Source organism: Phaenicophaeus curvirostris, chromosome 7, assembly GCF_032191515.1.
Source record: "Phaenicophaeus curvirostris isolate KB17595 chromosome 7, BPBGC_Pcur_1.0, whole genome shotgun sequence".
Lineage (NCBI taxonomy): Eukaryota > Metazoa > Chordata > Aves > Cuculiformes > Cuculidae > Phaenicophaeus > Phaenicophaeus curvirostris.
This window is the reverse complement of record NC_091398.1, coordinates 34,110,403-34,232,298: the sequence shown is the minus strand read 5'-3', so window position 1 is coordinate 34,232,298 and position 121,896 is coordinate 34,110,403. Positions and strand designations below refer to the sequence as shown.

The following is a 121,896-nucleotide window of genomic DNA, read 5'->3' as shown; positions in this document are numbered from 1 at the left end:
GGGAAGAAGGAAGGGAGAGGAAGAGGGGAAAAGAGAAGGAGAGGAGGAGAGGTTCGTGCAGAAGAGGAGGGGGGGGGGTGGGAAGAGGGGGGAGAAGGAGGAGGGAGAGAAGGAGGAGGGGAGAGAGGGAGGGAGAAGAGGAGGGAAGAGGGAGCCGCCCCCAGCCCTCGCTCCTCGCACAGTTTCCTCGCAGCCTCGGCGCCCAACTCCAGGCTGGATCGCGGCGCGGGGCCGGGCTCGGGGCCGCCCTGCGGGCAGCGGCGGGCGGGGAGCGGCTGGGAGCGCGGCGCCTCCCTCCTTCTCATGCCCCTCGGCGACCGCTCGCCAGCCCGGCGGCCGCGGCTCCGGGAGGATGCGGCTCTTCCTCCTCGCCGCAACTTTCTGGGGATTGTGCCTGGCTCCAGGTAAGGGGCTCCGCGCCGCTCCCCGCAGGCGCCCGCGGACGGACCCTCGACGGGGCGGGACCCGGAGCGGGAACCGGGCAGCGCATCCCAGCTCGGGGTCCTCGGACTGGATCCGGAGTGGGAATAGGGGAGCGCATCCCAGCCCGGGGTCCCCGGACTGGATCCGGAGTGGGAATAGGGGAGCGCATCCCAGCGGGAAACCGGGCAGCGCATCCCATCTCAATGTCCCCGGATTGGATCCGGAGTGGGAATAGGGGAGCGCATCCCAGCCCGGGGTCCCCGGATTGGATCCGGAGTGGGAATAGGGGAGCGCATCCCAGCCCGGGGTCCCCGGATTGGATCCGGAGTGGGCACGGGGAGCGCGTCCCAGCGGGAAAGGGGCAGAGCATCCCTGCCTGGTTTCCTCGGGCGCTGGATCCGGAGCGGGAACCGGGCAGCGCATCCCAGCTCCGTGTCCCCGGGCCTGGATCCGGAGCAGGAAAGGGGCAGCGCATCCCGCCCCGGTGTTCCCGGATTGGATCCAGAGTGGGAACAGGGCAGCGCATCCCAGCGCTGTGTCCCCGGGTTGGATCCGGAGCAGGAACCGGGGCAGCGCATCCCGACGCTGTGTCCCCGGGTTGGATGCAGAGTGGGAATGGAGCAGCGCATCCCAGCTCGACGTCCCCGGCGCTGGATCCGGAGCGGGATCGGGGCAGCGGATCCCGGGGAATCGGGGCGGCGCATCCCGTCCCCGCTGCGGGTCCCGGGAGCCGCGGGGCTGCGGGAGCGTCTCCCGGCGAGCGAACGTCGCCTGCGCGATCGCGGAGGGAGGGGGAAGGATGCTCCGCGGCCGTAACCGCGCGTGGACGGATAGTAATTAAACCCTTCCTAATTAATTAGTAGCTAAACAAACCCGTCAGGACAGATGGCAGCCGCAGAGGGTCTATGAGCCGCGTTGCTCTCTCCGGATGGTTTCCCGCACGGCGCCGGGGGGGCAGCGGTCTCCGTGCTGGTACCGGCGCCTTCGTCCCACCGCCTCCTGGCGGCCCCGGCGGGGGAGGCAGCGCTGGAGACCCCGTCCCCGGTGTCCCCGTCCCCGGTGTCCCCGTCCCCGGTGTCCCCATCCCCGGTGTCCCCGTCCCCGGTGTCCCCGTCCCCGGTGTCCCCGTCCCCGGCACACGGGGAGCATCCCCGGTTTTGTCGGGGTCGCTGCTGGGAGCAGGAAAATAGGAGGAGGAGAAGGTTTCTTTGTTGATGTTGATGAGGTTTTTTCTTTTTTTTCTTTTTTTCTTTTTTTTTTCCATTATTACTGTTGTTATACTGAGTTATTCTGTCTGTTCCAGGTCTGGGCTTGCAAATCCAGTGCTACCAGTGTGAGGAGTTCCAGCTCAACAACGACTGCTCTGGGCCAGAGTTCATCGTCAACTGCACGGTGAACGTTCAAAATACATGTCAGAAAGAAGTAATGGAAAAAAGTTTTGGTAAGAACTTAATAATTACACTTCCCTATAGCTGTGTTGGAAGGCGTTTGGTGCTTTTGGCTCCACCCATTCACAGTCTCCAGCTAGAGATCAATCTGGGTTCCTATCGAACGGGGCCAGATGCAGTTTCTTAGACTTCTGAGGGACTTTGCAACTCTGTAAAGTTATTGTTTTCCTTTAAAACTGTTGTAAAAACTAAAGGATGCCAGCCACATGTTGATAAAGCTGTTAATACATAGTCTTATGGGTCTCGGATTCAGTTTTCCAGCTCTGGGAAATTAATAACAACAAGTTGGTTTAATCTCATTACAGTTAATTACATGGGCTTTTCCCCCAAGAGATGGAGCAGCGTTAAATTAGTAATTCCCTCCTTTCTTTTATTTACTCTGGCAATTCATATACTCTGAAGTTTCATCTTAAGGGAGGGAAAGTGTAGTCATCTCTGCTTTCATCCATAAAAAAACCCATCAAGCAAAAGGGAGAGAGGGATAAAAAGAACATCTGGGGGAGCTTGAGGGGGAGAAGAGGACACAAATAGATATATTTGCTGTACTCATTTTCTAAGACTAAAGGGGCTTTTCCCTTAATGTAATTAATATTAAAGTTTGCACATTTGGAGATAAGTGCGTTCAAGAAGAAACTAGCTGTGACTCTGCTTCTTGCCTCTGTTGTATTTTGAGCTGTGCTATAAATTGCTTTTTTTTTATTCAGCAGCATGGAAGGCAGTTGAGATTTAAAGAGAACTGTCTTGGGTTTTAGACCCCTACGTTGCTCTGTAGTCACCTCTCTGAGCAGAAGCCTCCAGCTGTCTTAGGGACTTGAGGGCTGGGGGGGTAGCAAGGAAGAGTGATTGTGGGATTTGAGAAGCTGCTTTCTAGGGCTGCGCATCTTGCAGCTGAGGGCAGAGAACTGTTATGCTGTTAATATAAATCCTGCTGTAGTCCGTCCTTTCTCAGAGAGTCCTTCAGTAACAGCAGGATCCCTCTCTACCTAGCAAATGCGTGCAGCCTCTGTCTTGACCTGTAACACTGGTTCTTTGCATTAAGAAACTGTTCAATAGCATTTTCAAAGTGCTTATCAGTCAGCTGTTTCCACTTGTGCTGGTTCTTTCAGCTCATTAAATGAGGAATGATAGGAAAATGGTAACAGTTGTTGTTACCCACCAACAGTAGCTGAACTGCTGGCCCTGGTGTTTCATCCTGGGTAACACCACAGCGACTGTGTTTCTGTAAAATATTGAGAAGCTCCTCAGCACAGAGTAAAAAAAGCTGTATGTTTAAAGACAGATTAGTCTCTTTCAAGCTATGTGTTTTATTTCAAGTTTATGTGGAAAGGGAGGGGTGGGAGATAGTTATGGCTTGCAAGGTGCTTTTAAAGTCTGAGTATCTCTAAATGAGTGTTTGAAGGCTGTGCTATCTGCACTCCACAGCTTCTGTAGTACTTTTAATGGGTTTGAATGGATGCTGTGGCAATTAGAGGGCTATGAACATGGTATATAGACGTAGACAAAAAAGTCAGTTCTCATTTAATTCTTAACAGCTGTTTGGTGTAGCTTCGTTGGGTTTGTTTGCTTTTCTGTATCTTCCCTGGTCCCTTCATGTTTTCATTTCGGTACAACCTCAGACTGTTCCCCAAACCTGCCTGTGCTCTTCCCTTCAGGTGAACATTGGAAAAGTGTTTTCGGTCAAGCAAACCCCTCACAGATCAAGGTGCGAGTGTTCTGGATAAGCAGGCTTGTCTGTGTGTGCACGCACGCTCGGAGCTGTGTTCAGAGACAGCCACTGGCGTGCTGCGTGTGGAGGATGGAGCGGTCAGTCAGGCAGCTCTTCTCAGTCCAGCAGGCGAGGCTGCAGCCGACTGGCACGCTGCAAATGCACACGGGAGCTGTTTTAATAGATTTGAGACGTATGCTGATGCTACTCCCGTGAATTCATTTGCAATGTAGTAAATAAGGAGCTCTTAAATGAAGCTCCTGGGTGGATTTTTTTCTGTACAATTCTATACTGTCTCTGAGCAGATCCTTGGATTTTCCCTTTAGGAGGTAACTAGCATGCTGTGCATAGCAGGTACTGCTGTTCTATTTTATTTAATTTACTTCTATAAATGCAGTTCTTATTCATTTTAAGCTTAGAGATTGTAAATTTCATCTAGTGAATACATTTAAATTTTTAACGTAACTATTTCAAATTGAGAGAAATTTACTTTGCAAGCTTAGTTTCTCTGTTATCCTCAGTGAATTCTAGAGAGGATTGGTAGTAAAACAGATGATTCAGTTCATCATTCTTTATTGGTTTTTTCCTAATTGATATTTAAATGTGCGTAATATAAATGGCTTATTCTCCCCAGTATATTTCATAACTTGATTCTTTTGCTTGTTGCTTATCACTGAAAGCTGAAATGTTTCAAATATTGATTTTAATTTATAATACACTTGAGTTTGAATTTTTCACCCAGAATATGAAAGATGTGAATTTGCATTTATTTGACAGCACAATCTCATAATTAGAGTTTTTCCTCTTGACTAGATACAGTCAAAGGAGTATAATTTAATTTTTATAGACCAACCCATTTTTGTCCTTAATGAAATATAGCTGTGTCAGTGAGCAAAATGTTACAAGTTCTCCTAAACCTTATTTAGAAGTTGAATGCAATACTTTGATATAAAGTTCATGGTCTAATTCAGTAAGCTATTGAAGTTGTCACCTTCCTTTGCTGTACACAATAGTCTTGGTGTTTGTTTTGCTATCGGGGGGACTGCTGGCTTACATTCTGTGGGGTGCTGCAATGTAAATCCCCAGCTTGTAGCCAGTGGCTTTTTTTTATTATGTATCTATTAGCATTCATTGAGTCACGCAATGACAATTTTATGGTTCAGCCTCATTTTTGTATTAAACTTTCTATAAACAATGCAGCGGAGAGCTGCAACTCTGTGCAGGTTTTTTTTTTAATTTGCATTGTAAATAGTTGCTTATGTCTCGTCATGGTAAAACAAACTTCTCCTCTTTAGTTGCTATGAAATTAGGGCTAGTGTTTCAAATGGCACTGTGTTCTCTCAGAACATTATCTCAGTTTCTGGAGGACCTGTCTTGGGAAGTACTTTTCGGCTTTAGGTGAGAAATACCAGCAGCACAGGCACATTCTGAACCAAGAGCTTAAAAAGTGGCTGTTACTGTGGCAGATTCTGATATGAGTAGCTAAAAATGCCAGTATTGGTCACTAATACTTGGAATTAGATTGGCAGGCATGTTATTCCAGCTGTTTGTATTATCGGTAGAAATTTGCTCCATTTCACAACTTAAGACGAATTGAGAATCGAGCAGTATGTAAGCATGTATCTGATTAAGTGATTAAGTGGAAGGAGTCTAATTCTGCCTCCCCTGCAAACATGTGCTTTGCGATGGCTGTTTATGTTACAGTTGCACTTCAGGGATCTGTCAGTGCATAGAAATGGAGATTATGTCATGACAAAATATTTTTCTCACTTCGAGCAGAGTTCTATTTAAAAACTTTTCGAGAACAAGTTTCTTATGGTTATGTTAACATTCTGTTCCAACGGGAGTTACAGAAGGACAGGACAGTGTTTTGCCTGCAATGCAAAACCTTTGTTTTAATTTGTTAAATTAATCTCTTTTTTTTTTTAGAAAAATACCCCCAAATCAGTGCTTTCTTCCCTTAGAGGGAAGATTGGTGAGCATGGGCAATGGCAACGAAGACTGCACCAGGTCATTTTTATCCCGCAGAAATTAATGCAAGAGATACATTTCTAGTGCATTCTTCAGCTGGATGAGCAGATGTTTGAAATCTGTAAATGAAATGTTTGACAAAGGATCAACCTTCTTACTTCTATTAATTCCATTTGCAGATACTTTGTGGGAATGCCCATGGCAGATTCCCCTCTCCCACTTGCCTCTCCCCTTCTCATCTATGAACTTTTAACTTAGAAACATCAGTGCTCCTTCGCTTTTAGAATAGATGTGAAACAAAGAAATCCCACAGTATATTGGGATTTGATGAAACATCTTGATGATATGTAGATGAGTTTATAATGTGTGTATGCTTTTTTATATATCTCACAGAAATCATACTGATAGTGAAGTTTACCTTTTGCTGAAGGCAAGAGCTGCCTGAGCGTTAAGGCTGATGTAAAACCTACTTAAGGCATAACAAAACTTGCAAAGTGAATAAATAGGAAAGGAATAAACCATGAAGGATGTGGCAATCAGCCCAGGTAGGCAGCCAGTCTAAATTTCTCAGAACTCACCATAAGTAAGCCTGCCCATGTGCACGTTTTGAACAATATAGCTTGTGCTTCTAACATAGTTGTGAATGTACTTTTACAAACTAACTTTTGCAAGCAAAATAAAAAAAACATCCACAGTAACAAGACTGATACTTTTTAAGGCTTCCATCTATATAAAACTAATACTGTTTACAGGTTTTCCTCTGCATGTGAATCAGAAAACAGCCATGTTATTTCTGTTAATCTGCAATAAGAAACTTCTCTTATTTGTTTGGTTTATCGATGATCCTTTCAAAGTATTTACATAGTATATAATCCTGCAGTGTAATTAGAGCAATTGCTGTCATTGTGTGCTTAAAAGTAGTGCATGGTAACATCATGAACAAATTCATCACCTCCCTGTTGAACTCTGTTTTTATTTATTTATTTAACTCTTTTCAGTATTGGTTTTCTAGTCATTTGTTTTATCAGGTGGAGGAAAGTGGTGTCTAAGTGGTGTGATGAGTTGGCCTAGGTTAAAGTCTTTGCCTGTGATGATTGGGTTTTTTTTATCTTGCTTTGTCGCTGCCATGATTAGGTTGCTCCGTGTATGGCTGGTAAGGGTTACAGAAGTACATACCTCTTTCTGGTTTTGTGTATAGCATCCATTAGTACTAATACTAATTGCATGCTTGTACCAAGGGGAGAGTATACTCTGGTGTACATTTATTGACAAAATGATTAAAACAGCAAACAAAGTTTAATGTCTTCAGAATGACTGTAGGCATTAAAGTTTTATCGGTAATAGCTGCATCCTCAGTATCCATTTAGTGGAATGGTTAGTGGAAACATCCACTGACTAGCGGTGGATTTCTTTTATTTTCTTCCATAGTGTCACTTTTGGTCAAAGTGTATCAACATAACTCAAAAGAACTTTTGATTATATATTTTTTTAATCAAAGTAAAGCATAATATAATAAATCTTTACTGACAATTAAAAATATATATATGTATATAGTTGTCAGGTGTCACCTGTAACATCATATTTAGTGGTACCAGGTGCCCAGGGAAGTGAAGATGTAGTAACCAATACTGGAAACATGCAGTATTCTTGATGCTGAACGGAGGACTGACGATAAATATTGCTAATTGCTGCTGTATGCTGAAATCTTGGAGCTGTGGACATATTACCATTCAGAAACACTTTTTCAGATATCAAAGCTGGTTTCTTACTAGTAAATTCCTTCTGGTCTGTGGGCTGCTCAGGAAACTTCCAGCCACATATGGGATGAACTGAACTAAGTGTCAGCTAAGGAGAAATTACAGGCAGGATGTAGTAGATTGCTGTTCTGACTGCTTGTAAGCACAGAAAACGAAGAGTAGAGTTAACGGTTCAAGCAGTTTATAACTTGAAAGTCATGACAAAGATCCAAGTGCAGCAGTAGCGAAAGGTGGTATTATTTTACGGAAGCTGTATCTGGTCCAGTGAATTTCCTTTTTCACAGGGCATGGGCAATAGCTTTTTATGTTATTTTATTCCTCAGACTTGTATGAAAGATATACAAATTAATTTTGTGAGTAAACAGTGTGGTGTCTCTTAAACCTCCTTTAAGAGTTTCCTATTGCATTTCACTCACAAATTAGTGTGTTTCCAAAAACTTCTTGTGGCCTGACCCTGTCACTTGTCTTAGCTCTCTCAGTGACCTTATCAAAACATTGGCAGGCATGTTTTAAGTAATTCAAACTGGTTTTGTTTCCATTTATCCTTTGTAGTCTGGATATTTGTTTGGAAAACTTGATATAACCAGTTGTTATAACCAAACTTGATTACCAATGACTCTTTGAATGTGTAAAATGTAATATAAAATCCAGACAAATCCTACTCTGAAGCTGAACAGGCTGTAAAATGGTAAGCGTGACAATAGCTAAAGATATAAAAGCTGAATGGATTTCAAAGGTGCTGGCATGGAAATGTAAACTTGTGAGCCATTCCACTGAAACTGGTAAGGACATTAATTAGTAGGATGCAACAAGACTGTTCGTGTGTAAAATTATTTGTGGGACTTATTACAAGGGTATAGCATTCTAACATTTGTAAAGGCATAAGGACTGTGGCTTCCTAGCTCATTTCAGCAGATAGGGTTTGTCACGAAAAATGCTCATAGACAGTTCTGAAAATTAAGTCTTAAGTTCACCTCTGGCTGGAAGATAATGTATATTTTAATCTTGATATCCAAGGCATTTACCTACCTTTATATCAGGAAAGCACAGATGATGGAAGGCTGTGGGCTAGCTTTGTTTGAAAGATTGTATGTTTTACTGCCTGACTGTAAGTCTATATTAGCGAGCAGAGAAATGAATAGGGACAGTAGAAAACAAAAGGATTAGATATGCAGGTGAAAGATGAGCTTTGACTTCTGCTTTGTAGCTTCCTGTGGCTTTAAAAATGATTTGATAACACCATTATTAGCAGCTGTACTTAACTTTCTCAGCCTATGCATTTTTAAGGAGTTTAATGCCTTGCTTCTGTTTGGTGATACTGCAAGCAGTGACAAAGACTGCTTTGTGCCATTATTTACATTATTAACAAGGCAGTTTTCATATTTCCAATACCAGAATTAGAAGGGATAACTTAAGCAGCAGCATCATGGTAATCCAAACCCTTGTCCTCTGTCGGTCAAGAGTTGTCCACTTCTCTTCTGAGATGATTTAATTTCTGCAAGACACCAGGTCAGTTGGGGTCAGGAGAAGGGTAAGGAGGCCAGTCTTTCCTGCCAAAAGCCTCCTATTAGCTTCTGCAAAAAAGTGCAATTTGTAAAAAGTGCCAGATATATGGAGGACTTGTGATGATATTGAATATGTTTGCATAGAAATTATGATCAAAATCTGGTAATTCAACCAGGTAGGGCTTGGCTGGGGGTATGTGTTTTATTTTTTTTTTTATTTTTTTTTAATTTTATTTTATTTTATTTTATTTTATTTTTACACAACTGTGTCCTCGGTAAGAGCCTAATGGCATGACTATGCTTTTGTCTTGCCTACTGAATGCATCAAAGGGAGGGGATAGGGATTAAATAGCTGCAGTCCTAAAATACAAGTTTAAAAGTCAGAAAATGTGTGAGGTAGCTTTGCAATAGATTTCAAGTCACTTGATTTAATTGCCTCTGTTTTTTCATCTGGAAAGCACTGATCATGGTTGCTTACAATATTTAATTAGCTGTTTATATGGCAATTAGTAAATGTCATGATAAAATTTCTGCCCAGGTACAAATTATTTAAACCACTCATGAGCTCCAGAGAAAGTTGAGAAGGTGAGGACAGGAAGAGTTAGTGTAAAGTGAAGCACAGAGGACGTGGCTGGATATGGTTATACTTTACACTGACTTAAAATGGTTTTTTGGCAGTGCATTTGCAATCATAGATGAATGGATTTGTGTTGGGGAAGCTTAATTCATATTTCAAACGAATAAAAACATGATCTGACTGAAACCACAACTGTTCAGGGAAGCACAATGTCAGAAGAATGATTGCTTTTCAACATTTAGTCATCTTCTAAGATATTTAGGACCATATTAAATAAAATATTTGTCAACACTTTTTCTAGAAAACGGAGAGCAAATCATAGTAGGACATTTTGCAGTCTGCCACTGTGATGTGTGTGAGCAGGTACTGTCTGAGGAACAGGCAGATATCATAGCAAAACCACTGAAAGTATAAAAAGATGGGCATAAAACCTAATATAAAAACTAAATCCCGTAATTTAGAAGACAATTTCTGTGTAGCGTGAACCAGATTTGTAACAATACCGATACAGTAAAATCCAGAAATGGTTACATGTTGGTTTTAGGTACCTCAGAAAGAGATATTGTTTACATGTTGTTGTTTTTAGTATAAGTTCTCGTTTCAGATTTCAGTAGACATCACAAAAAGACTTTTTATAACTCCTACTGAGTACTGAATGTCACTCAGGTAAGGGGTAAGCCAGGGAAAGTTTAGGGCAAGAAATAAAGGATGAGATGTATAATCAAAAATGCAAAGCAAGCATGGGTGGGCAGGCAAGACATCTAGTCTAAGCACAAGAAGAAGGAAAACTTGCAGATGAATGAAGGTCAGGCAATTGAAAGTTTCAGTGAAATAAGGAACTATGCAGGAGAGGAGAAAAAACGGGGAGTATCCGTTCATATACATGGTCCTCAGGTTTGCCTTCATGAAGAGCATTAAGGGAACACCCAAAACAAATGTCATACAAGTCACAAAAGCTAACGCTGGAGCTGGGACAGCTGTTGGGGGCTTCCCGTGGCTTGTGTATGGATTGTCCACTGTTGGCTGGTTTTCTGCCTTTTTCTTAAAAGACATGAGCAAGATAAAGCACCAAATCTAAAACAGCTGGGTGGAGAAATTCTGCTGAAGTTGTAACAGCATGTCTCAAAACTTGCCTTGATCTGCCTGCTAACATTCTGACTAACATTCTGAGGTACTTATCTAAAGACAGAAAACTTTTCTACATGCCTGAAGCTATGGATGGCTCTTTGCATGCCTCCAACTCCTGGTCCAGTCTTCAAAAAGCAGGCTTGTGGCTGCACAAGGAGGCTTTGTTCCTGGACTCGTGTTGGGCACGGACTGTGTTCTCATGCTCTGGCAGATTTGATGCTGCAGGCATACTCGCGGTATGTGCAGAAGATTTTGCTAAAGCAGAATTTGCAGAATGAGTTGCAGGAGAGAAATCTGACTTTATGCATGCCTGCAAAATTGGGGATGTACAAAACACCATGGCAAAAGCTTTCTGGTAAAAATGAGGAGTGTCAGTCCTGAGATAGAGCATTTGGCTTGTGAGAGTTAGTGATGGGCTAACCAACGTCATCTGCTTGATGAGAGTCAGACTTAAAGCTGGCCATGAGTCCACAGACTCTGCTGGGGTGAAGCAGAGGGCTACGATTTCTTGCTATTGCAGAAAGCAGTTTCAGAGTAGCTGGGTCATAGGGTGGGAGGGTGACTGTCTTTTTTAGAAATTAGGTCACTGATTTCAGAGGTGGTATCCTAGTTGCCTATTTTCTTTTCAGAGAGACTCTATTTTGCTGAAGGACAGTCTTGAGAATACAGGTGCAAACTAAAGTTACATACTGCTAGGATTATGGTTGGCTCTTAAGTTGGAGAGTCATGCTTGCATTTGCTCTTATTTTGTCTGTATCTGCTATAACAGAAGAGTCAGAAGTGCCTAATAACATCCTTTTCAAGCAGTACGAGAAAAAGCTTGGACTGTCTAGTGTCTTCTCTTACACACAGTGTAAGAAGTAGGTGTGATGTCACCTATTTTTGGTTGTCCTAGTAACAAGTTAGGCTGTTATTCAAGAGAACATGGTCTGGGCTCTGCAGACAGGGTAGGTGGAAGAACTTTCACTTTTGGATTTGAATAAATTGTAGCATGAATTGTTTGCTGCTATCCAGACTGAAAGTGTCTGCACGTGGGCAAAACGAAGTGCCTGCAGCTGAGCAGGGTGGCCAAGCTTGGCAGTTGTGGGAGATGTGTGCACGGCATGGATCTGGGTGAGAAAATCAGTATTACAAATAGGAACTGTAGAAAAGCCTTGAGATTTGCACCATCACTTCATTGCATAGAATAAGATAGAATCCTCCAGAAATAATATTTTCAGCTTTGACCCTGTCTAAATGTATGATCACGTCGGGCAGAGAGGTGGAACAATGGACAAGTTCCTCAGTCTAAGAGTAAATTTTCAATGCCTGGTATAAGCCTGAAGCTTTTTTTTTTTTTCTTAATAATCTAGTATGTGTATGTGGCAAGAGAGGGCGTGGAATATTACTGTGTGGAATATTACACAGATAGTCTAGCCTTGTGGGCTCTCCTCTCGAATGACATCCTCGGCCAACCCCACATACCTTGGAGCCAAAATGAAGGAAAATCAAGTAGTCAGTAGTAGGTAATTCACAGTAAAACAGCATTATAATACCTACACCTGTGCATAAGCCATACTGCTGCTAGGGAGCTGCTGAATCTGTGAAAAAAGATGCATTTTTCAGTACTCATCCATCAAGAGATTGGGTAGTAAATATATTAATTGCATATTAGTAAGCATCCTAACTGAGCACTGGTGTAAACTGTTGAGGGTAGGTTAGCTGGTAATGACCCCATCCCAGTAAAAGCAGAGTGTAAAACATGTCATTTCCTTGCTTAGACAGCAAGTTAGAACAATCTGAGGTAGGAGAAAAGCTCCCAGAAAGATTTGCAATTATATTTCTAGGTGATGTGTTAATGAACGTATCAAGCCGATTGCTCAAGCAAGAATATCTAGTAATTAGCAGTTATGTCTGTGGTATGAGTCTTACGAGGCAGATAACCACTTTGAAAAACTGCCTGCAGTTCAGCCTGCTGGTGGCGAATGATTCAGGAAGATCTCAGAAATAGTTTCAGAACTGGCTCTACAGTACAATAAACCACTGCAAGAGAGGAGTCTGAGGAATGACATCCTTGAGATATAAAAGCAACTAATCTCTAGAGATAATCCAGAAAGGATGCTGCTGTCCTGGCTGAACTCAGTGGGTGAACTGCAGTAACTGGGGTACATTAACCTGTTTGCTGGAGGAGGGAGTGTAGTGTCCCTGGCATCAAACCATGGAAGTGAGTTGTACTAATTGATTTCCTACCACAATTAAACTGGACTCACAGTATGATAAGAAGAAGTTATAAGATTATTTTTCCTGCTCTTCTTTGATTCATACTATTTAAAGTGTCATTGCTTTTTCACACTCATGATTAAAAAAAAAAAAAAAAATTGTCTCTTAAAAATGTCACTCCTGTAGTGTTAACATCTCTCCTTTTTCCATCAATCTTCTACATCTATTTTCATCCTAACTTGCTGTAAGGATACTGCAGAATTGGAGAAAAAGGACGGGCTTTGTCTGCTGATCAAGTTTAGTTCATACCAGATGCTTCTTAAAAAGCATAATTACTGTATGACAGCAGCTGATTTGCGAGCTCAAAAGAGCCTATCAGTACTTAAAGTAAAGAACTTGTATGTGAAGGGCATGTCTTTAGCCAAGTAGCTATTGAAAACCTGATAGTAGTGCTGACATTTTTAATTATGTAAAGAATCTTGTTATGCTTCAGATTACTAGAGCTGGGAATGGGAATGAACGATCGTTTGGGAGCATAATTTCCTATTGTCATACATATTTACAGAAAAGCCACAGGAGAAACAGGATTTTACTACTAGTTAGATTATTCTCTATATTTAGGAATGAACGTGGTCCATCTGTGCATGAAACTTTGAGTCATAAAATTTCGATCTGTGCAGGAATACTGTGCTTCGACTTCAGAAGGAGCTAAGGATTATTCTGTAGAATGTATCCTGGGGAACAGAGCTGTTGTAAACACATGGAGTTAAGCTGCAGGACTTCTATTTTTTTGCAGTAGAGGTCTGCTAGAGTTGCTGGGTGAAAACCATGCCCCAGAGCGCATTATCTAATTTTTCACAGAACTGAACAAGTCTAGTATCCCACTCTGGGAAAATTGAAAATTATATGATGTTTCAGGGATCTAAACTAATAAATCACTTAGTTCAAATTGTGAACAGAACTTTGCAGGAATCCTGTGAAAAGCAAATGGCAGGAATAGGAAATCTGCCAATGTCTGAAGCTTTTTAGAGGCTTGGTTTGAGGGGAAAGCTGAGATTCGTGGCCGTTCATCTAGAAGACTGAGGAATGACTTAGTTTGGTGGGTGGCTGTAGCTGCAAGGAAGAAACTGTGATGAGATGCTGGATTAGAGATGGAAGAACAAACAGTGTGCCTTGTTCCATTGAGTACAGAATCCCCTTATCGAGAGGGAAAGGGAAGGAAAAAAGTTAATTGTAGCCATGGGAAGGTCTTGTCTGCCTCAGCTCTTGGTAAGACTGCAGGAACATGGACAAAGCACCAGGTCTTTCTGGGAAACATCAACTAAGATTTCTGTATCGTAAGCCTATCGGTGGCAGCACAGTTGAGGCTCCTTGACAGCAGTGATTTGTCAACAGAGACACTTCTCTCTGTGCAAACTATAGTAATAAAGATTGTGCCTCTTGATCTGCATGCCTTTGCTGTTACAGCTAGAACCGCCTGTAGCTCCTCTTACTTCTTGAGAAAAGGCTCTACCTGCTGTTCTGATTGATTGAAGCTCACTGGAGACAGAGGAAGATTTAGCACTGACTTGAGGGCTTCTCTTCATAAGTTTAACGAGACAGATAGCCTTAAAGCACATTTCAGAGTTTGGATTTGCAGAGGGAGAACACAAAACAGGGAAACACCTGCCTTGTTGGAATGGCAGCAGTGTTGTGACAGTATAAAAGAATTGCTTTAATTAAAAGTCTCTGAAGACAGGAAATACTTCTTTCTAGGCATAACCCAAAAAAGTGTTTTGCTGCTCTACACAGCACTTGGTACTGCAGTGGCAGTTGCTGCTGTAGAGGTTTCTACGGGACTGTGTAAGTGACGTGGTGCTTGTTTCCCGAGTCCCTGGGGACTGAACAAGTATCTGCAGGTACTGTAAGTTCAGTACCTACAGGTCATATTCCTGCTTCGCTCCCTCCACAAAAATCACTGCACATTTAAGAACATTCTGGGACTGTGCTACAGGATGCAGAGGCAGTGTTCTCCAAGGGAATCCTGTTGCCGTGCCCTTCAGAAGAAAGAAAATGCTTTTGCAAATCGCTTCTTCAAAAGGAATAGTGATTTTATTATCCTTAGAAATATTTACCTCTTTTTGCAATGGCAAGACTATACGAGCAAACCTCCATTATCTTTTTCTGTGGTATGCCTGTTTTTCCAACATACAATTTCTACTGTATCACTTGCTCACTTGCAGGAAAATTTTAGAGCAGTGAGAGATAGAACTGCCACAACTGTTTTCCATTCTGACCGGGGAAAATGCAACTATGTATTTTAAAGCTTCCTAAAAACCATTTTAAAATAACAGCTGTGTGTTTCAGAATGTACTTTTTAAGGTAAAAACAATATGACAAATTATTTAATTAGACTATTAATTAAAATTAGATTAGATTCAATTAAATTACTTTAAAAAGGGGGAGACTCAACTCTGAGAAGCCATTTCTGTACAAATGGAATTTTTTGTTCTTGAGGGTGTTAAGCTTCAAACACAGCAAGAAGGGGGAGGAGGTCAAAGTTTTGCTGATAGTCATTCTCCTTTTACTCTTGATTACTTGTCTCTGTGTGGCAAATGAACAAGAAAAGGAAAAAAAATGCTCAAAAAGCAAATCAACTGCATATAAAATTCTAATTACTTAGACACCTTAGACGACTCGGACACATTCAGCAACAGAAATAAGTCACATTCAAACCAAATGCATTCAGTTGTAGCTATTCAAAGAGCTTGTTTCAAAAGAAGAGGAATTCTGGTTGTACAATACATCATTTCATATACATTATGTAAATCAACTTTGTAATATTTTTGGTTTGGACCAGCATCAAATAAAAGGAAAATCCAAAGCAGGGAGACTGTGCTTCTCCTGCAGTGCAGAGGTGTTGGGCATGTCACAGCTGAGGTGTCCGGCTTAATCACTAGCATTGCTCTGGTGATGTAAACTGGTTTTGCAACGTTCTTCAAGCACGAATCGTGTTGTAAAGCAAAACCACGTTCCTATCAAACTAAGTAACCTTTGCTCTGTGTCACAGGAATCATGTATCGCAAATCCTGCGCCTCTTCGGCAGCGTGTCTGATAGCCTCTGCTGGGTACCAGTCCTTTTGTTCTCCGGGGAAGGTGAACTCTGTTTGTATCAGCTGCTGCAACACTCCGCTCTGCAACGGACCGCGGCCGAAGAAGAGGGGGAATTCTAGCGTGGTGCCGAGGGCACGCGTGATAACCACCGTTCTGCTTCTTAAGTTGGCTCTTTTCGTTTCGTATTGCTAAACTTCAAGCAAGTTTTTTGCCCTGACGCAGTTTGTTCTGTCTCCTCCTTTCTTCAAAGACACTGCAGTTCTTTTCTGTTTGTTTCCAAATCCCTGTCAACAGCGAGGGAAGTTCAGTGGTTGTGAGGAGAGAGGGGCTGATATTTTTGGCAGCTAATGAATTCAGTTAACAGATTAAATTTCCAGCGTGCACTTAAAAATCCCAGCAGCAGGATACGGAACTCCTGCTCTTTTTTGCATAATTGGAAACAAATCCATTTTTGTTCTTTCTTTTAAGATGTAGTCAATTCCTCAGTCATTTTAATGTCTGTGGTTTTAAGTTCATTGCTAATCATTAACTTTGCCTTATGAAGTCATACTTGATGTTCACAAAGACCGTTTTGTGCATCTGGAGTGAGCTGTGAGCTAGTCTCTAGTGGCGCTGCTTCCGAGCTGGGCTCTGGTGGTTCAAGACTGGGTTTCTGTGGACTGCAGTCAGGCTTGGTGGAATTCTGAAAAGTACTTAAGAAAACCTTGTTATTGCCCCGTGTTGAAGAACTGCGCCTAGATGAAAGGAAGAGCAGCGGACGTAGGGAGCGGCTGCTCTGTGCTCTTGAGCTCAGGTTGGCTCGGAGGAACCTCTCCTTGTTGGCGTGTTGGATTGTCAGATGGCAGCGGAGGACTTGCAGAAAGACACTGCGGAACTGCTGGGAAGAGATGTTGTACAGGAGGGGGTTCACCACTGAGCTGAGGTAGAAGAAGACATTGGCGATGGGCAGAAGAGTGATGTAGGCTCTGAAGTAGGGGACAGTCCAGTCCTGCTTTGGTTTAGCTGCAGCCATGATCCTTCTAACCTGATTTGGCATCCAGCATATTGCCAGAGTTGCAACGATCAGTCCTGTGAACAGAAAGAGGAAGAAAGTGTGCATACATGGGGGGAATAAAACATAAAATATAAAATACTTGGTATCGGTTCAGCACTTACTTGTTAGGAAATAGTACCAATTTTTCAATGTTTTGCTTGACAGCTTTTTCTGCCAGCAGCTTTTTTTTTGTTTGTTGTTTTTAATAACTGTTACAAGGTCATTGCAGCACTTGCTCTGACAAAAGACTGCAGTAGTGCTTGGATGGTGTTTCTTTGTACCTATTGTCATTTATTAGTTTTCAAAGTGTTCTTTCATTGATAGCTGTATCTTTGGAAGGAATGCGTTTTTATTTTGGTTTGTGTCCTTACATTTCCTACGTCTTTCCCTTTACTTTGAAAAACAAACAAAATAAATAGAACATATAGCCATATTAGATCAGGCAATACCCAGAAGAGATCAGATTCTTGTTTGTACTTTAAAAAAAAAAAAAAGTGTATGCATAATAATATATTGCGTGTTATTTTTGGTAAATTTCCTCTTACAGAAGATATTTTTAAGTAAAAATAAGTATGGATCTTTTTATGGTAATTAAGATATGTTGGGATTTCTTAAAAATCAAATTCCAGTGGAATTAAATTATGAATGTAAATGAGAAAAAAACAAGCTTAGTCATGAAAGTGTAAGCAGTTTCAGATTATAACTTTATGCTTAAAAATGTGGTGTCTGACCATTTTGTATTTATATGTAAGTATAAATACATGTTGCTGCATCACTAATGGCATTAAAATGGGGGTAACTTAAGTGTTGGATGTCTGAAAGCTCTGCCTGTGTGGACCGGCGTTCACTAGGGTTGCAGCAGTGATGCCGTCTCGAACAGCGCCCTGAAGAACCGTGGGTGAACGTGAGCAGGCTCTGTTCCCAGGCGGGAGACGGAGGAGGGGAAAGGCACTCAAATCCTCGTTGGAGTCCACTGCTTCTGGTGCATGTAAGCACTGGAAGTCCTGACATCTCGTGTGAAATACCAGGTACACAAAATAATTCCTCTTGGTGCTCCCCCCACCAGGCATTTCTTCCGAAACACGATACAGCCACCAGTTTATTGTTTCCACTTTGTTTTTCTCTTTGCAGGAAACGTGCCTTATTTGAACGCTTGGAGGGAACAGAAGCTGCAGGTTGGCTTCCCCTCTGCAGAGGCCCAAGACAGTAGAGAGTATCCTGACAGTGCACGGTCTTCACTTCCAGTAGACTTCTGTTCTATTGTTAATCTCCTCCAACCTCTATCCTCCTTTCTCAACAGAAGCGTTTTAATTCTTACTTGTCTAGACTAAGTCAGATTGCCCCCATTAAGCAGACTGCTGTGGGAATGCAGTTCTGAAATAGTGCACACTGATTTTTCAAGCCAGGAAAATGATTCTTTACTACTGAGAAGACATGAATGTAACAGGGAAGGGGGACAGAAAACACCAAAAAGATTTTTCATAACTTGGAAACTGCCAGGGTTTAATATGCCCAAGTTCTCTCCGTCACCATCCCTGGGCAAAGAAAAGGTATGAAGTGTCTTTTTTTTTTTTTCTCCAACAAAATTAATTTTGTTAATGAAAACTATAATTTCTTTAACAAAGTTATGGCCTCACGGAATAAGCTACCAAATAAAAGTTGTCTTTTTTTGATCATTTGCTTTTGTATTCACTTAAATGTCACAATAATTTTGGTAGCATCCTACCAAAGCAGCATATAGGAAAGTAGCATATCTTAAACTTGCAGCACTAGGTTAAGAGCCCTGGAGGGCTGTTCTTAGTAGACAAGTGATAAATGCACTTACCTTTGCCATTTTCTGTTCTTTAACCACTGTAACTTTCCTCAGCCCCACTCTCTTTATTCTCATTCCCATTCCTACAGCATCCCATGCCCCTTTGCTTGGCTGTCCTACTCTTTGCCTGCCTTCTTGCTTCATTTTCCAGTACCTGTTGTGTTTCTGTCATAAGATGATCTGAATTTTGTACTGGTCCTGCAAATTTTCTAGCCTTGAGTGCTTGCTTTCTCTGCTGTCAACATAACAAATACAGGGATAGTGGTCATGGCATGGAAAAACAGACAATAAGAAGCCCTGGGTAGTGGCAGTTGACAGACCTTACGGAAAGGCAATGAAACAATGATCGTGTTCCATTGTGGCTTTTTCTCCTGTGCAACTTAAACACAAAGCCCAGGGGCCTGTGGAATTCTTGCAAATTTTACCAGATGATCTCTTTCATAGGAAAAGAATTACGCTCTCAATTGTAATTTTTTTGTTCTTGGTTAGAAGCAGGATAATTCGTCATGCTGATTTATAGTTTCCTAAATTATGAATGCTGCTGTGAAAAACTGAACAAACAATGCCTGCATTCAGTTTTAAAGCTGAAATGCAATGCTCAGGTTTGTGATTTTTGGGGGGGTTTTGCTTGTATCTGAATACTTGACACTGACCTTTCTTTTTAGTTCAAACTGCCAAATACTTAAGATTTTCCCTTATATTCTTTAGACCTTTTTTCTGGAGAACTTAGTATTTTGTGTGTACAGCAGGTGAAAAATGAGCTGCTTATGCCCTTGCACAGTGTGGTGAGGTTTGTCTTTTGGGGGGGTGGGAGATGTCTGTAAAACTTTGTTGTTTTCAAGAGATTAGTAATTGTTCATTTCTACACTTGAAAAAAAGTGCATGTTGATTCGAAGGAGATGCACCATGTAAATAAACATGTTGACAAATTCACAGTTTTTCCAACTGTTCACACTTGACGTGGAGGTATGAAGTAAACTGAAGTGCATCAGCTTTGTATCCAGACCTTAGCATAGTAAATATTTTGCCTGAATCACTGTTGCAATCACTTTGAACTCGTACGTAGGCTGTAGCAATTTGTATTGTGCTGTAATGTGCAGGAGGTGCTTGAAGAACATGATATTAGTGAAAATGTAATCCAAACTGCATCTTCCACCAATACTGATGCATTTTTGCCTGGAGCTTGCTGCCTGCTAAGAATTCCTGGCAGGGAATTCCTGCTAGGAAACTCCTTAACATTTCATCTTGAATCCAGCTTTCCCTTACATTCCTTCTTGTTAAAGTGAAAAGAATGAATAGCTCCATTTTTTTCCCATTTTCCTAACAACTGCGCTTAAGTGACACACTAGGTGAGAGCAGAGATTCATCTTTCATGGGATAATGATGTTTATAAACAAAGTAATGCTGTGGTCCAGTGACCTCCATCACTGGAAGTTTTCAACACATACTTGAATCACTTTTTTTAATCATCAAGAGTGCATTAGACCACGCCAGCAGAAGGCAGGAGCCTTTGTGTTCTCTGGTTGACTATGCGTAAGTGAATACATCTCAACCTTTAAGTAAGTGTGTGAGCTTACAATTCATTTAACATTGATGTAGGTATTTCAAGGTAACAAAACAAAACAAATAAAAGACAGGGAAAGATCCTTGACTAAAAGCATTTTAAAAAGCTAAGCCACAAGCCACTCACAAAATAGTTTACCCAAAACAGGAATCACTACATTCAACCACTGTTTGAAGGTGAAAAAGCCTGCAACCTAAACCTCTTTTAAAATAAAGCATAGAAATGTGACAACAATTTATGTTTGGGAATTGTGGCTGTAACTTCTCAAAAGTGGATCTTACAGTATTAATATGTGGCAAAGGATCATTTATGTAGTAAAAGAAACCTAGCACTTAAGTGCCAATAATATAAATATGCATTGCTGGCACAGAATAGGAGTTTGGCAGTCATCTATCCCTTAGCAATACTTTTTTATTACTCAGAATATTCCTATGGGCCATAGGGGACTGAATTAAATTCATTATGAACTTTATTGGAAAGGATTTTAAATACATGCAGATGTCTGCTAGAGTAAAGACAGCTTCCTTCTCCACCCTTCCAGATTTTGCTTCTTCTTCTGTTGAATAGATTTTTGTCTTATTTTTTTCTGCACCTGGGCACTTAAATCTGTCTCCTTTTACCGTCCAACATTTCCCCCTCTATCCTGGCCACTGCCAGCCATCCCACAAATCTTGGAATTGTCTACAAAATTATAATTTTCACTGGGAAATGCCAGCAACGCGCTTTAATTGGCTGCCATGGCCCATTAACTGAGTCTGTTGTTGTGACCTCATGTACATGTTCGTTTGCCCTTGCCACTTAACCCTGATGTCCCTGGTGCGTCAGGTCTCCTGGACTCAGCTGCTACTCTCATCATAGTTAGCCTAAGCAGCATTAAACCTCAATCTTTTCCTTTCTGTGATTTAATTAATGGCACAAAGAAGGGTTCTCAACATCTGCTTGTAAACTGACATTTAAATGGCAATTGTCAGTGGACTATAAGCATATGGTTACTGAGTTATGAGTCAAGTGCAGGCAGTGATGCAGTTGGTTCAGAGGGAGACCTTTTTTTTTTAAGCACTCGTATCACATTCACATACCTGGCCTGACTGTACTCAAAGGTATAACATGACATTAATGCCCTATGCCTTACTCACAAAGTCTTCCTACCATGTATTGGCTCCCAAGAGAGGAAGATACTGAGTCCATCCCTTGTTAGTATGTTTACTGCCATAAAGCAATACTAAGCATGAGGAAAACAGTCGGTCCCCATTTGAGTCTGCTGCAAATGGCTTTGAAAACAGAAGCACATATACCTCCTCATGAACCAGGTTCTTGATGGTCATAATACCAGTCAATACCAACTTGGGAGAAGGATGAAAGCGAAGACTCCAGTAACAAGTAGGAATGTTATTTTCAGGAGATGGGGTTTTGGCATGTATTTATTTAATGTTTATTATTCTAACCAGGACTCAAAAAGCTTGATTTCCTTTAGAAATAGGTACATAAGTCATTAGTTTATTGTCTTTCTAGCTTTTAAGAAAAAAGTTAAGCCACAAAACACAGTCTTCAATCACTGAGATGACCTTCCCAACTGCAGATCAATGCAGTGCTGTCTGCCAGCATCTGCAGCTGCTCTGTGCCTCCGCTGCTGCAGTTGTCTGCATGTGGGAAGTCAGTTACCATATGCTTATTGTCTACTGACAATTGTCATTTAAATGTCAGTCTGCAAACAGCTGTTACTTTCATTGCTGCGAGTCTGGCTTGTAAGTGCAGCAGAGAACCCAATCAGAGAGATACCAAATGGCTTTTGGCACTGCTCGGCGAGGCTGTTGACAGCAGGAGTGAGGCAGACTGAACTTCTTCAGCGCTGTTGAACTGAGGAAGACTGGAGCACCTCAAGGAGGGGGTCTGTCCCCTCTCCAGTCTCAAGGGTTTCCTACCATTGCTGCTTCTGTCAGGTAAGAGATTGGAGAAGATTCTCTGGTCTACCAGGAGCTGGGTAGAATATCGGATCCTGACTTTGAGCTTTCAACAACCTCTGGTAACTATTCAGTGTTGAACCACCATCCAGATCAATGTGTGACTCAAAGCCCTCAGGATCTAGTTCTTGATGAGCAGAAGGGGGTGCTGGGGATAGGAGGTAGGAACATCCATATACTGCTGCTCCCAGTTGCTTATCCATTCATCTTTGTGTTTAAGGTTAGGAGATTTAAAAGCAAGATCCAGAGAGGCACAGATGCATTTCTTCAGCGTTTCTGTGGAACTTACAATGGCTCTGCCTAACTGCCAGAGCTAGTATCTTCACGTAAGTCAGTCCCAGTAGCATAATTCATGTGCTAAAAAGCCTTTGTAGATCCCAAACAAGTCTCATTATGTTCAGTGCCACCGTGCCTGCATCCTTTTTGTGCAGCATACCATCATTGTCTAGCTGGGAAACTTCTTGTTCTTTAAGATCTAGAATTAGGATTAAAAGGGGATAGGATAGATAAGGATAATCCTTCAGACACTGTGAAGTATCCACACTCTTCTTGCCCACACATGCTTGCCGCTTTGAACAAATGCAGGGGGCCCAAAGAGGCCACTGCTTTCTCTACAGTACTAGAATGCTCATAAATAAAGTACCAGCTGGTGTTCAGATGCAGAGTGCCACACAGGCACAAGCACGAGATAAGCTTACCACAAGGTTCCTAACAGATCTGAAGCATCCCCCTGTTCAGCGTTAACAGCATCATTTTGCAGGCAGTGGCTCACAGCTGGATCTCTGATCAAAGTCTTGCCAATTTGTGTCCTGCACTCTGCACTACCCCTCGAATTCTGTGAGCTGATAAGTAGTTTGTGGGTTACAGTTACTACAGGAAGGGCCACCAAGCAATTGGTCCACACAACAAAAGCGATGGTTTTGCTACCCCTTCTGCTAGTGACAGTTAACTTCACATTTCCCAAAAAATCAATCACTCAGTCCTGTATTCAGTGCATAGAGTGTCACAGCCATCAGTGAGGGTTTTGCTTGAATGGAGGATGAAGTGTGCTCCATGTGCAGGGTAAAGCATCCGATGAAGTTTAAAATGGGAAAAGAATACCAATATAAACCTCACTTTTCTCTCTCACCCATGTGTAACTTTGTTCTGCTGAAGGACAAACATTATACTAATAATAAGCACATATTGATGTACGTTGAGGTGAATATAAAAATATATTAACCTGAGAGATAAATATTGATACTGCTTTCTCTGTGTCAATATTTAGTTCAAGGGACAATAAAGTTTGATATGCACTGAAAGGAGTCAATACATGCATTGCTGCATACATTTTGTATAAGTGCAAATTATGCAGGAACTCTGTTTCTTTTCCCCTCAACTTTAAAAAACGCAGATCTGCCTTTCAAAAATGCTTCTCTGGAAGTGAAGGAGGCAATGAGTAAACTATTCCTACCCAGGAAGTAACTACAGGGAGAAGACAATATGCAGCCAGTGTATGTCTCCCAGTGATTTCCCTATCAGAGCTTTCTAACCGTCTGAGAGATCTGCAGGCTCACTTTGGGATCTAACACTGGATCTGGGCTGTGTGCAGCCTTCTCAGAGAACAGGATTTTCCTCATTGCTGCCCATCAGCATCTCGCTGCCTTTGCTGTGGAGCCACCTCACGTATAGCCCACATACAGAAGGTTGCACTGACAAAGCAAAATTGAGATAAAATTCAGCCCCCTGCTCCTGCCTGTGTGGGTACTGAAGGGATAACTAGGACAAAAGACATAGCAAGACAACATTTTTTTCTTACCAGGACAAGAAGGCAAATCTCCAAGCATTCCCAGAGAGGATCCGGCAAACAACCTTTCTCCAAATGGGTTCAAACTGAACAAAAGCCAGTAACAAACTAGTTATCATTATAAATACTGCTGGAAGGATTAAGCACATGGCCTGGGATGGACACTTGAAAACCAACTCCATGTACATCTGATCCTGTCAACAGCTTCCAGCCAAAATACAAACAAAAAAACCACTGGCCCAGCAAGTCCCATGGCCCTCAGAGGGTTTTGGGTCTACGCAGTGTTCGTTATGCTCCTCCTGGCCTCAAGGGCGCTGAACAATGAGGCCACGCCTCATTAGGATGCACAGTTGGGTGATGAAAGACAAAGTGGACAAAGTCCACAAAGTGGTGCAATAAATGAAAGGCGCTGGGAAGAACCAAGCTGCCTCTTGGTGCAATAAATGAACCAAACCTGCAAGTTTTTAATAAAAATATTGCTATTTTTGAACATAAAGTTGTCTTTCTTCCAGCTGAAGACACCATTAATGGTCTTGCTAAATCACAAATGCTAAAGGGACGCATGTATTCTTCCCATAAACGGCTGTTCTTTCCTCAAAACAGCAATGTGTTCAAGTGTGGGGTGGTGACAACATGGGGAATTAACTTTCTTCCTTATTAAAAACTTCCATAGATAATGGGAGTTGTCAGACATACTAAGAAGAGTTTCAGACAAGTATTTGCTACCTTTTGGCATCAGAAAACCATCTGCAGCTGCTTTTGATCCTTCACTTCATAGATAACTACATGCCAATGTAAATAATCACCATATACCCAGGAGATGTTAGCAGAATCTAAACTTGGATTGGACTAGAGTCTCCTCCCTCAAATACCCTTAAAGGAGCTACAAGATTATCCAGACTAGATTGGTTTGTCAGAGGTTTTGACCCAATGTTGCATCACTGCGTCAAATCAATGACACAACAAAATTCCAGCGTGCCCTCTCTCTGGTTGAAATCCATGCATCTCCCAATGGTTTGCTCAGTTCAGGTCCTCCTTGCTCTGCTGCACACATTCCTTCTCCTTGACTGGTAACAAAGAGCTGTTGCTCTAGGCTGGACACGGCACAGCAATATCGTATCAGCTACTCAGTGGCAAAGGGAGAGATGAATTTTGTGTTTCCAGCAGGAAACTGATGCTGAAGGAACCTGCCCAGAATACCTGTGCTTTCTTGCAGAGTGATGATGCGTCAGTATTGGTTGTACTTCAATCATCTACAACTGATAAACAGTGTATTGGGTTGAGAAACATGAACATTCCCATTAAACAAGGAGATGCTTGTGAGAGACTTACATGGAGCTGAAGGAAAGCTTCAAGTCTGTGTATCATTGATCCATCCAGCTGGAACTAACAGGGCACTACAGTAAAATCTTTTCTGCCTCTGCAGCATTAAAACATAACAGCTTCTGGGAATCCTGTCACATGCTTCTCCACAAGCAATGGCAAACAGAGCTCTTCAGAGGAATGAGCTATTTTTGCTTTGCACTGTCATTCAATCTTCAGCTGTTAGGTAGAGAGATACCAGATGCATCAGAAGTTGTCAGGGAACATAGATATGCAGCATGTAATTAGTGAGGACACAAGTGTTAACAGTTTTACTTCTTAGCAATTTAAAGTATCTGACAATTATTTTCAGTTCTTAGCAGGGTCAAGTTTTGCATCTCAAATATTTTTAAACACTGTCATTTCACAGTGCAAACACTATTAAAAAGCTAAAAGTACTCCAGGAAGTTTCATGACAGAAGTATTGTTACTGATCATGAGCAGCTTTTTTATAAATCTGTGATTGGAGTCATGATATGCTTTTAAAACCCATACAAGCTCATATATTGCCAGAGATAATCATGTTAGTTTTAATACTTAAACGTTATTATGGAGATAGTAATACATTTGTAGCCACTGTTATGTAGCAACAGCATCTTTGAAAATCTTCCCCACACAAGTTCCTACCTTTAATGATCATTTATTTCATCTGTTCATGATATTAAAATTTGTACTTCAAATACAAGTTTATCTTGCTCTTCAGCTTTAGTCTTCTGATCTCAGACTTCATCTTAGCACCACTCATCAGCTATAATTCAGTCTTAAATGTGCACAACTTTACACAGAAATGATGGTTTAATCTCAGGTACTCTAAGTGGATAATTCTTTATCAAAGTGGAGTGCTGAAGTAGCATCCCTGTGGCGTGGCAAGCACCCTGTGTGCTGATTAGCCTTTCAGGTCACTACGCTGATGCAGTGCAGCTCTTTTCTGGGAACCCCAACTCTGTGGATGAAGCAAGCTAATCACTGCACAGCCAAGGTTACTGCAAAATATAAAAGCTATACTCCCTTGTCCTCGCCCTCACACAGGTGGGTAAACAGTCATGAAGTCGTTATGCCCTACAGTAAATACCAACTTGACATTTGAAGCAACAGTTGACTCTTTTGTTCAGGTGCCCATCTCATGTGGTTTGTCAATAAAAGCTGTGAAGTCTAGCATCTGATGAATTAATTGAGTCATTCGTGACCAAACACTACAACAATTCTCCAGGAAAACCATAAAAGAATTTTTAAATTAGGGCTACTTTGGCAAAAAGAAGATCAAGAATATTGTGGAAATACATGTAGACTCAACACTGGAAGACATACCATGGTAAAATAAATATATTTTAAACTGCTTGTTTTTATGAATTCTAACATTGTAGCTGTCACAAAAATCTTGCTTATTGGAAATTGTTATTTCTGCATAGAGAAAGTATTTTTAAAAAACACTAATAGGGACACAAATGTGTGGAAGGGAACAGGTTTATTTTTTTTACTGTGGTTGCTTTGAATTTCTTTTAGAAAGAGTGAAGACTTGTTTTCTTTCTGCATTGGCAAAACAATGGAAAAAATACAACTTCCATATAAATCTCATTTATATTCTGTGTCTAACTAGCAAACGCTATTTGGAATTGAAAGAGTTTTTGTTTTTACATTACAAAATCAGCCATTGCAACATTAAACAGTTCATCTATTGCAATTCAGCAGGAGAACTCATTGAACAATCAGCTGCGGAATACAAATACAGAAAGGCCATATATTAGCTTGCCAGATACAGGAGATACTTGTGAGCTTCATCAGAAAGACAAGCTTGAGCTGTGTGTTATGTGGAACTGATCGTCAGGGGGGAATCAGCAAAGCTCTTCCTAAATGAGAGATATTAGCAATCTCCAAGCAAGGTCTCTGTACCAAAAGCCTTCAAATGAAGAAAACTTCCTGTTTTGTAATGAGCAAGATGAAAATGGAATTACTGGTGCACCAACAATAGCAAGATCATGATCACCAGATGCTTTTAAAAACAAATCCAATTGAAGTTTATGTTCAGCAGCCTAAGTGAGAAGAGAAGCCAAAGCAAATTGCCAGAAAAATTCCATGCAGTTATCCAAATTCTACACCAAAACCTACAAGGGGAAGTGGGTTCCAGGGAGCAGAGGAGCAGAAAGGAAGAAAAAGGATGTGTGTGTTACATCAGACCGAAAGGACCATTTCTTCCCACACCCTGATTTGCAGTTTGGCCACAACAGTTACATGCACAATCAAATTGGTTTTGGAGCTAACCCCTGCACATGGCTGGCCTTAGCAACTCTTCTATAGTGACATATATACATACACTTCGTATTTTCACTGATAGGGGTGAGGCTGTCTGTTTCAATCAGGAGTTTCATTTCTATCTAAGGAAATTTAGGTGGATGCTGCAGAGCAGGGCAGCAGGGGAGGGATGACTCCACTGCAGCAAACTGTGAATACAAACAGGTACCAGGCCTGGACACAGGAGCTGCTAGTCCTCAGGAGCTAATCCTCCAGAAAAATGGGATAGAACACCTCTCCTGTGATAAAAGGCTGAGAGGATTTGGGTTATTCAGCCTGGAAAAGAGAAGGCTCCAGGGAGACCTCATTGTAGCTTTCAGTGCTCAAAGGGGGCTTACAAGAATGATGGGGACACACATTTTTGACAGGGCCTGTTGTGATAGGATGATGTGTAATGGTTTTAAATGAAAAGAGGGAAGATTTAGACTAGATAGCAGGAAGATTTTTATTTCTTTTTTTTTAAATGAGGGTGGTGAAACATTAGTTGCCCAGAGAGATGGTAGAAGCTTCATCTCTGAAAACATTCAAGGTCAGGTTGAACGGGGTTTTGAGCAACCTCATTTAGTTGAAAATGTCCCTGCTCACTGCAGTGGGGATGGACTCGGAAACCTTTAAAGGTCCCTTCCAACCCTAACAACTCTATGATTCTAAAATCATCCAAGAAAGCACCTAAGCAGTCCAAGTATTTCTTTTTAGCTACCATTACTCTGGCATGGGCAGGTGAAAGGCTGCCTGAAATCATGTGCTTCTAAACACACTGATAGCTGTCTCTCCCTGACAACTGTGAGCCTTTTTCCACTCTGAATAGATTCCTCTTATTTTTGGAGGGAAAACAATAAATAAACATAATCAAAAGGAAAGCTGAAGTTTCACGCATCTTCAGAAGCAATTTGTTTTAAGGTTTAAGGAAGATCATAATCTGCAGGAGAGCAAGGAATACTTTCTCACCTGGAAACAATGTCATGAGAAATGAAATGTGGTATTTCAGGGCAGCAGATGCTTTTTGGAAAGGGGGGGAAGAGATGGAATCTCTGATTCAGCTGTCTGCAATACAGTCACAGCAGCAATTTCAGGGCCACAAGTGAACGAAGACCAAATGCCAGTCTGACTCCTTGAAGTGTGTCCTGGCTATTGTGTATATAGGGGAAACATAAAGTAACTATTAAACAACAAGACAGTTTTAGTCTTTAAATTAGGTCTAACCTTTCATAATTTGGATCAAAGCCTTGGGTAGTGGAGAAGCTACTCAAAACTGTACTAAGAAAAATTTCCAAGCCAAACACTGTTTGCAACTTCCCTCCAAAAAGGCTATTTAGGGAGAAGTGGCATTTCCATCGCAGCAAAGTTTCTTCTCTGCTACTAGCTAAGTCTCCTTTTATTTACATTTCAGAGCTGTCCAGAGAATCGTAATGAGTGCAAACATGTTAAAACCTCCTTTCTCAAACCTTTCCAAGGGATATATATACAAGATAAAGAGTATTCCTTCCCCTCGCCAGAACCTTGGTAGCAGCCTAATTCAAAGTCAGTGAGACTCAAAAGTCTCCCTGTATCAGATGAGAAGGCGACTACGCTCTGCAAAATGGCATTCAAATAAACACGTGAACACAGATTTGCCAAGCACGTGGGCACCGTTTGGTTTGGGAGCCTTGGGTATGTGCTGTGATATTTGCACTTTGCTTCCAGATAGCTGCTGGGGACTTCCAAATGTCTCTCTCGGCTAACCGGCACACAGCAACAGCTCACAGCAAACATCAGACAGCATTTCGTTCTCTCCTCCACAAGTGCAATCTCAGTCTTGTATCTCAGTATGAGTAAAAGACGCTAGCTCATTTTGTCATATATAATTTAATTAAGTCAACTTCCTTATAATGATTTTTAAATTCAGAAAAAAAATACCAGTGCACGTTCCTTTCTTTATCCAAGTTGTACATGGTACATTTTTGCTGGCCCTTCAACTCTCTTTTATTTCCTTGAGGTGAATGCACAGCTAACTAAAGTATTCCAGGTGGAATTGAAGCACACAGCCGGCTCTATCTGTTGTAGCACCTTTCCAAGAAACACTAAGAACTATGATATTACTGCAGACCTGAGAAAACTAATTAAGCCAGAGCTCCAACTACCCAACAGCTTGCTCTCTCCCTCTCTCCTCGAAAATACAGGAACAAGACAGTAAGTTTTAGAGGAAGTTCTATAAACAAAGAGGAATCAAGATGTGGCAATGCATTTGATAAAATTATGCCATTTTCAATGTAAATTCTGGAATCTAGTGACAAATATGATGTTTTCTGGAGTGCAGTGAAGATGCAGGAGATTTTAGCAAGGACTAAATCTACCCTACTGTAAATCACAAAACACATTTCTTCTTCCAGCCTCATACAGCTGGCTCCAGCTTTGGGCACACAGGATGCCAGTGATGGAGAAAAGACTTTTACAATAACCCTTTCACATATAATAAATATATGACTATGAAAGACAGAAAGAAGATCACTAAATATCAGAATTCACAGCAACTGAGAGGGAAATTATAAGCATTTGGGAACTTTCCTATGCATTTATATAGCACCTTAAGTTCAATTGCTGGTCTTCAGTTTGACCCGCACCATAACAGAAATAGATAATCCTATTGCTTTTGACATTGCTATGTAATTAAGTAGCTGCTCTGCTCCCATTAACACAGCTATAGCCACCAGACTTTCATTTTTCATCCTCTTTCCAGAATGGTCTCTTCCTTTGAAATACGATTTTTCACCTGCGAATGAATGATACTCCCAAGAGCTGATAGAACTAGTTTTTCTTAAAATATTCAAGATTAAGAGATTAAAACAAAAAGTCTAAAACATCTTCTCATGTGGCAATAAACTTAGTTAATGAGTAAGTCACGCAGCAAAAGACAAGCAGCTCTCTCCTGAGATATCACAGCAAAAATGGACTCATCTCCTTGAAGTCAGAGAGCAAAGGGCCTAGACTTGTTGCTGCAGTGAATCCTGGCAGCTGTACTGCAGACTGTAGGCTGCCCTTAAAAATCTTGCCTCCCACCTTTAAAGTCAGGAAAAACATTTTTTGCTGACTGCACTGGTAAAGCCTATTACAGCAAAACACAGCAGGAGATCTACTTTGGGGTACTGAGGGGATCCTCCATCTCTTTACTGAGGCAGCTGGAAAACACAAGATCCTCTAATTTGCTGCCTCACACTAAGCAAATAATGTCACCTAATTTGCTACAAGAATCTTCCATTTACAGAGTCCCCCTAAATCCAGAGACAGCATCTTCAATATCCAGACATATCTTTCCTACTGCTTTCCATTTACCCAAGTTAACTTTATCGGGCAAAATGATCCTGTGGATGTGGAAACTAATTCAAGGTAGGTAAAAGCAATCATGTACGCTGGTAAACAACAAGGAACAACATGGAGGAAAACCATATTTTAAGACTGGTGCATAACATCAGGATTGCACTTGCTCTGCTACCCTATGCCACCTCATTACCTTGGTGATTGCAGAAATCCTGTTACATTCACTTGGAGCATTGGAACAGAATCAGATGCTGAATGCAGCTGAAGACAATTTAATTAGTAGCTGATCATAAAGACCAAAATTTATTCACTTGTATCTTGTGATAATAAGCAAACGGTTTCAGTTCTTACTAGTGTAGCCATATTTCTACAATATACTGTATTATTTTTTAAATTCTGTGTGCAGTCAATCATACTACCATGCCCTACAGGAGACTTCTGCTAAGTACCTAAAAAACCCCAGTGCACACAGTGTAGAAAAGCATCACAGTGTACTATGAAGACTCATGATTAATTTTACATTCTTTATTTGGCCAAAATAGTAGCGGTTGTTCTGCACTCAAACTCATATTTGTAATAAAAACCCCACTCAGCTGCTCATATACTAAAGAAACAATTCATGACTGAATAATGTACCAATTCAAAAGCAATCTCTCTAAGCTACAGGAAACCTCTCAAGTTGCTAGTCTGAACAAAATGAAGCTTCAACAAAATGAACCACTTGGAAACTAAATGAAAATTTAGCAAATTGATCTGAACGAGAAAATCTTACATACAATGCAATGTTTTTTAGCCACAATAGAAATCCCTGTTAGCGATCACCATTGGAAAAAAAAATCACACCAATAAATCAAAATATGGTGCTATTTGTTTGCTCATTTTTCTAAAGCAAGATATTTCATTTTATAACAGGATAGTGGGTTTATAAGTTTGTGTTTAAATAGCAGCCAGCAAGTGCTGAAAGGGAAGAAACAGGAATGGAAACGCTGGATATTTTCTTACAATCTATGTTCTCTCTTCTGGCTTTAGTTTTTAATCTACTTTGTGGTGCACCTAGCACAAACCTCTCAGTTCCAAAGTTACTCTGGGAACCAGTAGTCAGCCCTGTAGTGAAAAACAGCAAGGGTTTGTTTTGTGCACTGCCATAAGCTAGTGGAGCAAAATGATTGCAGATCAAAATTATGAGGTTGGTGGAGCAATTTATACTGCCAAGATGAAGAGCAGAGGGAGGGACAAGATGCAAATTCTGGAAGTGCAGTCACCCAGAAGCACAGCAGGAGCGTAAAGGGTAATGGAAGAAAGGTAGAGAGGGACAGTAAGAGAGAAGAGTTGAAGGCACTGATCGTATCAAGAATCACTTATTTTTCTGAAGCAGCATGCCACAGGAAAATGTTATTCCCACTGATCCAGTAAATGATTCTGTTTTTCATGGAGGCGGCTTCGAGGAAATAAGGGGCTGGTACAGAAGAAGGTCTAGTCATGCAAAAGCACAATTTGCAGTTGGAAGCTGATTTTGAACATGAGTCAGATGAGAACACCGTTAGGGAACACACATAGCTCAACCTCACTTAGGATTACTGGATGTGAAATGGCAGTTAACACAATTAGCAAGCACAAAAGGCTCTATTAATTTAAAATAAATAAATAAATAAGGTCAGCAAGCTCAAAGCTGGCTTAAGAGATGTCAGAGCTGCTGTATATGCCAGACTCTGACACATACTGGGTTGGGCTTTAAAAAAACTACTTCCCAATGTGGTCCCAGGGGCAAAATTAGAAGTCTGTTGTAACAAGGTGAGCAGCAGCATTAGACATGTGGGACTGAAAAGGACATTTTACCCATCTGAAGCATTAAGAGAAAGGATCTGCATTGTACATTTGAATGGAACAAGAGATTCTTTTTGTCTAATTAAGTGCTATTGAAATATGCAAACTGTGCACTGCTCTTTCACTCTGCTTGGATTAGTGACTTACAATGACAGTTTACTTTTACTTCCACACCTGGAAATAGGAGATAAATCAAGTGATAAGCTGCCAACGATGGTCTCAAAATGGAGAGCACTTTACCCAAGAGTTCCTTGGAGCTTGCTGAGCTAGCACTGCATTATAGCAGATCCGGCAAGATTATCAATTAATGACAGAAGCTGAAGCCAGTTACGACACTGTAACAAATGCCGTTGATGTTCACTCAGTCTCACTGTTTTTAAGGGAAAAGAAAGAAAAAAGCTACTGCCCTCAGAGGTCTTTCAGGAATAAATGAACATCAGTAACCCACTTTTGATGATCACACAGCATACCTTGCAGTAAAGAAAATTTCCTGGGAGCTCAAGAGCTGCAAGTACCTCTCAAATCGGAGACAAATGCCCGGAAAAGGGTGATGGCCTGCACCCTCACAGCCTGGTGAGAACTGGAAGCAAGGCTCAAAGCACTTATCTTAGAATCATAGAATCATTAAGGTTGGAAAAGACCTCCAAGTCCAATCGTCAGCTCAACACCACTGTGCCTACTAAACCATGTCCCAAAGTACCACGTCTATGTGTTTTTTGAACACCTCCAGGGATGGTGACTCCACTACTTCCCTGGGCAGCCTCTTCCAATGCTTCACCACTCTTTCAGTAAAGAAATTTTTCCTAATACACAATCTAAGCCTCCCCTGACGCAACTTGAGGCCATTTCCTCTTGCCCTATCATTTGTTACTTGGGAGAAGAGACCTGCACCAGCTCCCTCACCTCCATAACCCCTGGGCTCCAGCCCCTTCCCCAGCTCCACAGCCCTTCTCTGGACATACTCCAGCCCCTCAATGTCCTTCTTGTAGTCAGGGGCCCAAAACCGAACACAATAATCAAGATGCACCCTCACCACTGCCAAGTGGTGAGGCACAAATTCCTTCCATATTCCTGCTGGCTACAGCATTTCTGACACAAGTCAGGATGCTGTTGACCCTCTCGGTCACCTGAGCACGCTTCTGACTCGTAATCAGCCAGTTGTCGACCAGGTCATTTTCCACCAGATTTGCTCAGTGTGTTGCATCTTCTTTCCCCACAGTGACAGGGTGCTGGGCCAAAGCAGCAGCCATACACTCTAGGGACTGTCCCCAAAACCAATATGATGTGCAGAGAGGAGCACACACTCCTCCTGCGTGGTACCACAGCATTCACAGACACACAGCGCTGGTTGGGACACTGCTGTACCCACCTGCTCTGCCTGGGAATAGGGTCAGGAACAGCAAAATCTCTGCCAGAAAAAAGGTCCGTTTTCCAATGCCTGCAGCTGTCCATTTAGAGAAGCTGCTTCCCCACACCACTGGCTGGCAAAGCTCAGCAAGACCCCTTTTCCCAGCTCCTTGGGAAGTCATAGAATCATAGAATCATAGAATAACCAGGTTGGAAGAGACCCACCGGATCATCGAGTCCAACCATTCCTATCAAACACTAAACCATTCTCCTTAGCACCTCATCCACCTGTGCATTAAACACCTCCAGGGAAGGGGACTCAACCACCTCCCTGGGCAAAGTCCCTGCTCTCCAGCCAGGACAGGGGTCCAGGGAGCCTCTTGTGCAAGCCAGTAAACATTTATGCTCTACTATCAATGCCCTAGAGCAAAGAGAGGGCATCAGGGTAGGGAAAAAAGAAAAACAAAAAAATCCTCAAGGCCAGAAAACAAAACATCAGCACAGAGAAAGAAGGCACCGTACTGAAGATTGACTTCTGTCTCCTAGAAACAGTTTAAAGAAAATGCCACAGCTCGTTTATGCTGATCCACTCCGGGTTCCGCTTGCCCCCACCAGCCAATTTGGCATTCTCCCCAGCAGTGTACCATTGGTTTTCAGTGTAATGTGTCTGGGAAATCTAATTGTTTCTCAAAGCACTTTCTAGCTCATGGAGTTCTTCAGAGCTGCCAGGGTCTGTGGCAATCAAAGTGTCTAAATAAATATACAAAAGTGCGCTCAAGCCAGAAAACCTTCCAAGGAACCAAGGGAGTTTTTTCCTCATTCAGTGTGGATCCAAATAGCTCGTAGTCACTAGAGCACAGCGATACAGAAGGGTGCAACATTTGACACACTTGCAGTGTGCCAGTGCAACAGGTTTAACACCAAGGACATGAATAAAGGACTCTGGCAGCCAAGAAACACACTCACTCACACATACACACACATTTTAAGCTGTTTTATTTGGAAGTTAGTGGAAAAACTCTCTTAATATTGCATAGTTGTAAATAACTTCTTCTGTGTTTAGTTCATGTATAATGAAACAGCAGTCAGCAAACGCGCTTCAATACTCAAAAGAAGAGGCTGCTCAAGCAGATGCATCTTCAAGCCTGCGTGCCAGAGCCACTCTCACTGTGCCACAGACTAATGGATTTCAGTGACAAAACATGAGTGTTAAACCTTTACCTATTAGATTTGTTATAAAGCTTTAAAAGCAAAACAGCTGTTCCCACTTCCAAGCAGGAAGGTCCTGTTCTCTCCAAGTGAAAATTCAAACCACAGTTCACTTTTGATTAAGTGATAATACACAGCTGTAGCTGCACTTTAGAAAAAAGAAATTGTAAACCCTTGAATCTGAAGGTCATGGTTGCTCCTTCCAAATGCCTCCTTGGTGTAGGAGTGCAACATTTCTTGTTATTTTGTTTAGGTCATAAGCTAGTTTTCCGTTTCAAGGGCTGTCATATCACGCCTAAGCTAAGGATAACATGTGTCAGCACTCCCTGACTTGGGAGAGCACCCAGGCCCTCTAGACACCAGGTTTTGTTTCCTAATTCACACATAGTTTGAGTTGTCAGCACCAGGACGTTGCACCAGGCTGGGGAATGTGCCTGTCCCCACGTGAATAAGTGTCTCACATCCACTCACAGACAATTAGAACTCCTAAGCAGCAGCAGCAAGGACAACAGAATGTTCTGCTTCAGTGAGATGACACCTGTACTGTGTTGGGTACAAGCCAAACCCAAGGCAGAAAGGTAATTCCTGCCTGGACACAGGAAAATGGGTAAAATGAGTAAATGCTCAGGTAAATTGTAGAGCCTGCATAAGAGAATGCAATGGGTATTTTTTTTCCTCTTTTTTTTTAATAAACTGGGAATAGGAAGACACTGCAGGTGTTAAGAAATGTTCTCAACATTGCAGAGAAACACTATCCTGTGGCAGATGTCCACATGAAACTTCTTCTCAGCTCTGCTACCTTTCTGGACAATCTTAGCAGCTGGAGCAATGGGAAAGCATTACTGCAGCCCTTTCTCATGTTTAACACGTTCAGATTGTGCCGATAGAGTTCTTTGCAAACATCTCAAAACAAAAACCCAAAATCAATCAAAATCTTAGTGCTTAAAAAAATTAACCCCAAAATTTCATAATTTACAGAAGAATGTCTCCATGCTTGTTCAATGTTAAATGCTTTACCAAGACAATTAAATGACTTGAAAACAAACCCAAGTGACAGGTATATTCTTTCAAGATCAGTGATCTTTCAACTAGAGGGGAAAAATCCCAGCTTTAATTGCACGAAGCTGCATATCATACTTCCCTCTCTTGAGATTTCATTATAGGCCTGAAACCAGAGAATTGCAATGCCAGCTCTTGCCTGCTCTTCCAGCTATTTCTGGTTTTTAATAATTATTCATTAATTGCATACTATGATAAGATCCTTGCTGTTTTGAAACATTTTCCCTCTGGCCCCCATACTATTAAAGACCCTGATTGCCTGCCAACAGCGTAAAATTAAAAATCAAAGCACTACCTCTGAAAGGTTTAATATGTGCCATATTGAAAGAGTTTTTACAGCACACAGCCATGTAATTGCATCACTGGCTAACTGCACAATCTCTCTCAGCTTTTGAAATGTTTTCTTTTGAAACATTAGCCAGCTGACAGCAGAGGTTCTGTTTAATGCTCTGATTTACTCTCTACATGCCAGAGTTTCGGACATCCGTGTTCTTCCCCGCTTCTCTGCTTTGCCTGGGGCAGGTGAGAGGGAAAGGCTGAGCTGCCCGGCTGCGAGGCACCCTGCTCCCACTGGGGAGAGCAACGAGGGAGAGAAAAGAAGAGCCAACAGTTCAAGGAGAAGATTAAAAGCAAAAGCTTTTCATCAGCTGAACCTCCTCTCTACACATCCCTGAAAAGCAGGTGGTTTTTCTCTGCCTGTTGCATCCTCCTCTTCTCTGCTGTTACAGACCCCTCTCTCCCTTTCCCAGTGCTGTTCTCACCAAACCAGCAGCCCCTGAAGCCTCCTCTCCCACCCTGGGCTGCCAAACCTGGCTGGACCCAGCCTGCTCAGCCCACTGAGGCATTTCCATTTATACATTAGGCTTTTGTTTATGGCTCCCCTCTTGAAAAGGGATGACATTTCCACATTTTTCCACTGGCCACACGAAGGAGCAAGTACCCCTTGCCGCTGGCTGGAACAAACCCCAGCGGCTCCAGTGACAGGCAGCAATTCACAGTCATGTCCTTTTGCCAAATCCACCGAGAACTAAATGTTATTTCTTCATCTAAAAATCTAATTTCTAATTCTTATTTCTTCATCATAAGGGTCATATGAATAAGGACAGGCCACCAGCGACCAGCCTAGCACACAAATCCTTACTACAGAGGCAGCTTGGAGAAATCTGTGCAATTGAGTTGGTCAAAGCTGGTTGAGACAAAGAAAACCGTGGAGACATCACTTGCATTGATCGAATTGTAGTCATGATATGCCAAAGGGGAATAAAGATGCCCTTCACACAGTTCGGCTGCTTTAATGATTTCAATATTAGCAGTGCTCTTTCCCAGAAAAAGGCAATTTTCTACCTTTGGGTTTTTGGATCTTGTGATAATCACAAGTGCCAAAAACTGTTTAATGCTTATAAAAAGTGTACCTTAAAAAGATATTCCTCTGCAAGCCCTCAGATGAAGAGGCTTTGGTTATTTGTATCTGCTCGTGCACCAATACACGCTTTTCTCTCAACACAAAATCTTGGTCCTGCCTGCATTGTAATCAGGTTGTCCTTCCAGTTCATCAGGTTTCACTTTCACAGTACCGAAATCAGCTCCTACAGCCTCTCTAGAGCCTCCCTGGAAAGCTGGGTGGCTTTGCTTTGATTTGTCCCTAACCTACAGGCTGGCATTGTCCTCCGTTATTCCCGTACTATCAAAGCAATTAAAAACAGGGACACTAGATAAGATTAGATATTTTGCTAAGAAAAAGTATATCTCTCTTCACAGTAGCTTTAGGGAGCCAGAAGAGCAGCTGGCTTTCACTTTGTTTTCTAAACTGCAATGTAGAGGTTGTATAATAAAATGTGCACCTTGTCTCGCAGGGTTTTTCTGTACTGCAGGCTGTTTGCTGAAGAGGAGGGAGGCTGCTGGTGCCAGGGCTTTTCAGCTGTTGGTGCCCATATGAGCAGCAGGAAGGGGCTCAGGGGGACATTTAGAGGGGTAAATTTGTAAATGTGGATATTTAGGCTCATAGGTAGTACCCACACCTTCAATATCTTGGCCTGACTCGATTCTAAAGCTTGGGCCTTGGAGTTTAATTTAAAACAGGATTCATGTTTCATGGTATTTTACTTCTTACTGGAATTGTACAGATTTACAATTGAAAGAAGTTTCTAGAGTAGAAAGTCAAACGGCAGACACCAAGAGCACTTCCCTTCCAGATTTGTAAGGATTTCCATGCAAATAAGTGCTCCACAGGGCACGTTCATTTGAAATTGGGAGGTCATGAAGTAGAGATGAGCAGTACCATGTTAAAGACAAAATGAGAAATCCTCCTATAAGTATAATATAATAAAGCATTTCAATTCAGGATCAGTCTCTGTACCCAGAGGAAAGTCTCTGTGGCAGCAGAGCACAGGACAGGCTCTGTACCAAGGACTGCATTGCACAGGGGAGGACTGAGGGGACTGAAAGCTCACAGAGTTGGTCACCGATTCTCCTGGGAGTGCTCCAGCCTCTCCACCTTCCCCATCAGGCCCAGTGGGCACACAGTGTGTGGGGTGCACACCTTGCTGGGCACACGCTGCTCTGCACTCAGCACCCCAGCATGCAGGCAAGGGGAACTTGCAACCTCTTGCTGCCTGATCCCCTTCTCCGATTCTATGCCTCTCCTTTCTGGACTCACCTGGAATCATTTAGACATCATTCCACTCTCTGGGTTTTGTTCTGCACAAGCAATGCAAGAAGGAACATAGTGTGTGCAGCTGTGCTTTGCATCTTTCCACCTTCTCCTGCACCCCAGGGCGAACCCATAGCGGCTCCTTCTCTCAGTCTCTGCACACTAATCTCTCTGTGCAGAGAGGAACAACAGAGATGACAAAACCCCACACTCCTGAGATGGTGCAGACATAAAATCCATTGTGCATGGACTATTCAGGCACAGAGATTTTTTTTTTTTTCTGTCTAAAAGGAAAGAACACAGACTCGTGCTTTGCCTGTGCAAATGACAGACATTGAGGGGAAATAGCTGCTGCTGCACTGTGTGATTCTGGGGGAGACAAGCCCTCCCTGAGCTCTTGGGGAGAAACACTGTGACAGATGGGGAACAGACCAGGGGCTCTGAGACCCCAAGAAGGTGCACCACTGTGAAGTGAGACGATTTAAGCAGTTAAAGCCATGATGCTCATGCAGCCAATGTGCAGCAACCTGCTATAGCAATTTCATATAGCCACTTTGTGTTGCAACCAATTAGCTCATTAAGGAAAGTACCTATTAAGAAGATGATGAACTAGATCTACACAGGTTGGCTATTCCAGATGTTAAAATACTCTTCTGAGCAGCGCACACATAGTTTTTCTTTCTCTTTTTTCTTGTTTTATTTTTTTCCAAATACAGAGAGATTGACTCTTGGGCTGGGTTTGGCGCACACAGAACAGACACTGCACACCTGGAAACAGTGCATCTACCTCATCCCACAGCTCATGTGTTAACTCCTCTGTCACTTTGCTTAGCAGCAAAGAGCAAAAGCCTGGCCCCACAGTGAGATATTTGGGCCAAATTATCTTCCCTTGCTTTTCCTGATCACAGCATCTTATATAAATTAATAGCTGGAATACAAAGCTGACATGAAAGCAGAGGGAAAGCACTCAAAGTAATACCAAGGTGACTGTAGGCACTAAATAACAGATGAGGCCCTCAGCTCACAGCTGAAAATGCTGTCACGTTAAAGGCAGCACATCCCTCTGGTATCTTTCCCTTTACTGGCACTATCCTCATTCCCCTAGTTCTGCGTTTGGGATATGATAATCATTAACTCTAGGGTACGCTGGAGATGAAGGTGCTAACCTTATCTCTAAAAAGCAAGCCCCTGGTGTCGCAAAGGGAAGAAGGCTTTATTCCAAGTTGTAATGTCAACTTTTCTTTACTACAATCTGTCATTGCTCACACAGACAAGCTGGAGATAGAGCAACAAAGCCAAGGAGAGAAAACAGAGTTCCCAGCAGGATTCACAGAGCGGGTTAAACCTTAAAAGGCACATTGGTACCTGGAGGACAGGCTTAAGAAGTACCCTGCACTTCCCACAAGAAGAGTAATTGCTTTCTGGGGCTATTTTAAACTAAGAACATTGGCCTTTCTTACACTGTCCTCCGCTGGAGCGATTGTCTTTTTTCTTTCTCTTTTCAAAAATCAGCAGTGAAAAATCTCCCATAACTTTCCAGTGTTGCAATGCTAAAAAGGCCTCTCCCATCCCTGTCAGCCAGCAGTATCAGAAAGATTGCATCACTTTTTTTTAATTATTATTATTCTTTTTCAAGTCCATATAGAAGACTTGGGTTGTAAAACCCAGACTATGCTATCCACCACCCTGGATGGACAAGCTGAGTCACAAAGTACCTGAGAGCAGACAGTGCCTTGGGCTAAGCTGCCTGTTTGCATCCCAGCATCGGTAAACAGAGCTGCCTGCCTTGAATCTGTTTATCATTGCTGGTGATGTTATGTGAGTCGGTTGCACCCCAAAGTGCTGAGGCTGAAGAGACCAATCCTTTTCAAAACTTGTTTATGTCTCTGCCAGCTCTTGCTTTTGTGCACACAGCCCTTCAATATGCCAAGCCACCAAGAAGAGGGTGGCGTAAGGGGCTACCCCAGCCAAGGATAGGAAAGGCTCCTGTCTGTCCATGCCAGGAGGGATCATATTCCAGCACATTCAAACATCTGGAATAATCCGGATTATTTCTTACAGAGACACACAACGATCTGCATTTAATCCACAAACCATTAAACTGACCAGTGTTTCAAATGCAGAAAAGGTCTGGGTTTCTTTCAGCTATTCCATAAATAATCTCATTAATAAACAGGTTAATGTAGCCTAGTTCCAGCTGCCTGTTTCTGAATTGCAATAACGGCTCGTCCTACCCACAGATCCTGCAACTGAAGCTACTGAAACGGCTCATGTCTTAAAAATAAGTTAAATATCCCTTTTAGCAAAATCATTGCCTAGGATGATGATACAGATATAAGTGAGAAAAGGAAAGACTGCACCATATTTTTCCTTTACTAGTGATGTGGGAACAATATGCTTAATCATCTGAATAAAACCTGCATTGCACACTGGCCAAACAACTATCACTACAAGCCCTTCTGAAAAATCCTTTAAAAATTAAGCATCTAAAACTTCATCAAAAAAATGCTTCTGGCTCATGGAAATATTTCTGTTCAGTCTATAACACCAGGAATTATGTTATTCTCTGGTCACACCTCTGATTAATGCTAATGAGATTTTGATGTGCTCAAATAAATACCAACAGTTGTAACATGTCACAGGTAAAATATCATCCTTTTTATTTTTTTAATATGCTTGGAAATGAGCTTGAAAGATGTCACTATCTTAGCCGAAACCATCTAATGGGATGTGTACGCTCAGGGAACCAAGTAGCACAGTTATAATTAAAGTTTCATTATCATTTCCATTAGAAAGTAGTTTCTGAGGGATTTGATTCAATAGTAAAAATTGGCTCCGTGATGATACTCTGTATGCAAGGTCCCCATACGTGTCAGAAACCGTAGGTAATTCATAACATGCTACAATCACTCTGGCTTTAATGGCAGTGCTGCGTGCATAGCATGGGGCATAAAAACCCCAGAGAAGCAAGCTCAGCCTAGTGGGCTGAACGTGTGGCTCTCAGCGGGGTTTGCAGTGACTTTCTGATGGACAGGAGTGGCTGCCCTTGGCTTTCCAACTCTGACCTCCTGCACCTCCACAGCAAAGATCAGTGCACACAATACACATCCTCGCACCATACATATTCTCACTGCTCCAGGGGAAGAGGGAGGGGCCTCGACTTTTATTTTAATTTGGTAATTGCAGAGCACAGAAAAGAAAGTAAAAAATATTAACTGTTGGTAAGAGAGAGGTCCCACCCATGTGGCACAGAAACTGGGCTTGCAGTTACGGCACAATGCAAGTTGCGTATGCAAGACTGATGAGGATGATGAGAGCACTTCACTTTGTAAAGTGAACAGGAAAGCCTCCATAATTTTCATTAAACACAACTCATTCATCCCATACCAAGAGAAGAGTATCCAGGTCACCAGGGAACATGCTGTTGACTCAGAGTTGCCACTGTCTAAACCTTCTCCTGACAGGTTATAACCAAAAAGATGCTGAGACGAGGCATGAGTTTATTAGGAAGGAGCTGAGGCTTTCCACATCCCTCTCAGTGCAGTCCTCCTCACATACTGCAGCTCTACAGAGTATCTTGGATTTTGTCACCACACCGCAACTTGAAGGGCATCTTTCATTTACAGCAGTAAAAGACTTTGTGGTACAAAGACAGTATCACTGTAATATAAATACAGCACTGTGATACATTCAAATGTGGAATATAAAGATACGGGGCAGAAAAAAAAAGTGCCCAGTGCTGGACAAAATACTTTTCAAGTCTACAATCACAGAGTCACTCAAGTGTGCTGTACATCATCTCAGTGTGCAAAGCCTCAGCGGGTGAGCAGAAAGCAGCTTTTGCAATGAAGATTGGGATTCTAGATAAAAGATCTGAAAATATAGTTTGTAAGGGTGAATTGCTTATTAGCTCAATTAAAATTAGCTGAAAGCTTTATCAGATTAAAAAAATAATTGAAAATGTATCAGTATTTAACAGAGACTATGTGCAGGAAAACAAAACCACAGTAAGTACCATGACAAATCCACAAGTTCAAGCATACACTGAAGCCCAGAAGTAAAGATTTATCCCATGCGAGTAAGAGAAACCAGGTGGAATCAGGTAAAGAGGGGTGAAAACCTATTTTAGCTTTAAGCAGTTAACTGAAAATTAATGTTTCACTTATTTATGAGTCGAGAGGCACATTACACAGTCTCTTAGCCCTGGTGAATGTCCAGAGGCACTAAGGCCACCTTTCATACCAGAATTAAGTTACATGTATGAGGTAGTACGTATGAGATCTTTTTTATTAAAAAGTCAACCTCCCTTTTTAAACTATTGATCACAGTTAATTCTGTCCCCTTCATAAGCATTTACTGTCGAAAGAGCTCTCCCACACTGTCCAAGGGTGCAATTTGCTAATGTGACATTGATATGATTTTAGTGAGTGGGAAGCTGGAACAGAGAAACTTCCTTGACACCAAACACCAGTCGCTGACCCACATGTAGATCTACTAAGGCCACAGGAAAAGGACATAAGCCAAGAAGCCCAGCAGGGGTAAATCAGAAAAACCCTTAACCTTGGATCCCAATTCCACCTTTCATGGTGGAGACACTGAAATTCACAGCAAACTGGAATCATTCAGGCCAACACACATCCACAAATCTGGAAAGCCTACAATGCTGTGGAAACACAAACAGGTTGCTTTTGCTGCCTACTTTGATAATTTCACTCAGCAGGAAACATACAGGACTAGACCAAATATTTTCAAATCTACAGCCAGTCTTATGAGGAGAACAAGTCTTATAAGGAGCAACTGAGGGAACTGGGATGGTTTAGCCTGGAGAAAAGGAGGCTGAAGGGAGACCTCATTGCTCTCTACAATTACCTGAAAGAAGGTTGTAGTGAGGTGGGTGCTGGTCTCTTCTTCCCAGTAACAAGCGATAGGATAAGAGGAAACGGCCTTAAATTGCACCAAGGGAGGTTTTGATTGGTTATCAGAAAAAAATAATTATTTACCAGAAGAGTGATGAACCATTGGAACAGGCTGCCCAGGGAAGTGGTGGAGTCACCATCCCTGGAGGTGTTCAAAAAACATATAGACATGGCACTTGGGGACATGGGTTAGTAGGCACAGTGGTTTTGGACTGACAGTTGGGCTGGATGACCTTAGAGGTCTTTTCCAACCTATCGATTCTATGATTCTATGAACTATGCACTGGCACAGGTGTGTTTTGGAGCAGAGAAACCTGGCTCATTTCCCCACTGGATGTGGAGAAGGTTTGTCTGACTCCTCACAAGACCTCCAGCGTGACCCCAAGGTGCAGCTGCGGTGGCGCCTCCTTTGTGCTTCCACCAGCTCTGCGCCAAGAGCAGATGGAAAACTGAGTTTATGCTAGAAGAGGTCAGTTTACGGTGCCAGGCTGTCAGTTCAGAGGTGGTGGATTCAGTTCAACTTTGTGAAACATTAGTCTGCTTTTGTTGTCAGTGGAGCACTTTACAATAATCATCCTGAATAAGTAATTGAATGGGTCTTCATGTGTGCATTGCAGTGTTTGATTTTCCAACATACTGCACTAATCTATACATACTGGCTATAAACATTCCTAGCAGATAGCTCTGGTTTATGTAGCACTGGTCTTTTTTTTCAAGTGTTGCAGAAGACAGCGCAGATATTTTACTGTCTCTCTCTTTCAGCGACACCAAATGTTAAAACATTAGCGTTATTAACATATGCATTAGCTCAAGCTGATCCGCTGTCCCAGATGCTGCTCCCAGCTCCCAGTGAGAGGCTGCAGCAGTGAATCAGATAGCACTAATGAGCGTGTTAATGAAGTTCCCGCAGTTGAGCGTGGAGCTCCAAGAGGGACATTAAAAGCATATCCTGTAGTTGTGAAAGCTGAAATGGTTCATGGCAATTGATTTTATTTATTTATTTACTCGCTCACTATTCGGTGTAAAAACCCTGCTTGGGAGAAGAATTCAGCAAGAGGAACGCACATGATACAGAAATGATAATATTGCAATCCAGTCTGAATTTAAAAGCGGAGAATTAAAGTTAATTAGGAAGCATATTCCAGATGGACATTTGCCAGCTCCACTCTGCCCTGTAGAGGGCTGCCAAACCCTTACTTGCCTTTCATTAGTTATCTTTCTGCTCTCTTTCCTCTATTTTGTCCTCAATAAATTTTCTTTCACTTTTATTACTTTAATAACACTGTTTGTTAGTACTGTAGCAGATATTGGTTCTGCAATTTAATTAAAACTGCATTCCATAAGTCAATTGTTGATATGTTTTATAAAAATTTCTCCTACGCATCAAAATATTTGAAAATAAAAAAACAACCAAGGACTCAGGAGAAAGTTATTTTTTTAAAAAAATGTATCTTCCAGTTGAGCCAGGAATTGTTTCCATGGCAGTCTGCAACTGCACACGGGAAATATAAAAAGGTAGTCCCTGAGTTAATGCTGCTGAGAGCCTCATACGTGTCTTTATAAAAGCAAACATAAGAAGAGACATAAAAAAAATAAGATAATGCAAATAAAACCAGCAGTTGGCATTGCTGTAGAAAAACCTGCAATTTTCCAGCAAAGCAAATATTAGGTTAATAGTGACAGTTTCATCCCTCTTCTGCACACACAGTTCTTGCCACTGCTGAAGTGACTGCTTCTCACAGGTTTTTCTCTGCTCCCTCCACAGTATCCAAATGTTCGCAGGGTAGTTTGGCAACATTTTTCCTGCACTTCTGTTTGATTATATGGCAACTGTTCTAGGTTTTGCAGCAAGGGAGACCTAAGCAGTCTGCAGCCTTTCCAGGCAGTCATGCCAGGACAGAAGAATGGGGTCAGAGAGGAAGATGTTAAGTCTTTTATTTCCTGTTGATTTCCTCTGATAGACTGATTTGCATACAAACATCTGGATTTCTGCGAATTCCTGCTTCTAACAAATATCTTTGAAAAGATAATGATGCTCCCAAAGCCATAGGATTTGCTTTCAAACTCATTTGAAGTCTCTGGCTGCTCTGGGTCCCCATTGCTCCACATTTGATGAAGTTTCCCACCTGGCAGTTTCAAGGGAAAGATTGCGCTCAGTTAAGTGTCCAGTCCTGTGCAGTTTGTTTCACATCAAGACACTAAAGCCAAAAGCAGCTCTTAGTGCTGAAAAGAAGGAGGCAGCAGCACTGATTTAATCCTTTTCTAAGCCACTGCCTCCATGCACCTCCCATTGCCCATGGCTAGTGAGCTCATCAAGGCTACCACCAGACCCATGCACCTTCCAAAGCAAAGCACCCTACTGCCCTCTTGCAGGAAAACTCTTTGTATTTAACACTTTAATAATTTACACAGCTATTATAGGTTACTCAAAAACATAAACAAAAAAAAAATCAAAGGAAAGTGGCACAGGGAGATACCCACGAGGCACATTTCCTCCCAGCATCAGGATGCTACCTACAGCTCAGCAAAGAAACCCTCCACAGCCCTGCTCAGCCTGGGGTGTCTGGCCACTCACTTGCCCTGTTTATCTGGAATTTTGATGCACTGGTAGGATCTTACACAGACAACGGACTACTCCTTCTTCGTATTGTGTGCATTGGCTTGCTGTGGACCTTTGCAGAGTACGAGTCTGAGAGCCATTGTGGAAGTCGAATGCGGTTTAGCACCCAGCCTGCAGAAGCTCAGCAGGCACCACATCCTTGCCATCCAATGAACTTCCCAAACATAACAGGGATCTGCGGGTACACGTATGGGGACAGATAATCTAAGGCAAGACAAGGCATGGGATTTTGAATGGCTGCAAGCACAACACGCCACTGCTAAAAGCCGTGTCACTGAGAGATGACAAATACATCTCCTGTCAGTGCAGGGGCATTTCTCTCATGTCGAGATTACAGCTTTGAGAGGAGCAGCCTGCCTGCTTGCGTACAGCTGCCACCACGCTATTTGCTTTGCCAGTACTCCTTGATCTTTGCCTCCCCATTAATACATCTGTAGGCTTTGATGTTTGACTACAGTACTCTCAGCAGAGTGATGGCTGAGTGTTATACCAGCTTTGCTGTTTGTTCTCTTCTTCACTTTCCTAGTTCCTGCCATATGAAAGGAAAATCTCCATTACTGCAAGGGCACAAACAGCCGACTGAGCTTGCTGTGGGCACCAAGTGAGATGAAGATAAATGATCATCAGAGCCAGTTCAAATAAATCAGCACATTGAAAATACTTTGTTTGCAGTTTTGTTTTGAAATTTTATCTCCACGCTTCTACCTGTGCCATGTTTGGTTTGCTGATGATGGGAAAGGGCTCGTTAGCTGCAGAGAGGATTTTCAGGTTAGGGTGCTGCTTTTGGACGCTGTGTCCTTCTAGCGAGTGTGAGGCTGTTGGTTATCTGGAGCACAAATTTCCAAAGCCAACTTTAAAAATGTGAAATTATTGGTTTTAATCTTACAGAATTTTGTTAAATGGAAAATATTGCACACACTCGAGTAGCTCAGATTTTCTTTGTTCCCACGTTTCATTTAATCACTGGAACAAATAATTCCTCACTCTTCTTCCTGCAGGAGCGCACAGATTGGTGCTGGGTCCCCCTTGGCTGCCAGCACAAATTCAGCTGCCATTTCCATGCTGACAATTCAGATCTGCCTCTTCATTACAGACCTGTCTTGATGCATCCCAGCAAGAGGCTCAGCCTGTCTCCCTGACATATCCCTGGATGTCCAGCTGTCAGCTCATAAGCAGTTTGCCTAGAACAAAAACAAAGTCCCACTCTCACCACCACCTCTTTTCCTGACCTTTTCCAGACCCTGCTGCCTCACTGCCCCATGCCATGGCCCACAGTTCAGCCTCCTGGTCAGCCTGGGCTTCATCCTCACTGAGTGTCTGGGACTGACCTGAGCTGTCCCTCAGTATACAGTACATGCTGTGCTCATTTCTTCTTCAGACTTAGAGAATGCTGCTGTGCTTTGCTTGCTTTCATGCAAAGTGCTCCACAGACCTTTCTCCCAGGTTGCTGAGATGAACACCTCGCCTCTCTCTCTCCCACTTCCAGCCTACACCAAATAAAGAAGAGAGGCCAAGTTGGGACATAATTTGCCATCTGTTTCTACTCAGCATTGACTCTTTACTAGTAGATGAGACATTGATGTGCACATCTCCTTTGCCCATAGCATCAGGCTTTTATAAGATTCTTCTTCGTTCTAATTAGCAATTCCTGCTCTGTCCCAGACATCTCCTCACACTGTAACATCTGCAAAACTGAACCTGGCTTACTCCACTAACCTTTCAAATCCCTATAGAAATTCTTGCAGTATTTGGTTGCTTACGTTGCTTTTTAGAATTCATAGTTGTACCTATCACATAGCACCTGGTGACACGACCAAGGCTGCTATGAGCTACAGTACTGCACGTTTGTAATTCTGCCACTCTTTACCATCAAAATGAAAACAGAATTAATACACCTCAAGAAAGTTGAGTTTAACTAGAGCAACAGCAACCCAGAAGACAATGCCTCCAGGGGCAGTGAGTTGCACAGCATTTACTGACCATCCTCAAGCATTTGTTTTCAGGGGCCTGTGCCCAGGAGAAATCTCAGCTGCTCTCTGCTCCTTCTCACTCTGAAAATTAAAAGGTTGATAAAGCCTCAACCATTATCCACAATTTTTCAGGATGAAGTCCTGACTTGGGAATCTACACACATAGCATAGACCAGCTCACATGGTGGGAGCTGTGATCCCTGTGGTATCTTCTCTCTGTCCCCTCAGGCAGCATCATCCCTCCCATAGCACTCTCAAAGCAACGCCTTGAAATCCACTCACTCCCTTTTCCTAACAAGCCTCTGCCAGGGGAAAGGGAAAATCCATTGCACCAGGAGATTATTCCATAGTAGATCAGTCCAACATCATGTTTTTCAGAAGTAACTTCTTGTGTCAAAATCCCTCAGCTGGACTCTCACACAAGCTCAGTTTACTGTTGCTGCATAGTCAAGCTGCAAAGAGCACAGAGTAGATACTATAGGACCCAATAGGACCCAAGAGTGTTATCAGGATCACCAAACAGAAATGCTCAAAATGGGCTAATTTGTTCTATCAGATAATGAAAAGAGTGGTATCTACATTTAAAAAAAAAAACATTTAAGGTTTGAGAGATTACTTTCCAGTTTGAGTCCTAAGCACACATTGGGTCACATTTCCTTTCTTCCCTTGGAAAAATGGAGATGAAAATATATATATATTTTATTCCTTATTTGTATATTACAGTCAACGAACTAAATTCGAAGAAGTTGGCCCTCCAGAGAATAAAAGTATCAAATGGAAAAAGACTTCAAGTGTCAAGTCCTGCAAAACACCATTTAATTGGGGTTTCCCCTCCTAACACTTCCCCCTTGGCTAGAATGAAAACAGACTCCAACATCAGTAAGTAATAACCTGGTTAAAGGAACCAGAACATATGGGAAATCTGGGGCTAATCTCCAGTCATTGCAGGAGACCTACCAATTCAATATACTTTGACAGTCGATTACTGTTTTCTTCCCAGTAATTGAACTGCTAATTCATAGAGCTCTGAGCAAGCACCTACTGCAGATACAGCCCCAAACCAGCAGCCTTCCCACGTGTGCAGAGCACTTGTACTCTATGTGTTGCAGAGGCAATTGGCAGACATGTCACAAATCTGATGTATCAGAGCTCTATCAAAATTCGAAGCAATTATCGAGTGGGGACACAAAGTAAATCTGACTGACATGAACAAGACCCTCCACTTCTATAGCTGCCAACACAAGCAGCTCTGCATCACACTGTGCTTCACCCCGCACTGGGGTGGCAAAGCAGAATTCAGTGCACAAGTACAGAAAGCTTTGTTACACACAACAGTCAATAAGACACACAAAATCTTTTAAAACCCACATAAACAAATTGCATTTTATGATAACACATTCTTCACGCCGAGGATATTTTCTGAGCTTATATGTGATTGTATTTAGATTTCTTTCTTCTCTCACATTCTTTGATCTGCTTATTACACCTTTTTTAAAATAAAAATGAGGTTTGGGACCAGTATTAGATTCTGCTGACAGTCACACGTAGAGCACACTGTTCAATGCAAAACAAATTATTCCTTCAGACTACTTGTTTATAATGTTTACGCAGTAATCATTCCTGGAATTTCAGCACTGAGGTACATTCATCAAAGTTTGACTTAATTTCTGAGACCTCTTAGCCCAGGAAGATCCAGGCTGTTGATTTGCTTTTTAGCATTTCAAAAAGCAGACTCAGAGTCTAGAATTTGTTTTCTGTTACTTCGCTGTTGTTGCAAACTCTGCAAGATGATGAATGAAGGAAAAAGAATAGATTTTTGCAAGTTGTCGGTTTTCTCTCAGTCAGGAATGGAGGCCTTTCCTCTCCTCACTGTATCGGTGGCAGATGCCAATCACATTCAATTAGTCTCACAGGATTCATTTTAAAACTCACATTCCCAAGTACAAAACTAGAGAGAGGAGTTTGGTTTTTTTTTTTTTAGCAGCCAACTTCTTTTTCCACTGCAACTGCCAATCAATCGATCAGAAGGGAGGGACCTGAGAGTGATGGTTCTAGATGTTCAAAGGAAAAAGGGGAAAACAATTTCTAAGTAAGAAATTGCTTTCTCTGTTGCTTGAAGTGTCTGCCACTATGGGAAGTAGCAGGCGGTAATGATTAGTTTCTGGTCTTTTTGCGGACAAGGCTGTGCTAACACCTTGTGTATGAGATGGCAGCTTGATGTCCTTAATCATAGAATAACCTTGAATATTATATATCCTCTAACACCTCCAATTTTAAGCAGCCAATATATTTTGAAAGCGCAAGTTTCAGAAATGAAATTAGTTATGGAATGGGGAGAGATATGTCCTCTGAGTGACTAAAGCCATTTAGTCCCTGGGTTTCATTTTCGAGTAGGTTAAATAAAAAGGTGTCCAGCACTATCCTTATCCCTGTGCATTTAGTTTGATACGTTTTTTGAAAAATAACACCGCATCAGAAGAATACAGCATTTCTCTGTTCTCAGTGCACTCTGGCAATTCAGAGAGAATTACTAAATATAATATGTAGGAACATAGCACTAAAGGGATGTATAGGTCAAGGAGCCCAGTCCCTCGATAGTGGAGACGACCATACCACACAATTCCTTTAATAAACTGATCAAGATCCATCTGCAAACTAGTTAGGTTTTTGCCCCTAAAATCCCAGTGAAAGACTTTTCCAGAACCTTACCTTTTTACTGATTAAGAAGCTGCTTCTAATTTCCATCTGAAATTTATTCATGGCCAGTTTATTACCAATTTATTCTCGTGCCAGCACTGTCCTCTAGCTGAACTAGTTCCTTTCTCTCCTTTGTGTTTACTTCTTCGGCGTATTTATAGACAGCAATTCACATCTCCTCTCCACTTTTATTATGCTGGGATAAATAAGGAGGCTATTCTGGTACCTTTGTGCAACCAAACCACACCATCCCCATGTTCATCCAGACATCATTGCCATTGCAGTCCTTTTCTTGAATAACCCCAAAGATCCCACCATATTCCATAGGAAACCCCACTGCCACAAAAAGTGTCCACTTCCCCAGCTTCTCGGCAATGCTCATCTTGGATCACATTTGCCTTCTTGCAAAAAACCTTGAAGGAAACCCCTGTAACTGTGGGTAGTTCATCTTCAGTTCTGCCCTCTATAGGTCATAGAATCATAGAATCATCAGGTTGGAAAAGACCCATCGGATCATCAAGTCCAACCATTCCTATCAAACACTAAACCATGCCCCTCAGCACCTAGTCCACCCATCACTTAAACACCTCCAGGGAAGGTGAATCAACCACCTCCCTGGGCAGCCTGTTCCAGGGCTCAATGACCCTTTCTGGGAAATTTTTTTTCCTAATGTTCAGCCTGAACCTCCCCTGGCGGAGCTTGAGGCCATTCCCCCTTGTCCTGTCCCCTGTCACTTGGGAGAAGAGCCCAGCACCCTCCTCTCCACAACCTCCATTTAGGTAGTTGTAGAGAGCAATGAGGTCTCCCCTCAGCCTCCTCTTCTCCAGGCTAAACACCCCCAGCTCTCTCAGCTGTTCCTCATAAGGCCTGTTCTCCAGCCCCCTCACCAGCTTCATCGCTCGATGAATTCCAGAGAGCACCTCATCCCTGATGTCTCACAGTGCCAGCTTTTTCCAAGCCTCACTGAAGAGGAAGACCTTTCTTCTCCGCATGCTAGTACAGTGGCTCTAGGGCTGGCTGGGGTACAAAATTCCCCTATCTAATTGTGCAGTTTCCAGTTCACATCACTGCCATGGAGAGACAAAACTTACAGACCTAAAGGGTTTTCTGAGCTAACAAGCCTCTGCATGAACCAGACATCAGGCAGGTGAGATTTAGGAGGACAGGACAGCTACAGAGAGTAGGAGGAGGATGGGATTAGCCCCATGGCTCAGGCCTCACCAGGATTCAATCACAGCTTGTGGCTGCTGTTTCTGTATTATTAAACATAAAAGGATGTTGATTGTTAACAAACATCAAAGGATGCATTACAAATCATCCCATTAAAGCCTCCAATCTGTACGTTATCATTTGTGCTGCGACCTCTTGCAAATCAAAAGAGTTGTTTTCAGTTAGGTCATGTCTACCTCCTCTATTCATTTCTACACCATCTTCACGTGACAAGTGCCCATAAGTCTTACTTAGAGAGCCCAGATTCCTGTAACTCTGGACATGCTTTTTACTGGTGGAAGCAGTATGATAAAATTTCAATGTTCAAATCCATCTAATTAATCTCTTCTTGCTCATTTATTTCTGAGGAAAAAAAAATAAAAAATAAAAAGGAAGAAACTGCCTTTCTGGATATTACAGATCCTCAACAAGACCTTTTGTATCTCGTCACTTTCTCTTTTCTCAAAACATTTAATATTTGTAGCCTTTAAGATTGCAATCTTTAACAAAAATAAAGGAAAACCCGAGGCAAATGAAATCAGACAGTGATCAAGACAAAAGGGTTATTAGCATTTTAAATGGACTCTTACACTCCTTCTAGCACTTGTAACTGAAGAGGCCTTCAGTGGCCTTAGAAAAAATAAATGCTATAACGTCCAGGTACTCCAACAAAAGAATTGAGCTGAAAGACTTAATGGGTTCTGGATACATCCTTGCACACTAGGAAATATTTGCTATTTGGCACTGAAGAGGACCATAGCATCTAGTGTAGGTCATGGAGGTAAAAGATTAGACAGTGGAAACCGGTGCAGTGACAGCAGAGCAAGTTCGTTTTACAAAGATTTCCCCAACTTGTTCTCTGACTTTGTTATTCGTAATGTAGCACCACAAATGGGAAGAGCACCAGAACTCATCTGCACCTGAATGCTGCAATTCATGGGTGATGTTTTTAAAATCACCACCATCTGAAATATTATCTTTTCCCCACACATTGGTTCTTTGAGGTTGTTCTTTTTTATCTCCCTCCTTTTCTCAGAGGTATTTCAGCTTCATAACCAACTGACTAAGCTACAAAATAAGTAGTTCAAAGTATAACGATAAAAATGGCATTAAAAAGGTCCATATTTTCTGAAAATAACTTAGGTCCCATTGGGACCAGAACTCCAGAGGATTCTCTACCTGGGGTTTGTTTTCTCCATTCTCAAACATGGAAAAAATATGTATTAAACCTAAGTTTACGGAAATAAACTTATAGTTTTAAGCAAACCTTTCCCCAGGAAAAAACTGTCCAGTCACAGGGGAAATTCCTGATGCAGCCACAGAGACTCAACCTCAAACCAGCCAATCATCTGGAAGTTCAGGCTAGGTCATAGCCCTGGCTCTGCTGTTTACCTTCAACAATACCACTATCATCATTACGGGTAAAAAGGTTTTCTTTTGAAGCAGTAAGGGTGGAGGGAATTCATTCTAGTGCAGAAGAGGAGAAAAGAACGAGATATTTTGAAATGGAAGACAGAAGAGAAAAAAAGTATTTAATCTAGCTGTATCTCTTGCTGCTGCCTACTTTATTAAAAGTCTTCGGTATCTAAGCTTCAATCAAAGCATCCACATCTGCAAAGAAACATTTGCCATCTTCAAATAAAAACATATGTAAATTGGTCTTGTCTGTCCCAATTCGATGTCAGTCGCGGAGTACTACTGACAATCAGACACACCATAACGTCACACGTTGTACCAGAGCTGTCTGCTGAAGTCTCTGTGTTCACTTTCTTCTCAAGCACAGATGCCACTGCTGCATATTAATAACAGGAAATATATGAAATTCACATTTCTTTTGAATAAATTACTTTTCAAACCTTGTTTTTCTACTCTCCCAATTTACTTCCTCTAGAGAAAGATGAGAGAACTACAACTTCCAATTCATATCCCTTCTTACTTTGAATAAAAGTATTCAAAAGTAAAATTTCAGCCTTAACAAGACTCTATCAAGTCTAGTAGAGAAGCAATTTTGTGGCCATATTAGCTGATCCCTCATGTAGTTGGTTACTATTCTTGTAACCTTCTTGAAATGCTACCTGTGACAAAGACCAAACATCCAAGCTTCAGGAAAAAACACTAAAACATTCCCCTTGCAGTCACTGACAACAAAGACATTTCAGTGTTACAGTCTGGCATTTCTCAATAATGAGAAAACAATCCGACAAGATTCACACTGGGAGATGGACACCAGCAACAGCCATTTTGAGTAAAGTGACAGTTGGACTGAATTTAAGTCTCAGCCTCTTACTCAAAAGGAAAGTAAGGTTTACAAGAGGCATGGGTTTTTTTGCATTTATGTGAATTTAAATGAAAACAACACAAGTTGAAAGGCAACTGATTTTTTATCATGTACTTCCTTACAGCTCTATCCAATAGGCAGAGCCCATAAGCCCTCTGAAATCACTTGTCACTTTATATCTCTTAACAGACTGGAGGAACCTTCTATTCACTAGATTTTCTACAAATAAATAAGGATTAAGGATTTGGTTGCTCTCCAGCACCACCTCCTAAGAACATGGTTTCCAAAACCTCTAGTATGCATCTGTAGATTAAATAGCTCCTGCCTTGATGTCCTTTCTTCACAAGGCTGTGGGACTGGAAACTGGAACATTTTTCCAGCAAGTCCAAAAGAAAGCCACATTGAAGATTACAATACAAACATTGAACTTTCTTCAGATTGCCATAAAAAATTCCAAAGAATGACTCCAAATTCTGGATGAGGACTTTGATACAGAGAAGCTACCGTTAGTCAAGAGAGCTAAATTCAAGTTCAATGCTTGCACCATAACACCTACTTTAAGCCCTAAAATAGTGCTTAAAATAGGTGCCTAACATGCACAAAGGCTTCAACATAGGAAGAAACCTGCATGTGGAAACATCCAGCTGAGGTTTGGTTTTTTCCTTACCAGCTAGAATGACTTAAAGTAACTGTGATGCTTTAACAAAGCATTTTCTAAACAATTTGCTTGATGTAAATTGGCAGCATTATATTACAAATGAACCCACTGATACTGATGTAACTGATACAGTTTTTATGCATTTAGCTTTGTTAAAGCCTAACTCCCTCCATGAAGCAATTATGGCCATTTGTAAATGTGCAAAGTTAATTTAGAAATTATATAATTAAGGCTAATGGACTCAATTATAATAAATGCATGGGTCAGTGATTGTAGCAATTTCTCAACCCTTTCTTTATTTCTAGGTTCAGCTTAATACCGCACTCCATCTCACAGTGGTGATGTTGTGGCAGGGTCCGATCTTCAGGGTGGCTGAGGAAGCAGGAGATGATGGAGCCAGGCTGGGAGGGACAGGTTCCACCTGTCTAGCAGGAGCCCACCTGCCAGCCCTACCCCACAGTGGGTTCAAGGTCCCCAGCAAGACCCCACACCCTTAGATGCATGTGTCCTCCCTGCAGGGAGATAGGTACGTGCATCTGTATGGCACATAATTCATTGCTTCCCAATGATGAAAGGTATTGGGACTGTACAGCTTTCGCATAACTGACCTAGAGCATGATGTCTCACATCAGGACTTCAACGAAAAGCGACAGCCATCCCCTCCCCAGGTCCTTCCCTGAGTGCATGCGGCACATGGCTGAGGATCCTTGAAGCACACACAGACCATCACCTTCTCTCCCTCCCCTGCTGCACTCCTCCTGGGTGTGCGGGCACCCTCACTGCTCCTGTGCCATCTTCCAGGGAAACTCGAGAAACCTGATTTTAGAGCACTTCCACTAATGCTGACTAGGGTTTTTTCTATTTCTTCTCCTTCCCTCGCCTGGAGTTCCTTTGTAGATCCAAAGACCTTGGTGGTTTTATTCTCCTAAACACATTTGCTTTTCCCAGACTGATGTCCTCAAAATGCTTTTTGCAATGTCACACTTGGTTACTGAGAGAGTGTTTTGAAGTGAGTAGAGGGTTTTAGCTTCAGAGACTGAACAGCAGGAGATGATTAACACTTAGGGAGCAAAGCTGTTTATTGTGTTTTAAATAGTGCGGAAGAGTTTGTTTTTTAAATTGCCTCTAATTAGGATAACGTACTTGTGCGTGCATGCGCACACCTGATCTCCACTTCACAGCACCAAGGCCCTTATCAGACTACTGAACAGAAGCCCCACAACATGAAATGCTGCCTGCTTTTTTCTTCTACAAATCTGTGCCCAAGTGGTCTCCACAGGTGAGGAGGACACAGGGTCTGAGCTACCCTCACCAATTCTAAGCACTCATCTTCAGACAGAGGAAAATGCAAACAGCAAGTTAAATCTCCAGTGGGTGCAGGCAATAGTTCAAAACATCAGTCGAGCCTGGCTTGTCCTTCCTGCATTTCACACTTGTTCCCGAGATGCTTTCCTCCAGGGATCTTGAAGTGCTACTTGCCTCTTGCTGCTCCAAGTAACAAGTGATGCAGCAAAAGAAAAATCAAGGGCTTAGATGTTCCTCTCTTCTCCAGCTGCCTCCACAAAAGACATTTTAGGATGTAATTTGCTTGCAAAAAATGACCCTGGCTGAGGAGACATGGGGGTGAGTGCAAGCAGCTGGAATACCCAATGGCAACATTCAGTTCTTCTTTGCATTTCTTTCATCCTTACCTCGCTCACATCTGAATTTGACATTGTTCAAGAAGGGGTGCTCCTCCTGCAACTTCACAGCTAAGACTATGGGCCACAAATGTCCCTAGAACATCAGGTAAGGGGGCATCAGCCTGCACTGTGTGGTGCAACAACACCTTGGGCACGGGCGCCCAAGAGGCCTGATCCCGACACAACGATCCCAGCTGCTGCTGCAAGGCAAAAGGCAAACATTGTGTTTGTGTTCACATTTTCCTAATCACAGAGCCAGCTTGGCATGCGTCTGGTTACCCAGCAGTCATCCATGGCCACATTTAGGTGACTGATGTAGGAACCCCAGTGTTAACCAACAGGCACTTATTCCAGATGATGTTCATCGGATTCCTTCCTTACACTCTAATGAAGTTTCTAGAAGAAGATTCAGAACCACAACAGCTGCAGGGTGTTTATTAGGAACACCTCTAACCTACACTACCACATCTGTAACAAGGATACCGCAATATCTCAGCGACAATAATCCATGAAGCTTAAACGAGATCTTTCCATAAGCAGCAAACCATCAACTGTATCTATTAGCCCTACAGGTACCTGATAAGAAGCAAATTAAAATAGGAGAGATCAAAGAAATGGGAAATTATATTTAGCAGGCTCATATTAAATAAAGTTTTTGACTCAGGCTCACTGGAGACTGATGCTTAAATTGCTACAAATGGAACTGCCATAAAGACAAAAGAGATTATTAAATCTTTGTGCCAGTCACTCAGATATAGGACCAGAACTCTACATTTTGAAAGCATCTTTCAAGCAAGAGAGAGCAAGAGAAAGATATGAACCAAATCTAACATTAAGACTTAAAATACCTTTTGGTATCCATTCAAATAGTCTGCAAATCTATTTCAGAGATGCTATCCAAAATAACAACAAACTTAAAATACATATTTGAGAGAAGGAGGCAAAATCTAAATAGAGCCATCTAAAAAAATGTATTGTGACGTGACAAAGCAACCAAATTTCTCTAAAAACAAAAAAAAAATAATGTAATTGAAAATTATGTATAAAATCACCAAGACCTGGATTTATCCACAGAAGCATCAGGGGTCACCCAGGTATAAATTTCATTTGAAGCATGATCATATTGTGGGGACAGTTGCCCCAGCCTGGATATGTGGATGTAACAAGGTCCAATCCCAGTGCCATAGCTATCACAGAGGGGAACGGTTACACATTCCATTTACTGGAGGGTAAGGCAGGTTAGACAGGTTCATGTAATGCAGAATTGATGATCACAGGCTGAATAAATGCAAGAGCAAAAGGCAAGTTGGAATTCAAGGAGAAATAACAACTGGTGAGAGTTCCTGGTTTTATACCACTGAATCCAAATGCTGGGAGGGGGTAATGGAGCGAGAGAATAGTACCTCTACTGATTTTAATAAGAAAATACTTCTTTTACTGGAAAACAAGGAAGGAAAAAAATATTCAGAGCCTAGCATGATGAATCCCTCCAAGCTTCCTTTGTGCTATGGGAATAAAGTAGCCATCACCAACGGGACATGACATATGTTAAATTCCCTCCTTTGACAGAGACCTGAAGAACACAGAACATCTGTACATGCTTATAGTGATATTATGCTATACTCTTAATGGCTTCTAATTATCCTAATGATCCAGCCCTCTCTGTAGACTGGAAATGCACTACATTATTAAGGTATGGCTGAAAAAGTCATCTTAAATTAAAATTAAGAACCAAAAATAATGCAGTATACCTTCACAGTGTATGCTTCACTGTCAGACTGCCTGGAATAATTATGAAGGCAGCTTTTAAATCTGAGCATCTTTATTGGGGAAATCTGGGCCTTCATCAGTCGTTCTGTTGGCCACAGGGAAAGATTTTTCCTTAAAAAAAAAAAAAAAATCTTGTAAAATTCTGACTAAGCCTTTTCTGTCGTTCTGATGGAGTTGATATCTGGCACTCCAGAAGCCCCTTGGTCTCTTCATCCACCCTGCTGCACATCCTTTCCGACCATCCCAGGAGGTATTTAAAAGATGGGTAGATGCAGTGCTGAGGGATATGGTTTAGTAGTGGACAGGTACAGTTGGACCCAATGACCTCAAACGTCTTTTCCAACCAAACAATTCTATGATCTCGACTCAGCTTCTCCCCATGGTGGGATCACGTCAATACCCACCACAGGTATTATGCACACACATAGTGCAGGGGCAATCAAACAACTGTAGCTGCCTTTCTACGGCTCAAACACACCCATAATTTTTGGAAATCAAAACCACACCATCACACACAGCACCGCACATACAGCTTTTGGTATGGTGAGTACAGCAATTATTTACCTTATGGACACTAAGTAACATACAGTACGCTTCGTGCTGTGCAGTATTAATCATAAATCAGACTAAAATAAATTAGTGCTATCTTTTCAACTGTATCAAATGTGTAGTTATTCCTTTACAGATACATCATAGGTCTTTTACCCAGAGTAGCATCAAGGTTAAGATGATTAAGTAAGTAATTTCATTAACAATGATAAATGTTAACGAAGATAGAGAGAGATTTTGGATACATTCGCACAGAAGTGGGTTACGCTGAAGGGCTACCAATAAACTGTTATGTAGAACAGCTAAATACATCCACCAAGACTTAAAGAGCTGTCTTTCCAAGCTACATTTTAACTCTCAGATTTTACATGAGAGATGTGGTACATTAAAACAGCACAAATTTGGATCACTTTTCAAGTCACACCAATGCAGCCACCTGGGTTAAATGCTGCAGCATAAAGGTGTTTCCTCAAGACTTGGGAGCCAAAGTGTGCATGGCCAGGGACATGCTGTGCTGCCCAGCATCCACTGCATGCCCTTTGTTCCCCTCAAATCCCGAACCCCATCCTTCCCAGGACTTGTCTTTGCTTTTACAGGGATTTTCAACAGATGTGCCCAAGCCTGACATTTCCTTTCTCTGCCAGCAGTGACTTTCCCCACTTTCTTCATCTCCCCTGGGTGACTGTGGGGAGGGAAGGGGCAGAGGCAGGCATCGGGAGCTCCGTTCAACAGCTAGAGAAGAGTAATGAGGTGAGGAAGACAGACAGCCTCCAATTCCGTTTCTTTGCTTCTCTCAGTGAAAACACCTCTGATGTGTGAATTATTTTGTGCAAAGAGGGATCCCTGTTAAATTTTGTACTACCACCTGCTAGCACCTGAAGGCAGACAGGGATCAGCTTAAATCGGAGAGGAAAAAAGTAATAACATGTACAGACAAAAATAAGGAAATGCTAACATTTAAAAAGTTGTGGTCCTGAAGCCACCCCTGGGGAGCATCAGAGCTGGCTGGGAGGGGGCAGCAGCAAGGCACGCTGGCAGCACGGCCAGGGAAGGCAACCAGGTCTTCACCCAGCAAAACTCTTTCTAAGCAAGTAGGCCAGGAACTGCTAAAAGCCTGGGTAAGGACTTTATGGTCAGGTTAATTTGCTTGTTATTTTTAGCCCTTGGCTCTTAGCACTCTATTCCCAGAGTTAACATCAGCCAATACTTGTCTAAAGCAGGATCTCTATTAAACATTGAGTCAAAGTCTTGAAGCAGAGTAAGTAGGAGAGTCTGAACTCCGGCTGGGCTGCTGAGGCCACGGCTGGGACCGCAGGGATTAATTCAACCCCAGAGAGAGGTACGAGACTTGGTACCCATGGGGCTTCTCCCAGAACACACAGGCACAACGGGGTGGTATGCATCAGCGCATCTAAAGCACTTATAGATTACTGTACACCTGTTTGATGCCGTGTGCTACAGAGCGTGTCATTCAGCAGCTGCCGTAAATGTTGTGGTAGAGGTCTTTGAAACAAATCCAATCAGTCTGAAAACCAAGTATTTCCCATGGTTAACATTGCATTAGAAAAACTGGGCTTGCATTATTCAAGATTCCCCACTGCATCTTGGTTCTCATACACGTTTATTTAGAAGGAAGGAAAGTGTGCTACTTTCTGCACCCATGTGTGATCAAAGTGCTTTAGCAAGACAACTTGAACTGAATGTAAAAGTCTCCTAGCAATGCATCTGTAAATGCTCAAAGCCAATTCAGGTTAAAAGCATTAGGGGAAGGAGAAACAAAACAAACAAACCCCACCTAATGTGTGTACATGAAAACGCTGACTTCCAGCACATTCAGAACTTGAAAACATGGAACCAATTCTCTCCAAAACTTGGAACTCCCTAGTGAGGGCTATAAACAAGCTAATTTTACATCGCTAGTTCCAGCCAGCTTAGACTTATGAGTGTGCACATATTTCATTCCGAAGATAGGGGAAAAACATTTTTTCCCCATGCATGCATAAATCAAAAACAGCTGAACCAATTTTGCTTAAATTATAAAGAGAGAGAAAGAGTCAGAAAGGAGGAGTGAGGAAAGAAGAGAGGGAGAGGAAAGAAGAGAAAGGCTGAATACAAAATTTTCAGCCTATGGGGGGAAAAGAAAGAAATCTCTAACAGTCAGAAAACATTCTAGGTGCACTCAACATTAGCAGTGAAATAACGCAGTCCTTTATATTATTTTATTTTAGGATTAAAATCTCAGAAAGTCACTGAGAATCTTCACATTACTTGAGCTAGTGTTTAATGTTCTATACTAAATCTTTTCCCATTCTTGCATTTAGTTATTTCCTCTTCATTTCCGCACTTTCTCTCCTGTCCTGCTGAGCATCCTTACTTCTCTCTAGCTCCTCTGTTCCTCCTTGCCATTCACATGACTGTGCATATACATATATAGAATCATAGATAGATTCATATATTATATATAATATACAAGTCATGTCTCCCTCTGCTACCTGAGGCCAATCCAGCCTCACTTATCCCCACTGCAGGAATGGTGTCTGGCAGATTTTGCGGAGCTATTTGGGACCCTCTGGCTGAGAGGCCACCAAGGACTTCACCATTGGTCATTATTTGCAACTGCACTTCTTCCATCATGTAACCTGGCACGACATAGAACCTGGAAGTGGAATTTTTGCTCTCAGTTTGAATCAAAGATCCAATTTGGGCTCTAAGTCCAATGCTAGCTGGAAAACAGCAGCAGGGAGAGGCTGCACTTCCCAGAGGAAAGTATAAGTATCCGCTGGCCAGTGCAGCATCTGAACCATCCAAACCGCCCGCCGCTGCCTGCAGGGATCTGGAGCATCAAGGACAGAGAGAAAATCCTGTCAGGATTGTTCCCTCTGGAAAAATCTTCCATTTGGAGAATAAAAGGGAAGGTAGGATGTCCTCTCCCTTTGATGCTCTGTTCCCACTCCCACTTCAAGTTCATCCCTAAGGAAAGCCCTCTGCCCCTCAGCTCACCCACAGCATCCTTCCTCCTCTGTCAGAGCCAATGCAACCCCCACGGCAGTAAACGCTGAGGATGTGGAGAAATGCAGAACTCGGTAAAAGCCTGAATGTTATCAAGCTGCTATGCTACGCCAGCACTGCCACCACCACCAGGCGTTACAGCCGGTTTCAAGTTTTTAAGATGCTCCCTCTGTTGCTGTGCCCTCTCGGCCCCCAGTACAGCCTTCCCATAAAAGTCTGCTTCAAACTCTGGCTTTTAACCTTCCCTGAAGCGCGTCCTGAGGGCTGGGCAGTGGGTGCTGTGGGTCCTGGATCCCTGTGGCTCTGCGACCGTAGCCTCTGCCCCAGCAGCTCTCGCACGGGAATTGCTTCTGGCACACCCAGGCCGCACCAACTGTTACGGTATTTTATTCTATAAATATATAGTATAAAATAGAATATATTAAATATATTTAAGGCTACAGCATCAGTTTAGCTAGTGTGCTCATAAATAATTATGGAATATCCAAATTACACTAATCCACTCCATTTTTGAGGAATTTAATTCCCGAAATGTAAATCAGGGAGTAAATGAAAAAAATTAAGTGATTGTGAGGATCGTTTTTTACCATGTGGAAGCAGTTTCATAATAAAAACGAGGACCATAATCCTACTTTACATATAATTTTCTGCAGGGTTGTGTAATTTACAACTTATACAAAGCAACAGGAAGATTAAAGACATCTTCTGAATTAAAACTAAAGCGCTCGGTAGATTCCCTGCTGTAACAGTTTATTACACCCTACGCAGCTCTGAGGAAGCCAAAGAGCGTTTGAACAGGGAGCCGAGGGTGGCATTTCCACCGCGTTTTTCTCGCAGAAAGAACAAGCAGGAGGTAGGAACCCACCAAGCACGTCCTCCTCCTGCCAGCGACGCCTTCCAGGCGCCCCCTCAGGGAGCGCCGAGGCGCTCTGGGCGCGCCGACAACAGCCGAGAATAGCCGAACGATGCCGAGAATAGCCGAACGATGCCGAGAATAGCCGAGCGCTGCCGAGAACAGCCGAGCCCAGTCTAGCCCTGACGAGAACAGCTGAGCGCTACCGAGCGCCGCCGAGCGCAGCCGAGAATAGACGAAAAGAGCCGAGAGATGCCGAGCACAGCCGAGCGAGCCCCATTCCAGGCTTCGACACCACCCCGACCCCCCACCCCACCCCCCCACCGCAGTCCCAGGGGATCATAGAATCATAGGATCATAGAATCACCAGGTTGGAAGAGACACACCGGATCATCGAGTCCAACCGTTTCTATCAAACACTAAACCATATCCCTCAGCGCCTCGTCCACCCGTGCCTTAAACACCTCCAGGGAAGGTGACTCAACCACCTCCCTGGGCAGCCTGTTCCAGGGCCCAATGACCCTTTCTGTGAAGAATTTTTTCCTAATGTTCAGCCTGAACCTCCCCTGGCGGAGCTTGAGGCCAGTCCCCCTTGTCCTGTCCCCTGTCACTTGGGAGAAGAGGCCAGCACCCTCCTCTCCACAACCTCCTTTTAGGTAGTTGTAGAGAGCAATGAGGTCTCCCCTCAGCCTCCTCTTGCTGGATGCTGGAAACTGAGAAACCTCTCCTCCAGCATCTCCCTCGCAATTCTCACCTGCACTGCTGTGCGCTCTTACACGGCTTTGGAGGGGAAAGCCGTTGCCATTGATGCTTTTAAGAAGTCCCCAGTCAATCTGTTGGTTTTTCTGAAGAAGGTATAGGGATAAGAAACCATGGAGAGAACAGGCTTCCATTGGGCTTGTCTTAATTCTCTTGGATAATGTCTTTTCTTTTTGTAAACATTTCATATGTGTAGAATAAATACATGAAAATGAAGTGCCACCAAGACGGCAAACTCCTCTGCTTGCAAGATCGAGAATGTCCCAATCCTTTTCCCAGCAATCTACCAGCCTTTGGAAAGCTGGTAGATTCAAGAAAAGTCCAAATCTGGACATAACACACACACACACAAACTTTTCTTTTCAGCCAAATTGTGATTACGTATTGTAAAAGAATCACAGGATCGTTAAGGTTGGAAAAGACTTCTAAGATCATCAAGTCCAACCATCACCACAACACGACCGTTCCTACTAAACCATGTCCCGAACCTCCGCATCTGCACATTTTTTGAACACCTCCAGGGATGAGGACTCCACCATTTCCCTGGGCAGCCTGTTCCAACACTTCACTGCTCTTTCAGTAAAGATTTTTCCTAATATCCAATCTAAACCTCCACTGGAACTACTTGAGGCCATTTCCTCTTGTCTTATCATTTGTTACTTGGGTAAGAGACCAGCAACTACCTCGCTACAGCCTCCTTTCAGGCAGTTGTAGAGATCGGTAAGGTCTCCTCTCATCTTCCTCTTCTCCAGAATAGACAACCCCAGTTCCCTCAGCTGCTCCTCATAAGACTTGTACTTTACCAGCTTCATTGCCCTTCTTTGGACTCACTCCAGGACCTCAATGTTTTTCTTCTAGTGAGGGACCCCAAACTGAACGCAGTATTCAAGGTGCAGCCTCACAAGTGACCAGTATAGGGGCACTGTCACCTCCCTGATCATTCTGGACCCACCATTTCTAATACAAGTCAGGAAAAGTTTTTTAAAATGAAGCATTAAAAGCATAAATTAAAGCATTAAAAAATTAATAAAGAGCATAAATCCATACAATGAGCATTTAGGGTCCAAGATATACATCACAGATCTCCAGTGATCCAGGCAAAGTTGTCCAGGATGTAGTCTTACACATTTGAAAGGGAGTAGATTAATTAATATTTTTACATATCTCTTAAGTAAACACATCAGCTTAAAAACAGTGCAGGCATCTTAGAGATGAAGCTAAAGACAGCAGACTCATTTCAAAGTGCTGCTTGGTAAGCTCCTCATCCTAGGAAATGTTTAGTGCCCCACAAAGAGTCTCCTACTGAGCAACCAGCAGGACTCCTCACATTATTCCAGTTTGCAAACACTAAGCATCAATACCTTTCAGTAATAGAAGCCAGTAGCCTGGGCTCTTAAATCATACTTCAGCTTTTAATATTTGGGCAGAACAAGAGACTTACTGAGAGCTTTAATTTACAATTCTCACATACACGACATTCAGCAGCAAAATGCCTCCAACTGACACAGCAATCCTTTCTTCCAGACTTTAGCACAATAGAGAAAAAGGCTGTGAAACAAGGCCACAGAGTACACTGGCTCATCACAGATTTTTGTCACCATAAAATATTACATTCAAATACAGAATAAACCAGGGGTCAAACAGGTTTCTGAAGACGTTTTTCTACCTTGAAGGCTCAGTGACGGATACGCATATGTAGATGGTGCAGGTGTGCTTTGTTGACTGCACAAATTAGTCACAATGTTCACAACAGAGCTCCCTTGAATGCCTTTATTTCATTTTAAACTCGTATCTGTGCATCTCCCCTACACTGCAAAACCTGATATAGCTTTGCCGTGTGAATTAGGGGACTGGGTCAATCAGATTTGTCTTATTTCCCATGATGTCCAAGCATCATAAAGCATCTCTGTCTCCAGTGTTTGCAAGTGCTCAGTGTGCCCTGGGAGTTGCACTTTGCCAGCAACAAACAAAAGCCCTGGGGGTCTGGTTGAGCATCTTGTCCACTTTCAATCCTGCCCAAAGTCACCTCTTTGTGTCATCCTTCTCCCACTAGGGCATGGGCAAGTGATACCCACCCCACGGCTGGGTCACCTCTGCTCCCTCAACACCTGGGAGGGCTTTTGGTCCCAGCTCCCACTCTTTTCATGGGCCCAAAGACCCTGTGATCAGCATGCAGAGATTTTAAGAGATTTTAAAAGGAGGATAGTGATGCATGTGAATGGCTAACCCTGAGATTCAGTTAGAGCTGAGCCAGACTGCACCACTGTGAGCTTCTCTCCTAATGATCCCCCCTCTGCAATCACTTTCATCCTTTCCTCTGCTTGTGTCTTGTAGGTCTCCAGCTCCTCAACAACACAGTGAGGAGCCTCAGTGAAAATATTTCTGTATTTTCCAGGTTTCCTGAACAAAGTCCATGCTTTAAATTTCAAGAAGTCTCTCCCAGGAGCACCTCCCAAAGAGGAGTTTGTTGGTTCAACACTGTTCATTGTATGCCCCAAATCAAACCAATATCCTATTTCTTCCAGTGAATAACTTGGTTACCATTCACCATAGCCTGTTTATCTGTACCACGACTTAATGAGACCTCATAAAAATGCATGGGTCTGCATGCGTATGTAAAAACTTGTTTCCAGTCTAATTCCTATTCTTACTGAATTGCTCCAAGTCTTCCTGCGAGTCTCTCTATGATTACATGCAAAAATTGCTTCTGCTGCACCCTCACGGGCTGCTGCCCACTGATGAAAGGGGCCCTAAAGTTGCCAGGTTTCAAGGCAACTTTAAAGTTCTCTGCTGGAGGAAAGCATCGTAAATAAGAAGTCTTCCTCAGTGCATTTGCAGGACACAGAAACCAAAGCACTGGTACAGGAGAACTGAGGTGTCCTTCAGGTACACTGCTCTAAGGAAAATATCCATTTTCTCTTCCTGTGTTTTGCATTATTTTCTTATAGCAGCAAGTTTATAAGCCTCTGCCACATAAAGCTGTTTGCTGCTGTTTCTCAGGGTTCAGAGTCCTGAAACTGCACTTTAAACATACTGTCAATGTTTTCACTGTATTGCTATTCCATAAGTCATTAATCACCGGGAATGACGGTCTGTTTAATGGAACAAAATGCTCATAGACAGTTCTGTCTACAGCAGCCTACGCCTCTGGTTTCTCTGTGCAGGAGGTGGTACCTGTTGCTGCTCACGGCTGCAGCGAGCCCGTGGCAGGGCTGCTCAATCCCAGCTCCCCACGCAGAGCCGGCAGGACTGAGCAGGACCTGGGTGGCTGCAGCTCACTTCTACTGCTCAGCCCATTTTAGCCAGTGGATATGGTGTTCCTCTGTCTCCCCTAATCCAATAGCTCAAGCGTTATGTGAATGCAGCACAAAGATACGCTCATATCGGGTTGCTTTTGTGGGTGAGTTGTTCTGTAGGTGAAAACCAAACCGATTTCCAGCAGTTTAGTTCTAGCACAAATCATAGTCCAGTAAAAAAAAAGTTTTACTGGACACAGCAATTTAAAAACACCGCTTAGATACAAAGAATGAAGGAACTGCTGCTAAGCCCTTATTTCCCTGGGTGGGCAAAAGCCATGTCATCCTTCTGGGGGGTTGAGGAGGAGGGAAGCAAGACAGATAAATATATCAAGCCATACAGAGTTTGGGTGTCCCGCATCCATCAGTTATTACAGTATTTTGCCAGTCTGATTACTGGAAGGCGATCTGTAGCTCAGACAAAACACTTAAATGCATACCTATTCTATAACATGCACCTACTCTATTTTCCCCTGTTCCTTGTGAACATACACCCTTCCTAAGGAAGCATATCTTGAAAGACAGGCAAAGTCCTTAATTCAAACACAGTGCAATTGTAACAGCTCTTTAGTATTCATAATTATTTTTTAGAAAAAATCATTCTATTATAGATGTACACAGAAGAGTAAAACCTGTAATATGAATGAGGACACAGCACATTAAAAATGTAAATTAAGAATTAAATAGCAAAACAATGGAGTTCTGCCAATATTTTTATAACCATACAAATTGCTCATCAGTATCCAGTGTCATGTTGGCAGATTTGTTCAACAGGGAGTATAAAGCTGGAGACAAGATGATAGACTATCCTTTCTAAAGGATGTACTCTCAGCGCTGTCCTGGCTGTTATGCATTCTCGTGCTTTAAAATAGAGAGGTGAACACACTTGGAGAATGAGCGATGTGTTACGAAAAGAAATTTTTTCTTTCCTAGGTTGTGAAAAATTGGACTCCTCCGCTTCACGCACATTCATCTGTAAGCTTTTGTCATCAAAAAAAAGCAACAGTCCCTGTTCTAAAGCCTCCCCAAAAGCACTGCTGTCAAAACATTTCTATTTGCTCAAAGTCCTTTTAATTCCCAACCATGTACAGTGTAGTGAACGCATATTTTTATGCCAGCACCATTGTACAATGCACTTAAATTCCTACACTGGAAAAGCAGAGTTCGTCAATAAGATCTACATATAACTTATTCTTGTTTCCACATGTCCTCAGGAAATAATTTGGTGCACAGGATTTTGACACTGAGTGAACACCAGAGTTTTCACTGAGACCACGGAAGGGATGTGAGCTCCATGTGTCTTCCCCTGGAGGGAGGCCAGGTCTCCTTCCCATCACGCTGCGACTGCAGCCACGTATGGGGCAGGTCTGGGAAACCTCTGTTTGGCTCTTTCAAGTAAACTAAGGACAGAAAAGGCAGCAGTTAAGTGTAGAGATCCCTACTTATTAAGCAGGAATTGACTTTTCAATCATTTATCCCCACATCAGTGGTATAACAGAAAACCCAGTTTCATGGAGAGCAGAAAGCCAGGGGGTTGAGCTGTGTAACTGGAGCCCTCACATCATCTGACCCTGCACACACATGCCCTTTTCCCTTTACATAGTAATTAACAGTGGAAACATATTTTATGACCCAGACACTTCACCGTTAGCACATCTTTTTCACAAGGGTCAGGTGAATGTCACCAGTCATTCAAGGGCCCTGAATGTCCTTGCTATGTAGGTAATACATACTGGGGATAGAATCATAGAATAACTAGGTTGGAAGAGACCCACCGGATCATCGAGTCCAACCATTCCTATCAAACACTAAACCATGCCCCTTAGCACCTCAATGTAAAATGGTGTTTTGTTTTAATAAATTAAAATGTGAGTAACATAGATCCAGGTACTCAGTGTAGCTTCATGGGTTTAGTACTGATTTTCACCAATTCCCTAAGTCGTGTTCCCAAACACAGCAGTGGCTGCTGGAAGGATAAAAAATTGGACAGATCCTGTTACTCCTGAAGTCTCTCCATCTCCCTTCAAAGTGTAAGTCTATTTATCTGATTGTCTTGCTGGAGGGATCTTTGAGCAGACATCCAGGGGATAACTGCTTCCACCAGCGTTATGGTTTCTCCTCTCTCTAATAACACCTGGAGACAAATACTCATTAATGGCAAAATCAGGTGTCAGTGCAAGGTAAGACAGGGTTACTAATGAGGAATGAGGCAGAGATCATCATCTCCTTGCTTATACAAAGTCAAAGGCCATGGAGGCAATCAAGGACAGGGTCTCTTAAGAGTAAAGTCTTGTACCATGCCACAAAGCCAACAGGAGTAATGTGTCATAGAGCTTTGATATTCGTAACAGAGTGGTGAGGAAGAGTGAAGGCCAATTTAGCCACACTTACTCTTTGAGAGATGCAAGTTACAGAGGAGAGCGTGGCTTGTTCCTTGCCATGGAGTTCATTTCATGGCTGAAATTCAACTTGGGGCACAGGCAAGCATCATGCAAACCTCGAGGAGCATCGCAAGTCAATGTCGTACTGTAGGGTTGCCTGACCCACAGGTTAGCATGCCAGGCAGGCAGGATATCCTGCAAGGCTTTCAGAAACAAGACTAAGTGACAAAGTGGCAGCAGCTTTGTGAGAAGGATGGCGTGCAAAGGCCTCACCCTGCCGCGAGGGACAACAACTTCTGACAGCAGATGTGATTACCTGCCCCTGCTGAGGATCCTTCCTGTCCCCCCATCTCCCACCATTCCTGGGACACCCAGTCAGAAGAGGTTTGCATCCAACCAGTGCATCTTGATTGATCCGTAAAAAGGAAAAAAAAATGGACATTCATAACGCATGATTGCTAAACAATTCTTAGAGATATACACTGATGACATTTTAAACCCCAGTGCAAACACTACATAATTCATGATACTCACTATATCAAAGCACACTGGAAAATGGATGTGTTGCTTTTCTCTCAGGAACTTGGATTTCTATATTATTAAAACAGTTTGGGAGGTGGGAGGAGGAACCTGATAGATTTAAGGTTTATACTTTTCTTCTAGTACATTGCCAGGAAGATAAAATATTTAGTGGCTTCATATTCCCTAACCATATTTTTGACAATATGCTTCATGCTCCATTTGCCACAAAAGTTGTGACACTGCAGTCAGTCTTCAAAGAATAAAGTATGCATTTTTCATGGCAAAAGATCAAAAAAATCTAATTTTTTATTACCCTGCCATTGGTTAAGTCAAGCTCTGATAATTAGGACATTGGATATTTATGAGGAGCTATTCTGCCTTTATTACTGCTTTAGGTGCCTGTTGACAGATGCAGCAAGACAATTTACATTGATATGTGAATTTGCCAGTATTTCAGGAACAATATCCAAGTCTAAGTCTATTAGAAAAAGGGTCCATATCTCACTCTTCAAATATATATTTTCAATTAATTCTGGTATTGTAGCATTTCCTCTGGCATACTGTCATTGAGGGTTTCTATCATTTGTTTGTGCTCCTGATCAAATAGTAGCTCAAATTAAAGTCCAGAGGGTAACTGCATAAAAGCAGGTTATTAGATTAGAAAGGCAGAATGAACCACTATTATCTCCTAGTCTGACCCGCTCAATAAACACGGGCCGTAGGACTTTCCCTCTGAATTGATCTCTGCTACCATTACAGTATAGAGGAAGGAGGGGAGAACAACTCAACACCACACTGACACGTAGAGGTTTGGTGATGGAGAGCAAGTTACCAGCACCTGGGCAAGTGAGGGGAGAAAAAGCAGCTCAGTGCCAGTCTCTTTTACCTGTGTACCTTCCAGTGTTTTCTTTCCCCTTATTAAATTTCACTTTAAAAACCCTGAAGTGTGCTTACAAATATTTACTTCCATTTAGAGGATGCAAGTTGCTGTGTGTCTCACACTATGCTCTTTCAAGCTGTCCCTCATCTCCTTGTAACCACTGTCCCTCATCTCCTTGTAACGGCAATTATTTTTTTTCTATCCCAAAGAAATTTTCAGTCTTACTATTGATGCCATGTGATAAAAGCGCACTGATCCATTCCCAGTTAATCTATGTCTATTCTACAAGTAAATGGTTCAATACTTCCTCTAATGATCTGTACATTTCAGATTTACTTATGCCTGGAAAATCTCCAGCAGAAGTTTATGTGAGCAGAACCATAAAATCAAGCATGGAGCAATATATAATTGCAGCGGACTATATGCTTGAGACAACCAATTTAAGCAGAGCCGAGTAAAACCTTAATGCCTTCAATTACAGACACTTGAAATGTCCTGCCTGCCTTCAGCATTTCCAGTGAGGAACAAGACAGAAGAAAAGCTGTATCTTTAAAGCCTTGGCATTTACTTACGTCAACATCATACACCTTTCCTGCTCATTGCCAACATTTCAGTGACTTCTAGAACCGTTATTCCCTTAGAGACAGAAAGGAAATTTGACCCTTGCAGCTGAAATGACTCAAGGCAAAAGGAGCCTGGGCACATAAAGAGCAAAAGGCGGCTTTCCCTTCTGGCTGAGCCCTCTACAAGCCTCTGGAGAGTTTCTTAGTGCCAAGGAGGGAAGCATGCCACAAAGGGAAGGTGAAGAGCAGCGGTACTGACTTTTAAAGTGGGAAGTTCAGAGTAATTTTTTTCTAGCAGCCTCTCTCACCCATTCTCCCCTTCACCATCTCACTATTAATCCGCCACGTCCTCCTTACTCAAGGTGACAGGAGGAAAACAATTTTAAATCACGCATCCATTGCCCAGCGTGGCAAATTAGGGCTAACCACTCCAAAATAACTGAGTTTTATTAATAGGGTATTTACAGCATGTAATGATGCTTTGGCATTTTGCTGTAACAGTCAACACATTTTTTTCCCAGGAAGACTTCTAAATTAAGCCACATTTTTTGTTTTGCTCTGGCTTCCACCTGAAACACTCTTCTGGGTCAGAGATATATACAACATAGATGGTTATAAAAGAGCTTAAAAGGAATAGGCGAGTGAAGAATAACACTACTTCTAGCTTGACCTTTAATAGGTTTTCAGAGGGCTTTAATACATTCTCCGAACTTTGATACTTACCACAGTCCTTTGGCCTTACTGATGCAGTGCTCTATTGATTGAAGTAGGTGTTACGGGGAATATATACATGGGGAAGCAAAGAGCAGTGTTTAACCCTTACATTTGAATAAGTTTTCCTCAGCTCTTGAGCTCTATTAAGTTCACAAAGATCCTCAAAGCAAGAGAAAGGACAGACAGAAAAGGTAGGAAAGGATGACTTACCAGGAAAAAGCCCCAGTGTAAATAATTTTATTTATTTGTAATAGCCAGCTACTACCATGGCCACATAAATCACAATACAAGTGCTATGTTACCACTGCTCCTCCATAAATATGTTTGTTTTGCAACGATTTGCCTCATCACCTAAGTTATCATAATAATCAAACAGATTTTAGTCTTGATCTGTCTTTCCTTCAGTTGCCAAGAACAAGATGGACAGGGCAGAAGCTGTGGCCAATGTTAAAAGGTGTACTTACCCAGGTAAGCACTAACCAAACAAGTATCACAAAATAAGTAACAAAAAGTAGATTTTATGTGGGAGTTGTTAGAACTCAATAATATTGCATCAATTGGATTTCAAAAGTCAATAAAGAAAAACTAAAGGGAAAACAAAGCAAAGCATCACCACTAAGACCCAGCCCGCTTCCTTAAGGCTGAAGCATCCATTAGTTAGAAGGCATCAGGAAGATGCCAAATAACTTTTCAGCGAGTTACTGCCCTCTGAGGTCCATGATGTTACACATTAGGTGCCCTAATTGAAGGAAGCGTGGAATGAGATTAAAGCTATGAAGCTTCAAAGACACGGGTAAGTCTATCAAAAAATCTGGAGGAAAGCAGGAGAAATTAAAAGAAATATACCAGAAGATATTTTCTATGAGTTTTCACTTGCAGAAGTACCTGTGGAAGATGAGGTTGCACCACTTCTACTTGGCGGACAGAATTTTTTTTCCTAATATGACAAAAGCCAGTGTTATTAAATAAAGTAATCAACTAAAAGCTTTTCTTTTATATCTGCATAGACCAAAAAGCTGTATCTGAAAGAGCTCCGACAATCTCACTAACACATCAATTTGCTGCAAATTAAAGAGAAGATCGAGTTAACAAAATAAAGACAAGTTTGAAGCTCTGTGAGCATAAACAGCAAGGTGAAGGGCTGCCAGGACACTATCTATAGGACAGTTGTCTGTGGGGACTGTGCACACTGCATACCTGAAACCAGCGGAGCCACAGGAGCGTTATGCTCCACTGAGCTAAACAGGTGCAGCCCACAATGCTTGTCTCGCTGCTTTTGTGCAGGTGCAGATATACGCGGTACTAGCAGCTAAAGATTAGCATGATTTCTCAGTATTTCAAGAGTCCTGTCTTATGGCTCCCTGACCCAGCTTTCAGAGGGAAACTTGCCCTGCAGCCACCAGCTATGCCAGGAGCTGCGTGGTTGCGGTCACGTTCCTTGGTATTCAGGCACAATGCAATCATGCTGTCTTATCCAGTTGTTGCACCATCTCAACTTCTACTTAGTATACTGTCTTGGTCAGTTTGTGAATGGCCTGAGCACCTCTGATAGGAGTGTTAAGCTCTCTGTAAGCCCTGAATAGCTTTTGCTTGGCGATAGCATGAACCAGCAGCTGCCTTCTGCAGGCTTCCAGCCTCTGCAGAAGGCTTCAGCTGTGACAGTGATGCACGAAGGGCTTCCATCAACAGAGCCAGTGGTGTCCCCAAGGCAAGCTAAACACCCAGCCATTCCTCTAAAAGGCAATTTGAGATCTCCCCTGCAAGGCACAGGGCATAAAAATGCTTAATTCCGCAAAGATACTTAATCATTACAGCTCAAGCCTGGGAGATGTCTATACTGAGGCTCGTACTACGAGCAGTTATAAGCTCCTGCACCACAGTCTCGCTGCTGCTCAAGGCATGGGAGGGAGGAGCAGATAATTTGAGTCCCAGAACAGCCTTTGCTTGGGGTAAAGTCAGCATTTGTGTTTAACCCCTTTCTGACCTTTATGTAAAATGAAGGTGCCTGGAAGCAAAGCAGAAATAGTAATGAAGTAGTTCGTTGCTCAGTTCACAGCGAGCAAGGACACATCAGAAACTTTCATTATAGAAACCGGTAGCTAGAGTAAGATCAGTCTATTTGATGTTTGAATTAGAGGTTAAGGGCGGAGGAAAAGGAGAATTTTGTTGTTTGTGATAAAACTCATCCCTCTCTCTGGATACTGCTAAGCCATCCCTGGCAGAGATGGACTTTTATCCCTGGCTCAGACTTCTGAAGAACAAATCTTTTTGCATTTTGAATGCACCAGATGGTATGCCTTTACAAAACTGGCCTCCAGGGAAGATACCTCTAAAATCCCTCCCTACAAGGACTTCACTCCCTCTCCCTCCGCAAATTACTCAGTTCAGGCACCAAGTAATGCAGGACAGAAGCATATGCCTTTCCTTTGGCAATTGCATTGTGTTATGCTATTAAGAAATATGCCCAATCTGCCTTCTTTTCAGTTCAGAGTATTGTACTTCTCCTAGACTGATGTATACCTCAAACCAAATAGTTCTGCATGGCCTAGACTGGGGTAATTGGATTACATTTATGTGAAACCCAAAGTGCTAGACATTCTCAGGGGTGATTTTCTTTTTCAGACTGCCATTAAGACTCCCAAGGAAACAAAGTACAAAAGCCTAAACTAATCTCATATTACACAGGATTTTTTTTTTTTGATGAAGTTGCACAGGGAGGTTGACTTTTAATGGGAGTTGTGTAGATGAGAGACCAACGCACAGAAAAAATCCCCAAACTCCTTACCCCAAGGGAAGAACTTCAAAACAAGAGAAGTGAGGAAATCCGCATTAATGCCCACACGTGTGCTCAAGCTCACCCTGCTGTGCCCATGGGTGCTGGGAGCTGGTAATCCTCGGAATGGCATAAGCCAGAATAATTGGAGTCTGCTGTAGCAAAGAAAACACACTTACAAAGGAGTCAGAAATCATTATCCCTTGGGTGGCAGAAGTGACTGAGGCACAGGGAGACCGTACAGCTTGAACAAGGTCACTCAGTAGAACCATAGAGGAGTTGAGATCAGAGCCCGAGTCTCAGACCCTGTAGCTGAGGGGCAACTGCATGTGTGGCTGATGGGAACTGAGGAGATAAGCTGACAAGTTATAGGCACAAATGCTGTTCTAACTTTGCTATCACATTGGAAGAGGAAAAAGTCCTCTATTTTGGACATAATAAAGGAAGATACTTGCGATGCAATATGAGTGCCCGAGAAGATAGTGAGATGTTTTCAATTGCTACTGTGAAAGGCTCAAGGATGAATTTAAATGTGCCTGATAGAAAACATAGGGCACGGTCAAAACTGCTGGGTAAGAAAGTGTACCTATCACTCCTTGTCCCCAGAGGAGGACTGTTGTCACAGCACCTGGATCTGCACCCTGTGACTGGCTCAGGACTAAAGCGATATTTTCAAACTGTATGATTTTCAAATTGTAAATAACCAGTTTGGGCTGTGACAGGATTTTATTATATTTCCAAAGAGAAAAGATATTCTTGCTCGGAAGTACAATTAAAACATTCAAGACTATTCTGAAGCAGAGGGGAGAGCGTTCTTTCGCAGACACGAGGGGTATTAACTATTTTCCATTATCTTACTAATTGTCTTATAGCATCCTAGCAGCATTTATATTTCTTAGTGAAATGCAACTGAATTACATCGGAATGAGGAGTAATTAAACTCGTTTGCTTTTTTTTTATTTTGTCTTCCTCACAGACAGAGACCTAATTTGGATTCATCTTGAACACTGTTGCTGTAGTACATACTGTAATTGGAGCTGAAGAATAGTGAACATGGAGCAGTAGTTTAACATGCAGGGCGATTTGGGAAAAAATACACATAAGCGTCCCAGTAAAATGGAGTCAGAAAGGCTGCTCTAACTAGGCTTATACCTTTTTCTTTGGAGTGCAAGTCCTTCATCAGGGAAGCCATGCCTCGTGTCTCAGAAATTAGCCGATTTACAGATTTGTGCGTGTGCTCACAACACAAAATAGAAACTATGATGAAGCATGCAAAGACAGGGAGTGACTGGAAGAGGTGAATGAACTCAAAACCAGATGCAAAGACCTAACAGAAATCAGACATGCAGCAGACTTACAACTGGGGGCAGATCCAACTCAATACTGCCTAAGGAGAAGGAATTATGGGTGCTGGTAGATGAGAAGCTGGACATGAGCTGGCAACGTGCTCTTGCAGCCCAGAAAGCCACCTGTATCCTGGGCTGCATCAAAAGAAGTGTGACCAGCAAGGCAAGGGAGAGGATTCTCCCCCTATACTCTGCTCTAGTGAGACCTCACCTGGAGTTCTGTGTTCAGTTCTGGAGTCCTTAGGAAAGCTGAGGAGGAGCTATTTAGTAGGAAGTGTAGGGATAGGACAAGGGGGAATGGTTTTAAGCTGAAAGAGGGGAGATTTAGGTTAGATATTAGGAAGAAATTTTTTTACTGTGAGGGTGCTGAGACACTGGAACAGGTTGCCCAGCAACATCATGGATGTCCCATCCCTGGCGGTATTTATTCAAGGCCAAGTTGGATGAGAATTTGAGCAACCTGAACCAGCTAAAGGCATCCCTACCCCTGGCAGGAGGGTTGCAACTAGATGATCTTTAGTGTCCCTTCCATGGTTTTGTGATTCAGTTATGAAACAAATGTATGATACACTTTTCCCCATCCCTCCTGCCCCACTCCCTTCATTCACACTTTCTCCCTGTTACTACACGGTCATCCCACCTTCAGCCCAATTTCAGCTAGTACGAGGGAATGAAGAAACATGGAACTTCTCTTTTTCATATTTTAAAGGCAGCCCTAGAGCTCAAACAAATCCTAGATTCAAAACAGGAATCAGGGAGTGCTGATTTTTTATCAACCTGTCAAAATTCATTCCAGAATAAGCTGCTAGCATGGGTTGTACAAGTCATATAAAGTTGGGAAGAAGGAAAAATCTAGCACTGAAGTAATATAAAGAAGCTTCTTGGACCGTGCATACCTTATTAAAAAACAGAATGTAGAAAGTAACTAGCCCAGTAAATTACTTTTGGTTTCAATGTTGTGTTTCTAAATTTGCTCCAAACTGAAAACACACTGATAATTTAAAACATTCTTCTTAAAAACAAGCAACAAAATAAACTCAGCCTTACACTGTAAAGATATTTAACTTAGTAGTTCTCGTTAAGAATATTTGCTACAAGAAATGCGGCAATATGACTGTGGATGTATCATTGACACATTTACCTATAGATCTGTATTATGACAAGCATAAAAATCTGTCTACACTACAATACAGCTCTTCATAATAGGTTTTGATAGTTGGATGTGTAGAAGCTGTCATGAATACAAATGGAGGGAAACCCTCTTTCCAGCTATTCTGCTACACAACTCTTTGTATGTGTCATTGAAATAATTTCTACTGCTTTTTAAAATAAAAGATACTCAGAAGTTGTTCTTCTTGCAGCTACCCCATTTGAATTTCTGTCCAATCTTTCTACAGCAAGAACAGAGAGGACCTGAGGGCAATAGTCCCTGAGTGTAAAGGTTTCAAATTTAGCAAAGTTATTGCTAGTAAACATGTTTTTTTCGAAAGGTTTAAAGAATGAAACTTGTTAAATAAAATCACAGTGATGGTGCCATTGAGACAGAACAACTTAAGGTAGGGGATATGGGGATAAAATTAAATCCTATTTACTTTGGGTTTGAGGGAAGGAGAGAATGAAGGAGAGAACTTGCTGCTACCAAGCACTGAGAAAACAGCTGTTTGCCCCATAACTGTGGAGGGGTAAAACTAGTTTCAGCATGTTAAATAATACATAACTCTGGGCAGATAAGCAAAGCATATGCATATGCTTTGGTGTATGGTGCTGGGGCATGGAAAAGAAAAGCCTTCAAAGGTTCTCCAAAAGAAACTAACAGGCCACTTGGCAGTAGGATAAAAATTTGCAGACATAAAAGCTTTGGGTGAAGTCAGAATCCTGACTTATGAAAGGAATAAAATCTTTAGTATGCTGTGGATGGGCAATTTCCCATATAGAAAGTCTTCTGTCCAGTGCTTTCTGTTATTTATTGTTCTTGTGTTTCAGATTATCTTCATCTGTAACAGTTAACAAGTAATATGGCTTTATGAAGCTGCCACCTCTTTCTCCAACCAGAGAATTAAAAAGCCCTATTAGGCTAGGCTTCAAAACAGGAGAGCAGACAATATTAGCTCTTCAACCCGACTATGCATATACCTCCTGTCAACAGATTCGCTGCTTATTTCCAAGCGACTGTCCTGCCCACTTGAGGAAGAGCACAAGAGCTGTAAAAAAACTGTTATGGCCAGAATGCAAGAGGGAGCCATAGATTTTATGAACATGAGGCATTCCTGGCTTATAGGTTTTTATAAGCTACAAAGAGGAAGTTGTCTTTGAAGCATAAAGTGGTAGACACTTTGCAATCACTTTTGGTTTTACAGGCATTCAAGGGGAAAACACCCTCTATCAAATCACAGCCTACATAATCATATTTTCCACATATAAACTACCAAATTAAATGTAGGGAAGATACTCAGGGAGAGAAGGCTTCAAGGTAATTTCATGTATTATCTGCAGGTACATGCTCACAGTCTGCTGTTCAGCCAGCTGAGGAGAAGGGGATTGCAGGTAAGGCAAAAAGGAACATCAGTCTCAAAAGACTGATTAATTACTCACGTTTGGTCTCAAATCATGTGCCAGTAGTAAACTATACACATTCAATCCCATTTAGAGAGCCTGTATGTTTGTTCATTACAGATTGACCTAGAAAGGGCATATTGGTAGAAGATGTAGACAAAGAATGGGAAAGGAAGAACAGGTTTCAGCTTCATTTCTTCACATCTTGATATCCTGGTCTCAGAAGACCTGCACTAATGGCATCAGATGCTGGGGTTTTTTTCAAAAGTCAAAAATATTTGGTTGTGCAGCAAGCATTAATGTGACACCTGCATCACTCACAAAAATGGCTGTTCCTGTAGAGTGATGTGTGCCTGAATTAAACTGTACAGTTTCATTGCTCTCTTAATTTTTCTACACTCCATATAATTCTTTTGCTCATGAAACTGCAGATTTATTACAAATTATAAACCTACACCCTTCATGTCATGGGAAGCCTGCCATCCTAAATGCATAAAGCCCAGACATTTAATGCACCAAAGTGTCTGAATGTGCAGGACTGTGAACAAACAAGCCTGCAGGCTGTCCCTGTGTTCCTCCAAGACACACAGACAAAACAGGTTCACCCAGGAGAGCTGTAGTCAGTTCATTTGGAAAAACGACAGCCCATCAAAGACAAACCAGAGATGCTGTAAAGCAAATAGTTGGACTGACTGCACAGGCTCCAGATGAAAAATAAAAAAAAAAGGACTCCCAACATCTCCGTGCTCAAATGAGAGAGAAAGAGGGAAGTGTTTAAAGCAGAGAAGTCCCTTATCTAAAAGAGATAAAAATGAAGACTGTTCAAATGCAGATCAGGGAGAGATGAGGTTTTCTAACACTGCTGAGGAAGAATACAAACAGCCTGCTTTTCAAAGCCTCAATGCAAGTAATATTAAGGAGTTTTCTTCAGAGAAGCAAAGCCTCTGTCTAGTCTAATCTGCAAATACACAAAAGTTATTTTTCCTCTGAGCAGCTACAAGCTGGTGCAAATAATCCTCTTCATCTTCCAACACCAGCATCAGAGGTGGCTGACAATGAAAGTCTACTAGCAGCATTTTTTGCTGCTCAAATACATCTCCCCTTGACAGCCGACTGCAGTTCGTTTTCATCTACTAATCCATGATGAATATCTTAAAACATGCGACACAAATTGGAGCTCTTGGTAATGGTGAACCCTTCAAATGAAAATGATTGTTTTTACAATGAAGATTCTTGCATGTGCAGATTCGAGAAATGCAAAACTGAATTATCTAAAACGTGCTACACAGTCATCATGTAGCCTGTGTTCTGGGCCACTTAGTAAATAAAAATTTCTTATCTAGTTTCAAAATATTTAATACTTGCACTTTATACACAACAGCTATGTTATTTAAAGCTAGAGAAGATCAACTTTAGATGTGGAATTTCTTTTTTACCACTCTCTCTTCTTCTGTGTAAATGGTGTATGTTTTGACACAGAGATCCTTTCTTCTTGTCTGTATAGCCCATAATACTATGGGCCCGTGCTCTCAAACTGGGCTCCAAAACACTATAATGCCATAGTACATCACTGGATACATCACTGAAGTACCTACATATGTATAAATCAGTACTGCTTCTGCCCAGGCAGGATAGGCTACCAAACATCATTGTTTTCAGAAGCTGGTGATTCTAAATGAGCAGCACCCAGCTGCTTTGAACTTTTTTTAACTTGTTATTATAGTCATAATATGTTGCTTGCAGGATTACATTTTCTTCATGAATTGTCTGCACATCTGCAGAACGTAGAAGATATATTTTAACTTGTCTTTTTACAACTGGTTTGAGGGTGATACACGACCTTGCCATAAAGTTCACCAGCTGTAGAACTTTTTTGTCCCATAATACTCCTTAGATGAGGTTCAAGTACTTTGGCAGGGAAACATCCAGAGCAGATTCTTTTTCATTTTCCCTCAGCTTGTTTTTAAGTGATGTATGTTCCTCTATGGGTGCATACACTGAACTTGCAAATATTAATGAGAACTGTGCAGGTGTTCCCGTGGGAAGGCAGACCAGATACTGAAACTCTGCTCCGTTACAGGGCTCACGTCAACAGTTCCGTTTATTTTGGCTAGAGGTGGCTATGATTTAGTCATTGATCCTGAAACAGAGTTTCCATTCTGAAGCTATAGTTAATATAAAATGATGTTACTACATTTGAAATACTAGTTTTTTGTTTAAGAATCTGAGTGTTTCTTTTCCTTCACGCATGATTTTATATGCCCTTACGATTAACAAGCATGAGGAATTAAAGTGCTCTGAGCCCAAAGAAGACTGTGATAATATCTCCAACTATGCAAACTTAAGTAACAACTTTTAACCAGGTTAAAGGGATTTCTGTTCAACAGTCAGCATGTTAATTTAACAAAAGGGGCAACAAGGAACAAGCCTGCAAGATCTCCACATCTGCACATCTCCTGGCCACTTCCAGAAGCAGCCAGCATCTGCTTACTCTGTCTTTCTCAGTCCTGAGAAGGGATTATTGGAGAGAAAAGAAGATGCAATTTTAGCAAAGATAGGACTGAACAAAGTAACTTAACCTGCCTGGCATAACTAATAACGGCAGAAGCTATGGCAGCCTATGCTGGCAAGCAGAGAATAAATTCTCATTAGACTAACTTAACAGGAAAGGCCAACACATGCAAGTCACTTTATGATGATCTGCTGGAAAATAACTCAGCCAAAGCACCTTGATCCACCCAGTGACACAATAAAGCAGAGAAGCTTCACCCATTATAAATTTCATATGAAAAACTGTTTTGTTTTGCTGAAGCTATCAATTTCTAACTTAATTATGCTGAATATTGAATTCTACTTGTGTAACACCAAATTGTCAATACATTATTTTTCTCCTAAGGATTTCAGGTTCTTTCCTGTAGGATGATGCAGCATGGTTTATTGAATTTCTATAGCATTGCCCAATTTTTCTTCTTTGCTTGTGTACCAGAATGACTTCTTGTAAAATACTTATTTTAAAACACTGATGATGACAAAGATAGGTCCCCAATGTTATTTCAAGGATACAATTTGAAAATAACCAAACCCTCACTAATAAATAAGTTGCATGTTCATGGGATAGGAAGCAGAATAATTACTCAACTGTTTTAAATAAATTATGGTACCTAATGTTAATCAGCTCTAGTAACCTCAAAAAAGAGAAGTGAATGTACATTCATTTATATTCATTTACTAGGCAGGTTTCCTATTTTAGGAAAGCAGAGGGGTTGTCACGAGATTTTTTTTTCTATTCTGCCTGTAGAACACCAGTCTGTGGATCAAAAGCATGATGTTTCATGCTTCAGAATGTTGTCCTCAAAACCACATTGAGCAAAAATTATCAGAACCATTGATATATTAAAATAGTAGGAAAATTAAATACAGAAGATTTGAACCTAAGGGACACTTGAGTTTCTTAGTGTTGCTTCAAGGTACAACGAATTTGAAAATGGTGATGTAAAGATGGCAATTATTCCTGACCTGAAATGACTTGAAAGAAGAGTTCAATTGAGTTCAGTCAACAAGACTTTTGTCACCAGAAGTCTGAAGTGCTTCTAGCTCCTACTGATTTCATTGTGTTGATCTCCAGTGCACTTCAATGAGCACGGTGTTTGCCTTGCTTTCTAGGCTCTTGGGGCTTTTGCTGAATTAAGCTTTTCCCAAAAGCTGGCTCCTCAGAATGGGAGCTGGGACTCCTTGAGCTGAATCTGCTTAAAGATTAAAACAAATAAACCAGAAAACCAAAAATCCACCCCAAAACTTGAAAGAAGCCTCCAAAATTTCCAGATACACAAAGATGAAGTACATGTCAGTCTACTGCTTCCTAGGTTTGGGGCTGGTATCAGGTATCAGGCCTTGCATGCTCCCAGTGAACTTCATTAACTAAATGAAGCAGTAAAGCCAGACTGATCAAAAGCACTCGGGAACCACAGTGCTGAACTTTTATACTGATTTGTGAAAGGCAGCTGACATCTGATGTAGGAACCAGAACACCAGAGCAAGCTCAATGCTTGCTACCCAGTGTGCATCCCCACGCTAAGAACTTTAGAAGTCAAATATCACAATGTCTATAAACTTAATGGAGACTTTACTAATTAGTGCCAGTTACAGAGTAAAGTCTTCCTTTGATATAAGAGGAAAACCCAGGAAATCTTGGCTTTTCTTGAGCCGCTCAATGCAGCTGACCTCCTACTGTTTTCTTCTACAGGGCAGGCTAGTGTGCAGGAGAGGCGGAAAGTACACCATAAATTCACTTTTCAGTGCAGAGAAAAACCCTCCCCAATGGCTACTTTGTGTTCTAAGACAAAGAGAACTAGAAAACTAAGCATTCCAAATTATGAAGAAAAATACATTTTCCCTTTTTTTTCCCCTGTTTGTTCTTTTGTTTTTGAAGCAGCTCTTCATTAGGATGTAGCAGAGCATCCTGCTTTCGATAAAGCACGGGGAAGTGTTTCAGAGAAGCCAAAGGGTCAGGCTATCAGTTTCAACTAATATCAGACAACTGAAGTGAAAAGTGATATATCTGAAAGGTGGAAAATAAAGGCAGAGCTCTATTACCAAGACAGTGAACCAGAAAACAGCATACAAAGATATGCAGACAATTCAGTAGCATGGAGAGGTAAAAATGCACCAAAGCACTGCTCTAGACAGGTGTCCCAGCCACGGGCTCAGACTACACAGTGTGAGACACTATTATCTAAGACAACTTGGAACAACACCAGATACCTTTAATTCTCCACTGACACCTATTAAACTGCAGTAATCATAGAATCACCAGGTTGGAAAAGACCCATCGGATCATCAAGTACAACCATTCCTATCAAATACTAAACCATGCCCCTCAGCACCTCATCCACCTGTCCCTTAAACACCTCCAGGGAAGGTGACTCAACCGTGTAGTGGAGGTGTCTCATGCCCCAACAGGTCCCCCACAGAGAGCAAGGCACAGGTGCCAGCCCCAAGAGAAGAGCGTTTCTATCTGACTTCCATTTCCAAACAGAAATGTCAGTGCTTCGTGGAAGGTTTGCAAGAGTCCATTACGGCTCCTTGACACCGTCACGCAGTGTAAGGAAGCTGCCTTCCTCCTGACATCTTAACAAATTTGCAAGCAATTCTTCACCTTGATTGCTAATGACTAAAACCAAAACAACCATAATCAATTACAGCATTCAAGGCCCAGGAGGAAATTTGAAAACTGGCTTTCAAGGTCAGGTTTTCGGTGGAAATAGATCCTTGCTGACAATCAGGAGAGCTTACCTGAGCTTAGCAGAGCCGATGGCTACATTTGCAGGATGACTGCACCGTGTACACTTTCGGTGTGTTGGATCAGCAAACAGGAAATCATTTAGCTGAACGCAGCACACAGAAGGGTTAACCTTGCATTTCATGACAGAAGTTAACCCAAATAAGGTCTATGCTGTTCAGTCTGAAGGGAAAAGAAATCAATTCTCGTTCCCGCGGGTAGGATTTCACCACTTGATTAGAGAAAGAAATGAATCTTTAAAGTATACTTACAGGAAAGATATTTGCCATTTGCATGAGAGATGGGAATGGCTGCATCCCAGGTTAATGAAATCAAGTCTTCTGTGCCTGTTTGAGGATTTCATCTATTTGAATTATGCAAATATCAAATATAACTTCATTGTATAAAACTTCAAATGAGAATGCTATCCATACATCCAGGGAGGTGAAAATAACATCTTCACTCCCTAAACTTAACATTGTTTTATTGAAGGCCAACAGGAGGTTATGATTTGGTCCTACAGCACTGCATTCGAGCTGTGACAGTCAATTTAGATGACATTCCTGCCTGTCAGCAAATAAACATTAAGTCATTTTAAATTTAACTTCCATTTGATAAGGTTAAAGTAATTCTCTCTCTTGGAGACGGGGACTCAGAGGCAGGCTTTTAAATGCTAGTCATGGGGCACACGGAGACTGACGGCCACATAAGTTGTGAAGGAGGGTGTCAAGGCAAGCTGGCAGTGTGGATCTGCAGTAGCAAGAGGAGTTGCAGCACAGGTGATGTCTTGCTCTTGATTCAGAGACCAAAGCACACAGGAAATGGATCACTACCATAGAATCATAGAATAACCACGTTGGAAGAGACCTACTGGATCATTGAGTCCAACCATTCCTATCAAACACTAAACCATACCCCTTAGCACCTCGTCCACCCGTGCCTTAAACACCTCCAGGGAAGGTGAATCAACCACCTCCCTGGGCAGCCTGTTCCAGGGCCCAATGACTCTTTGCGTGAAAAATTTTTTCTTAATGTCCAGCCTAAATCTCCCCTGGTGGAGCTTGAGGCCATCCCCTCTTGTCCTGTCCCCTGTGGAGAGGAGGCCAGCACCCTCCTCTCCACAACCTCCTTTCAGGTAATTGTAGAGAGCAATGAGGTCTCCCCTCAGCCTCCTCTTCTCCAGGCTGAACACCCCCAGCTCTCTCAGCCGCTCCTCATAAGGCCTGTTCTCCATCCCCTTCACCAGCTTTGTTGCTCTTTTCTGGACTCGCTCCAGAGCCTCAACATCCTTCTTGTGGTGAGGGGCCCAGAACTGAACACAGGATTCAAGGAGCGGTCTCACCAGTGCTGAGTACAGAGGGAAAATAACCTCCCTGGAACTGCTGGTCACAAACTTGCAGAAATCATTGCATTCTCTACCCCAGAAACTGAACTACTTTGGTCCAGCTCTCCCTTTGGAAGGCTGTCCCTGAACATGTCCTTCTCATGATTAGAAATTTTCTCATTTCTGTCTGTACTCATTCATGGCCCCTATAGGCCTATTAGCTCGTGTGCCAATGCCATCATTTAGATCAATGCCGAGAACATGGCAATATTTTGTAACATCAGAGCCTTTGCACTGCAGGACAATGTTTCCTAAATTGTCAATATGCTCCTCGTAATAGAAAAGAATGCATTTAAATGTTGGCTTGGACCAGAAGACAAATAGAAAAGGGACATTTTAATTTCAAGTCTCTATCAAAGAGCTTTTTAAAATTCAGAAAATGAGTATATGTGCAGGAACAGGAAAAGGGAAGGGAATCAAGACAATGGAAAGTTTCAGTCTCTAGGCATTAACTTTTAACAATAAACTCCCAAGGCTGCCTCCAAGTACACTGGGTGGGGAAAATCTTTTTAGGAAGGACACACGAGAAGCACTGAAAGAGTGAGGAGGCATACACTCACAAATCTCCGCAGGCACACAGATTAGATCTGCTCTGGCTTTGCTCAGAGGCTGCACCAATTGAGGGCTGATGACCCTTCATACCCACCAGACCAGCAGATAACAGTTTCAGAACAACTCTCTTATTTTGCTCTTTTGTTGCTGGCTTTTTATGTAAAAGACCAAATTAGTGAATCCATACTCAGCAGGGATTTAAAGCTGTGTGAATTCAGAGTTGATCAAGGGTACTACAACTTTCAGGCTCAGGTTTCTGAACTGAAGAGGAAGATTTGTGCACACTGGAGGGAAGGTCCATGGACCTACAATTGGAACAAAAGCAATTGTGGACTCTTTGACATATGGCCTAATTTAAACAGGCTAGGCTGTCTGGGCAGTTCCTAAAGATACAGCAAGACTCCTAAGCTTAGCTCATTGCACAATGAGAACAGACTGATTTGTACACAGACTCTCTCTGCATATGCCTGGGACTGAGTCAGTTTTGCAAGATTTTCAATCCAGGGTACAAAACAGGTTTTTCTCTTTCCTTGGAACTCACTGCCCCAGTGTACTCACAGACAACCCAAAGCCAGCTGTATCCTTCATCTTGCTACATTACAAAATACAACTTCAGTTTAGCTTCCACTGAAGGTTTCTCTTCCCATTTTCCAGTCATGTCATAGCCCTTTTCTCCTATTTTTTTCTGTGAGTAATTGGACACTGCGTTTTTCAAAAGTCTGAGTGTAAAACCAAGATATGTTTTAACCCACTGTACTTCAGTAGCTAAGTTACCCTCCCTAGCATCATTGTCCCAAGACTTTCAAAGGTATGTGTGCATCTGCAAATAACAATAGATGCTTTTACACATTTTGGCAGGAGTTGATGTCATCATTATTACCCCTAGAATTCAGGCATTTTGGCTTTCAAGACAAAAAGATCACTTAAATACTATTTTCTGAACACCTGTGACACAACCCATTCCACCCATTTTAGATCTGCATTTCTTTCAACTGATGAGAAAGATCTGCTGAATAATCTTATGACAGAAAGTCAGAAGGCTTTTAGCAATTTCACTCTGAAGGGCAAAGGCAAACTTGTCTCATGTGCTTGCTTTTGACTTCTGTTTGTCCTTTACCATACCGTGTTAGTTCTTATCTAATAGTTAGAAATCTGACATGTTAAAGTCATGTCCACAATGAAGACTGTTGGAACGTCTCTGTGCCTCATTGCTGAGGTAATGCAATCACAGAATCACAGAATCACAGAATCACAGAATAACCAGGTTGGAAGAGACCCACCGGATCATCGAGTCCAACCATTCCTATCAAACACTAAACCATATCCCTCAGCACCTCATCCACGCGTGCCTTAAACACCTCCAGGGAAGGTGACTCAACCACCTCCCTGGGCAGCCTGTTCCAGTGCCCAATGACCCTTTCTGTAAAGAATTTTTTCCTCACGTCTAGCCTAAACCTCCCCTGGCGGAGCTTGAGGCCATTCCCTCTTGTCCTGTCCCCTGTCACTTGGGAGAAGAGCCCAGCACCCTCCTCTCTACAACCTCCTTTCAGGTAGTTGGAGAGAGCAATGAGGTCTCCCCTCAGCCTCCTCTTCTCCAGGCTAAACACCCCCAGCTCTCTCAGCCGTTCCTCATAAGGCCTGTCCTCCAGCCCCTTCACCAGCTTTGTTGCTCTTCTCTGGACTCGCTCCAGAGCCTCAACAACCTTCTTGTGGTGAGGGGCCCAGAACTGAACACAGGATTCGAGGAGCGGTCTCACCAGTGTCGAGTACAGAGGGAGAATAACCTCCCTGGACCTGCTGGTCACGCCGTTTCTGATCCAAGCCAAGATGCCATTGGCCTTCTTGGCCACCTGGGCCACTGCTGGCTCATGTTCAGTCGCTGTCAACCAACACCCCCAGGTCCCTCTCCTCCAGGCAGCTTTCTAGACAGACTTCTCCTAGTCTGTAGCTGCACAGGGTTGTTGTGCCCCAAGTGCAGGACCCGGCACTTGGCCTTGTTAAACCTCATGCCATTGGACTCTGCCCAGCGGTCCAGCCTGTTCAGATCCCTTTGGAGCCTCCCTACCCTCCAGCAGATCGACACATCCACCCAGCTTAGTGTTGTCCGCAAACTTGCTAAGGGTGCACTCGATGCCTTCAATCTTTAGTAACCTTAAAGTTTAATTCTGTTTGCTGGCTCAGTCACAGCAGATTCAAGAACTTCTCTTCTATAGCTATCTTTGAGCATTACTAGGAGACTCGGATGCTGAAGACCTTCATTCTTAACATTTTTAAGGGACAAATTTAAGTTCAGTTTTATTTTCAAAATCAGGGATCTCAGAAGTTGTCTTTACTGGAGAGACAGTATGTGAGGCACAGGAAAAAAATCAAGAAATATCAGAGATGATCAAAAAAGTCAGATTTTCACACACACGCAGAGATAACTGTCACAACCAGTAATGAATACATTTTTTTTCTTGAGAAGTTTATGTTTGGGGGCAGGGAGGTGTAGGAAAAAAATAATCAAAATTTGAGGGAGAGTATTTTAATTGATTTTTTTCTTGTCTAATGAACCTGTTTGTTCTACTGTCTTAAAAATTTCACGTTCCCATACCTGGCCAAAGGCAGACTCTGATTACTTGCCTATTTTGGCATATATAGAAAGTTTCAGTTTAAAAGCAGACATACTGAGACAGATCCAGGACTCATCTGTCCATTAATTTCTCTCCTTGATGATCCCACACAGACATCTGTGGAACAGGAACAAGCATAGAGGGATTTTCCTGTACTATTCACATTGAGTTTTTGGCACTCAGCAACATCAAGACTTTCTAAAGTAGAGATTACATCTTGTTCCTGACAGCACTATCCTTCAAGTTACATCTAATCTGTTTTGGAGCCCACTTTTACATTTTGGTATCCACAACAATAAGATCCACAATTTAATTTTTATGCTTTATAGATAAGTGCTAGAATAATTGTAGTTACTGCAGTTTAATAAAAGGAGTGCATGTATATTGAACTGCAGGAATGAGCAACCAGGTCAGTCTTCTAATATTTCTTCAAATCAAAAGCACCTTCAGTGCTAGATGTACCACTAAAAGAAAAGACTGAGGATAAGATAGCCCTCCTTTAGCTATGCAAGACAATCATTACATTCAACAAAAAGCGACCTGGTGATATTGTACGGAGGAGGAAAGCAAGGTCGATTTGCAGAAATGCTATATAAACAGGCATAAAATATTTAGACTACTGTCTGAAAGGGGCTCTTTCTCAGCTCTTTTGCTAAAGGTTGAAGAACAGCTTCCTGAATACCTGTGCAGATGCTGCCTAATAGAACATGAGAAAGGAAAGCTGTTTATTCTGAGTGAGGGTAAGGATGGACAGCAAAACAAGGTCATCTTCTCTAATGCACCTCTGTGCCTGAGTTTCTTTATACTCATGAGAAAAGTTTCATTTCCTGGTAGTTATTACATATATGTACCTGTTGGCAGGTGGATGTCAAGTGCTCTTTGAATGCTTACAGAACTCTCTCTACATGCTTCTGTAACAAACATACACTTGCTGTCAGAGAAATCCCCAACTCTAACCCCAGAAGATGCACTTGCACTTTCAACTTAAGTACCTTCTTTTAAAAATTCATAAAAAGATACATAGCGAGTGCTTTTAAGAGAGAATTAAACACAATAACCACAGGCCTAAAAACAGCTTAAGCACAAACAAGGAAGAGTTCACTCATAACAATACCAGATCTCTTTCTCAGTTCCATCTTTCCATGTAAGTCACTATTTATACAATGAAGAGGTTCTTGGAAGACTCATTTAATCTGTAATATTTTGACCTTCATATTACTTATGCGTCCACAACAGTGAGCAGAGGATAACTGCTTTTTTACTTAAGTATAGGGCTGGCATCTAGCAACAAAAACATGCTTGCAGTATCCTTAAAAAAGGCTAACAAAGTGCTACAGCATATTGTGCCAGATGTAAGCTGAAATCTTAACTGTTTACCTTCGCTGGAAAGTAGAATTTTAAAATTCCTTCTTACTAGTTTTTCAAATGTGCAACCTATCCAGTAAAACCTAGGTTTAGGAACTCAACAATGAAAGGAGAAAAATAATCTTTAACCTAATGGTTGGCAGTCGGTTGGTTCTCAGTTTCTAACACAAACATTGCCTTTAGGAAACCAGGAAGTTATGCAAGATAAAATGGAAATCATCACATTACTAATAAATGCTCAGATATTAAAACTCTCTTCCAGTAATATTCACAGGCTAGCAATCATTGTTTAAAGATAATGGTCTTAACATCAGTTAGAAAAACAAAAGAATTAATTTCATGAAAAGCTGTATAATTGGAATATGAAACAATAGAGGAACAGATAATGTATTTAGTATTCACAGGTGAGGACTTCAATAAATCATAAGTGAACTTGCCACAGATGAGTCCTGTCTACTGAAACTGGGGAGCTGCAAGAGCAATCTACATTTGAGATGGTGTCTGGCCCAGAAGACATAGCAAGAAAACAGAGAAACTGGAAAATTAATGGTTAAGACAATACTTGCTTAATCAAAGAATGAGGGCAGTAGATCAAAACTGATGGGACAGGGTTACTTAATGTAGGGCTCCTTTATTCTGTTGGAGGGCTATCTCCCTCAACTCATTTCACACCTGGAGCAACATCTGTATTCCTCTACTTTCATGGAAATTAATCTTTCTGCTTTCTTACCCACTCTTAAATGAAAAAGACAACCTCCCAGTCTTCTGCTTGTAAGAAAACACGCCCTAGAGAGGGTTTGCCGTGATACGGATTGTGCTTTTCAGAAGCTGAGATGACACAGCCAGACCTCAGCTCCCCAAAGACAGCAGCCGCCTGCCTGTTTCTTTGCTCGTGCTGCCACAGCGATGGACGCAGCCTGCATTTTCCTCCTTCCTTCTCTTAGAATATACATAGGGGTGCTGGAAGAACCGAGTGCCAATAGGTTTATTATCTACAGATTGCAAGAGAGAGAGATTGATATTAAGGCAACACTGGTAATAATCTTTAATGATGCTTAAAGATGTTGGGCAGAGGCAAGTATAGGGCAGATATGCTTAGACATCTCAGCTGTCAGCTCAGTCCCTGGACAACACATAGAGCATAAAGAAGTAGAAAGATACCTGTGCTTCTTGTGCCACAGGATGAGCTACACTGAAGCAGCTTGCCAACACCTATAGCTCGCTATCAGACCAGGTAAAATATCAGTTTCTTGGTAAGCATCCACTGAAAGACAAAAGCGTGGCCTGGATTTTCACTAAATACTCATTGTTTCACGAAGCACTCATTGTCTTCATGGGCCTCTTGTGCACGGAGGCAGAGACAGTAGTCACACGTCCACAGAGACCACATCTGCAAGGATATCGCATGTGGAGAATTACGTGGATTACACTAGTGGTGAATTTGGTTCTCTGACTGCAGTACTTGCAGGGTTAGGTTGTTTTTAAAGCTGCAGACTTTTCATGTTGAAGCAATTTTTAAGTACTCTAATGCAAAGTGTAATCACGCATTGATTTTTCCATTAAAACTACAAAAGTCTTAAATACCCTGGGGATGCTGCCCTCAATTAGTCCCTATTCTTCCTTTCTTTTTCTCTCTGTACCATTTTACCATCCCTTGGAGTAGGAGGAAAGGAAGACAATCTACTTAAGCCCAAAGCACAATCTTCTGCTACGTGAGTCCAGTTAAAAGCAGCAGTAGATAAATTGCTTCCTGTACAATAGCAAGGAAAATTATGCTGGTTTCTGCTTATGTTCATTTTTAAATTACAATCTAGGAAAACTGAACATACAGATATCTAGATTTTGGAAGTTTGCCTTGAGTCTATTTTACTGTGGTTATATATATTTTTTAAAACCAGCAGAAGTCCCATAGTGCTTCAGAGGAGTTTGTTTGCTCACAATTGCCCTGAGAAGCCATAATCCTTCAATGCAGCATTCCTGTCGTGATCTATTGAATAGCTGAGCTTTGGTTTTGTGCTACCAGCATTCAGTAGCATTGATTTGGTTTGCCATTGACACCAGATTAATACTTTTGCAGAGGAAAGAAATGCTAGTAAGTAAATCTTTTGCTTTTGTCTCTTTTCCAGAAAGCAGCACCTAAAAGAAAAATCTTACTAGCAACAGAGGTCGCGTGTTCCATTCAGTTGAATGGCCCAACCCCAGTCTGCTGGTGTGTTCAAGTTCCCTGCTCAGCCCCTGCTACCAATTTCAGTGCTTTCAGTCTCCTGCTTGGCTTGTGTAATTCAAAGCCCTGCTCAGGGAAATATATGGATGGAGATACCATATAGAACACAGAGATTAAAATCATACTCTTCCTACAACGTATTTATCTTCATGCACCTCTCCAACAAAGTCTTGGAAGAAAGGCAACTGAGTGGAATGATAAAAGAAATGAACCAAGAAGAGTCAATGAAGCTGAGTTTAAAGAACATGGGCTGGAGCTGTGTTCTGGAATCTAATCAATTAGGTTATTTTTTCAATTTTTGCTGTAACCCCAAGCTTTACCTTTTTCAGTAAGGAAAGAAACAGTCAATTTCCAGCCTGTGAGGAAGCATCTAATTTTCCTGTAAGAGAAGCCCTACCATTGTCAAGTTATTCTGTGCCTGAGTCATCTCTAGATGACAACCACGTATTTTTCACAGCTACTTGAAGTAATGTGCCTTCTGAAAACCCATTTGCCAAGTGCCTCACGAAATACATTTCCTTAGTGATCTTTGGAAAGGCTATTTCTACACACAATACCTTTATTCTGAGCAAAGCATTAATCTGCCAGCACTAGTATATGAGGAAAAAATGGTGCTCCAACTTAAGTTCTAAGAGGACGCTTTTATTTCTGACTTAAGGTTTTATCTAGATTTATCTTATGGCCAGGTACAGCTGTGTCTGTGGTGTTTACAGTGGCATTTGGTATTGTTATAGAACAGTCTGGCATCCTTTTAACATTGCCCATATAAAAAGTGGCAGGAGAGGAGCCAGGCAGCCCAGAAGACGGCACACTAGCACAAGATCTAGCAGATGCGTCTGTGACTCTCCATTGACTTTGTACCTTGGTCAGGTCACTGATTTCTTTATGTCTAGTTTTTGAGCCCTCCCCTTTTGTCCGTTTTATTTGGATTTAAAGAAAGGGACTCTCTTTCCTGCTATGGCATTTACCAAAGTCTCAATAAACCCTCTAGCTGTCATTGCTTTATAAAGCAGACCAGACCTGAAGCTATTCATACCACACCACATCACAAGAAACCACCAACTGCTACTGTCTTCAGGCTGACACTCAGTGTATTGGGCATACCTAAGCATTACACCAAATAGAAATAAAATAAAAAAGAACATTACCACCACACTACCTTTTTTGGGTGAAGGCACTGCCATAGCTTATGATAAGCAACTCCCTTCCCTGCCCATAAAAGAAGCTGGATATTTGCTGTCCAGGCATGTAGCTAAATTTCATCTTACATTAGAAGGTCTCAAAGCAGAAAAGCTGAAGTTCTATAGAGATGTAAAAGAGACAGCAGAGAGAATTATCTGCCCCACTTGGCACATGTGGACCCTGTCTGGTACCAGCAGGGTCTCCAGTTAGGTACGTCCAGCCGCGGCTCTGGTTCTTCCCAGCTGCTGCAACTACAGAAGTGTTTAAACACATTTACCTCAACACTTCTGTAGCTGCCAGGTTACTTTAATATTTCTCTTTTCTGGAAGGAAATGCTCAGGATTCATGGGCATTTCATCATGAAAAGTGCTGCCTAGATGTTGGCTGCAAACAGCACATCACCCACAGTCCCCCGTATCCCTATGCAGTGGGACCCCTCTGCTGTGTGAATGGAAGAGTATTGTTCCAATGGGTGAATTACAAGTGTGTACAAAAAAAAAAAGCAGAGGATGTAGCAATGGTAAAGGACCTTTTTATTACAGCATATTTACTGTGGTAGGCTTGAGTCTGCTTTACACAAAATAATTAAGGCTTTTAGCAGAAATACAAAAGTGATTCTGCCAAAGGAAACACCACAGATGGTTTAGAAGCAATACCTTTTTCATCTGGAATAGTCAAAACTCACTTCATTGTAAAGTACAAGTTTAGGTCAGGCAGATCTAGTCTGATGACAAACAGTACAGTTGCTTTTGCATAAATACAGCTTTGTATTATTGATTGGATTAAGAGGGATGCCAGCGAATGGGCACTTCTGGCATGGAGCCACTGATGGCACTAACCCACCAGCAGCTGGAGTACAGCACCATCCCTTACTGCTCCCCTCCCCCAGTGAGCCAGCTACCCGTTAACCTTTCCTAAAGATTTTTAACTTACATGGTTTCAGCTAAGAAATTGCCTTCTTTTTTAACATTCATAGTTATTGCACTAGCTGGATTTCTCTTTTACAGGAACCTTCCATTCTCTTTTTTTTTCTTTTGCTATAACCCAGTTATAATATAGATAATAATACATGCAAGTCTCCAAACTCAGCCTTTCTTAAGAGCTCACTGCTACGGTGGCAGGGTCCTGAGCTCAGATGCGGAAACAGCAAGAGGTCCCCAGCAGCACCTTGTGATTATTCAGGTAGCCCACTGATCATTGTCCTGCTCTTTACAGCCACAGGAGAAAGGCGAGATCGAGTAGCCACAAAGACTGAATCAATCCCCATTGAGGTGAGCCAAGTATTAGGAGCTTTTAAATAAACACTGTTAAAAGCTCGTATTTCATCAAATTGCCATCAGCTAAGCATTTTCATAAGGACTTGTATGTATCCACTTCTTGCTGCTGGGAACGGAGAAACTTATTAACAAATGCTGCCATGAATCACTCAAAAATTCAAGGTTAGCTGTGTTTTCCCTGCTACTCATGTCAGGTCATGTTCAGACTCATGTAGCCCTTTACTATAAGAAAGTTCTGCTCTCCCAACATGAACAAAGCTGCTTTAACAACAAACAAAGGTAACCCACATAGTATCAAGCAATCTGATCTACTTTGCTCATACAGATGGGCTGACTCACTGGAGGAAATGGAGTTTTATGACATGGCTCAGAAGATGATTAAATAAATCACACAGACAGAGATCACGGGAAGTATGCCCCAGCCTATCCAAAAGCACAAAATCCTTAATTTCAGGAGCAGAAGCACTAAGGAGAGGCTTACAAGTGCTATCATGTTTTTCTTGAAGCCGACAGCAATAGTAGGAAGGAAATGGAAAGCAATATCATTGCACTTTGTAGTATCAGAATATGTTTTCTCTAAAATACTGGGACAAATTTGCATTACTCCACTAGAGGAGTCTACCAAAATTTGAGCTGAACAATCCCTGGAAGTACCCACTCCACAACACGAGGCATAGAATTGTTACTACCGCTGTTGGACCAGTGTCTTCTCTCCACACTATGAGTATAGCAAGACAGCCAGAAACAGAAGGAGCTGATATCTCTACATCAAGGAATTAACATCCCCAGCCAGATCAGTTGGGCTTTAAGGCAAAAGATCTGAATCTTGCAGCCACCTTGCTGGGACAAAAACTCTTCCCCATGTAAGCTCAGCCTGCCAGGCATGGTAGTGTTGTCCTTGCTTAGTTCCCTGCCACCTTACTTCTCCACCATAGCAGTGGTGTCACCCCATCTGGAGTCCATCCTGCAAGTGTCAATACTAAAGTCTCTCACTTTCAACTTTTACAATTAATTTTCATGAATTTTCTCAAGGGCCACACAAGAATGTGACACTAAAAAGCCATCAGTTCCTTCTTGTGTCTCCTACTTAGGTTTTTTCTCATCGTCAGGAGATTTATGAATTTAATCTCTGTTTTATAGAACTTAGCACTTTTAATACCTAGAAGAAGAAATTGCTAAATTGTTTTTATTGCTGTTAGATGTTCAAAGACATCATGGTATATACTGTCATTTACATTTCACATTAAAAGTAAAATATGTTAGGAATGTGCAACTGTTTGTTTTAATTTGACCCATCTGCTAAATGAAAAACAAATAGGACTTCTAAATCACTATATTTAAATTCAGCGATTTGTAAACAATTTATATGTTCATTTCTTCTGGGTTAAAACTGCCCTAAAGCATCACTCTTATGAAATCTCCAAATTAAATTGCTTTGCATTTTTCTCAGGGATGCAGGCCACTGTTTCGTCCTCCTCGGTTTATTAATTTATTTCCCAACCCAGACAAATTTGTAAGACTTATGTTAAGAATCTTGGCACTGAAATAGTTTTGGGGAATTCATGGAAGTATCTACTGTCTTCTAAAAGCTGAGAGCACAGAGAAAGCATCGGATATTGGCAGCAAATTCTCTTACAACAATGGACGAGTTGATCACCTTCACTTAGCTTTTTAGTACTGCAGGCAGCAGTAGGTCTGCCTTGGACCATGCTAGACCATCACCAAGCAAAAGCACAGCAAGGAAGGGAAGAAAATCCACAGCAATTTACCTTCATCTCTCAACTTAGACAGAACTTTCTACAGGATTTGGATCTTAGACTTAGCTTTAATGTAGCTGGGGATGATCATTTATAAGGGGAGAGAGATCCACAGACATTTAAGGATCCCACAGTAGCATTTAAGTTAAAGAGCAGAGCTTATATCTTTTTCTCCTTTGTGCAACATTCTGTACATAGCATTAACTGCTAAGCTTCCACCCCAGAAATCAGCACTTTTGGTGGAGTAAGGCTACTGAGAGCCCTTTTAATGACCCAGACATAGGGTCCCTTAACCCAGACTAGCAGACAACTTGCACGAGGAGATGATTTCTTTGTTAGATGTACAGCCGGAACACAAAGAAGAGATCTATACAGCCTGGAGTGCCACATATCCCGTTTGAAGCCTGCGTCACCCTCTCTAGTGGTACAGTATGCAGCTCCACCCTTTCTGCAAACCTATGAGTCATGCGCCTTGTCTGCGTGACAGGTTTTCACCACGTTCCCAGTCCTAATAAAGGTGCAGCAGGAAAGGAGGGGAGTGCATCACGGGCTCCTTACCCTGCAGCTTCACACTCCAACCACAGACCATGGCAAAAGCAGGACTACTTGTGGAAACACCGAACGCTCAAAAATAAAAGTACTTAAAACAGTAGAAGTGGACAGACCCACAAGTTTCAATTCCTCCTCTGTTATATCAAGCAGACCACTAAAAAGCAACACAGAATACCAAGTCTGCTGTGCATTCATGCTCTAGATGGTTCATTTATTCTATCCAGTATCATATTAAACAACACAATAAAACAAGAACTAGCAGTAATTCAGCCAGGGCTTGATTAAGGGTGCCTTTAAGAGCATCAACAGATGTGGAGACTACATGGATCACAGCCCGGAAAGAATCCAAGTTGGTGAAATGACAGCTTGATGAGGTTTTGTCTGACAAATGCGGTGAGATATATCAGAATCAAACATAATTCCAAGGTTATGGGCCTTCAAAGAACACCAGCAAAAAAAATTCAGAGGGCAACAGCAATTTGCAAGATCAAATACACTCTCCAGCCCAGCTTTCTTAGTGCTTGTGTGCAATACGGCCCCTACTGCCGAAGCTAAATAAGTAGCCTCCAGGGAGCATCCTGAATTAACAGGGACATGCCTTTGGAGCACAACAAGTCTCAGATCTTGCAAGACAGTCTTGCCTCCCATCTAGAGCCTTACTAAACATGCACATATTTGTAATTTAATGGGAAAGCATTCAAGTACAGCTACTTTATATCCAGGCAACTGTTGCCTATTTCTTCCCCAAAGGTCAAACAGCAACACCCTGGTACCCATACTGTGGCAGGTAGGCATGCAGTATATCAAAAATCATGAATAGCAGACAGTAAATAGTCCTTTTCCTTCTTCTTCCCTCCCACCTGCTCCAAGAACAAAAAGAGCTAATCAAATCCAGGCACTCTTAAAAGATATCATTGCAACCAAAAGTATCCCACTCCCTCAATGTGTGCCAGTTGCAAACCATACATCCCCTATTTGAGGGAACTTGGTGAGATAAAATGGAAGCATCTTTCCATGTGGAAAGGAGGCAGGGGAGGAGAGGCAGAGTAGCACAGAGCTCTTACCCAGGAATAAAATGATCTGTCTCCTGGAGTTCTTGCCATCCGAGCTCTCACTTTTCCTTAGGTACTGCTCCTGGTGTCTTAGTCCACTCTTGACTGCCACAGTTCCTTCCTTGTGGATCATCAGGGCTTTCATCATGCTATGGCACATGAAAGCGACAGATCCCAGCACTATGATGTACACAGCGAAGGCACTGAAGATGCTGGCCTGAAAGACAGGCCACTTGGAGGAGAGGCTGGTACAGATGGTCATATTGTGCTTCAGATCGGGAAGGTGGTGCCTGGGCATAGGCTTGATGCAGGCAGTCGTACGTTGGTAGCCCTCGATGTTTTCCAGGGGATATTCTGTGCCCATGGCAAAGAGCAAGGGCAGAGCCACTATGACAGATGTCCCCCAGACAAAGGCAATGAGCAACTTAACTTTGCGTGGTCCAGAGACAGTCTTGAACTTGAAGGGGTGGCAGATAGCCACATACCTCTCAAAGCTGAGGGTGGCCACATGCAGCACGGTGGCGTAACTGCAGGCTTCAAAGAGGAAGCAGTAGAGCTTGCAAGCCACATTGCCATTCGGAGTGGAAAAGGGGCTCCAAATGGCACTGAAGAACTCCGTGGGCATGCCCAGCAGGATGACCAGCAGGTCAGAGCAGGCCAGGCTCACCATGTGGTCTGTGACCTCCTTCTGCAGGTAGCCCTTCTGCTGCAGGATCCTGGTGGCCTTGATGGTGATGCTGTTGCCCAAGATGCCCGCAACAAAGATGAAGAAATACGCTGAGGCCAAAGTGATCTTGATCCAAAGAGACACCTCAAACTCAGGGACGTGGCTATGGTCAATGAGATCAGAACAGTCTGAAGGGGATGTCTGACCTGCCATGAGCAGCCCCCAGGGAAGAGAGAGGAAGGAAGAACCTCCCTGCCCTCTCTGAGGTTAAAATTCACAGCAAATAGATCCTTTCTCACTTTGCCCCTCTAACCAGGACGCACAGGTCAGAGCAGTCAGGTACAACGAGCATGCCTCTATGAGCCACACCTGTGAGCTTTGCTAGCAACAGCCAGAGTCAATAAGCCAAGCAGAAAAGTGTGTCAGCTCTTACCTATCTTAATGGCAAACAGCTCTTTCTCCTTTTGGACTTTCCTCCTCTTTTCTCTGCTGAGTGAAGATGCTGTTCTCTGACCTTTTGCAGTGTGAACTGCTTTCCTTTCAACATTTGCCTCTTCCTCTGCAAGCAAAGGCAGCTCTTGGTCCCAGCCTCAGCAGGAGGAAGTCAGAGTTTCTGTGTGGTTATAGCTGCTGTTAAACATTAACCTAAATCTTGGCTGTCCCTTGGCTAGACACTGGCAGCAAAGCAGGTTTAGGTAAAAAAAAAAAAAAACAATCCAGAAAACCACCCAAGTCTGAAATTTGCTTCCTGTAATAGGAGCTCCTCCTCGGGACAGAAAGAGTTGTTTCTTCTAAAGCTGTCAGGTTGGTAGGGTCAGGCTGCGTGTGTGAACAGACACTGAAGAGAAAGTGCCTGCTCATGAATTTAACATTAACTGGGCTTCAGACTTTACTTCTATGTGCACTGATGCCAACATGCTTCAGTACTCTACATTTCCTTTAATGAAGACCTCGGCATCTGCTGTAGCAGTGTTTGTTACGCGGCTTGTGCAGCCACGGACTGATTTACATCAATAGGATGTTCTGGTTTTTAGGTGCTGCTGATAAACTGGTAGCTTCTTAAAATAGCTGTTTAGACTGTAAAGAGTCTTCTCAGTAATTATAAAATAAGCTCAAGTCTAGATTTAGACACATTGATTGTCTCCCTTCAAATTTCCATCTTCTCACGTTAGGTAAAAAAACAATGAAGTTAATAATCCCAATCACGCTCATGCTTTCAAATAATCCAGAGTAGCAGAGGATGAAAATGTGCTTCCCCACTCTTGTGTCTCACCCCAGGGGGGATGAATTTAATGCACTGTTTAGTTTTAGTTTCAAACCATAGCACTGAAGGCTCCCAAGGTAACCCCTGGAAACATTTAATTAGAGGGGGTGTATATGGATTAGGAAACCTTTAAATTACAATGCAAAACGGCAGAACAGCTTTTGCAGCTATAATCAAGAGAGAGGCTCAGTACAATGATCTGGTCCCATACCAAATCTAAGAACAGTGGGTCCACAAAGTGATTTTTATTAACTAGACAAGCTCATGTGACACTTTCAGCTCATGATAAAAGAGAAACATTAGAAAGCTGTTATTAAGCAGTCTCCTCACATTCAGTGGTTATCACTGTACCTCAGAAGCCCAAGTATGTGATGAACAAAAGATGCCCAAAACAGGATGATCAGCACCTGTTTCTGTGCAATATTTATGCATTCCTGTTCAGAAAAATCACCTCAAACCTTGCAGAACTTCAAGCCCTGTAGTCCCAGTCATCTTTCCTTATGTTTGATAATTCACATTTGTTCTGCTCAGACAAGCTTTCTATTATTACCCAATTTCTTTCACTTAATTTTACTTTATAAAAGTGTGAACAAAGATTACATATGCATGACTGAATTGTGGAAATGAAGCTAATTAAAATTTGCTGCTTACCATCAAAAGGGAAAAAGGGAGAGAGAGCAAAAGAAAGAGAAGGCCCAATAGGATTAGATCTCCCCCTTTTTTCCACACCAATTATAAAATGCAGAACACAATTTTGCAGTTTTCAATATTATCTTTAGAACATACACAAAGTTTATTAACTTTCTAATAAAGAGCTGGTGCCACAAAGGGGATAGGAAGGAAAGAGGCGATTGTGGATACGCATAGACTGAGACCATTAAAAAAATATCTTACATACGTTACTGGACTAGATAAATCAGCAGTGAGTATTCCAGAGACAGGTATAAAATGCCTATAATAGATGATTATAAAAAAATATATCTTTCTGGAGGGAGACATTTCTCCCCAGCTAAGTGTGCTTAATGCCTCTGTGCCATGGATGTTGAGAGCTCGTAGTCTTTACCTTGGTGGATACAATACCAGCTCATACACTCGTGATTTGTGCAATGATGTAATTTTAGGGAGTTTGCTAAGTTTTCCTTGATATCTTGTAGCAGTGGGTACCACAAGTCAGGTTTTGCTTTGTTGCCTTTCTCTTAGCAGTTTTGAAAATGAACGTGGCCTCTGTGGTTGTACCTGGGCAGACGCTCCAGGGAGTCCCCATTGACCCAATTTGTTGCCATTGCACACCATGACCTCAGGCCCCACCACCAAGGAAGAGTCAAGAGCATTAGGGATAGAGATCACTGTATTTCTTTCTAAAATCAGTGCACAGAGATGCTGTACACTGCAGCCAGTTGCTTGTCAGCCCCTTGGTCAGAAAAAAGAGCATCCAGAAGGTGCAGATTACCTGGGCAGAGGGTGGCAGCTGGCTCTGTGAACCATTCACTCAGTCAGTCATGCTCACCTGAAAGCTTGTGGCCGTGCAGTTGTTGGTAAGAGATGACAAGTGGTGGGAGCCAGAGGAGCACCGAGATGGAGCATGGATTGTTGTTGCTGTAGTATACAGGGCGATTTTTCACTTTCAGAGGTCATAAAGCTGCTATGATCGTCTGCCCCAGTCTGTTATGTAACAGCCTACAAGCTTTCCTGAAGGGCTGCTTGTTTCCTTGCCTGGTCCTTGAATAATACCCCAGTGAACGGTCCTTTGGGGCAGAAGGAAGCAGAGCTTTATTGCTCATCCTTTAGGCCATTGCCCAAAGCTCGTCTTCTGCAGCTTGTGTAATTCACCGTCCAGCACCCGCTGTGCCCGTGGACCCTGGCTGAGCTGATGGGCAGGAAGCGCTGCAAGGCACTGAGTCCTTGGTCAGCTGCCATCTCAATAAAAGCCAAGTCTCCCAAACTCCTGAGGAGGTTGGGCCCCTGAAAACGGCAGTTAGCCCAGTTTGTCGCTGGGATGGATCTCGGAAGAGCAAAATCATTTGCCAGGTGCTGTCGCATTTTAGGTAAAGGCTTTGTAGGAGAAACTTGTGGAGTGCAGGGCTACGGTACTGATACCACCTTACAAATACACCTTCTTCCCCAGCTGCCTGGTGCCAGCGTGTGGATTGACGGCTGAGAGAGCTGGGGTTGTTTAGCCTGGAGAAGAGGAGGCTGAGGGGAGACCTCATTGCTCTCTACAATTACCTGAAAGGAGGTTGTGGAGAGGAGGGAGCTGGCCTCTTCTCCCAAGTGACAGGCGACAGGACAAGAGGGAATGGCCTCAAGCTCCACCAGGGGAGGTTCAGGCTGAACATTAGGAAAAAGTTTTTCACGCAAAGGGTCATTGGGCACTGGCAGAGGCTGCCCAGGGAGGTGGTTGAGTCACCTTCCCTGGAGGGGTTTAAGGCACAGGTGGATGAGGTGCTGAGGGGCATGGGTTAGTGTTTGATAGGAATGGTTGGATTCGATGATCCGATGGGTCTTTTCCAACCTGGTGATTCTACAATTCTGTAAATCTGCAGAATCACTCTCTGGTTATTTCTCAATTACCATACAGCAGGGGAGCCAGGGTGCTCTGATTGGCAGACAGGCGTTGCCACACTTGCGTTATCTCTGCGGAATTATTTCCCGATAGCTGTGTTGTGAATATGCAAATCCACTCTAATTGGCTGCGCTAATCACACCGCTCTGACTGGTTTCTGTTCTCAAACTGTTCAAGCTACTTGACAGGAACAAAGAAAATACCCTGGTTTCTTGCTTCCTTTAGCTGAAAAACTCTAAAACTTAAATGAAATAGGAGAGCTATCTCAAAAGCAAAGAAAATGAGGCTGTGAAAAGGATTAACTTTTTTTTTCAGATAAAAACACATTGACATTTTTTCTTGCCAGTCTTTACCGTTCCCCATCTCAACAAACCTCTTGTCCCTAGAATAGCTGTGATACCTTTGTCTTGCCAGTATTTGTTTAGAGAAAGCAAATCCTGGGCTTGTTCAATTCTATTTGAAACACAAGGTAAACAAAATGAGATTGCTGTTCTGTGGAAGGCAGCTACTCTGATCTGCAAAGGCACAGGGGAAAGTGCTGTGGGAATAAAAGGAAGAACCAACACAGACAAAAGAGAAGCGTCCAAATGATTTAAAATGTTTTAAGAAATCAATTTGCATGAGACAGCTCATGTTGGCTTTTAAAATTATTTTTCATTAAAAATTTAAATAATTAATGACTGCATTGAGATAACTAGAGGTTTCTTTCTGTTTCCTGAAATCTAACAAGCCTCTTCTTTAGTCTTAAGATCCCTTTGCAGTCTTTGGGTGAGTTATTCTTGAATTACATTTTTCTTCTGTGGAGATTATGATGATAGTTAATAATAAAAAAAAAATGCAAGTCATTTGTGAAATTTATTTCTTCTTAATTTCCCTAAGAGTCTGGTTTTGGGCAACACAGTTTAACAACAGTTATGCTGTTAACTGCTTGGCTCCTTTTCTTTTGGCAATATGAGACACTAGGTTATGCGATCTGGGCAGTGGATGTGTTGTGTAACCTGCATATCCATAAAGCATCCTAATCTAATTAGATTACCTCTAGAAAGGTGACATATGGAAAGCTGCCATCTTTTTATTTAACAATGTGCAGAATTACCTGCTGTAATGCCATCCTCTTGGAATATTATTTTGTGAGTGTTTGCTTATCTGGAGGATAGGGACGAGGATTTCAAATGTGCTTCCAGGATACACAGGAAAGCAATCGCTGCTCCAAATCATTCCATCTAAACAAATAAATCAAAGCATTTTACTACTTCCAATGTATTTTACAAATTGGCAAGCAACACAAGAAGAAATGGAGGACAGTGATATTAAATGGTTTATGCAAGATACAGAAAACCTGTGCAACACCTGAGCCTCCTCACTGACATGCTGGATTTCAGCTGCCTTCCTCACATGACCCACAGCCTACAGACTGCAGTGCAAGAAATGCATTTGCACCCTCTTCACTAGTTGCTCTGATGGTTTTAACTGATGTTAATTCATAATAATTAAAAAACATCTACAGCACCAAAACATGTAATTATTGTACTTAGTCATATCTGGAGTTGATGAACAATACACCACCTGCTTTCTGATCACCTTAGTAAATCAAAGGCATTAAAGCTGTTCAAAGCCTGTACTCAATTACAGCAGTGTCTGAAGTGCAGATGCACTAGGAATTCTGTGAGTCTGTGGACTGCTGAGATTAAGTGGGAGTGCACTTTGCCTGGCAAGAAAGCAAAAGGGTTAATTTTCCACTCTTGGAGTGAGGAAAGAGATGCACATCTCTCCATCCCTTGACACTGCAGTAGCTGTTGGGAGACAAAAAAAAGGCCATCAGCTGAAGACCCAAATGGAGAAAAGCTGATCAGACAGGCTGGGAAAAGAAGTGAAGCAAGTCTCCTGAAATGAGATGGTCTTTTTAATTTGTATCCCAGGCCTGACAAAGGATCAGTAACTTAAAAAAACAAAATAAACACACACACTAAGCCCAGGTCTCAATAATCATGAATCAACCATATAGAAAGTGTTTCCTGAACTATCCATTCCAACTCCCCTTTCTCTGAAGCACAGTGACACCAAAGCACAATATCTTGTTCAAGAAATCACCACTGTGAGCCTTGGGGCACAATCCTCAGCACTCTGAATCAAATCCCATTTTTCTCTGGTAACTTCTAAGCTGCCTTTTCCTAATAGGTGCTAATGGCTTCAAAATATAATTAAAGCGCCTGCTGAAGAGCATACCTACTTCCTTATGCCGCTTTTTTTAAACTGTCAAGTACAGAATCACAGAATCATTTGTTTGGAAAAGACATTTGAGATCATTGAGTCTAACCGTACCTGTCCACTACTAAACCATATCTCTGAACACCTCATCTTTCAAACACCTCCAGGGATGGTGACTCAACCACCTCCCTGGGCAGCCTCTGCCAGTGCCCAATAATCCTTTCGGTGAAGAAATTTTTCCTGACATCTAATCTGAACCTCCCCTGGTGCAACTTGAGGCCATTTTCTTTTGTTTTATCACTTGTTACTTGGGAGAAGAGATCAGGTCCCACATCACTACAGCCTCCTTTCGGGTAGTTGTAGAGGGCAATAAGTTTCCTCCTCAGCCTCCTTTTCTCCAGGCTAAACAACCCCAGTTCCCTCAGCCGCCTCTCCTAAGGCTTTTTCTCCAGCTTCATTGACCTAAGTAAAACTTTTCTATGCAGTGTACTTTTCCAATTCATCTTTTAACAGAGGTTCATGTTTTTTGATGTTGTTTTGCTATTGTCCTAGCATAAAAAACTTCAGATTTCTTTCTCTGACTGTAGCTAATAGCTTAAAGCTAGAAGTTACAAAGAACTTCTGCAAAAATGCATCTTCTCATGGCCTGAATGCTCCATATTTGTTTGTTATGAATCTACAAGGTCAATAATCCATGGGAATGGCTGTCACACGCATGTACCAGAACACTGCAGTTCAGAATACACAGTCTTCTTTTTTCGCTAACAAGTCAACAGTGCATCTTCTAAAAAATGTTGATGGCTCACTCTTGGTCTCCTGAAAAATCTCTTCATAGCAATATTACGGTTTGTAATTGCAAGGAGAAGCAAAAATTCTCTCCTTATGCTTCCATGTCCTTCTTGTGCTTGCCATCTCATCACTATCAGGATTTGCGCTCATGTACCCAGCTGAGCTATTATAGGGTCATTTTGCCTCTCTTCAAAACTCAGCCGATAGGGTTTAGCCTGAAGCAAACTAATGACAGCTTTTTGACCCGCTTTCTAGGGAGTCCTAGCAGCATGTCACCACAGCAAGGGCACCTCTGTCACCCTGTTCTTTCTCATTTACAATACATACATGAGGCCGAGGCTCAAAATATCCAAGTTTTCACTTTAAGGAACTTTTATTTTACCATCGTATAGTTCCTTCCTTGTCAGGAACTTCAACAAATTCGATTTTAAATAGCTTGTAAAAAAAAGGCAGGGTGCTTCATTTGTTGCTGCAATGGTACAGATAACCTCAGGCTGGAGCAGGACAATTAACATTACTCAGTAATTAGTGGGTTATGGGAGTTTCTAAGTAAACCATGTAAAATCTGTCAGAGCTGAAATCTGGCCAGAATGTAGGGCTTCAGTTCCTGTTCGCAGGGAAAACACTAGATGAATTTCAGGAGTTTTGGCTCCAGGATATGCCATCACTGCAGGTTCTGTGAAGCACTGAACCTTCAGTCACCATCCAGCTTAACCACAAGACTCCAATTACTGACCCAAGTCGTTCTCATTCCTGTTCTCCTCATGCTGATATGTATCACCTGGGCTTCTTGGGGCAGGTGTTCTGTGCTGCTCCACGCTGGGCTGTTTGTCCACCCCAGAACACAACAGCCACAGAAATCTGAGACATCTTTGGAGGATTATCCATGCTGGAATGGTTTAGGCTGCAGCCTCACCCCAGGTCAGCAGCCTGACATCTTGAGCTACCAGCAGCGCGCTGGCTTCATGCAGTCCCATGCACACCAGTCACAGCAAAAGCATTAAATGCCACTAATGGGGAAGCAAGCCCAGAGAGCCTTGAATGACAGCCTAAGGACAGGGCAGACGGTGCTGAGATCCAGAACAGCCCTGGAAGGAAACCCTGGCTGAAAAGTGACAAGCATTAAAGGCACAGCAAGGCTTGCTGCCTCATGTCAGAGCCCTGCAGCCCAGTGAAACTGCTCCCTTCTGGTCCCCAGCAGCTTTGTGTGTCTCCTGCCCTCCACCGACACTGGGCAAGGATGTGCACTGGTGCACTTCTCCACCTGCTCAATATTGACTCACGGGACAACTGCATTTTTCCTTCATTGCTTATTAGCTATCGTTGAAATGCAGAGGCAAATATTAACAGTGTAATGGGACTATTTGGCAATTTAGTACTATATTGGTAAATGTAAGTCAAGCAAAGAAAATACAAAGCAAACAAGTGCAAAAGTGAGATGGTTGAATTTATAGTGCACGCTTAACCTAGAGGTTAACATTTGTGTTGCTTTCAGTGCCTCTTTCTGATATCTCTGGGCACTGTGTGCGTGTGGAGTGTTCCTCATTTGCTTTGGGCATGCAGTTAGGCTTACTTTACCTGTGTAACTTCTGAAATTCTTCTACTAAACGTTGACATAGGAAGTGGCTGGTCACTCTACTACAGATCCAAATCCTGAAAATGAACATGAAAATAAATAGGGAATGAGACCCCCAGCTGGTTTTTTTAGCAGCATTTTCACCCGTGTATATGTGGTACCATATTCTGTCCAAGTGGTTGTTAAAGTACTAACAGGACTACTTATAAGTACATATATACATTCAATAAATTGTTACGACTTTCTGTACCAGGTAAGTGGAACTCTTCTGTTTTGGCAAAAAATACAGAAACTCCTTTGTCTGGAGCAAACCAACTGCTATTATATATATTTTAAAGCGTGAATTATATAAAATCCAAGTGAAAATATTTTAGTTATCACTCTTTTCTCTTTGCTTTCTGAATCTCCAACTCTCTCCCCCTCATTCCCTCCCCTCTTGACAATAGTTTCTATCTTTGTTCCTTGGCATATGATTCCTCCTAAGAAAACACATGCTTCAAATAGCTGTAAATGCCAACATGCTGCTGCAAGGACTGCTCTGACATCTAATGCTGTCAACCCAGGATTGCCTGATGTCAGTGAAGACTTTCCTTGGTGGAACCAAGACCTGATTAATGACATCCTAAAGAAGATATGTAAAATATGCCTGTAGCCCCAGGAGTGCCTGTTTCTCTCTGTTGACAAAAAGAGCTCCCAGCACAAATAACAGCTGTAACATCTACACAGTGGAGACAGCAGGTAAAGGGAAGAGCAACAAATCCAATCTTTGTATATATATATATATCAGCTAATATATCCCACATGTTCTGTGAATGTTACTTCGACTGCCCAGCTGTTGGGTGACTTTTCTTTGTTATCGTAGCTTCCAGTCTTAACTTCCCTTTGACTTAAGAGCTATCAGGAAGAATCAGTGCATGCAGAAAAAAAGCTGGCAATACAAACTGTTCAAGAGTCACTGGTTTTACAGGACATCCATTCAGATAGATAAAAGAGTTGGCTCTATGCCAAAGGAAATAAATCTTCCAGGATGGACTTTGCCTATTTTGCTCCTAAATAAAAATTTGATAAGAAGTAGAAGTTATCTGGAGGCACTCTCCCAGAAAGATAGTTTCTCCAGATTTTGCCTCCAGATACTACCCAAAAGGAGGTGATTGGAATTTGTAAAAATACAAAGTTTTAACTCAGATTTGTGTACTACCCTGAGGAAGAAAGGATTGTCTTGGAAGAAAGAAACCTGGAACTGCAAAACATCACAAAAACCTGAAAGGGTGCTAAGGCAGAAAGGTCTCCTAGGAAGTGTTTTGTGTGTAGGTGGTTGCAAGTTTTAGAGTTGGTCTTGGGTTTTGTCTACGTGTGAGTTAAGTTTAAAACCACATTTGCAAAACCTGTGTGAGACCTGCACAGAGGTTTCCAAATGAATGCTGGACTCAGGAACTTTTCAGCTACTGTGAGGATTTAAAACATACCACACTCCAATTTTCAGGATCCACCTCCAAAAGAAATGCCTGGTAGAGGTTCTGAACCCAAGACTGTGCTGGGAGAGATAGAGCCGATGACCACTTTTTCACACAGGAACATTGAAGAGGCTAGGGTTTCATTAACAGCCTGCTCTCCTTGGTGAGGTATATGTACACACAGTTTTGTAAAGGAAAGGAAATAAGAAATGGGCAAATCAAGAGACAGGCATGAAGCTTGGTGGGTGCCAGAGATAAACTGTTATCTTCCATTTTAGACCACGCTCAACAGACTTGCAGTAAGAGACTCCTATATGATGCGGTTTCTCTCCTGTTTTGGGCTCTGCTTGGGATTTGTGTCATGAAACGGCAAAATCTATAACCAGTCTGGATGTCAAGCCTGACTGCAGGGGTTGTAGGAAGCCCCAGACTGGAGGCTGCTGGTCTGGAAGTTATGTAGTGCTTCAGTAAAAGTAAACGTCAGTATTAAATGGAAGTACTTTATGTCTTCAACACCATTCATGGGATGAATCCACCAAGAAGGAGCTGAGGAAGCACTAAAAGTGGTCAGAACAGCTATTTCCTGTTGTTAAGTGAAAATACAAGCTCTTTTATTTGCTCACTTTGCTGTTACTGAGTGAGATAATTTGCCTCCCACACTGAAACATTTTGGAACACAGTATCACGCCTGTACCTTTCTGTGAATGTGCTGTGTAAAGCACTATTGTTTCATTTCCACTCTGATTGTAGCATTGCTCATGGAGACTGCTGTTTCCACAGCATTGCCTCTATGGCTTTTAAGCTGTAAGAAAGGACAGATCTAGCTTCTCAAACTGAGGGGAGGCACATCCTTCCCAGGGGGCCTGGGATGTGTCCCTGAGAGATGCTCCGCTCTGCAATGCCAGCCAACAACGCAGAGAGTGAATCCCATGCAGAGTGATTGACCTCATTGCTCTCTACAACTACCTGAAAGTGACAGGGGACAGGACAAGAGGGAATGGCCTCAAGCTCCGCCAGGGGAAGTTTAGGCTGGACATTAGGAAAAAAATTTTCACAGAAAGGGTCATTGGGCCCTGGAACAGGCTGCCCAGGGAGGTGGTTGATTCACCTTCCCTGGAGGGGTTTAAGGCACAGGGGGATGAGTTGCTGAGGGGCACGGTTTAGTGTTTGATGGGAATGGTTGGACTTGATGATCCGGTGGGTCTCTTCTAACCTGGTTATTCTATGATTCTATGATTCTATCTGTCTCCTTGAGCAAGTGGCCATAAAGCTCTTCCCCCTTTCTCCTGAGATGTGTTATGGGGTGAACAGAGGGGTCAGCTTTGTTTTTAAATGCTGAGAGGAGGTGGAGAGGAAAAAAGCCCTGCCCCTGGAGTACTATACCGATGTTATTTTTCATGGTAGATCCAGCCCACTTACTGCAAACTTCTGGGTTTCAGTTAGGAGCGCTCCTATCTAGTACTGAGCTGACCAGGAGTGACCACTCTATTCAATATCAGTTCGCACAGCTGAAGGCACTGTTGTCTTTGCAAAGCAGCTCTGTCTGAGGAAGGTTACTCCTGCTCCACAGCAAAGAGGTGGCCATTGCAAAGGACAGCAATGTTTATCTCAGTAGAGAGTTTATAAAAAATCCAGATGGATTATTTCCACATATTCTAAGCTTCCAAACTACTTTCAAGTATTCTAACCTCTGGGAAACAAGTTATTAGGGGTTTCTACAAAAATGGGAGATCTCACAAGTCATAGCTCTTTATTTCAGTCTTAAGCTTTTTGAGACCATTTATGTCTCTGCTATGTTACGAATTGCTTAATAATTGTTTTTGACAGGTTAAACTGCTAGTGAGTATAAAAGAAAATAATCCCCACATAGTGAGCCGAACAGTTCAGTGATTTTCTAACACGTTATAGAACTGTGAAGCCTTATGGATCACAAAAGACGGGAATCCCATAGACCAAGGTTAGATATAGCACAGCTTAAAAATGAAAATTACTCCTAACCCTACAGCACCCATAGGAAACCAAAACTCTTCTGCAGAATTTTGAAGTTGCAACACTAGAAAATAACTGTGTTAGAAAGTCGCGATTTGTGTTACTAGTCTATGGAAACACTATAATTCCTTTTTATCTCCTATGAGATCCTTCCCATAAGGATTTCTCTAAATTATACCTCATGTCCTTCAGTGTTGTGGATTAATAATGCTTCACTAATGAGGATTAAATAGCTCAGGAATTCTGTGATGTGTGCAAACAGCAACACTGTAAGGCAAGATTGGTATTCAGAACCAAGAATTCATTCAGTTTTCAAAAACCTGGAATTACGCTACAGTACTTCTCTAGGCAAAATTTAACTGTCTCCAATGAAAGCTCTGCTTTTTCATTCATAGGTTCATTACATTTTAGATCAGAACAGAACAGGTTAGTTGGATTCCATGACAATCACCCAGTACCCCTGCAGTGAGCACATTCGCTTCTATTTGGCTAAAATATCTATACCCTTCTTAACCTGAAGACCTCAAGAGACGAAGACATCAACACTTCATTTTGAAGTTCCGTAAAAATGTAAGGACAGTTTCTCATTTGTACTTATTTGATTTTTGCCTCTGGACACTAATTCTTGTTGTGACTCTCATTTAAGTTTAAAAGCCCTTGAAAAATTATTTAGTCTATTCCAGTTTCCTATGTATTACTGCCTATGTGTGGTCTTTCCGGATATCAAGGTGCTGCCTCTGGCCCTCTAGTCATATTTGTTTGTTTTCTACATGGAATCCAGCTTTTTACATATTTTAATTCTGTGTTTTGCAGCAAAATGTTTTATTGCATTTAGTCTTACCAGGATGCTACCCCTGCAAGATACCTTCTTAGTCCTATCAGCTGTTCCTCAGCTTGTGCTTCTTTCTTTCTGTCTGCTATGTCCTGTATGCCATTGAGAAGTTGCATTGAATTTCACCTGATCTCCTAAAGCATCCTTAAAGTTGTTGTTTTTCAGGAAATTCTCCGTTCTGCAGGCATGTTCTTAAAAGACTGTCTTTTTGCACTGTCTTTTTGCACTGGTTCCGTTTTGTGAGCGGGCTCAGATTATCCAATAACATATAGAGCAAATTGTTATACCCTACCCTTATCTTGCAACACCGCCCCAGGTTTTAATTCTTGTATTTGCAGCTGTACCACTGATGAAAATGTCCAGTAGTTTCAGATGTTGCTTGAAATACATCCAAGTTTTTCTCATTCCCAGAGCAGATGCCTGGCTCCAATCCTTGATTAGCCCTAACTCCTTGATCTATCTGCCACGTTTTGTTTAAAGTTCCCCAAATCAACCTCCTTGGAGCACTTGAAGAGTTCTGTAATAACTGCCAATGATATCTCATTTCTGAGATCTATCCATTAGCTCATTTTTAATGCATGTTTCACTGAAGCTGTGTAATACAAAATTTTTCATCAGAATATAAGGAAAATATTATCAAAATCTACACATCCACCATTATCAACACACTTATAATCTCATTCAAAATCAGGTTTGCTGCATAAGCTGTATTTTTCAGAACTGTGCTGATTAGCATTTATTACTTTCCTGTCCTTTGAATCGCTATCATTTATATTGCTTATTACTTTTCCATTATTCTGCCCAGGACTGATATGAGGCTAAGAGTATAGTTTCTCACCCATTACAAAGTTTTTAAGTCTTTGGAGTACATTATTATATTAGCTATTTTACCCCACATTTCACGATTCTGAAAAAGCATCACAAGGCCAGAGATGCCCTTTTAAAGATCCTCTTTTCAGTTTTGTGAGTGTAAGACACCCAAGTCTGCTGATAAACTTGTTTTAGTCACCCTTCTGTGATATTGATCAAGAAACTTCACTGAATATTTCTGAATAATTACAAACAATTTTGCTTTCTTCACCTGGAAACAACCTGACACTTGAGTCTGAAGGATTTGGCTCTGATTCGACTGGAACATTCCATTGCATTACATGGCTGTATTTAATTTCAAAGCTCTTCTTTTCTCTGTCCACTGAGTAAAGGGCTGAATACTACAATCCTACCACAAGCTATTGCAATTATTCTTCAACAGGTTTGGATCCAATCCAGCTGAATTATGAATGAAAAAAAGCTGTTGAAATGAGCTTTCCTAGCACTCTCACATCTCCTTCCTATTTCTTAAATAATAGCAGGAAGCTAGTATCTAGAAGAGATGAATCACATCCATTCGCAATTTTAGCAAACTGATGTATTAGCTTCGACGTTGGCTTTTTGACACTTTCAGTAGATGTTTATCTATGGGGTTTTTACTGGGTTTTGGTAAGAAAGCAAACAGAAACACAGGCCATGGATGCCAAATTTCTACTTTATGTTACTAAACTGCTCCTAGTTTGACATATATAAATAAACATGTACTGAGGTACAAATGGGTAACCCAAGAACTGCAGTGACTGTGGAAGGAATCTCCTCTGTGCTTTGTTGTCTTGCTTCAGTCTGATTATAAGGGTGGTTGTTAGCTTTTGCAGCAATAAAAGATTAAGACTTTTGGGTTCTGCTGAAATAAACCTTCAGTATTTATGCTCTAATTTCAGAGCACTTCATCAGAAGGACAGACATTGCAAAACACCCGATAAATGTGTTATCAGTTTTACCTTATCTGAATTACTAACATAAGCACGCTGCTAGGAAAAGGCTGGCTGCTTTTAATGGTACACAGGCTGCAATTTCTGCAGCAGTTTCGATCCTAAAGTACTCAGATTGGACTAAAATGCACAAAGAGTGGCATGTAAGTCTCTCTCATTTATGATAAAGAAGTTGTCAGTGTAAATTCTGAAGAAAAAATTCCAAAGTTGGATTTCATGTCTGTCAGTAGATTTCCAAACAACATACTTTGTACCATGGTCATGTTTCAGTGCTGAGCTGTATAACTTATCCTACAGATGTCATTGCACAGTCTCAGATTACTGTGAACTTCAAACATTGATATAAACATTTTATTAAGTTGTTCTAATATATTGCTGCCATGACGAAGCTCTGGAAACAGAATTGATTTGGCTTGAGTGTTTGAGTAAGATATTTCACAATGAACTCAGAAGTATCTCCACCATAAAAATACTGTAAAAAATAAAACTTTCAAAACCGAGACTTCAATGGGAAAAGAATCATAGAATCATAGAATCACCAGGTTGGAAGAGACCCTCCGGATCATCGAGTCCAACCATTCCTATCAAACACTAAACCATGCCCCTTAGCACCTCGTCCACCCATGCCTTAAACACCTCCAGGGAAGGTGAATCAACCACCTCCCTGGGCAGCCTCTGCCAGTGCCCAATGACCCTTTCTGTGAAAAATTTTTTCCTAATGTCCAGCCTAAACCTCCCCTGGCAGAGCTTGAGGCCATTCCCCCTTGTCCTGTCCCCTGTCACTTGGGAGAAGAGCCCAGCACCCTCCTCTCTACAACCTCCTTTCAGGCAGTTATAGAGAGCTATAGAAAGATGTTGCTGTGCGGAGACCTTAAACTCAAAGCTGGTCAAGTAAGAACTGAAATTTGTTGCTACTCTAGGAGTCTCAAGGAACCGTATGAAACAAGATTCTGGTCTCAGGGCAGCTCCCTGCACCACAACTCCCTACCCTGGTGATAAACTTCAGAGAGAGGCAAGTATAGGAGGCAATCACCTCGAGGCAGGTGAACTGCACCTTGGTCTCACCTTGGCAAGATGCTGACCAAGGGCTGCCCTTGTGCGAGACTCACCACAAACTCACCCAGGACAGGAGTCTTCTTCAAGCACGAGCTTCATGCAGTTCAGGCTGTCTGCATGCTGTCACAAATTTAGCTGCTGTGAAACTTGGTTTGGACTTTGGCCACACCAACAGCTTTTGAGATCCATAAAGGTCTTGTTCCCTAGGCTCCAGTTCCAGCTTGGCCTTTCTTGCCCATGCTCACAGTCAGAACACAGGGCTGGGGAGGGGAGGCAGTTACATGCGATTGCAACTAAAACCAAGTGCACTGTCTCATTAATGCCAGTTAGCACAGGGCAGCAATAAGCACGTTTTATTTTTATTTATATTGGATTAGATCCTTAAAATAAGGTAACTACCTAGATGGTAACTTAGCTGTAGCCTTGTAGATGGCTGAACAACTGGCAGATCCATGGCTGAGCTTGTTCCAGGTCACTCTGCATTTCTTCAAGCTCCATGAGTGAATCTGAGTAATCCACAGCACTGGGCTCCTTCTTCTCAGATGAAGGTGAAAGAAAGAAGAGTAAGCTGCCACTGTCTCTAGGTATGTTTGGCTGGTCATGTAGATTCTGACAACTTTAATCACCCTTATCTTTTTTAGCCCTCTTCCATACTGCAGGAACCCCAGTCAATTTGGTGGAGAAGCAGAAGCAGACCGAGAGCAGCATGTGCCTTTTTTCCTGGAGGATACGAAGAATATGATTTTCCTATTGAACAGCAATATGGCTATTTAAGAATATGCAGATTCAATTTAATAATCAGCTAGGAAGATACACACTGTCAGTATTTGAAATTTGATCCATGCAGACACTGAAGAGCTTAGCAAATTACTTATTTCACATTTGTGTGTGTGCGTATCTGTGGTCAGGTCCATAGGCACTTGCGAAGACTACTGTTCATTTCAGATAGTTCTTGCCATTTCAGCTTTGGAAAAATCTCACTTTTTGTACCTGTATGAAGTATTATTTAAAAGTCAAAGACTTCTGGTTACCTGGCAACCTGTAAATGAAGTCTTTGGAAAAGGAACCTGAAAGGAGGGACCTATTGAATATCAGTCTCCTTTCTACATTGTAAATGAAGATATTTCACAAAAGATGTCAAATATAAATGGGTCTTTCCACTCTGGGACTAGTTTACGGTAAGAAGTATTAGCAAAATACAAAAATATAAATTTATATGAATAAATAAAGATGGTAAACCTATTCACTCTCCTGCCCCAGCCTGTAACTTCATCTGAGCCTCAAAAAAGCTTGAGCTATTTTTGGAAGGCTGCAAATGTTCAAATTTAATTAATTTAACTGTACTGGCTTAGAAAAGTTAGAGGAGTTTGCTTTGAGTAACTGGTGCAGCCAGGCCATTGCATTTTCTGTGTTTCAGGTTTCAACTCTTCATGGAAATACTGCCCTGACCTCTCATCATAGAACTATCAGGACCTCATTGCTGGCATATATCCAGGTAAAAATACATTGAGAAAAGCTTGTTATTGTCATTGCTTTTGTAATTCTGAAGAATAACCTGACTCTGGATGTGAGCTAGGGAGTATTATGGGTGTTAGAGCAAGAAGAATGAAAACTGCAGAGTGATATACCAAACAGACCATTCTGAAATAGGTGGTGAGCCTTGGCATGAAGGCTGCTCTTTCCTCTTGCCATTCCTTGCTAAGCACAGGAGGAAGCCCTCGCTGTTCTCTGCAGATGCAGCAGCAGCACATTCACAGTCAGCTGAACACATCTAGCACACAGATGTCTGATTTACTATTAATATTACTTCAGAGGTACATTAGAGGGGCATAATCTAGGACTACATCCAAATTCTCTTCTAAGCAGTAAGATCATAGAATCATAGAATAATCAGGTTGGAAGAGACCCTCCGGATTATCGAGTCCAACCATTCCTATCAAACACTAAACTATGTCCCTCAGCACCTCATCCACCCGTGCCTTAAACACCTCCAGGGAAGGTGACTCAACCACCTCCCTGGGCAGCCTCTGCCAGGGCCCAATAACCCTTGCTGTGAAAAATTTTTTCCTAATGTCCAGCCTAAACCTCCCCTGGCGGAGCTTGAGGCCATTCCCTCTTGTCCTGTCCCCCATCACTTGGGAGAAGAGCCCAGCACCCTCCTCTCCACAACCTCCTTTCAGGTAGTTGTAGAGAGCAATGAGGTCTCCCCTCAGCCTCCTCTTCTCCAGGCTAAACACCCCCAGCTCTCTCAGCCGTTCCTCATAAGGCCTGTTCTCCAGCCCCCTCACCAGCTTTGTTGCTCTTCTCTGGACTCGCTCCAGAGCCTCAACATCCTTCTTGTGGTGAGGGGCCCAGAACTGAACACAGTATTCGAGAAGCGGTCTCACCAGTGCCGAGTCCAGAGGGAGAATAACCTCCCTGGACCTGCTGGTCACGCCGTTTCTGATACAAGCCAAGATGCCATTGGCCTTCTTGGCCACCTGGGCCACTGCTGGCTCATGTTCAGTCGCTGTCAACCAACACCCCCAGGTCCCTCTCCTCCAGGCAGCTTTCTAGACAGACTTCTCCTAGTCTCTAGCTGCACAGGGTTGTTGTGCCCCAAGTGCAGGACCCGGCATTTGGCCTTGTTAAACCTCATGCCATTGGACTCTGCCCAGCGGTCCAGCCTGTTCAGATCCCTTTGCAGAGTTTCTCTACCCTCCAGCAGATCGACACTTCCACCCAGCTTAGTGTCGTCCGCAAACTTGCTAAGGTGCACTCGATGCCTTCATCCAGGTCATTGATAAAGACATTGAACAGGGCTGGACCCAGCACTGAGCCCTGGGGAACCCCACTTGTAACTGGCCTCCAGCTGGATAATCAGTAAGAATTTCTTCTTCTTGAATTGTTGCTCATTCCTCTTCCTGTCCCTTAAAAACAAAAGCAAGGGGGGGAAAAAAACCTAAAGAGCCCACGCCAACCATTTTTCATAAACAAACTAAAAAAGCAGATTGAAGCATCACAGTTTATGCAGTTCTACAGCACATCATCAAAGATGATTATCTCTGGAAGTGCAATGGCTTTTGAGGTAAATAAACTTTTAAACCTGCCATATTGTAAAATGACTACGGATCAGACCCCACTTAACAGCTAGTGCCTATAGAGAAGAGGAGGGTCTTAAAATTTGTTTGTTTCCTTTCACAGTTCCTCTAACAGTTACCCCTCACGCTCCCACAGAAGTGTCTGTTCTCTCCACAGTCTTGGTTGAGAGCACTGTAGGAAGGCAGGCATTAGGACTTTGTGTTTGTACAGTTATTTCCAATTGATATAAGTAAGTGAAGAAGAAACAATTAAAGCTACAGACGCTGCTCATCTCCTTGGTAAAACTCAGCAACTCGGAGTGGGGTGGGATGCCAACAATCCTGCATTGTTCCCAAATGCACACATTCTTACAGAAACAACTGCAAAGCCACTGGAGAAATGTTCACATTCTTTTTGATTCATACAGATCTCCAGGAATAAGTGTAGGTAAATAGTCTGGAAAGGGGGAAAAATCCCTGCCTGCCTTAACACCACCTGTAACAATATTCTTCAGAATGTCTTGGAATAATACAGAATAAATGATTTTTTTTAAAAAAGGAAGATTCTTCTTGGTACTTCATTTTTTATTATGCAAACAAGAACAAGAAAATCTTTGCATTGGTGCAATCAGAATTCATTCTTCCTGCCCTTTGTTCTTAGAGGCCAGCTACAGAAGTTGCTGTGCTGGAAGATGCTAACAAGAAAGGCGACTATTGTAAGGTTTGTTATCTACATTATAACAATGGCAAGTTCATCAATACAGACAGGAAAAAGATACTGTTTGTTATGCAGGACTTTCATCCCTGGCAGGGAAAGAGAACTACAGAATCTTCTGGTAGAGTAATTGCAATAATATCAGACTCAATTTTTTTCATCCCCTCAAAAATCCCAAGCCCCAAATCCAAAGCTGTTTTTCCACAGAAATGTCACATCCCAGAAACATCATAAAGGCTTTTTGATGACTGAGAGCTGTGATACTGAATTCATGAGAGCAACAAAGTGCTGGCCTGGGTTCCATTATTGGTGAAAAGATGGGAAACAATCAGATCACTCCTGACAAACTGAAAGCTTTGCAGGAGGAAAAAATAAAGTACAGCAGGATTTCACGAGTCACTAGGTCCACAGCGATAAAGATGTTTTACTTACTTACAGAGGAGGAAATAAAATTTCCCTAATCCTGAATTATAGGTTGTTGTCTAGCTGGATGCACTGGTCAGGTCCTGCAGAAATAAAACACTCAGGAAAGAAAAATAATCAAATTCAAAACAACTACACATTAGTGAAGTAATAAGATGAAAGTCCACCAAGTATTATACCATTCAGCCTTAAGAAAGCATGGATGAATGTATAAAAACCTGAACCCTGTATTATTTAAATAAACACCAAAGATCTTTCATAAGATTCTTGCAGCTGAAATCAGAAATAAGACTCCAGTTAATCCTAGCAGATGCCCACAGGTAGCCCATTCAGTGTAATTAGTCATTGGGAAACTGGGTGGGAGGAGGAAGAAAATAATCTATTGTAATTATTTTCACTTTCCTAAGACAAAAAAAAAAGTACAAGCAATTAAACAAGCATATATCAAATACCATCAGGTATGCTTCTTCACAGAGTTCAATAAAAAATTAACAGAATGCAGTTGAATGCCTAGAATATAGTGCTCTGCACCATGCAGTGCAATAATTATGCACAATTAAAGCCTACTGTGCAATTTTGTTACCATAAAAGCTCACTGACTCACACCAAATGAAAAACTAAAACGACCTTCTACAGGATCACTCCTCACAATTAAACACCAATTCACAATTTTATCTCTGCAGACAAAATATAATACATATATCAACTTGGTCTGATCTTTTCACAGTTGCAGTGTTTAAAGCTCAAACTCTGAAAAAAAGTGAGCAAGAATTAACATTAAAATAGCTTACAGAAAAACTTCCATGTTTCATTTCTAGGAAAAGTGTTTCTAGTTCAGCTCTTGGAGGCTCATAATAGCTTCTGAATAATTAAGACCATCACAATGCTTTGTAAAAAATCTTCGAAATACAGGAAAGCTGTGTTCACACTGTATGAGAATTAATCATTTATTTGTATGAAATCCACAGTGTTTAAGCGCATGCTTACGCTTATTATTTAATGCCTGACAGTTCATGTAGCCCACACATGTACTTGTAGTAAAGATGCTATGGAGACCAGCTGAATATGGTTGCTTGGCAGAATACGTTACAAAGAGTAAGACATTTAAGACTTGTAAGTCTCAAATTAGCCAGAAATTTATACAGATTCCAAAACTTATGAAAAGACACTGTGACGGGACCTGGAAAGGGAGAAATCCCATGAGAAGATAACAAGTAATGTAGCCTATTTTAGTGGATAGCTTCTTAAATCTCAAGGTGATATATAAAAAGAGGCATCATAGATGCACTTAGATATACAAATGTCCATCATTTCCCAAAATACAGTTCTTTTATCCCTGTCTTTGAAAAAGGTGTTTCTCCCCCGGCTTCAATAAGGTTATAAGTTCATTCTTTCTACGTTTTCACAACTGGGGCTCAAGGGGTCCTGAATGTCACTGCTTTTGCACAGATAAAAGCTCATAAAGGGTCACATAGCAGTGATGATGAATGTTGTCAAAGTTGTAGTACCAAAAAATTATTGGGTCTAAAATTATCCAAATAAATATTGCTAATATTACCAAGAACAGTGTTCTGATTATGAGTAGAAAGCAACAGGAGAATTAGCTAGAAAATGAGTGGAACAAAGGTGGTATGCTAAGGTTAAAAATATAATATTGAAAAAATAAGGTGGTGGTAGTTAGTTATTTACCAATCCCTTTGTGGCAGCTATAAAAGATTTTTGTTAGGCACTGATATAAAGGTGATCTCAAAACAATTTGTTGCTTTCCCTCACCTGTCATCCTCAAAAGCTCCTGCATGACACTACCCAGATCTCATTGACCTGATAGTTGAAGAAGCCCCAACCAGACAGGGAAGTAAAGATGAAATAATTTAAAATATTATCTCCATCAGCTTGAGCAAACCACATACCACCAGGTAAAGGGATTTTTAATTCCTGATACTGTCGCCTCCCTGTTGTGCAACCTTTTCCTTCTGTAAGCTACTCTTCTCACTGTTATCCCTTTTCTCTAATGAGAATCTGGCTTGGGCTGCTGGGTCTGTGTTTTTGGCAGCTGTGGGCCAGGACAGAAGCTTTGGAAAGCAACAATTTAAAGCAGCCTGGCTCTTACACAAACTTGCAGCTTCTGACAGGCTAAGACTATTTGCTGTCTCTGTAATTCTTCATCTGTGGGGCTGCAAGCAAGAATTACCTCTAGGCAATAAGCTTTTATTTTGCTGTTCTGTTTTGTATGTCTGTGTTTAATTTAGTTTTCAAGAAAGGTAATTTTTGAAGCAACAGCAACTCCGGCAATTTTAATTCAGTTCCTTTTTTATGCAAAAGAGCAGTTTATACTACTGTGAGTACTCCTGGAAGACAATCATACGTGATGGACATGTTCTTTCTTGGTAAAAAAGACCTACCCAAAGAAGTATGCTATTGCTAAATTATCTTGTATTTAACACTTTAAATTCCAGGGCCTTTAGCTCCCACCATTATATCTTCAAAAATTTTTACTGAAGTCTCTCTCCCTGTAACTTTCAGCCCGAGCCTTAAAATCTTTCCAGCCTAGGGCCAAGCTCAATCCTGCTGGTAACCCACAGCCCACCAAACACCGGTCCGAGCCAAGCAAAGATGCGCTGTCGTCACCACTGCAGAAGGTGGTGGGGGTGAATTTTCCAGCTACGCTGAGAATCACAGAATGAATTATGGCTTGAGTCAAAAGGGACCTTAAAGATCACCTAGTTCTAAACCCCCTACTAGGGGTAGGGACACCTTCTGCTGGATCAGGTCACTCAAAGCCTCATCCAACTTGGCCTTGAACGCCTCCAGGGATGGGGCATCCACAACCTCCTTGAGCAACCTGTGCCAGTGCCTCACCACTCTCACAGTCAAAAATTTCTTCCTAACATCTAACCATTCCTCCTCGTCCTATCCCTGCACTCCCTGATAAAGAGCCCCTTCCAGCTTTCCTGTAGCCCCTTGAAGTACTGGAAGGCTATTATAATGTGTCCCTGGAGCTCTCTCTTCTCTAGGCTAAAGCCAAACTGTCTTCAACCTGTTCTCATACAGGAGGTGCTCCAGCCCTCTGTTCACCTTTGTGGCCTCCTCTGGACTCACTCTAACAGATTCATGTCCTTTGCATCCTGGAGACTCCAGGAGGGAGCACAGGACTCCAGGTGAGGGCCCACAAGAGCAGAGCAGAAGTGCAGAATGCCCTCCCTTCACCTGCTGGTCACACTTCTTTTGATGCAGCACAAAATAATGGTTGGCTAAGAAAGTGCATCCCT

The 121,896-nt window shown here is 42.1% G+C and overlaps 2 protein-coding genes and 1 long non-coding RNA gene across 3 annotated transcripts; 2 read left to right on the top strand and 1 right to left on the bottom strand.

Annotated features, from left to right (window-relative positions):
- Window positions 1-283: 283 nt before the first annotated feature.
- LYPD1 (LY6/PLAUR domain containing 1) lies at window positions 284-15,998 on the top strand. The gene is made up of 3 exons (XM_069861524.1): window positions 284-404; window positions 1,727-1,864; window positions 15,763-15,998. Exons 1-3 carry the CDS (start codon window positions 353-355, stop codon window positions 15,996-15,998), a joined length of 426 nt encoding a protein of 141 aa, XP_069717625.1. The 5' UTR covers window positions 284-352.
- Window positions 15,999-16,349: 351 nt separating this feature from the next.
- On the bottom strand, window positions 16,350-99,497 carry GPR39 (G protein-coupled receptor 39). The gene is made up of 2 exons (XM_069861523.1): window positions 98,243-99,497; window positions 16,350-16,874 (listed from the first exon to the last, which is right to left on the bottom strand). Exons 1-2 carry the CDS (start codon window positions 99,108-99,110, stop codon window positions 16,351-16,353), a joined length of 1,392 nt encoding a protein of 463 aa, XP_069717624.1. The 5' UTR covers window positions 99,111-99,497; the 3' UTR covers window position 16,350.
- Window positions 16,723-18,456, top strand: LOC138722856 (uncharacterized). Its single transcript, XR_011337760.1, has 2 exons — window positions 16,723-17,867; window positions 17,971-18,456. It is a non-coding gene; the product is annotated as an uncharacterized lncRNA (long non-coding RNA).
- Window positions 99,498-121,896: the final 22,399 nt, after the last annotated feature.

Excerpts from the sequence above, each read along its gene's own strand:
- LYPD1 (XM_069861524.1), top strand. The coding sequence starts at position 353 with ATGCGGCTCTTCCTCCTCGCCGCAACTTTCTGGGGATTGTGCCTGGCT. Across the intron at positions 405-1,726 it reads GGGATTGTGCCTGGCTCCAG|GTCTGGGCTTGCAAATCCAG; the intron begins GTAAGGGGCTCC and ends TGTCTGTTCCAG. Across the intron at positions 1,865-15,762 it reads AGTAATGGAAAAAAGTTTTG|GAATCATGTATCGCAAATCC; the intron begins GTAAGAACTTAA and ends TCTGTGTCACAG.
- GPR39 (XM_069861523.1), bottom strand. The coding sequence starts at position 99,110 with ATGGCAGGTCAGACATCCCCTTCAGACTGTTCTGATCTCATTGACCAT. Across the intron at positions 16,875-98,242 it reads ACAGATCATTTTATTCCTGG|GACTGATCGTTGCAACTCTG; the intron begins GTAAGAGCTCTG and ends TTCTGTTCACAG.